We start from the raw sequence: 131,086 nt of genomic DNA on the forward strand, positions 1-131,086 counted from the left end.
TTTCTGGCCTCTGTGCTTCAGTGGCTGCGACCAAAAAAATTATATTTTTAGCATTCATATGGCATATTTTTTTCTGGCGTCTGTGCTTCAGTGGCTGCGACAAAAAAAACATAATTTTTCAGGAAAGTACACATGCCTAATTTTTCAGGGTTCTGCAACAGTGGCAAAATCGCATCTTTTATGGTCACCGCAGGTGATCAATAAAGTAGACCAAAACTGGGCCCACACTGCAGAATCAGTGTTTTTTGGTTCACTTCACTGTACATTGAATTACCTCTGCCTGACCGTGCACCGTGCACGGTGACTGCTAAACACACCACTACAGAAATATTGCCACCAACAGGACGAACATCCTGGAGGTGACAAGCTCAACTAGTAATTAACAACTATTATTTGCTCACTTGACGGTATCATTCATTAAAGCTCTTTGCGTTTTTTTGCGTTGCAGTAAGCGCCGCGTTTCGTCTTTGCGTGTGAACAGGCTGTAACCTTTACATGTAGACGCTGGACGTTTTAAAGCAGTTTATTACACAGGTTTAGAAATGTAGTGTGATTTCTGCCCTTTACAGCACAAAACGCAGCGCTGTGTCAACAATGTATTTTTTAGAAACATTTTTGCCCTTGATCCCCCTCTGGCATGCCACTGTCCAGGTCGTTGCACCCTTTAAACAACTTTAAAATCATTTTTCTGGCCAGAAATGTCTTTTTTAGCTTTTAAAATTCGCCTTCCCATTGAAGTCTATGGGGTTCGCGACGTTCGCGAACCGTTCGCATTTTTGACGCAAGTTCGCGAATATGTTCGCGAACTTTTTTTCCGACGTTCGCTACATCCCTATGGAGGAAGTGTAAGACCTTCCACAGATGAATAGGCACCTCTCCAGCATCCAAGTTGACTGATATACCAACCAAAATATGGAGTGAAATATTATTTCAATGTATATTACATAAATGCTTTGTAACAGATACTGTACCGCTGGCATGTGTTTTGTTTTATGTGTTTTAAAACAATGAAACTTACCTTTAAAAAAAAAAAACATGCAGAATAAGGCAAAGGTGGCCATACACGTATACGGGCCCTCGCGAAGCTTCCGTCTATTTGGGCTGGTGACTGATGTCTGGACATCATTCATTATTCTCTGAAATAAGCCGATTATGATGAGTCTTCTTCTCGTGACGTCCTTGTTAGTGATTTATAACACAGCATTCCTATGGCCTATAAGTGAATACAGGAAGTAATAAACATGATACAGGGTATTATATATCTTTGTGTGATTACTGAGACTAAACATTGAGTGTGGACCCCTGTGTGAGTGCTGAATAAGGCATTTCACATCGGCATAATATGATCTATGGTGCACCAGGAAAGAACTGCAGGCAATGTCCATTCTCTTTGCTAAAAGACTGGTTAGACCTCAACTGGACGGCAGTTAACACCACATATTATATCAGCAGAATTTTAGGGGGACTGGGAAGAAGAGTTCTGGGGTCCTATCTAATTATGAGTTCTGTCTGTGGGTTGGAAAATAAGTAGTGGAAGAGAATCCTCCTCAATGAGTTCCTGCTAATGACTTATAACCATCCATGTTCTCAGGAAGCATTAGACTCAGGGGGAGTTGCAAATCGTGTAAATTGCAATCTATCTCTCCATTTTTAAAATGATAAGGCCCTAAAAGACTTAGCATATAATTTCCAGTCACTAAGCTAACTAGGCCACTAGGTTTTACATCAATATAGACCAAGAGGAATGTGCAAGGATTCTTTTGCCTTATGAGCCTATAGGTGCTCAGTGTTGCAACACTTGAAGCTCTTGAAGAGAGAGTGCCCCACCTTCCCTCGCAGGTAACGTTTGCACTTATTTGTACATAACTTACTAACTGGTATTATCTTAGCCTGCAATTCTGGGAATGAAATTAGGAACAACAACAAAAATGGCAACTTTGATCAATTGGCATTCTATTAGGGTATGACCCTGATTCATCTAACCTGCATCATTTCTAGGGGGGTGTTTTTATTTGAAAATACTTGTACTTTCATTTACTCTGAAGGGGCATTTGGGGGCAGTTCATTAATATATGTATTATCTAAAGCTCTACTGAATTCATGAATGATTTTATTCTAGGATTGTGCATTCTGTGACTCTACTAATCAGGGGGTAATGGGTTGAGGGCATTGTACAACGATCTGCTTGTTTGTAAATGATCTGCAAACTTGGTGGTTCTATGTGTTCAGTAAAATAAACCCTTTGTGGCAACAGTTTTCTTTCAATTTCATTCATGCATATCAACCTCTCTCTTCTCTCTATTCTGCAAGATATGTGATGTGGTTTGAAGATACAAGTACCATTTACCTGGGATTACCTGGAATTGTAAGATCTTTGGTGCAATCTCCCTGCATTGCAGCTCTCTTCTTTATTCTAAGCTTTCTGATGCAGCCGACATGGGACTTCCTAGCGCAGAAGTTTTCCTGTGGATCTATGAATGAGTAAATAGTTCATTCATTTCACTGCTTTCTATGTCAGTAGCAAGCTGCTCACAACTTTCTCCTGTAAATGAAGTTTAACAACATTCTCACAGAGATCTAATTATCACTAACTAAAAGAATGTTTGAAAATATTTAGCTTTTTGGGTAGCACACTATAAATCAAGATGTACAGTACTTGTGTGAAGTACTAGAATTCTCTTCCAGAACTGAAGTTTAAAAAGATACTGGAAGACACCTAAGAAATGTCTCCTCGGCTGCTTAGTGTTTTGCTAGGTTAGTTAGATGATAACTAGAATGGCTCTATAATAGTGGTTCCTAAACTTGGAGCAGTGGCAGGAGGGAATCAGCATGAAGGCCAGCAGAGGAGATCTCCAAGATATACCTAAATGTCCTTGGTTGGGTGCTCAAGAGAAGAGACAGAAAGCGGAGTATATAACGTCGCACAATCCCAAATTACCCCTGTGTTAAACAAAGTGTCTACCTGCCTGAAGCGATCGACTTGAGAATTAAATAGATGAATAAATAGATTATAATGTTCTTATTGTGATCAATCCTGTAAAACTTCTGTGATTAACAAAACAAAATTGAATAAAGTGCGTTTATGAACAATTCATGGTGACTCAATTCATTAAAGTGCATGGTGCCTGGTTGTGAACAAGGGAATGTGCTTGAGCCTGCGGCTTGGACTAATTAAAGAGACAACATAAAAAGTAACTTTTATTTCAACTACTAAAATTCATTGATAAGAAGGGAATTAATTATTAAAACCACTAAAAACAATTAAAACAGAAGGGTGGAAATCAGATCTGGATTTTGTATGAAAAGGGGTGACAGTGAAAAAGTTTCCTTAGACTGTTCCCTATCGATCTTACAACACCCGTTTCCCTATACTGGCTAGATAGTAGTCAGGGAGTACATAAAGGGTAAGTTAGCACTGAGGCAGTGATCTCAGAAGAGATTAAGCAAAGGTAAGCGAGGATTAGGGATAGTGGGGAGGTGCCCTTGAATCATCAAGCGTAGTATGTCAGCCACTGTACAGTAAGGTGTGCACGAAATTTAACTGACACTGTGTCCTCTCAGAGGCACCTAAGTCGTTATGGCCTATTCCCTAGACACTACAAAGGCACCACCATGTACTGACAGATCCGCTGAACAGGACACTCTGAAGAAAATTTCCCCCACCCAAAGAAGGTAAACCGTTCCTCCCCCTCTGGTCCTCAGACCCACTGCGTGCTTAAATAAAGTTCCCTAAGGTTCCCAGTTTTGTGACCGCTGAATTAGCGGCTAAGCTACGGTGCCTGACGCACGTTTCGCCGGTTAGGCTTTTTCAAAGGCAAATGGCGGCGTGTTCTCGCGATATTTACGTCCTCACGAGCGCGCCGATTGGTCTCTTAATGTCACGTGACCCGCAGCCTTCACTGCGTTTGTGTCTTATGCGAAATGTCTCACGTGATCAAAACATCCTTGTGCAAACGGAGCCCCCATCGCTGTCCCTTGTATTTGCAAGTAGTATCTTTCGTTAAAGACAAAATAATTGTGCGACAAACAAAATTGTAATAGATCCATAAGGAAAATTCTAAAATCCACTGTTCTAAATAGGATCTTTTAAAACTTTCTAGAATATAATGAGATCCAATATAATATCAAATATTAAAATATAAAAATATAAAAATCCTGCCTTCTTTATATATAGATTACTCAGCAGCCAACTGATTGAGAGGTGCAAATCATGTGTACTCAAGCGCTATTCTATTAATATACAGTATCTAAATACAGGGGAATGTTAGAATGACGTACTGAAACAGTTGCCAATGTGATCAGAGTGGCTACAATGTATTGTATCCAATATAAACACAAGGATGTTTTGATCACGTGAGACATTTCGCATAAGACACAAACGCAGTGACGGCTGCGGGTCACGTGACATTAAGAGACCAATCGGCGCGCTCGTGAGGACGTAAATATCGCGAGAACACGCCGCCATTTGCCTTTGAAAAAGCCTAACCGGCGAAACGTGCGTCAGGCACCGTAGCTTAGCCGCTAATTCAGCGGTCACAAAACTGGGAACCTTAGGGAACTTTATTTAAGCACGCAGTGGGTCTGAGGACCAGAGGGGGAGGAACGGTTTACCTTCTTTGGGTGGGGGAAATTTTCTTCAGAGTGTCCTGTTCAGCGGATCTGTCAGTACATGGTGGTGCCTTTGTAGTGTCTAGGGAATAGGCCATAACGACTTAGGTGCCTCTGAGAGGACACAGTGTCAGTTAAATTTCGTGCACACCTTACTGTACAGTGGCTGACATACTACGCTTGATGATTCAAGGGCACCTCCCCACTATCCCTAATCCTCGCTTACCTTTGCTTAATCTCTTCTGAGATCACTGCCTCAGTGCTAACTTACCCTTTATGTACTCCCTGACTACTATCTAGCCAGTATAGGGAAACGGGTGTTGTAAGATCGATAGGGAACAGTCTAAGGAAACTTTTTCACTGTCACCCCTTTTCATACAAAATCCAGATCTGATTTCCACCCTTCTGTTTTAATTGTTTTTAGTGGTTTTAATAATTAATTCCCTTCTTATCAATGAATTTTAGTAGTTGAAATAAAAGTTACTTTTTATGTTGTCTCTTTAATTAGTCCAAGCCGCAGGCTCAAGCACATTCCCTTGTTCACAACCAGGCACCATGCACTTTAATGAATTGAGTCACCATGAATTGTTCATAAACGCACTTTATTCAATTTTGTTTTGTTAATCACAGAAGTTTTACAGGATTGATCACAATAAGAACATTATAATCTATTTATTCATCTATTTAATTCTCAAGTCGATCGCTTCAGGCAGGTAGACACTTTGTTTAACACAGGGGTAATTTGGGATTGTGCGACGTTATATACTCCGCTTTCTGTCTCTTCTCTTGAGCACCCAACCAAGTATTTATATAGGAGTGGTCAGCACATCCACGCCAAGTTGCTTCTAACTCTCGGTTAGGGGGCAACCCCAAAGAAAAACAACAGGTTAGACGGTGCGGCTACCATCTACAATAGTTATACCTAAATGTCCATCTTGAAGGCCAGTTAAGGTGAAAACTTTCTGAAGGGTCATTTACAGCATAAGGCACAGCCAGATGGATTGATTTGAACAGCTCAGGGGGACTCAAGGCAACACTCTTGCCTGCAAGCAGCCATGTTTCATGCTAGTGAACATGTAGGTAAGCATTCTTTCATATATATGCGTAATATTCACTAAAAATGCCATAGACACCATAACTGTTATTCAGTTTGTAGTGACCATATCATTGTGGTGCTATAAAGTCATGACTTCACTGCACAAGCCTTAAAAGACTAGAATACAACTTTCTGCTTAGATCTTTTTGTTTTTGCAAGTAGTGTTAGTATACGTTTTCTCATGCACATGCAAAGAAGAATTCAGTGTTCTACTGTATCAGTAGGACACTGCTTTGCTGCTGTTATATAAGTCTTCTTTGCTTCTATCCATGTGCCCTCCCCCAGCCTGATAGTAAGCAGGTGGCAGTGGTGAGTTCTCCAGTAACTACTTTTCATGGATGTAGGGTTGGGTGCTAGGTAGCCTACGATCAATCAGTAGCTAACTATAATTAGCTACAACCTGTGCTCTCTGAGCTTGGTGGAAGTGGTGAGTTCTCCAGTACCTCTAATTCATGTATGCAGGGTTGAGTATCAATCAGAACAGTCATTCGCCAGCACCCCCTTTTCATATATAGTAGGGTTGGGTGCCAGGAGCATACATTCAGTCAGTAGTTAGCTATAATCATATAGAACCCGATCTCTCTGAGCTTGGTAGCAGTAATGAGTTCTCCTGTACCTCCTTTTCATAGAGGGTAAAGTTGGGTACCAGGCAGCAAACGGTCAATCAGTCGCTTGCTATAATCAGCTATGGCCTGAGATCTTTGACTTTCTCCTCTCCAGTACAGGATTATATATTTTATAATGTATTTTATCCGTATGTTCGCACACTCAAAACAGACACAATTTAGAAAAAAGGTGGTTTGAAGGGGATTCCCCTTGACAAAGGCCTTGGATTCCCCTTGACAAAGGCCTTGGTGCCGAAACGTTGGGGCCATTGTCATTTTACTGGTAGGTGTATCCGCTCCTTGTTGGTGGTATCTTGCTTGCCATGTATAATTAAAGGGTGGTTGATATTGTATGCTATTTTTAATATTGTATAAATTATGCCATGTGCATTATGGCATTGTTCATGTAAAGTATTTTTCTCTGCATAAAAGTAAAAATTATTTTTTCAAACCACCTTTTTTCTAAATTGTGTCTGTTTTGAGTGTGCGAACATAAGGATAAAATACATTGGTATAGGTTACCTGTGGTAGGGGTAACATTTGTTCCTGCACCTCTAATCACTTTTTGAAAATTTTTGATACTTTTTGAAAGTTTTGGTGTGCCCTCCATTCGCTATTAATTATATATTTTATAATACATACAGTAGATGGATTTGGGGTTCAGAGCTAACCTCCTTCCGTACCAAGTCCTTCCCATCCACAAGTTGCATTTAGATTTAGGCCAAAGTACATCCCTAGGATTCTTACAATGGACTCTATTTCCAGCAATGCCTTTTATAACATACTGCTTATTACTGTTACAAAGTGGCTCAAAGCACCAATGAATAATGTTTTTGTTTAGAATATTGAAACCTTTACTTTTGTCAGGGGGTACAGGCACTATTCTGTCTATATTTCTTCCTATTCATTTATAAATCCAAAAATAACAAATATATTCCATACATGCATTGCCTGCCTGTATTCTGTTGTCTAAGGGAAAATGATAAACCCCAAATAGATATTAAAAGTATGATATAATTGTATAGGTGCTAAACTGCACAGGTGGAATTGTCCATAGGAAATCAGTAACTAACTCTGCCTTTGGCATTAACTTTTTTGCCGTTTGCTGGCATAGAAACCCAAAACAATTACATTTAAGGACTATGGAAGTGATGGGCAAATTTATTCGCCAGGTGCGAATTTGCAGTGAATTTATGCGTTTCGCCACCGGCGAATAAATTTGCAAATTTTCGCCAGCGGCAAAATATATTTGACGCTGGTTTCAATTCTGACGCCGGTGACAATTCCGACACCAGCAACAATTCTAGGCACGTTTCGCAAATTTTTTGCCGTTTTGCAAATTTTTCAGCGAAGCGAAACTGGAGAAATTCACCCATCACTAGTCTATGGTACTTTTCATGTCGTCACCATAGATTTTAAATTCCTTTAGACCCTGCAGTGTGTATTTTTCTCTCTTCTAGATAAGTGGGGGCAGATAGATCTCAGTCCAGCTGCTCACACAGGTGCATGGGAAAACAGGGATATTACCTAGATCAGTCTGTTTATATCTTTCATGAAATGTCACGGCTCAGTGTCTGGAAATATAACTATAATGAGCAGAGAAGCAAACTTCAGAAAAATATATTTCTCACGTGGATCTAGAAATCAGGTAAACAAGACAAAAATCATTTGTGGCAGCATCCTGCAATAACTTTCTCTAGCATACAGACGGCTCTTCTGATCCTTTTATCTCAGGGGCTTGGAAGAAAAATAAATCCTTCGTAATAATTAGCCTCTTATCTCTAACACTTCTTGGATTAGGAACGTCACACTCAGAAAAATGTCATTTGCACCCCTTCAACAGCCTGATAGTCCAAGGATGGCCCCCTGGCTTGCATGGAAGGTTAATGCCAGACATCTGTCATCTACAGTAAAGTATGGAGGTCTTTGGAATCAGCTGAGTGAGCACTAAGCAAAGAGGATGCGTGATCAGAAGAGAGAGCTAGTTATGGGATGGGACGTGACATGACAGATGAGCACCCTGGAGGTACCCAGCTTTACTTAGCCCATCCAGAACATCACATTACTTATGCTGCAGTACAGAAGAAGAGCAGAAGTAGAGAGAAGGAAGATGGAGGGGTGAAAGAGAGAGAGACGCAGTGAGCAAAGGGATGGGGGGGTAGGGAATGTGCTGCAGGATCACAGTTATCCGTAGGGACAAGCTGGAGAATGTGTTTCGAGGTTTCTGATTGGAAGTAGTTTATACCTATTCTGATATTTTATGGCTGGTGTGCATGTACAAAGAGAGGAGGGGAAGCTTCTGCATTACAGGGAAACAGAGGAAAAAAAATGCCTGTTGAAAGGCAAAGCCTTCAGGTGTAGGTGGCACGTTGGGAATTGCAGGTCAATGACAGCTGGAGGGCCACAGGTTGGGCATTGCTGATATATAGCAGGGCCCTCTCCAATCGGTTATTGATTGCTATGTATGTCATTCTATGTATAAACCCATTTATTGTACAGCACTGCGGAATATGTTGGTGCTTCATAAATGCATGTTCATAATAATTACAATAATAATACCAAAAAATATCTATCACACAGTATAATATGTCCTTTGTATTTTTATCAGTGTCCTATTCCAGCCCAAAGGGGACCCAGTGATGCAGTGACCCAAGGCCGTAACCCAAATCTGGCCTTGGCTTGAGCTCTCGTATACACCACCCCACAGATTTCTTCTTGGTATCGTGCATACAATGATTTATATTTAACAAAGAATGCCTGGCCACCATTTCTACAGAGCATCTATTCCCAACTTTCTGCTTCCCTACTGTACAAGGAATAAGGTGCTATACCAAAGTGAGAGGAGGATATTTATGGATTTATGGATTATTAGCTTCTGCTGCTCTACAGGCAGCTGCACCCTCAAAAGAATATTCCAGGAATATTTCAAGTCAAGTTGGCATATTTCATCACCTTTATCTCAGGACTTTGATAGTGGCAATCCTCATATTAGAGCCCACATTCATTAGTCACTCTACGTGGCTTCTCCAAATGGTCCGGGCTGCTTCTTACTTCACCATTCACCTCCCACTTCAACTGCAGGCCAAAGAGATAGAACTATGGGGATGCCAAATCACCATCTGAATGGTTCAAGAGGGTTTCATGGTATTTTCCTGTCCTCCAGTTCATTTGATGCAGAACTTCATTTGATACATACTTACATTACTCACAGCTGCTGTAGAAACTTGGGTTGCACAATCTTAGTTACATAAATAAGTATATCCTGCAGTCTGTTTTGCCTGGCGAACCACCAACACTAAAATTGTCCTGTATAACCTTGTAGTCAACTAGAGGCCACTGGGTACCTAAGAAATTATGAATAGTCTCCATCTTGCACAGGGGCTTAACAGAGCTCTTTGTATGGCCTCATCCTTTTAATATGAACGAAATATGCGAAATATTTAATCATTGGCACATTACATGGAGTCATTTTGGCAGCGTGTACTTGTATTAATAATTACAAATGAGACAAAGTGATTTTGCAGAGTAAGTTGAATTCAGAAGGATGGATTACTTTGCCCACATTTTAAGGCCGGGGCATGAATGATATGATCCCCATGTTGTAGTGTTTACATCTATGTATGCAGCTCTGTGTGCCCCTGACCCATGTTTCCCAATATTACTGAATCTGAGCTCTTTCTTTTTCTGAAAGAAGAAAACCTTTGAGTAAGGGCTTTTGCTATCTCTCACCTAAATCTGCCCCAGCCACCCTCCTGCTGCACTGATGTAAAATACACACTAGTAAAAGGAGTCATAATGAAAGTGAGCTCTCATCATTTGCTGCAGTGCTTCTTCTCATTGCTATTCAGCTCATGCCTGCAGGTGAAGTGCCTTAATGTCGGCTTCTCCGCTTGCTCCGCCAGTGCACAGCATTCAGTTCCCATTCACTCATGCACGCAAGCTTCACAGCAATTGGATGCTGGTTTTTTAACCCCCAGTACTCATTTGGTCCCTGCTTTCATGTGACTATGCCATTTATGACTCCTTTGCTTTGGTGTTTCCAAGCACAACCACATACAGCTATCTGCACTGATAAACACAACAACAATGTAGGGTAAAGCAGTAGGGAATTGACATTATGCATGGGAAATGCTATAGACAGAGAGAGTGTAAAAGATTATGACATGCACATTTCTTCTTTAAGATAGAGAAGGGTTAATAACAAGCAACTATATATTTATATATGAGCTTTCCTGCAAGTTAATCATGCCAACTCTTCGGGGCTGCCTTATTTTGTAAGGTCACCCAAGTGGTGGTACCACTATGCACCAATAATGCCACAGTCACTACTTTTTAACCATCATTGCCAGGAAAGCTCACAAGAAGTTTTTCTTTCCCTTTTTAATGCTCAAAAATCTATCTACCTGAGTACCCTCTCATATTCAGTTCCACCCACTGCTCCTCTAGATCCAGTCACTCCTGGTTTAGAACGCACCATTTCAGATATTTGCAAGGTCAACCAATGCTCCCACTGTAGAAATTATGCATGTAAATAGGGGCTACTACATGTCTCAGCTAAAGTGACTACTACCAGCCATAAGGTACTCACTTTACAACCAATTGGGATGCATTGTCTATAGATATAGTGCCCTAAAACAAACAATATGGCAGCTGCCACTCATATGTATACATTGTGCAGATACAACAGGTTCTTTTGCTCACAATGAACCCACAACAGTTGTGTTTCCTTTGACCAATGGATTGTGTGGATCCATGGTGTCATTAGCAGGAACTGGGGATCTTCTTAAAATACAAAAAAGTAGAACGGGTGGAGCAAAATCGAGGGAAATACTATTTTGGTCTACTACATTCTAAAGCTTGGTCAAACCTTCATTTTTAAGCAGAATAATACCTAATACAAGGCAGTCTGCTCCCTAGTTACGGCCTTGAGCATTGGGATTGAATTTTGTGCTTTGAAACATAACAGAAACCCTTGTGTTTCATGTAATGTAAGAGAACTAGTCAAGTTCCTGAATCCATTTCTGAGGCTCTATTAAGACTCAAGGTGCAAACAGCTGAGCTCACTGGAGGATTCTGGTAGTTGTAAATCAGCTATAGCAGGTGCGCCAAAGGTTGTCTATCCCTCTATTTGTCTGGGGGGGAAATCAATGTAAATGTTGGCAGTGTTCCTATAAAGGAAAAAACATAACTGAATTATTCATGGACATTTTATCATAATCATTATTCATTTATAAGGCATCAATTTGTCAATTGTGGTAATGAAAATAATAATATAGGAATCCTTTCTCTTCAGGGTACCTTCAATCAGACCGAAATTCTTAGAGATCTGCTAAATGTATTCATAGGCAAACCCAGAATCTGGCAAAACAGCGGTATTATCCATTAGATGAATTGAGAGTAACCATTACTGGGTCCCAACAGTGAAACCATTTAGTGCTCCCTTTATTTTAGGATCACCAATCACCAGCAATAGCCTTACTAGTATTTGCCTAGAGGCACTGTGCATTCCCAATGGAAAACAACGCCCCAAATGAGGTGAGAACCATCCCTAAGGAAATTTAGTGGTCCATCCCTGCAGTACAGAACTGCTCTGATTCCAAACTCAGCAAAATAATTCATTGCAGAATTCTACCAGTCACTACCAAAGGCCCTTAGGAGCTGGTGTTTTTTATCCATACAGTTTTGGAACAGCATAAGACATGAGGGGCAGCAGCCAAGCGAGCTGTGGGTTTATTCACCAGGGACAATGCCTTGCTCACTGTTGCCTTCATTCATTTCTTGTCCCACCACCTGTCACAGCAGGCTTCTTCTCCATGCCTTCAGTCAACTCCTGTCCTTTTTCCATTAAGTCAGGACCCCACCACGAAGCATCATGCTGCTGACTCCACAGAAATGGCATTGGGTAATTAACCCTACTGCTGTGCCAAACATAAAGGTGATGGTTCAAGGAATGTGCATAATGAGAGATGCAGGCTGTGGCTGATCAATTTTACATTAGCACTGTGGAGGAGCACTGAACTGTGTGAGGATGCACCCACTGGTGGAGCCTCTGAATGAGCAGGGGAGGAGGGTCACCAATAGAAGGCTACCAATAGAACTTAGGCTTATATATAAATATATAGCTAAGCCTCCCTAAATTATCTTTATTCTCCACCTATGCTGGTTAAATACCCCAACTCTAACTCATCATGATATGGTGTGTCCTAGTCCTTACACAAGCTAGTCTTAGCTCAAAGTCTTCTTTCTTCTGATGAGGCCTTCTCTTGCCTTAGGCTCCAAACTTCATCATCCCTACTCCACTGAGCCAAATCCAAACAAGCCTAAACATGGTTAACCAGCTAACTTGCTTTCTTGTTACAATAATTAAACCAACTTGCACCTTGAAACATTTGGAAATTCCCACCTTCCTCTAGGCTTACCTAACCTCCTCCCACCCAGAGCAGGCAAAGGCCTAAATCTCTACTTCCCTATAAAATTTCCCTACACACATACAAGTTGCACTGGTTCACTCACTTATCAGCTCAAATGAAGACTCCAATAAAAAGAATACATTGTGGATTTGACATGTATTAAATTTATATTATAATATACTTATGGAGGAATCAGACCTGGGTAGAAACTGTGGGCTGCATTTTGTTCCCAGACATTAACATGGATATGAAAATGAGGCTGACAGCTGCCCTTGCTCTCACTTACAGATGGGTTCATGGTTATTGAACCTTGCAATGAGATTGACCAACCATACTGACTGATTTGACTGATCACTAAAAAATGAAGTGATGCCTCTTGTCACTTAATGGTGTAATGTTGATGGTATCCCATGCTGGTGGGTGTCAGTTGCCCAAGTGACTTCTTGTGCTCAGTGGCTGACTTCAATATGAAGCTGAGATCAACTAAGAGGGCTGAACAACCAGGTAGCCAATCTAACTGGTCATGGTCAGATGGGCGAATTTCCCCTGTTTCACCGGAAAATCCACGAAAAATCAGTGTCAATTTTGACACCGGCGTTCAAGTCAATGGACGTCCAAATAGTGTTGACGCGCTGCGATTTTAACACAAGGGACTTTTCAGACACATGTGAGTTTCACGATGGGCGAATTTATTCACCCATCATTAGTCAGATATTCTCTATAACATCTGGACTCAGAGGAGTATTTACCATGTGGTTTCTGTGCATTTCCACTGAGCCCTTGTTCCTGGGGTTGCACTTTGGAAATCTAATGCATAATACCCTAAGCTATGGAAATATCTCGTTGAAGTTATATTACACCCAGAGGTACAATGACGTTGGACCCATCTGTACTTGGAGGCAATGAATTCATGACTGTAGTCATCTAGTCAATCTAGTCTCTACTAGATCTTCATTGGAGAAGTTAGCTACAGCTATAGTGTATGGATCAACAGGGCGAGACATACACTAACTCAGCAAAGCTCTTCGTTTACTCTGTTGTATTTGTAGTGGCTATACTGTTGCTTTTAGGTTATGAATGCAAAGCATGGCAGAGCTGTAACACAAATTACTTTAAACTGGGTCTTTACACATAACCGAATAAACCATTTCAGAGATGGGAGCTTTAGAAACTATAGCATATTGCAGCACTCAATGCCAGGCAGCTGCTGCAAAGGCCAGAGTAATGCTTAAGAGTAATTAATTTATGGCAGAATTCTAGTTATTCTTTATAAGACCCACACCTTGAGTATGAGGTGCAGTTATGGGCAGTCTAGTCTATATAATAGCAATTGGCAACAGGATAAAAATTCAGAAAATAGCATCCTAATTGGATTCTAACCCTTCCTTGGTTCTGTCTATGGGTAAGGGCACACCTGGCAATTCAGGGAGATTTAGTTGCCTGGCGACTAATCGCCTCTTCTTTGGTGTGACTAATCTCCCCGAACGGCTTCCCCCTGTCTTTCGCCGGCTATAATGAAAAATCTTTGTTTTCCGAAGTTGCCTCACGAGGAAACTTCAGGCGACTTCGGAATACGAAGCGTTGTGTGTGCCATGCCTCAGGTGATTTTTCATTATAGCCGGCGGAAGACAGGGGGAAGCCGTTCGGGGAGATTAGTCGCCGCAAAGAAGAGGCGGTAAGTCGACTAAATCTTCCCAAATCACCAGGCGTGCCCTTACCCTAAAAGTCTGTTGTAATCTAACATCCATAACATGTACACAACAATCACTTACTGGTGCTCAGGTGACACATGATGGTGTGGGGCGACACTGGGAACCTGGTAAAATATAATGCAGTTAATCCACCATATAAGACAAAAAAAGCATATCGGGGAGAGATCCGCTCATTTGGCGACATCACCAAAAGAGCGGATCTCTACGTCTATGGCCACCTTTAGAAGGATGACATGGAGGTACAGTATGACGTGGATTCTCTGTTTCTGGATTTTATTGGTTTCAATGATCCTTTTCAGCAGAATCATGCCAGCACTGGAAGGGTTAAGCTCCAGTTGCTGGGGACCCACTTTCAGCCAATTTTTACACTGTTCTTATCCAGCCTTTTTTAATTCAATCTTTAAATCCTTGATCAATTATCCCTTCATCCATAGGCTCCACTCTTCCCTTGTATGTTATCTGTTCCCATTTCTCAGTCAGTGCATTGATTCCATGACAGTACAAATGTTTATCTCTCCCTTTCTCCTGTATCATTTGCTTTCTTTCTAAATAAAACAATTTCCCTCTTGTTTGCCGGTTCCCTACTCAGCGCAGTGGAAGTGCAGTTTCAGCACAGCTAAGGTGGCAGTCTCATAAATCTGCAGTAAGTCCCCAGCAGGATCCAGACCTACAGCAGCCTGGAAATGATTGTGCCAGGTACAAAACTCTATGGCAAGAATAAAAATGCACTTAGTGTGAGACATTCTTCTCTTTAAACAGCCGCTGAATGCCGGGCACGCTTACATCATGGCACAATTCCAATCATCAGTGGCAACAAGTCACAGCATTACATTGATCCAAAGGGGCCTTAACTTATGACTTGGGAAAACATAGAATAATGTGTCCTGGGGTTTAGGCAGTGTCGGACTGGGATACCAGGGGCCCACCGGAAAACCTTAGACTGAGGGCCCACTTTCTAAACTATTATACCTCCTCTCCTCAATTAACTTCTTTAATCTCCCAGTCTCATACTATACTTTATTCTTCCATTATTGAGCCTCTTTGTTCCTATAAAGAAATGGGGGAGTTTTCCTGATATCCCGGTTGGCCAGTCCAACACTGGGGTTAGAATTAGCATATAGTATGCCAATCCTCCCCAAACCAACATTAAAGGGATGCTTCACCTTTAAATTAACTTTTCAGATGTTATAGAATGGCCAATTCTAAGCAACTTTTCTATTCATCTCCATTATTTTTTTTTTATCGTTTCTTAATTATTTGCCTTTTTCTTTTGACTCTTTCCAGCTTTCAAATGGGGGTCACTAACCCCATCTAAAAATCAAATGATTTATAAGGCGACACATTCAGGGGCCCATTCATTCATTTCGAGTGAAGGAATAGAAGAAAAAAAACTTTGAATTTCAAAGTGTTTTTTTGGCTACTTCGACCATCGAATGGGCTACTTCGACCTTCGACTACGACTTCGAATCGAATGATTCAAACTAAAAATCGTTCGACTATTCGACCATTCGATAGTCGAGGTACTGTCTCTTTAAGAAAAAACTTCGACCCCCTAGTTCGCCACCTAAAAGCTACCGAAGTCAATGTTAGCCTATGGGGAAGGTTCGATCGTTGGATTAAAATCCTTCGAATCGTTCGATGGGGGAAGGTCCCCATAGGCTTGGCTAACTTTTTTATTGATTATTCCTCCAATCGTTCGATCGAACTATTTGCGCAAAATCCTTCGACTTCGATATTCGAAGTCGAAGAATTTTAATTCCCAGTCGAATATCGAGGGTTAATTAACCCTCAATATTCGACCCTCGATGCATTTGCCCCATATTGCTATGGCTACTTTTTACTATTCCTCTTTCTATTCAGGCCCCCTCCTATTCATTTTCCAGTCTCTTCTTCAAATCAGTGCATGGTTGCTAGGGTAATTTCGCTACCAACCATATTGCTGAAACTGCAAACTGGAGTGCTGCTGAATTAAAAGCTTAACTCAAAAACCACGAATAATAAAAAAATTGTCTCGGAATATTACTCTCTCTCTCATACTCAAAGGTGAACGACCCTTTTAATGCATTTCCTAGTTGTATCCTGTCATTCGTTCCAGGGTTATCATACATTCAGCCATGCATTCTGGGGGTATTGTACATGGAATTGCATTTGATTTATCTTGTGTTCTGGGGTATTTAACATTGAAGCTGGAACTGTATTGATCCCACCATATATTCTGGGGGCATTATATGGTGAACTAGCACTACAGTAATTCTGCCATGCGTTCTGCAGTATTATACTTGGAACCAGCCCTGGAATACTTTAAAGGAGTGTGTATAGAAAATGCCTTTAAGTAGCCTTCCCAAACCCAAAAAATCACCCTCTGCCTATCCCCATGGGGCACAATGCAAAAAGTAGTGGGGTGGGGAGCTTCTCTAACTCTCTTCTGGTTTGCATTTTAAAACCAAGAAAGAAAGGAAATTCACATTTCCCAACCCTTCCAAGAAAGGCACTTTGTAAGACCTTCCCAGTTGCCCCATGCTGGCTATAAAATGCTGTTTCATTCAGATCTAGCAGGCAGCTGGGAATTCAGCAAACTAGAGAATGTCCCTTTAATTTGCTTGGCTTTGTCAGCCGGAAATATGGAGTTATCATCCAGGAATATTTAGAGGGGTGGGGGGGGGCTTTTGTGTGTTACATTTGGGTTATCAGAGCGGAAATTCATTGGTATCCCAGCTCCTACACTGCCTGCTGGGGTTATATATGTGCAGAAATAGAAAGATACAGAGAAGAAAGGTGGTTATTATAAAATGTATCATTAAATTAAGGATGCACTAAATTTTGGCTTCCTCTACACAAGATTTTCGTTAAAATAAAACAGGTTTAATTTCTGAACACAATTTGTTCACACGTCACAACTCACGTGACAGTTAAGATTGATAAAATAAAAGGTGCAAAGTTTGCTGCTGGTAACTGACAAGTTGCATTTACTGGTCAACTGCTTGAAACATTCCGTTGGTCGCTATCGATTACTAGAATGGAGCAAACTTTGCTTTTTCCTTTTATCCTATAGCCCGGTAAAGGTTTGTAACTCAGTATGTGGTTTCTTGCCTTTAATCCCCTGTACCTTGTAATATTGGGCCACTAACCTATGGTTTCGTAAAGGCAAAAAAATAAAGTCCCAATGAAAAAGAAACCTATCTCCAATATACTTTAATTAAAAAATGTGTACCATTTTTTATAAGTAACTGGACTGTATGCAGTGAAATTCTCCCTTCATTTACTGCTGTGGATAGGAATTGTTAGATGGTCCCTAACTGCTCTGCAGGGAAACAATCATACTTATGCACAGCAGGGGGAGCCCCCACCTTAATTCCCATTCATGCAGAACTCAAGCAGCTTTGTTTGTTTCCCTGTAGAGCAGTCGGCGACTGTGTAGAGATTTGTATTGGATTTTATTTTTATTTTTTATATCCCCTTTACTGTTTCCAACTCCAGCTGCAGGGACAAAGATCATGGAGCCAGATTTAAACAGATAAAATGGGATTCTATTTGGAGGATTATTTTGCTGCAGCCACTGGTTCTGCAGAGTTGGAGAAAGTTTGTATTAAACAATACAAAAACGATAAAATCCACATTAGATTACATGACAACACAGGACCCAGTGCAGTCTGCATATTCTGATTATTAATCAGTCTTGCTGTATCGACTTCTGGCAGATATTATTTGACTTATGCTGTTTTGATAATTTATGACGATCCCTAAGCAGCCCAGACCACACTGAGCATGTGCACAGTCTTGGTCTTGCAAAGATGTTTAACAAAGTTACAAGATGGTGACCCCCTGTGGCCAACTTTGAAAGCATAAATCATTTGTTTGATTAGGCTTGTGGTGCAGTAAGTTCATGTTTATATTCAGTATACAAAATACAGCATTTCTAGCCTTATTCTATTTTAGACTTTCCTTTTCCTCTAAATGCAAATAACATTGATATTTGCAACTTTTCTTTTGCTACTTCACATCATAACCTGTAATGATGATAAATTAGTATATAAGAGAAAAGTGGCGCTAACTGGTTTAAGGCAGTTATGTTTAGAAATGAATAATTCACACATATAACAAAGTCCAAATACAAATGTACGATACTCCAAGGGTTAAAAGCAAATTATCCAGCAACAAATGTTCCACACGTGGGGGCTGCCTCCGTAATCTGCTGGTCCCAAGCAGGCAAAATCTACAAATAAACATAAAAGAAGGGACACGCTCCCATCTTGTAAAATTTGTATCAGTACCTTTAATCAGAGAAACATATATTGCACTCAATTTTCTCAAGAGTGATACAGCACTCCATCGCCCTAGAGAAAGTCAGGACACAACCGAAACGCGTCGGGAACAGATTTAACAGACGTTATTGATGAACAACCATTTTCTGCTAAAATGTAAATACAATATACTGTATCTTTCTTTGATTAAAGGTGCTGATACAATTTTGCACAATGGGAGCGCGCCCCTACTTTTATGTTTATTTATGATGATAAATTAGGCCTTATGACCTTTTATAATACCTGGGAAGCACAAACTATTCCACAAATTCATATGTACCCTCCATGAGCAGTGAATCTGCTTTTTTATACACGTTAGCATTTTTTTACCCTCTCTCAACAAGATCTCTCTAGTACCAATGTGAGACTCAGCGGCTACTGGTTTCCTGGTTGTGACCTTGATACATTAGAAATAATGCTGGCACAGCCTTTATACAGACTTGTGGCACTGAATTGCTGCTATCTATCAATTTCCTGTGCAATTTCTGCTCACAAGTTTCATCCACCATTCTCCCATCACTCTCTTACCCCCCACCCTAATCATAATGTAAAATTCAACTACATACAGTACATAATCTATACATCATATTAATGCCTATATTAATACTAATGACTGTGAACACCAATACCAGAAGGGTATTTGCCCTGGGTTATGAGAACTAGAGGGACTTTTTGGTGGATAAATATACAAAGGATTGATGTTGCTAAATGACAGGTAACATAGTTAGTAAGGTTGAAAAAAGACATATGTCCATCAAGTTCAACCTTTTGTTTTTTTGTTTTTTTTTATCTGCCTAACTGCCAGTTGATACAGAGGAAGGCAAAAAAACCCATCTGAAGCCTCTCCAATTTGCCTCCGAGGGGGAAAAATTCCTTCCTGACTCCAAAATGGCAATCGGACTAGTCCCTGGATCAACTTGTACTATGAGCTATCTCCCATAACCCTGTATTCCCTCACTTGCTAAAAGCCATCCAACCCCTTCTTAAAGCTATCTAATGTATCAGCCACTGATTCAGGGAGAGAATTCCACATCTTCACAGCTCTCACTGTAACAAACCCCTTCCAAATATTTAGGCGGAACTTCTTTTCTTCTAATCGGAATGGGTGACCCTGTGTCAGCTGGAAAGACCTACTGGTAAATAAAGCATTAGAGAGATTATTATATGATCCCCTTATATATTTATACATAGTTCTCCAGGGCTGGAACTAGGGGTAGGCAGAGTAGGCACGTGCCTAGGGGGCGCCAGGCAAGTACCTGCTCTGTCGCCTACCCTGTGTCCGGTCCCATCTCTCCCCGACTGCCGCTGGTGCCTTGCGCATAAATGCTCTTCTGCGCATGCGTGCACACATTTCACGCATGCTCGCTGAAGCGAAATTTCGTGCATGCGCAGTCGAGCGCGCACAGAGCCGGCACCGTGGCCCGCCAGGTTGCCTAGGGCGCCTGGCCGGGTTGGCCTGGCTCTGTAGTTATCATATCACCCCTTAAGTGCCTCTTCTCCAGCGTGAACATCCCCAATTTGGCAGGTAGATCATTTCAGTATATCTATCTATAAATATATCAGGGATGCCCAACCCGCAGCTGTTGTTGCACTGCATCTCTGAGCATTCTATTAGCTGTCACTGAAATGATGTAGAAATGATCAGAGAAATGATGTAGGTAGAACATCCCTGATTTAGGTAACTCACTACTATACATAGATTAGTAACCCAGCATTCCTAAATTGTCACGAACCCCCCTTAATTCTGCCGAACACCCATCTTTTCTACCTTTTCTCTGTACATTTGGCACAGTGTAGTATCATGGGAGAAGAAAACACACAACATTGTGCAACACAGGGACAGGAGCTTTATTGTGTAACAAACAAGGAAAGAATGGTGCAAAGCAGTAATATTCTGCCGAGATACTGAAAAGAGCACTGTAGCATGAGAGCAAATCACTCCACTGTACAATTCGCTTTCATGGAAGGATATGCAATTTACTGTCCATTAAGAAAAAAGCCAACGAATTGTTTCGGCTCCTGCCTTAATCATTATGTACTGCTGAATTATCTCCCCGGCCCTCCCTCATCCTATAATTGGGTTGTATTGTTCACTCTGCCAAAGGGGCATTAACCCCACTAAGAAATCCTTGCCTAACATTGTACCATTCTATGTTTCCCAACCAGTGGCTCATGACTAACATGTTGCTCTCTAACCCCTTGGATGTCGCTCCCAGTGGCCTCAAAGCAGGTGCTTATTTTTGAATTCTTGATTTGGAGACAAGTTTCCATTGCATAAAAACCAGGTGTACTGCCAAACAGAGTCTCCTGTAAGATGCCAGTCCACATAGAGGCACAAATTAGCCAACCACAGTCATCATTTGATACCTAAGAACTATTTTCATTTTTGTGTTGCTCCCCAACTCTTTTTACATTTGGATATGGCTCATGAATAACAAAAAAGGTGGGGGGCCCTGGTACCATTTGACCCTAATTCAGGGTGTCCCCTACATAATTTAGACTGATGTGGATTGCCAGCCCCTGCACTGCAGCATATGTTCTTTCTCAACCCTGAAACTCTACTAGGACTCTCACCTTCTTTCATATTCTCTAGGGCAGTGATCCCCAACCAGTAGCACAAGAGCAACATGTTGTTCACCAACCCCTTTGATGTTGCTCCCAGTGGCCTCAGAGCTTATTTTTGAATTCCAGGCTTGGAGGCAAGTTTTGGTTCCATCACAGTGTCTCCTGCAACCAAATAGCCAATCACAGTCTTTATTTGGCACCACCAGGGAAGTTTTTAATCCTTGTGTTGCTCCCCAACTCTTTTAACATTTGATTTTGGCTCATGGTAAAAAAGGTTGGGGAAAGTAGGTCTTCCTCACTGGAAATGAGTAGGTAATGAAATATGGGTGTTTCGCTGAGGTTTAGGGAAAGTTTTGGGTAGCACCACTGTCTTTAAATATCTAATGTCTATCTAATGTCTATATCACATAGGTGTATGCACGACCTTTGCTGCAAGAAGTACGCTTCTTCACAATAAATGTGATGAACTCAAACACTTTCATTGTTATAAAAGCCTGGGGGTCTGAATGCTGTAAGTTCTTAATCACAAAATACTTGTTACTCACTTTATACAGCATTCTCCCTTCCGAAGCCTTCAGGGCCTTGTCCTGACAGGAGTGTTATTAGCTGTACAGGGCCTCCTTAATCTAAGGAGCTCTTAACCCCAATTCTCTGCTGTGACCTCACATACAATTTCCAAGCTTCTTCCGTAGGCTCCCCAATAACCTACACCTAAATGCTCAATTCTCTTATTCTGGTCCACAATCACCAAAGGGCTCAACCCCAAAATATTACTCCTCGTCAGGACAACAGGCTGTCTCTAACTTTCACTCCTAAAGTGAACTCACTTACCACTACTGTCCACTAACTAGCCCTAATGGTACCAACCTCCCCAAGGGTCTGGCCACTTCAGTCTGATGCTGCTTCTAGATGTTACAGGCCAAAAAAGAAAGTGCCCAGCAAGTCACTGTCTTATATAGGCTCTCAGTTGTATCTAGCGCCACCTGTTGGCTGCACTACAGCATAGCTTAACTATTTACATTATAAAAATAAATTCTTTATTTTTACCCCTTTACAAACTACTACACTTTGGCACTGCCCCCAAAATCTTTACTGCCCATTGTTAGGTGATGGAAATTGTTGTACTCATTGAATTCCACCAATATCTATTGGTAATATAATTATGCTTGATTTTTCATAGGACTATATAGTGATATATTGGTCGACAAAAATTCGTCCCACACCCGACCCTAACCCACCTGCTCCCAACCCACAGCCAACCATAACCCAGCTGGTACCTCCATTTATAGACCCACCCCAGTCCCACTAATTTTTTTTTTGTGTGTGCTTCATGTCACCAAAGTGCAAAAAGTACAAGTGTTAAAAACACACACACAGTGAGCTAAGGTGCAATGGACTTAGCCTTAAAAAAGTCCCAAAAATCCAGGTCAGGTCACCTGGCCAAAAGGCGCAAAGGATCTCCAAATTATTCGGACTCCCCTTTGCCAAAGCTAGGGGGAGTCCCTTTATCCCTGAGCCCCCGGCCAAAAGGCTTGGACGGGGGGCAAGGGTAACCAATGGAATGCGCCCATGACGATGCCAGGGTTCAGGGGGGAAGGAGCCTAATGGCCACACATTCCCCCCCCCCCCACGAATCTGTGCTTGTCACGGAATCCAAAAGGTGCAAAAGTGCAATAAGTGATATGAAAAAAAGCATAAAATCACATAAGGTGCAGCATTGAAGCTGCCCCAGCCAAATGGCAGGGAAAGATAAATATTTCTCAGTCGCCAAGCCAAAAGGGAAAGATGAAAAAGAAAGTGATCCGGTGCGATTAAAGTGCCAGTGCTTCATGGTGACCCACCAGTGTTCATCTGGCATCTCAGCTTTGCAAGGCCTGGGGCACAATCTCAGGCTTCAGTTTCTTGAGCCAGCCCATTGGCAGGAGGATCAAGTGCCTCTCTTCCCTCAGTGGATAGATCCACATGGATGCACCCTTAGCTAGATGTACCCCACCCACATTGGAGAAGATACTACATTTGATCTTAGCCAAAAGGCAGAGAAGCAACCATATCTGACTGCAGTAAAGTGGGTGGGGCGGGGCAGTGATGCGATTATAAATGGAGGCTGACTTAGCCAAAAGCTGCCAGAGTAAGGTCATGGGCAGGGAGAGTGGAAAAAGATCTCAACAGGCGACAGGCAAAATGTGTACGGAAGTTAGCCCTCACCTGTGCGAACTCTGGGGGAACCCGCGGGTGTCAGGCCGGCCCACATATCACTACTGGGCACATCTCAGCTTTAACATATTGCCACTACATCTCCCAACCAACATCTTGTTGGGTTGTTAGTTGCTGTAGGTAGCTCAATAGCAACTAGAAGGACAGATTGGTCTTTCAATTTGTTTTTGGTTTTTTTATAGTTTAGACCCTGAGTTCCCTGCAACTGAATGTAGGGTTCTAGAATGCTGGCATGAAACCCCTCTTGAATATATTCTAGCTTCTGGCTGAACCCAGAGCTTGCTGCATAAAGAATCTTGTACAGCCACTGTGTGGTAGAAGATTGCAGTAGAGCCTGCAGTCCCTATTGTCATTTTTGTACATTGTTCCTGCAGGAATGAGCTGTTAATGCAGGCTTTAATGAGATTGTTGGATGCAATCTCTAGGGTGCCCTTACCCAGAACAGCTAGAAAGTGTACAAATGTCATATGTCTCCATTAAAACAAGGGAAGGCAGGGGATGGACATCTTCCAATACACTATTGTTCACAAGACAATAGAGCAATAGATCTTCACTTAGGTGAAGGAACAGAATGGGGTTAAACAAGGATTGCTGAAAATGTCTTAACTTGCTGCGAGCAGATCCTACTCGGCAGGGTTTTTTTTTTTCGTAATTAGAATCAGCCTCTGCCGGAAGGTACCTTTTCTCTCCACCACCTCCAATATCTTCCTTTTGCCTCCAGCATTATATACCTCAGCATTGACCCCTGCCTTCATTTTCTCAGGGAGAAGAGCGAGAGCCGTTTGCAGTTTTTCAAGGACTTGGCTCGAAATCACTGAACTGTTCAATATTCATTGACTGCAGATCTGTTGCAAACCATCTTCAGCAGTTTTTACCTATCTCAAACGCAAGACTTGGTTTTATTCGAAGTCCTCTCATTTTTTAAGACAGTATCTGAGTTAGGTTTAAAGGGGCTGTTAACCTTCAAAAAGCCAACCAGCGTATGTAGGGGGACCAGAAGGCAGACCAATGTTATCACAGTTCCCTTTAAACCTAACTTAATGATGACTGATGTATTCATTTCTGTAAACGGTTGCTAGGGTCACCGACCCCTTTCAACTGTTGCTGCAAGCACTTTAGTATGGGCTACTGAGTGCAGCCAGGCACACAATTGTATATGTTTAATAATTCATATGTATCTATTATGCTTATTCATGCTAAATGTCCCTTCATTGTCTCAAAGTGAAAAAGCAATCATTTTTATAAGAAATATAATACAATTTTCCAATATATTTAATTTTAAAACACAGCTTCAGTCACATGGGAATTTTTACTGGTGCCTTGGGCTAATGGGGTGCCACAAATATTCCACTATGTACCCTACTTGCTGAGGAATCGTAGACCACACAAACCAACCCATTATTAAACCAGAAACAATTAGGGGCAAATTCATCAAGGGTCGAATATCGAGGCTTAATTAACCCTCGATATTCAACTGGGAATGAAAATCCTTCGACTTCGAAGGTCGAAGTAGCCCATTCAGTGGTCGAAGTAGCCAAAAAAACACTTCGAAATTCGAAGTTTTTTACTTTGAATCCTTCACTCGAAGTTAACATAGTAGACATACTGGATCTTAATCCTGGTAAAGAACCCTTAGGCACAAATAGGGTTGCCACCTGGCCGGTAAAAATGATGGTTGATCCCAATGTTATTAATAGGGAAAAAAGATAAATATATAGGAAGGCCGGTATTTTTTTCCAGAAATGGTGGCAACCCTTGGCACAAGCCATCAAAAATGCAGACCAGATCCTGAGAAGTAAATTTAGTATTCTACAGGGTTGGTGACCCAGCCACTGATACTTGTATGTGACAATTACGATAAATACTGAGTCATATCTTGTTTACTCCCGCACATAGTTATAGAATGATGAAGGTATAGGGTCTCCAAAAAGAGACCAACTGCCATATATAATCATAAGCTCCACCATAAAAATCCATCTATTGGTAGCCAACTCAAACACAAATTCTACTCTTCTTCATTCCATACATTATTTTATTTAACAAGATTTTGTGACGTGGTCCAAAAATATTTAAATAAAGTTCCATGGTCTAATGGGATTCACCTAGCAGCTCTTAGAAAGCTTATCTCAGGTTCAGCCAGTTAGTGTGAGACAATTTTGGGTCGCACCAAGAGCATGTCACTTCTTTCTTTTGCACGCTGGTAGGTTGGAGGGAGGCTTTAAATGAATACACTGCTTCACACACAATGACAACAAAAATTGAGTACCAGCGACAAATTATTGGCCGTGGCTAGATCTCACTGATGGTACAGTAACCTGATCTCAAGTTTGGAATACAATTAATGTCTCAGGATGATAGATACCAGGCAGAGCACCACCTCCAGGCAGTGGTAGTTCCAGACCAAATGTACAAGGCTCACAAGATCCTGTAAGGGTTCTAATCCTCTTCCCTCCTCATGGTGCATTTGATGGTTCTACTAGGTATGATGATCTCTCTTTCCCTGTACTATATATAAGATCTAGCCAACCAGCTAATCCCCATTCATAGTGTTCATTCACCCCTGACATTGACTGGGGTGTCTCTCTTACCAAAGTCTTCATTGAGGCTTGTCTTGCCTCAGGATCTTGGCCTTATCTAGGTTCCTCCACGACTACCTTTTATGCACTATGCAAAAAAAAAAAACACTAGAACACTGGATAGGCCTTATACGTTGGGATATCTGAATAAGTACTGCAACTCACTGTAACTAGTGCCCAGTATCACCTGTGCCATCTAAAAATAAATCAGAAATTTAACTCAACATGTTAACAAGTCTGATTTCTATTCTCATCTTGAATGTAGCCATTGAGTAACATTCTTTGAGCAATCAATTTCTATGAGTTTACTCATTTAGTCCATAGGACCACTGGTGTAGCTATAAGGGGGACCAGACCCCATAGCCTTGAAGAGACCTGAGGAAATATGGGGTGAGATGAACACCCTGCAACCAGATCTATACACATCAAGGAGCGAGTGGGGGGATTACAAATCATGTGCATGTGGGAGGGGGACACAAGATTAGTCTTTGCCTGGGCTGGTTAGTTGACCTCTGTGTTGCAAATATTGAACCCCTCCACCTACTTTCTCATGCGCTGTTCCCTTCACTTCTTCAATTATTTTTCCATTCATTATTTTTTTTTTTGCCACTAACCACCCTGCATCAGCTAAGCACTTAAATGGAAAAGACCACAAATAGCCTTGGGGAATTGAACTTGCCTGTTGTTTGCAGCATTAGGAGCTGGCATTGTGTAAATATCTCAATGTGCTTTCCGTCGTACACGGAAACCCTGTGCTTGGACGGGAGCTCAGTTCTGCAAATTGTAATGCTGTAATTACTCACGCGTTTTACTGGATTTATTATATTTCTATGTAAATATTTTTAAAGGTAAAGTTATTACAATGCAGATGTCTTTTGTTCCATTCCAGGTTATGTTCTATGAAAACCAAGGAGTTTGACAATTAATAGCAAAAGCAGAAAATTGTAATTATTAAATTAAATGAGCAGTGCAATTAAATAGGTGGGTATAGGCCATTCAGGCACCATCTTGGCTCATAAGAGTTTGTGCTGACAAACAAAAATAAACTGAGAGCATCAGCAAAGGGCCTCCTCTTTTCACCATGGCCAAGGGTTGGGGCATAATGGGAATGTAGCAACCAAGGTTCTCCCCAATTTTGGGATTATTAGTGATTTCTTAGTATTACCTTCCTCGTTTACATTTCTCATTAACCCTTTCTTGGCACACTCCTTTATAACAGGATTACTCTAACTCATACCTGGTGCATTAAGCGCAGCAATCCTGCAGACCTGGCCTCTTCACCTGTGGAAGATACTGGGAAAACTGGGATTTTACAGCGCAGTGCCTCCACCTAGTAGGAGAAATACACCCCAGGGGTGTAAAAAAACATTGGAGCAAGTTATAAAAATCATTGGTGGTCAGGCCCTCCCATAAGTTAAAAAAAATGTTGGGGTCAGGGCCCCTTTTACAAGTTAAAAAGAAATTGGGGCCACAGAGAATATTTAAAAAAACATTGGTGGCAGGGGCCTGTCGAGTATTAAAATGATACATTGGTGGCTAGGGCTTTAAAAAAATAAAAAACACACATTGGTGTTCAGTAGAACTGAACTCATGGCTTCAGGACTTCAAGTTTGGCTCTTTTCTTGAGTGCGGTTCTTTTCGTGGCTTCAGGACTTCAAGTTCGGCTCTTTCCGTGACTTTGGGTCTCTTTGCGGCTTCAGGTTTTCGGCAGTTCGGCCTTTTCATAACTTCATGACTTCATGAGGAATTTCGAGGAGGCGGCACATTTTCGTCACTGCCAAGGGGGTCCGGCTATTTCAAAAGCTGCAGCACAGCCTAAAGGGGGGCCCAGTACACTTGTACCCCATTAGATTGGGAGCACTGGGGATTGGCACATAGGACATTTAAAAAACTATTGTATCTACTGCTCAGCCCCAGATTTTCCGAACCAATGTGAGTGTGGTTGTTCTTCATGCCCATAAAGTCCTGCCACTCTAGGCCCGGCCTTGGTGGCCTTTCCACAAATCCAGGCCTGCCCCCTGTGCCCCCCTGATGGCTGCCCTGGATAGAAGACTGTGCCAATGATCTGCCACCCATACCTTTAGTCCACTATAGCAAGGCAAGCATCATCACCTTTCCTTCTTTCCTCCAGCTGTCTTAGCCTTTCAGTTCACTTCCAAATATAGAAGATGCTCCTGTAGAAGAAAGGACTTATGCCAATGCCTCTATGGAATGTGCCTTAACCCAGAGGTTATGAGAAATGTCTGCTCAGGTATTAAAATACATCATGATCTCAGGAATACAGGATTTGTCTGTAGGCTTCAGTACATTTTGGGAACACATAACTATTTCACTTGCCCACCCCACCTTAGTATTATACCTAAATATCTAAATGAAGCATTACACACAAAGCGAGGTGTCTGCACCTTGTGCTATTTATTTACTGTATTTCTGCTTTGGTTTGTTTGCTGGAACAGGTCAGATTTTCATTTTGCCACCTGAAGATAGTCATACCACTGTCTTATAATATGTGTCAAGGTTACTTTTTGTATCTCCAGACACAGAAATCACATATAATATATAGGGCACATCTTGAAGAGTCAGTTGCTGTAAAGAGACATCTGACCTAGTTTTGGGCTTATAACACTAAATCCGCTTACAGGGAGCATTCCAGTTGTGAGCTGAGCAACAATCCCTTGTATGGTAAAAGTTAGTTATTGTACAGGAACACAGAAGCACAAGGAAAATGGTAGCCATGCACTTGGCCAACAAATCATTAATTTTTTTCTTCCATTGTGCATTTGGTATGGTATGAGTGTATGGAGCCAAAGTGTCCTACATACAGGCGATGACTGCAAGAAACTTCTCCCAATGACCTTGATAGCCCTATAGCTGATGTCTATTCTTCAGACCTAACCTTAGCCAAATCTCTCCAAGAAACATCAACAAATGGAGCAGCCTTCCTCTGCTCTTTCCAGGCATCATGCAACAAACCCTTCTCTCAAAGTAAAGGAGGTCTGTTCATCTAGTCTGGGTAGCCAAAACATTGAGAAGCTGGTCCTACAACCTATGCATACCTGAGATAGATATTTATTGACTGAGTAAGCACATATGCCATCAGTATATTTTGGCCCCTTATTTGCTAAGGGATGTTTTTCATTTGGACAGTGACTTCCAAGACCAATTTCCTTTTTGAACAAGAAACTTTCTTTATTTCTTTCTCTGTGAAGGTCTCTCATTTATCGTAGCCTTAATGATACCTTTATACACTGTGTGGCTTATTTACTCAAAATTCATAATAATATCTCAAAATGGTTGATATTCGTACCTTGCCTTTACCAGATATGATAGTTTACCATTATCATCTCTCTGATTTTTAAGGACTTTCTCAAAGACCATCTCCTCCACTGACCTTTCTGTTAAACCCCTTCTTGGCATTCTCTGACCTCAATATACTGAACGTATGTCTCAGGGATAACCGCCCCCTGTTATCAGCACCTGGAACCCTTTGTGTTTTCACAGCTCTCATTCCAATCTACCTGATCTTGGCTGAATTCCCATACAAGTATTCTGTGTGCCTTCACTCACTGTGATAAACAGCTCTCAAGGGAATCTCACATATCTGGTGTGCTCTCCCATTAATCTTTTCTCTTTCTTCTTCAGAAAAAGAAACAACACCATCAGACTAATAAATCCACATTACACATTTTTCTATCCCTAACACTCTGTTTAATACCTCTCTGGTGTATCTCATTCATGCAGGTCATGTGAAGTCTAAAAACATGTGAAGTCTAATAACAGACTGTTATACCCTCCTAAGCTAACCCAACACTTTTTAAATATTTGTTCAAATCCCTGTCATAGGACTTACTCACATGTTTAACTTTTGCCCCCCCATCAAAAAATATCTCAATGTTTCAAAAGTTATCTTTACACATAATTACTACTGAAAATAGAACCTGCCAAGTTGTTTAATTCACGGTGACTGTAGGGCAATTCGGAAATTAAGGCCAAGATAGTAAAAGTGGAGTAAGATGAAGACCTTGGGCAAGATAGTGGTAAGAGGGAAAGATGGAGAACTAGGGCAAGATAATGACAGTAGGGCATATTGAAAACCTAGACCAAGATAGTAATAGCAAGGCAAGATGAAGACCTAGGGCAAAATGGTAATAAGAGTGAAAGTTGGAGATATAAAGCAAGATGTTGGCAATAGAGCAAGTTGTATACCAATGACAAGATAGTAACAGTAGGGTAAGGTGGTGACAAGAGAGAAAAGATGGAGAGCAATTTTAAACCTGGGACAAGATAGTAAGGAGAAGACCGGCGTGGCGGGCGTCACCGCCGGCCCACTAGACCACCAGGGCGAGTAACCCTCACACTTGTCCTAGGCCACGCCGGTCTTCTCCTTCCAATACGCCGGCTTCCTAGTGTGTGCACGGCGCGCCTCTGCTAGTCTTATAGGCGCAGTCAATGGTGGGAAAATTCAAACACTATAAGAGGGATTTTTTGTGTGTAATTCTTTGCCCGTTATAGGGTTTCTCCTAGTGAGTTCCTGGTGCTTCTGTGATATTAAGCTTCTGTTTCCTGATATCTGATTACCTGTTGTGACCCCTGCCTGTTTTAAGACTATCCTGACTTCTGGAATCCTGACCCTGCCTGGTAACAGACTCTTCTGTATCCGTATCCCCTCTGATTGATCTCCTGGTTTGACCCTTGCCTGTCTGACTCCGCTTGTACTCTGCCTGCCTCGACCCAGCCTGATTGACTATGCCTTTTTGTCTACGCCTTGTACTGCGACCTTCTGTCCAAAGACTTTGCTTTACCGTCGTGCCCCTTTGCTCGTCCAGAACCCTTCGCTTGGCACTTCTCTTAATAAGACCTGGCGGCATCTGATTAGCCAAGGGCTCCTCCCGAGGTGAAAGGTGGCTGTTAAAGGCGGAAGCAAGAGCCGAGAACAGGGTGCTTAGCATTGGTTCTGGATTTAGGGTGCCGAGCAAGATGGTAACAAGTGGAAATATGGATATCTAAAGCAAGATTGTGACAGTAGGGCAAGTTGGAAACCTAGGCCAAGATAGTAAAAGTAGGGTAAGATGAAGACCTATGGCATGATGGTAACAAGATGGAGATCTGTCATAATTCACTGTGTTGTGACCAATTTCTATACTCCTGTTTGTAGAGGGTTAGGTGCATAATGCACGCCGGGTATGCTGGGGGTAGTAGCTGAACAATAGCAGGAGGGATATGGTTTCATTAGGACATTACTGTGCTATATAGTAGAAGAGAAGGCAAGGGGTGCATTGCAGAGTTTCAACAGCAGCCGTGTTAAAGCTGATTACAAGATGTATTGAGAGAGGTTTGCTGCAATGCACAGAGCACTGTCAGTTCTGCCTGTGATAGTACTGCATCCCCTGCTCTGTACATTGCTCTCTAACTTCACTGCAGTCCTCTGCTTTATCCTATACACACGCAGGATCTCTTTGCCACAGTGCAGTTACACCCATTACTGGCCCAAGCACACAAGGGGTTTTTATGTCACATTCAGAAAACATATACACTATGGACTTGCCGCTTGGGCTGTTATCCGGGGATATTTATGCTTACACATCATACAGCTTTTGTAACATCTGCAATCTAAGTTCCGACGGGTCTACCTGATCAATATCAGGCCAAAAGTAGGGCAGATATCGATCGGGCAGGTTTGATATTTTTATTAACCTGATATCACCCTGCCTTTGGTGGGTATATCGGGTTAATATACACATGTTTGGAAACCTTGCCAAACGAGCAGATCTTATAGTGTATGGCCACCTTAACTAGTGCCTGTATAATGACAAGGCAATTCCTTTTACTTATCCTAATTATTAATTAGGCAGCTAGATCATACCCTCTAGATCAGTGATCCCCAACATGTTTCTCACCAACCCCTTGGATGTTACTCTCAGTGTTTCAAAGCAAATATTTGTTTTTGAATTCCAGGCTTGGAGGCAAGTTTTAGTTGCATAAAAACCAAGTGTACTGCCAAACAGAGCCTCCTGTAGGCTGCCAGTCCACATAGGGGCTACCAAATAACCAGTCTGAGCCCTTATTTGGCACCCCAGTTTTTTTATGCTTTTGGTGCTCCCCAACTCAGGATCACTGTATCCTAGTAAAAACACAGTCAATTGGATGGGGTCCTTAGATTGCAAGCTCCATCGGGACAGGGAATGATGCGATCAATGTTTATAAATATAGAGAACTGAAAATAGTGCTAGAGAAATATTGATGTGATTCACCATGACTGAACTGTGTATCCCTAACGTATTCCCAGGACTAATAATTTGATTTGTTCTTCCATGTCGCCTGCTGCTAGGGTTGCCACCTTTTCTGGAAAAAAATACCGGTCCTATAAATTTATCTTTTTTCTCTATTAATAACATTGGGATCAGGCAATCATTTTTACCGGCCAGGTGGCAACCCTACCTGCTGCTAACATTCCAAAATGGCTCCCATGAAACTATGTTGCTCACATAGAAGCCCAGGCTGTACAAAAGTCATTTGATTACAGTTGATCTACAGCCACGTGTTAGATATATTCATATAAAACATGAGCAACCTGTGGCAGCTTTGCTACTGAATACAATCAAGAGCATTAGGAACATTTTCAGCACACAATAAGCCTTAGCTAAGGTATTTAAGAGAGAGGAAATGTACAATAAATATAATAAATAGCACCCAGAGTGTTTTCTCTTTAACCTGCCACTTCCAGTGTATTGGCTTGTGGCTTTATAAATGCCCCTCTGTGGCTTTCTCCTGGGAAGTAGATCAAATATGCTGATTTTTTTCCACCGCACACTCCCTGTCCCCCCAGTCCTAATGCTGATCCAGCAGACAGGGGGTTAATGGTGCTGCAGAATTCTCCTGCCTCTGTCCCTGTAGCCTCTCCGGCATCAGCTCAACTACATCCCTCCTGCTCTGCACAATTCCTTCCAACATCCTCACAGACGTGTCACTATTGAATTTCCCCTCATTCCAACGGAGCATTCGTTTTTACCTGCTGGGTTTTTAGCCATTGATTGGTCCCTTATTCATCTGCATGTCCTTCCCCATTTACTCAATAATTCCTTTGATTAAAAAATCTTGTTTGTGATATATATATATATATATATATATATATATATATATATATATATATATATATATATATATATATATATATATATATATATATATATGAGCATGAAAAGAAGAATACCCTAGGTGTTATTTCATCTACTTGACGCACATCAGAAAATAAGAATGCAATTAAGAAATGCATTGGAATAGCCTTACATTCAAATGGCTAGGACAGGTTGGGTTATACCCATCATTCCGTTTTTTCTTTCCCTTATTTCTCTAGGGGGAGTGCTTGAGTACAAGTTTTTTTTCTGCTTTTGATTGGGCAAAGATTGTCATGTGATTTATCATTGTGTATTTAAATGTTTTCTGAATTGGACATCATTTACATAGTTACATAGTTAAATCGGGTTCAACCCGTCCAAACGAAAACCCAATATCCATACGCACACCCCTTCTATGATTAAGGACTAGTTGAGTCCGAAACGTGTCAGCCAGTGATGCGTCTACACGTTCGTATGTCATTTTTTGCTAACAATAGCTAACAATAAAGGAGAACATTTTTTTAATGGAGGTGCGACTACATTTTTCTGATTCAGGTTGGGTTATACCCATCATTGTGGTGGTCAGGGGAGCCACATGGAGCATGAAATGCATAAGGCTATTTATATTTAATAATATACGGCTCTTCAGACAAATTTCAGAAAGTATTTGGAGAGTCACATTAATGGTATGTGTAGTCTCTGTGTTATTCATGGGTGGTACTGCAGGCCAGCCTGATCTAGGAGAGTAACGTGTATGACCTTACCATGTGCAGTTTGGGAGAAAGCTGAAATTATGCCAGGCTGGCTGTGTTTAATCCTATCTGGTGTGTAGAGATCAAATGGCAAAAGTCTGTAATGAACTGAAGGAAAACCGCAGTCCTGGGAAAGGGAAGAAGCTTTTTATGAAGGTCAGGTCAGTGCTAGAAAGATGCCGATAACAGTGTGGACCAGCTAAGTGGGCCAGCGAAGGGCAGTCTGAATGGTAAGATAAAGCACTTAGCTTTCTCAAGAGTTTCAGCGTTCTACTAAACTACCAGTCTCAGCTTTCATCTATCGCCAAAACACGCCATTGACTTGGGTTTGAAAGGGATACTAACACTACAAAAGGCTCAACATATTGAGAACATGATCCTGATGGATCCACATCGTCAATATTTTCAGGGACCAACCCCATAACTTTAATGGAAATTATCAGTTGAAACAGATATCAGTCAGGGCCTCCAGGGGGCTCTCTGTAATCCCAGGTGCCCCAGCAGCCATGGCTCAGCTGTTACTAATGTTTCACCCCTTTATTTCAGACCCCACAGATGCATCATTGTTTATGGTCTAAATATTACTGCATTTGCATTTTTCACCCACATCCACATGTCGCATAATTAGGCAATAACCCAGAATGGGACTGTGTTTAGACTGTATTCCTGGGCCCAACCCCATTAAAATGGATTATCTGCTTAGTTTAGTGCTATCTGTTCCCCAAAGGGCTGAAGTGCAAATCTCACAGTAGGCCCTATTAAACGACATCATGTCACCGTGACGTGACATCATCACACCTTTACACCTTGTGGCAGTGATCCCCAACCAGTGCCTTGTGAGTAACATGTTGCTCATCAACACCTTGGATGTTGCTCCCAGTGGCCTCAAAGTAGGTGCTTATTTTTGAATTCCTGGCTTGGAGGCAAGTTTTGGTTACATATAAACCAGGGGTACTACACTGGCAGGACAGCAACCTTCCGAGAGAGCATGAGCGCAACGCCACTGTTTTTGATGTCAACATCAAAACCAAAAAAGGATTCTTAAACATTAAGCGTGGAGACCATTGTCAGGGACATTCCATTCATTGCTTAATTTGTTATTTAAGGGCAGTGATACCGTCCAAACCTTCTAGCCTAGTTCCAATGAAGAATCCGAATTAAGAGCAACACTTGCCCCACCCACTTACACCCTTCCCTAGGGTTCACATGCCAATACATTAAGTCTTCCTGACATTTACTGCTTTATAATTGCAGCCAAATCATGATATTGGCCTGCAACATAAAGAAAAATAGACTGTGGATTGCATCGCCCGTGCATTTATAGACAGAATCACCAATAGTGGGGGAAAAATAAGATAAATAGCTGAAAGGATCTTTCCATCCCCAATATAACTAATTAATGCTCCGATATTGATTCTCCCCCCACCCCTAATGCTTAAAGAGTTAGGAGGGGTTTGTGCTGAGAGCATTCCTTCTCTGCTCTATGAACTGGGGGTAGGACCAAGGCAAAAGGCTAGTTCAGAGAAATAGGCTGAGCTAAATCCTTTGCATTGTGGGAATGCTCACCAGGGGACTCCAAGACGCTTTGACCAACAGATCAATTTCTTTGTCTCATACATTACATGTAAAATGATTCAGGCGTAAAAGCTAACATTTTAAATCACAATTTGGAGAAAAATTAGCTTTATAGATATATAAATTCTGTACTGCCAATGTGGAAGCTGTGGCAGAGAAAAAGGACAAAGAAAATATCCTATAAGTTTATATGTATTTACCCGTAGCATCTTATTATGGTTTGACAGCCTTCATAGCCAGAGAATCCAAACTGATGGAAGGGACCTGCCATTCAGAGCTTGTAGATAGGAGAGAGGTGACGTGAAACATTAGAAAGTTTTATGTAGAGGTGATTAACGGGATCAGAATGGCTTAATTGGAAAAAGAATGGACGCAGAGGACAAGGAGCCACAAAGAAAAAGGAAAATGTTGTGGACAAATTGTTCTAGTTGAAGTTGAGCTGGGGAAATATTTGCGTGGAGAAGGAGATGTAAAAAACTTTGTTTGTGTTATAAAAGTTGGCTTCAATTCTGGCTGGTGCTGACTGCCAATGTAGAGAAGACCTAGACATGATGAATTATAGCCTGGGGAATAGTTTAGAACAGGATAGAGAGTCTTTGAAAGGGAAGAGCAAATGGAAGTGGTAAAAAGGAATATGATATAGGAAGATAGGATGACATAAGGTGTTTTGAAGGACCTTTGTAGAAGAGGGTTGGGTTGTACAGATGTTCTACAGATAGAAGGAGCACAGAATAAGTGGTGGAGGTGTCTGTCTTTAGCCAGGGGTGACGTAAAAGAGAGACCTTTGGTTTTCAGTTGGACGCTAGGAGTTGCAGTACAACTGGAGGCTGAAGTATAAACTGAAAATCAAATAATTATTCCACAGGACAAATTGTTCTAGTTGAAGTTGAGCTGGGGAAATATTTGCGTGTGGAGAAGGAGATGTAGATGACTTTGCTTCAGTTATAAAATTTGGCTTAAATTCAAGCTGGTGCTGACTGCCAATGTAGAGAAGACTTGGACATGATGAATTATAGCCTGGAATGGTTTAGAACAGGATAGAGATCTTGCAGTCTTTGAAAGGGAAGGGTAAATGGAAGTGGTAAAAAGGAATATGATATAGGAGCTTTGCATGAGAGGGTTGGGTTGTACAGATGTTGTACAGATAGAAGGAGCACAGAATGAGTGGTTCTGGTGTCTGTCTATAGCCGGGGTGAAGACAGGATGAAATAAGATGTTCTGCAGGACCTTTGTATGAGAGAGTTTGATTGTTCAGAAGTTCTACAGATAGAAGGAGCACAGAATAAGTGGTTGGGGTGTGTGTCTATAGTCAGGGGGTGAAGTGATGTAAAAGAGAGACCTTTGGCTGTCAGTGGGATGCTAGGAGATACAGTACAACTGGAGGCTGAAGTATATACTGAAAATCAAACAATTGTTCCACAATATAGAATTGTTTTTGTGCTTTTTTGTTATGCTCTTCCAGCTCAAGGGGTCCCTCCAACGCTAAGGGCCCAGAGCAAATAACCCCTACAGCCCTACCCTACAACTAACTCTTTTATAGCCAAGCACACTTCCTATACAACATAAATGGATGGCCTTTAAGAATGATAGTTGCACTCAATCCACTCTCACCTCTGTCAGCCTGACTTCTCCCTGGGGAGTCTGCAAATGCTGATTCTTCTACATGTGATATGGATGAGGTTTCATATCTATACCCACCCAAAAGCTATTTAAAATGAATGACAAGAACACTGTTCATGGCATCTAGACCATTTAAAAGGACTATGCCATTCAGTTGAGCTAAAGTTTTGGCCTCAGTTGGGTACCAGGGCCACAGTCTCAAGTCAGCATCCTTGTCCAGACTCAGTGTCTTCTCATTATCTGTAGGAAAAAAAGGATAAAGCTTTCACTGTCCAAAGTAACAGCTGTAGTTTCTGAGATTATTGACTTGCCCTGAGATTCATCAATCTTATTTTACAACACAGTTAAAGCGTTATGACACAGAAAAGTGCTGGGAAGAGCTAAGGAGAAAGCCTGGTGCCTGGGGGCTCGCTCATCAGTCACTAGGGGAAAGCTGCTTTAGCCAAGGAACCTGGGTGGCAAGAAGAGGATTTTTTACAGCTGGATCTATGATTTATAATCTGACATTTAGGACCTATTTGTTAAACCTCGATTTTGTTTCTGGTTGAGAAAAAAACCTCAAATTTTTAGTGGTTTATTATGCCCCAAAGCTGTAAAAATACTCCAGCTAAAACCTGTCGAGGTCATGTAGAAGTCAATGGCAGAAGTCTTTTTTACAATTTGATGGTTTTCGTAATATAATCCAAAAAATGTCAGGGTTTTTTGGCAACAACTCGAAAAATAAGGTTTCTGACATCAAACTCCAAAAAAATTGTACGATTCAAATTGTCACTTTATTTTGTCGAGACTTTTTCCGTACCGTTTTTTTTTGATAAATTAGTTACATTTGTGGAGGGGAGTTAGGTTGACTTGGTTTTAATGAAAACATTAAATTCGCATTTTAGTAAATACCCTCCCTTAAACTCATCCATGCAATTTATCTGCCAACCCTCTGCTTCCAAATTCCACATGTGGCCCTGATAGTGTAACTGTATTCGTCTTCTTCTTCTGAATAGGCACCATTTGCTTCCATTGTGTTAAAACAAATGCACATTTAGATGCAGTGATACAAGAGTGCAAAACGTAGGCTTGGGACCACTCCATGCTGTACGAGCATCCATGCCCCACTAACTTTCATTCACTTCGTCCCACCTCACTTATCCAACATTTTCCTTGAGCTGGTGGCGAGGAGGGTGACCCTTAGCTCATAGTTTAAGTTAATTAACCCTCGATATTCGACTGCCGAATGGAAATCCTTCGACTTCGAATATTGAAGTCGAAGGATTTACCGCAATTCCTTCGATTGAACGATCAAACTAAAAATCGTTCGATCAAACGATTAAATCCTTCGAATCGTTAGATTCGAAGGATTTTAATCCATCGATCGAATGATTTTTCTACGACCAAAAAAAGATAGCAAAGACCTTCCCCATAGGCTAACATTGACTTTGGTAGGTTTTAGGTGGCGAACTAGGGGGTCGAAGTTTTTTTTTAAAGAGACAGTACTTCGACTATCGAATGGTCGAATGGTCGAATAGTCGAACGATTTTTAGTAGCCAAAAAAAACATTCGAAATTCAAAGTTTTTTTTATTCTATTCCTTCACACGAGCTAAGTAAATGGGCCCCTAAGGATATGGTCCACCCTGAAACTGATCAATCAACATTTTTTCCTCTTTCCCTGGCCCAGCCTTCATTGACATAAAGCATCTTGGGGGTTGGAAATGGGCAGGTTATATTTTTTTACCCCAATCCTCTGCAACCCACCATGTAGGAATGTGTGTCCCCTTCACACTGCTGATTTGTTTTCCCATCCTCATTGAAATATCTAATTCTCAAACCCAATCGGGGAAACTGGTATTTATGGCAAACGTCCTTAAAGTTGGACCCAATGGACTTGTGGTACAGTCTGCACTATGCCAAGCTTTATTGGACAGGGCAGGTGCTCGAGGCATTACTGGGGCCTGTTGGAAGGAAGAATCTAGATAAAGTACAAAGGATACACTGAATATTTATATATATATATATATATATATTGTATATAGTACATAATATACTTATACATATACAGGTATATTATCCACAAAGCTTCAAATTACAGAAAGGCCGACTCCTATAGACTCCCTTTTATCCTAATAATCCATATTTGAAAAAATGATTCCTTTTTCTCTGTAATAATAAAACAGTAGCTTGTACTTGATTCAAACTAAAATAGAATTTATCCTTATTGGAAGCAAAACCAGCCCACTGGGTTTATTTGATTTTTACATGATTTCTTTAAGGTATGAAGATCCAAATTACGGAAAGATCCATTATCCGGAAGTCCCGAGCTTTCTGCATAACAGGACCTTGGCACACACCTATAACAGCACCCAAACATCTAGGCCAGTGTGTTACATTAGTCATAGTCACATCCAGTGCACATGCTCATTTGTTTTACTAGTGCAGCACTGAATTCTGCCTTTATGATAATAACACATTCTGAGCTTTCTCTGCCTCTGAGTCTTTTCCTTTGTTCAAGGATAATCTGCCACCTAGTGGTGCATTGAAAACATCACCCAGCCGCCCAAGCAGCACCGATTTCTGAGCGCAACTCCATGCAAAATAGGTCATAGGAATTAATCAGCGGCAAAAAAACCCATTCCATTTCCCATGATTCATTGTTCAGCCAATGCACCGCAGCCCATTCTGGCACTCAGAGTGTTAAAGGCACATTTCACCACTCAGTGACTGTACATTTTCTGCATTTTCTGCATATATTGACTGCACCATCTTTTAACTGCTAGTCAGTAAGCTTATTGATTGATTCTATGGACCGTGTTGCTCCCCCCCAGGAATACAATGATTAGCATGCAGCCGGCTGTAAACCTGAGACTGCTTATGGCTGCAAGCCATTGATCTTCCCTCTGAATGGGTTTTGGTGGGGGTGCACTGTTGATATGCTCAGTGCTTAGCCTACATAGGGATGTATTTATCAGAGTGAAGAGGGGAACCCTCTGTTTACTATATTTTTTCATATTGTAGGATCTGCCGTATTGCTTGTCTCCATAAAAGGTCATAGGATGGTTTGGCTGTAGGCTGGAGCTGAGTGACTCCTGTATGTGAGCTGCAATGGTGCTTCCCTGCTTTGCCATGCAGCTAATTCCAATGGACTGCAGCTCTGGCTCTGTGCCAGTCAGTTAAAGGGGTAGTTAACCTTTAAATTAACTTTTAGTATGATGTATAGAGTGATATTCTGAGACAATTTGCAATTGGTTTTCATTTTTCAGTTATTTTTGAGTTATTTAGCTTTTGATTTGAATATGAAACTGGAATGTGAATAGGAGAGGACCTGAATAGAAAGATGAGTAATAAAAAAGCAGCCATTACAATAAATCTGTAACCTTACAGGGCATTTGTTTTTAAGATGGGGTCAGTGACCCCCATTTGAAAGCATTTGAGGTAAAAGGCAAATAATTCAAAAACTATTAAAAACAAAAAATGAAGGCCAATTAATAGGTTGTTTAGAATAAGACAGTCTATAACATGCTAAAAGTTAACTTAAAGGGGAAGTAAAGTCTAAAATAGAATAAGGCTAGAAATGCTGTATTTTATATACTAAATATAAACATGAACTTACTGCACCACAAGCCTAATCAAACAAATGATTTATACTTTCAAAGTTGGCCACAGGGGGTCACCATCTTGTAACTTTGTTAAACAAGGTATTAGATCAGGTATGGGGATGGTTTTGGGATGGTGGGCACTACAGTCAGTTGCATCCCTGGCAGAACAACCCCAGGCTGAAGCTGCTCCTCCGTTCAAACATCACCCATGTATTTATTAACACCCGGCTCTATTGTTTTCTATTAAGCAATTTCCATTTGGATCTATAAAGCTCCAAGCCTAGCAGATTCCTCCTCATGGTTAATATTATTCTGCCCACCTCAGCTTTGGCTTCACCCCAGGGCTGTTCAGTGGATCAGAAAGACATTGGCTCAGAGACTAAGACAAGTGGAGGAGAAGGACTGCGGCTGTGCTAAACAAACCCTAGGGTGCTCCCTCATGCTGCAATGAACTTGGGAGATTCAAGGCTGCAGGAAATGTCAGAATTTGTTCTGATCAGGAGGCGGATTTCTCCCGTGTCGCAAGGAGAGCGGAATCTCCTGGGCTCCACGGGCTGATTGCTCAGCATTTGCTGCAGATTTGCCTTTAAAGAGAATATATCCCTATGAAGGGCAGGGAGTGTATGCAGTATTTCCCCAGAATAAATCTAAGGCACAGGCAGCTCTGCAAAATCACAGATTTACAGACCCGATTTTTAGCTGTGCTGCCATAAGCCTTCCTTACGAGATGTATTATATTGCTCCTTTATTTCATCGCTATAAAGGGCCACAGTGACCCATGTAATAGAGTGAAGGACACAATCACTGTCACTAATGTAGCCACCAAGAATGCTACACTATGATGAAAGCTGATGGCTGGGCTTACCATTTCTTTCTGGGGGCCCAATGGATCTGCCACTGACTGCGGTCTTTAAATCTAGGGAAATCTCCGCCGACTATAGATACATACTGCAGTCTCAAAGACATAAGCAGCATGGCAGCACTATTCAGGCAACCACAAAGAAACAAGAGTGGACAGAATAGTGGAAAAATGGGTTAACGCAGGAGCCCTTGCCAGGTGGCATTAGTGTATTATATACAATATGGTGCCAACTAATGCACTCTACCCTGCCCCTTTTTCCTCAAAAGGGAGGAAGAAAATAGATCCTTATAAGGATAAGGAAAGCTACCGAAGCAGTTTATTGCCAATAGTACAACCTATAACACTATATTTATTCTGTAGAATGCTTTACCATAACTGAGTAAACAGCTCTAGAATATCTCTCTGTTTGTTTAGGATAACAGCTGCCATATTAGCTTGCTGTGACATCACGTCCTGCCTGAGACTCTCCCTGCTCACTTATAGCTCTGGGCTCAGATTACAGCAGGGAGAGGAAGAGGGAGGGGGGAAAAGGGAGGGGAGCAAACTGAGCATGCTCAAGCCCTGGAGTTTTAGGCTAAACACAGGAAGTCTGATACAGAATTCTATGTGTACACAATAGAAGGAAAGAAATGCTGTGTTTCTTTTGACAGAGAGAGCAGCATTACTTTGAGGGCTTACTGGTATACAGTATTTATATTTCTGATAAAGCTTACAAAGTTTTAGCCTTTCTTACTCCTTCAAATGTTAGTTACTATATGCCAGATACTTATTATTGGTATTATTATAGGAAGTGGAATTTGGAACTTATTTCCCCACTTTGAATTGCAGCCCTGTCTTTCCAGCTATTCGGTATGTTATAAATCAGAATTCAGGGGCCTGAGTGCAGAGCAGCAGGACATGTGCTTTGTTGCAGGGCAATAGGACACAACAATGCAAAGGCACAGGGGCATCAGGATACAGAAGCAGCAGAGCCCAGGGAACAAAGGGCTACCAGGTTAGAGGCTGAGCATAGCCGAGATGAAGGACATGGGCCTGAGTGAGTGGCAACATTATAGCTGAGTGTATCACTAAGCCAAAGAGCTCCAGGCCTAAGGGGTTGGGGTGGTGGCAGAGGTGTAACTAGAGTACGCCGGGCCCTGATGTAAAAAAAATCTTCAGAGGGGCCCAGCCCACTCCAATCCCCATCCTCCCCCCCACTTCCTGTCCCGCCTCCACCCTGCCCACTCCACACCCAAAACTCCGCCTGACTCACACACCCCTTCCTTGCCGCAGGTAAGAGAGTGGCTGGGGAGAAACTTTTTTTTTTATTGTTATCTATAGAGGAAGCCGACCCCACAATCCAGCCTCCCTGTTCCCCGGGCCCCTCTGTAACTGCAGGGTCTGTTTCCTCTATAGTTACGCCACTGAGTGGTGGGCCAGCAGCGTTATTTAGGCTAGGAAGACCCCCCACCATTTGCAACGAACCCTGTAAGCCATAGCTGGCAGCCTTTTGATTTTTAAAGTGACACTGCATGAGATTGATGTGTATATTAGAAGGCACCTTGGAGTTCCATAACCTGTATGGCTAGGGCTACACGGTGTGACCCTACCCTAAAAAAACACTCGTAATTCATATTGCTGCATTGAATGGCAACTATTGCATCCAACTGGGAAAAATCAGACACCCCATTAATGGAAATAGCAGTTTCAGTTAATCTTGGAACAAATACACTACATGGCCAACAGCAGTGATCCCCAACCAGTGGCTCACAAGCAACATGTTACTCTCCAACCTCTTTGATGTTGCTCCCAGTGGCCTAAATGCAGGGGCTTATTTTTCATTCATGGCTTGGAGGCAAGTTCGGGTTGCATAAAAAACAGGTTTACTGCCTTCTGTAGGCTGCCAATTCAAATAGGACTACCAAAACCAGGTCCCACTGAGACACATTCAGTTGCATTGAGTAGGAGAAACAACAGCCTGGCAGAAAGCAGTTCCATCCTAAAGTGCTGGTTCTTTCTGAAATCACATGATCAGGCAAAATGACCCGAGATGCACCTACACACCAATATTACAACTAAAAAAAATAAATAAACTTTCTGGTTCAGGAATGAAATTTTATACAGTAGAGTGAATTATCTGCAGTGTAAACAGTGTCATTTAGGAATAAAAACTATACAATACAAATCATGACAGTACCCCTTTAAATCTGCCTGTGAATGGCCACCTTATAAGTGTGCGTGGTGAATAGCCATAAAAAGGCCTGCAAAAAAGTAACACGCAGCACAAAGACATCACCTTGAGAGGCAGAATGATCCAAAAGTGGCCCGGTGTTGAACATATTCCTCTTCACAAGTCCCAGACATCAAATGGGCCATAAAGTTGGGTGGCTGTATTGGCTATAGGACAATTAGGATCTGATGATGGGATCAGGGATGACATGGGTATAATTTTGTATATGTTGCCATGGTTTCAGTGTCCCTTTAACACGTACATTGGTTTTCCAGCTATCCTTGCCCTTTAAAGGAGAGCTAAACCCTAAAAATGAATTTGGCTAAAAATGCATTATTGTATATAATGAACTTATTGCACCAGCCTAAAGTTTCAGCTTGTCAATAGCAGCAATGATCCAGGACTTCAAACTTGTCACAGGGGGTCACCATCTTGGAAAGTGTCTGTGACACTCACATGCTCAGTGGGCTCTGAGCAGCTGTTGAGAAGCTAAGCTTAGGGGTCGTCACTAATTATCCAGCAGAAAATGAGGTTGGTCTGTAATATAAGCTGATGCTACAGGGTTGATTATTAAATTCTGATGCTAATTGCACTGGTTTCTGTGCTGCCATGTAGTAATTATCTGTATTAATTACTAATCAGCCTTATATTGTGACATTTCTATTCTATGTGTACTGTATATTGTAAGTGGGTCCCTAAGCTCAGTAAGTGACAGCAGCACAGAACATGTGCAGTGAATCAGCAGAAAAGAAGATGGGGAGCTACTGGGGCATCTTTGGAGACACAGATCTTTACTGCTAAAGGGTTGTGGTTGCCTTGGGCTGGTGCACAAGCCCCAAACATAATGTACAACATTTCTAGCTAATTCTTTAGTTAAGCTTTAGTTCTCCATTAAAAAGTACTACACAAACTGTGTAGCCCCCCCCAGCAGGCAGTGCCACAATAAAGGCTCACAGCAGATCTGGGCACAGATAGAGCTACAGCACTTGCCCTTGTCTGGAGGCAAGAACACTAATGATGTCCGTTAAGAATTACTTTTGGTTTAATGCATTCTGAGGATGGAAGGGCATTAAGTAAGGAGGCAGCCGCATTCCAAACAAATCGCTATCTGTCATTACACAAGGGTATTCATAGCAGTCACTTTATTTCTTAATTCACAAGGTGAAAAAGGAAACTTCTCATGGAGAGAGCTCAGAAAATGAGAGGATCCGCCTTTCCCTTCTGAGCCATTCAACTCCCCCACAGCAAACGTTGTTAGAGCCAGTCTCGTCTCCTGCACAATCGGTGGCAATTATCCATATATGCATATTAAATACAGAATACAAACAAGTATGATACACATACAAACATGTATAAAAAGTGCAAAGATTAATAAACATAAAACCCCAGATATTTTCTCTGGCCCAACAGTCGTTGCTGAACTATTACTCCCAGCACTGCTGGATGATTAGAAAGTTAATAGTTTGGCTTGAGCAACAGAGAGATCCCTATGGAGTAATTTTTTTGTCATGGGGGGAGGGATATTATTTATGTCCCTTCAGCTGTTTTTGAACTACAATTAAGAAATGCAATAGAGCAACACTGATATAAAGGCATGTGGGTTTGCTTGCTCTCTTTCCTACCTGTAACTGCTGCTCTGTAGGGCCCCAACACCCAACTTCCCCCCTCTCTAACTCCCGGCCACCTACTTGTATTTTTATCCCAAGGAGACACTGCACAAAGGATGAATGGGTTCTGTGTTAGAGCCCCACAAGAGGGCAGTTTAATGACAGGCAGTATATTATTTCCCCATGAGCAATATTCTCTCCCCCAATCAAGGCACTGGCTGCAAACTGGTGGTGCTGGTCTTCTGTTGACCCGGCCGAGTCCCTTAGCAACAGCAAAGATTCTTGAACAGATCCGCACACACACGCACACGTTTGCAGTTGGGGAGCTTAGCCCTTTTATTAAGTTACCAACAATATCAACGTTTTGGGGGAACCTTCCCTTCAGGAGGATCCTAATGAAGGGACGGTTTTCCCGAAACGTCGATACTGTTAGAAACTTGATAAAAGGGGTAAGCTCCCCAACTGCAAACGATTGTGTGTGTGTGTGCAGATCCGTTCAAGAATCTTTTGTACCTGAAAGTCCAGATACCATCTGTGATGTTATCCAAAATGCTTGGGAGCTGGGGTTTTCCGGATAACAAATATTTCCGTAATTTTCCGTAATTTGAATATCCGCACATTTATCAAAGGTCGAATTTAGAATTCAAGTGAGTTTTTTTAAAATTCAAATATACTCGAAATTCGATTGGGGGGGTTATTTATTTAAAAAAAAACGAATATCTAAAACTCGAACGTATATTACTGACCCGAAAACTCAAATCGAGTTTTTTTTCTCTGTAAAAAACCTGAATGTCAGGAAGGCTAGTAACAGTTTCAAAATGGTCACTGGACTTCTCCCATTGACTCAGGGTAGGACTACACGGGCGTTTTCTGTGCGATCCGACGCGCTGCGCAAAAACGCAGGCGTCAAGTCGGATGCAACGGAAGTAAGGTAAGTTATACAAATGTCGGATGGTGTTGCATCGTTGATCCGCTGCTCGCTGCGTCTGCATCTGACAATGGTGTCGCGCCGGATCAACGATGCGACTTCATCCGACATTTGTAGTCCTACAAATCTTGAAATTCTAATTAAATTTCGAATTGTGTTTGGTTTATTCACAATTATGGTTTTGACCATAAAAAAAAAAAATAAGAAAACTAGAACTTTCAATTCGACCATTAATAAATCTGCCCCTAAGTCTACTAAAAAATCATTTATACCCAATAAGATTATTTTACCTTGTACATATCTTAGTTGGGAGCAAGTACAAGGTACTGTTTTATTACTGCAGAGAAAAGGGAAATCATCTAAAAAAAAAAAATTTGATTAAAATGAAGTCTATGGGAGACTGCCGCCCCGTAATTCTGAGATTTCTGGATAACGGGTTTCAGGATAACGAATCCCGTGTACCCTAAACACATTGTATTCAGAGCAAGGGAACACGTGGGAATGAAGCCTCTGTGCTTTGCTGTGCCTTAGGGCCTCGGCTAAAGGGTCAGTAATGCTTTAAATGACACTTCTTATATATAATGCATTAAAGGGGACCTGTCACCTGATGTCCATCCCTATGTGCTCGTTACACAATTAAATGGTAACGAGAGAGGGAGAAAGTGGAGTGACATCTAGGAAGTGCTGAATGGAAAGTGAAAGTGCCTAAGGCATAGAGGAGGAGTAGGCACATATTGATTGACAGCTGAGATTTTTAAATGTGTTTACAATAACTACGAATTGTTTAATAAAAAAAAAAAGAATTTGGATTTCATGTTTAATTTAAAAACAGATTTTTATGTCTGGGTGCCAGGTCCGCTTTAATTTAGTTGATAAAGCAAAAACATTGCCCAGAATATCTAATGTATTTTTAGCAGCTTGGGGCTATATAGGTAACAGCATAACCTGAAGTAACCAGTAAGTATAATTAAGTTAGATTTCTTTAATAAGTTAGCCATTTTCTGCTTCCATGTTATTCTATTGAGCTGGACAGAAAATCCAGTATTTATTATTATTAACATGTTTTTATATAGCGCCAACATATTGCGTAGCACTGTACCATCAGAACATGTAGGCAATTATCACAATTATCACTCAGAAGTAAACAAGTTTGGCCCTAAGGCAAAATAACTATTTCAGTCATATTATACCCTGCGTGTGAGGTCAGATCTGTTCTTAAGACTTCCCTTTTTTTGGGCCTATATTGTAAGCAAGAATTTGAATATGTCCTACAGTGCCATTTAAAGCCATATTTGCTCACTACTATTCGTTGTAAAGGTACGGGATCCATTATCCTGAAACCAGTTATCCAGAAAGCTCCGGATTAGAAAAAGCCCATCTCCCATTGATTTATAATCATAGAATTCAAATCTTTAAAAATGATTTCTTTTTCTCTGTAATAATTAAACAGTAGCTTGTACTTGATCCAAACTAAGATATAATTAATCCTAAGAAAAACCAGCCTATTTGATGTTACCTGATTTTCTAGTAGACTTGAGGCATGAAAATCCAAATTACGGAAAGATCAACTATCCGGAAAACCCCAGGTCCCAAGCATTCTGGGTAACAGGTGCCATACCTGTATTATTGAGCCAGGTTGCTGTATAGCTGACTGCTTGTCTGCCAGGAAAGGAAGGAGTCTCATTGGTTTCCTTTCCCTGTGGGCACACAAGCAACACAAAAGCCTAATATTGACTTTTCAACTGTTAACATTTCTCTCCCTCTGGTTGGGATTGAGCCAAAAAAACGAAAATAAAAACAACCCATAATGCAAGTATATGAAACAAGTGTAGGAAACAGCTCTTTGGAACATAATAAACAATAGAGACAGATCCCCTTAAATGATTTAAAATAAGAAATAGTTCAGTTATGTCAACAGGTAAAAAAGCAAGTCTCGTTTTTCTGATTCTTATGTTTCCAAGGATAATCCTTCAGATTTCCAATGTTTACAGTTAAACGGATCATACTACTATACCTTATTTATACTATACCCTACCCTTATCCTCCCTATTGACTGTACTTACATTAACCTCCATCTTGGCAATATGCCTATATGCAAAGGGAAATGTTCTTTGCCATGATGTAGGCTCCCAAAATTGTGGGGTGGTTCCCACTAGGAGGGGTCTGAGACACTGGATGGTGGTGCTAAGACTAAAGGCCATTTAAGGCAAATCCAATTATTAGGTATAAAGAAGAACAATACCCAGCGACAGTGTTAGAATAACCAGGGACTGGATGGTATAAAGGAGAATGAAGTCTGCTACACAATGGCATTAATGGGGGTCTGCTGAAGGCTAAGAATAGGCTTAAAGACACATAGGTGAGACATATATAATGAGAAAGCCAAGAGAGCACATTATGATCCCTATACTATAAGGCACAATACATTTATTATGTAACAGAATTATTTAAGAGATTATTTAAGTGAGGCTTTGTTTCGTCTCTTTCACATTCTAACTAAACAGTACATTTAACCTTTCCCTTAAAAGCCATATTGGATCCCTATCATATAATACTATAATACAGAATTTCTTTCCTGAGCCCTAATGTCAGTCTTAGAGATGTATGACACTATTCTCACAATTAACCAGACATAAAACTAAAAGAAACAAAGCAAAATTATTCATGTAAAATGTCTCTCCTTAGAGGGGTGGTTCACCTTTAAGCAACATTTTAGTATGCTCTAGAATGTCCAATTCATACCAACCTTTCAACTGGTCTTTATTTTATTTTTTTTATTTTTTTTTTTAATTATCAGCCTTCCACTTCTGCCTCATCCCAGCTCTCAAAGCTAACCACAGCAGCTGAAAACCTATTCCTCTGGGAAACAACAATTATATTGTTATATCTTCCTATTCAGTCCTTCTTTTATTAATCTTCCAGCCTCTCATTCAAATCACTGCCGGTTGCTAGGGTAAATTGGACCCTGGAAACCAAATAGCTGCTGGACTTTCCCACTGAAGAGCTGTAATTACACAAACAATAAAAAATGAAGACAAGCTGTGTAAAGGTAAACAAGCCCTGTTAAAAAGGCTAATTATTTTAAATACAGGTAGGGGGATCTGTTCTCTAGAATGCTTAGGACATGGGGGTTTTCCCGGATAATGCATCTTTCTGTAATTTGGATCTTTATACCTTAAGCCTGCTAGAAAATCATGTAAACATTAAATAAACCCAATAGGCTGTGTTTGTCTCCAATAAGGATTAATTATATCTTAGTTTGGATCAAGTACAAGGTACGGTTTTATTATTACAGAGAAAAATTTGGATTCTTTGGATAAAATGGGGTCTATGGGAGATGGTGTTTCCGTAATTTGGAGCTTTCTGGATAACAAATCCCATACCTGTAATTGGTGTCCCTCATCATATTAAAGGACCTAATGTTGTTCTTTTACCCACTTAAAGAAAGTCTTCATTGGCACAGGCTTTGCATTACAATATGTGAATCCTTCTTACCCTCAAAGAGATCACCTAGTCAGTTTCTAGTTAAGATTTATCTTTCACTGCTCTCCCGTGGTTAGAAGTTAAATTACGAGGTAGAGGATTATAGCGCATTCCTTTTCTGCATTCCTACATAGGTGTGGGAATGGCTGTATTACTTTGCAGAAGCATTCTCCAACACGTGTCATCTATTTATGACCACAAGATGGTGCTATTCTGTTGTCTCTGCTGTGGCAAATATAACATCTCCCACACTGCCCTCCTGTTCATTGGTTAATGGATACTCCCATCTGCCTCACTCTTATTACAATGCAAGAATCAGCCTTAGTGTTGAGAGCAAATGAATTAGTAAGGATTTCCAGGAGGAAGATTGGGGGGGGGGGGGGGCTTGATGTTCAACACACTGTGTACAAAAGAAAGTGTTGAACAGTTCAGAAACAGCTAGAGGGGTGCAGGGTAGGATCCCTTCCATTTTGTAACAGATCTAATTCTATGGTTTATCCATGTGGAATAACGGGTGTAGGAAAGGGGAGGGACTAAAATTCTCTTAGACAAACGGGCAGTTTTGAAACAGTTTTTTGTGTTACCATTAAATGAGTCTGTGACTGGCCCCACGTATGAAATTAGGGCACGAGACCGTACAGGAAAACCAAGTCCTACATTAGAGGCAGCTAATCAAGGCGACAGACTTTGAGAGGTTGTAGTATCTTCTGTGGGCAGGATTTCAATACTGCTGTCAGGCTGACTTGGAGACACGCTGTCTGTAAGATCCAACTCGTTGACTTGGCTCGGTGAGAGAGGTTGAGGTGGGCTCGCTGTATCCGTGCTGGGGGCCGGGCTCTTGACTTCTGCCAAACCAAGAAGCTCTTTAACATTAAGGGGCAAATCCTGTGAATTAGGGAAGGAAAAAGCACAATGAAACATATATATCACACACACACATATGTATGTTATTGATGCACCGAATCCAGGATTCGGCCGAATCCTTCCGCCAGGCCGAACCGAATCCGAATCCGAATCCTAATTAACATATGCAAATTAGGGGTGGGGAGGGAAATCACGTGACATTTGACACAAAACGAGGAAGTAAAAATGTTTTCCCCTTCCCACCCCTAATTTGCATATGCAAATTAGGATTCGGTCTTCGGCAGAATCTTTCGCGAAGGATTCAAAGGTTCGGTCGAATCCAAAATAGTGGATTTGGTGCATCCCTAATGTATGTATGTATAACGTTATTTGTAAAGCGCTGTTAAGGAGCCGCAGCGCTATACAAAGCATAAAAGTACAAAATATATAAAAGTATACACGGGGAAGACAAATCACATAAATATACACAGAAATCATATCAGGACAAAGAGCTTAAGTGCTACGTGGTAAGAGACAGTGGGAAGGAGGTCCCTGCCCCAAAGAGCTGACAGTCTAAGTAGATGGGAGACTAACATACAGGAACAAATTGGAGAATAAAACTTGCTGAACATCCTCCATTGCTGTGTCCTGTGGCCAAAAATCTGTCTGGGATCCATTAAAAAACCCCTCATGGTCCTATAGGGACCTGCACAAATAGGACAAGTGGCTTACATAACAAGGATACATATTACTTTACAACTGCTGGGGTCCAGTTCAGCTGTGCCGCCAAAGACTGCCCTGTCAGTAGTTTTTAATGTGAACACACTACAATGTCAGTTGGTTGAGAACATATTGTTTAATAAAAGGTCCAAAAACTGACACGGTGGGGGGTCATTTACAAACATTGGGCAAATTTTCACCTGAGCAGTAACCAATGACAACCAGATGATTGCTTTCAGCTGGCTAAAAAAAAACAACTAATGACTGACTTGTTGCTATGTTGCCCAATGTTTATAAATGAGCCCCACTGTATACTTTTTGGGGAGCCCTGGTGACCTAATGAAGAATACTATTCAGGACACTAGCAATGAGACCCACAGTATTACTAAAGAGGATACACTGGCACTCAAGGCAAATAAATGCAGGGTTACCCCTTGCTGTTTATTAGTGTGAACGTGCAACGTTTCAGGGCAAGCCCCTATATCAAGCATTGCCCTGAACGTTGCATGACCACGCCTATAAACAGCAAGGGGTAACCCTGCATTTATTTGCCTTGAGTGCCAGTGTATCCTCTTTTCACTGACCCATTGGAGCTTGCCAAATCATCCTACATTGTGCACCAGGCTATTCAGCAGAGGGTGGGTTAAGTGAGAAACTCTAAGGCCATTAGGGACCATAAGCATTTTTGATCTTATATTTAAGACAACAAATAGTTAACAGAGAGAGCTTAAACTGTAGAAAGAGAGAGAAAAGGCTAAAGATGGACCAGACCAGATGGTGATATAAAGAAAGGAGCGAGCCATGTAGTACGGACAGTCCTGCACCAGTAGCACTCACCTGACAATGTGCCAACTGCTGATGCAGAGCTTCGGCCCGACACAGAATGTCCTCCACACTCATCTTCATGGTCAGCTCGTTAATGTGCTGCACGGAAATAAAGGCAACAGATAAATAACGTCTGCGGGAACAAAATGGCTGAAGGAGAAGGTATCGCACAAGATGGAAAATACAGTTATAAAAACGAGGCAGCGGATCTTTTAAAGATCATTATTAAGGAAAGTCGTTGCTGAGATCATGTGTAGCCCATATGACCGGGTAAGGAGCCAGGGCTATAGGTTATACAGTAGCAATACGGTAGCACATGTGACTGTATAACATGCACCTACAGCTGCACCCACACCAGGCCTGGTCATAAGAACTACTGTAAGTGACTACAGCTACTATATCTTGACATAGTATGATACCAGATTTAGGATCTGTTGTACAGGTAGTTCTTGTATTCTGAACTCCATGGAGCAGCCTCAGTTTGTTGTGGGTATAATCCATAACTAAACAAGTACTGGCAGTGCAAACATCCGGTCACCCACAGAAAATCATTTTACCTCCCTTAGGAAGATTATCTTTCAACCATATACTGTAATTGCTCATAAATCAAAATCCTGGGTGTGCTTCCATTATTGTTACACCCTTGATTGTTTACAGTACTTATAATCAAAGTCATTATGATTGTGATTGAACTTGCAATCTCAGCCAGAGTCTGGGCTCCATCTCAAGCACAATTAGCTGGATCATAAACTCCCATATAAAATGGTATTTTCTTGGACTAACATGGGATACTATAAGCAGCAGCAATAGATGCACACTAGGGCCTAAAGCAAACACATATAGTTTGTTTATAAATACTGTGGCAGGTCCATGGGCTGCTATATGATATGCAGAATGGCTGAATCTGAACATTGTCCACTTGAAAATGAACTGAAAATTTAATATAAGCTTTGGCATACTGAAATAAGAAACTTTCAAAATACAATTAAAAAATCTGTACAGTTTCTGAAAAAATCAAGTTTATCTTCACTATCCCCCCCCCCTCAGCATCTGTTTCTCTTCATTCTCTTTTCATGCAGCAATTGGGTGTCAGATATTCATTGACAGTTAGATCCAATATATCTTATAGGAGGGCTCCTTTTGCCTAGAAGATGTATTAGAGCTCACTCTATTAAAATCACCAGAAACCCTGCCTCTCTACATGCACGATTTGTGCAAAAGGCATTTATTTTGTTAGATTTTGTTTGTATTGGAATCCTTTATTTGAGTGAGCTCTAATACATCTGCTAGGAAAGGGAGCCCCCCTATAAGATATATTAGATCTAACTGTCAATGAATATCTGACACCCAACTCCTGCATGAAGAGAGAATGAAGAAAAACAGATGCGGAGAGAGGAAAAGTGAAGATAAACTTGATTATTTCAGATATACCAAATTTTTCGGTATGCTTCAGTATGCTGAAGCTTATATTACATTTTCATTTTCCTTATAGTTCCCCTTTAAAGGAAAACTATACCCCCAGAACGAATACTTGAGCAACAGCTAGTTTATATCAAATTAAGTGGCATATTAAATACCAACATATATATATTTAAGTAAATATTGCCCTTTTACATCTCTTGCTTTGAGCCACCATTTCGTGATGGTCTGTGTGCTGCCTCAGAGATCACCTGACCAGAAATACTACAGCTCTAACTGTAACAGGAAAAAGTGTTGAAGCAAAAGACACAACTCTGTCTGTTAATTGGCTCATGTGACCTAACATGTATGGTTTGTTTGGTATGTTTAAGTGCACAGTGAATCGTACGATCCCAGGGACGGCCCTTATTTTTTAAAATGGCAATTTTCTATTTATGATTAACCAATTGCACATACTACTAAAAAAGTATATTATTATGAAATTTGTTTATTTACATGAAGCGGGGTTTTAAATATGAGCTGTTTTATGCAATATCTTTTTATAGAGACCTACATTGTTTGAGGGGTATAGTTTTCCTTTAAGGTATGATAAGCTCCATTAGCTCTGGTGCAAGCATTATGTAAACATGATTGGTTCTCAGCAGTAGAAATAACCTCTATCCACCCCCCCCCCACACACACTATTTAAGTGCATTTTTATCATTTTCCTTGAACTGGGCATCAAAATGTACATTTAAAGCTCTCAGTCACACACCCATTGTGCATGAAGAGTATTATATGCATGAATATCACTAGAATTCAGTGTCAGAATGGGCCCCACTTCAAGGGCCCACCACCCCCGCTGTGAACATCTTTTTGCTACTATTGCCAGGTGCTGCTAAGATTAGGCTGCCAGGAAGCCATTTCCCCTGACCCACACATCACTGGCATCCAGCAGGCCTGGTGTTGCAGGGCCCATAAAGTCTGGGGCCCACCAGGATTTCTTCATCTGTCCCACGACCCAGTCCAATCCTGTAAGAATTACTACCACTACTACTACAAGTAATGAAACTTACTTTAAGGATTTCATTAAAGCCATAATCAGAGTTCATGAGTGCTTTCCGTTCTAAGTCCAAGATGCCACAGCCAATCAGAAGGTGGAAATTCAGAGAGGGTAGACCTGTCCACAGCACCTTCATTGAACCATACAGACATGAAATAAATTAGAATGGAAGTTGGAAATAACAGATGGCATCATGTTTAAGATCTCTAAAGATTTCCACTAAAGAACATCTGATATGTGGGAAGCTGGATGTGCTCCAATATCAGAAAGATACAGTGCTGCAAAAGGGTTAACCCATTTTACACCCTGTACTGCTGGCGCTACACAGCACACTGTATAATTCTTAAGAAAATTATTCTGGCGCAAACTCCAATTTCCAGCAGCATCTTTCCAAATTGTCTGTAGCATGCCTAGGGCAGCGATATCACAATTGTCATCCTGTAGTGCCGACACAGAACCGCAGTTGTGATATCACTGCCCTAGATGTGCTACAGACAATATGAAAATAATACAGAGCATGTGCAGTTCAAGTTGTAAGATCCAAACTACAAAATGTTGGAAGGCGCACACCTATGTAGATTCAAAGTTCTGATCCAGCAGGAGGCTGCACAATTCAAAAAGTGGATGTAAAAAAAAAAGCTTTTTATTTGCCAAAAACAAAATAATTACAAAATCAAAGCATTTGCCCTATGTGTTTCGAGCGCAGAAGCAGTAAAAAGCATTTTTACTTCCTTTATTTAAATTTTGGCAAAGTCTTACCTCCCAAAGTAGAAGAATGTCTTGGAAGGAAAACTCCCGCTTGTACCAGATAAGCAGCCACCGGAAGCAACAGCTCAAGCTCCCAGACTCCTTGGAATCTGGAAATACAAAAAGTAGAGTTGGCATGCACAATAACAGTTATTTGTAGCATGCAAAATAAAAATATTTAGGGAACAGTAGCTTATAGTAAAAAGTATGGCAGATATTTAGCTTACCCAGGAAATCGCAGAGCGCTGGATCCAGCACTCGGAGGAGAAGGTTCAGCTGGGCCAGTTGCTTCTTCATGCTTTCTTGGCTCTCCTCAAAATTATGGTGCTGAAAAGCAACAGGAGGATTTCATTACAACAGGCACAGGTGATAGCCGTCTGGGATGGGGGCACAAGAAGTGTCAGTCTAAAAATGTTGACTAAAGGAGCACCCTTACTATACAGCAAGGGCCGGATTTAGATACCGGGCACCCCTAGGCCCGCTGTCATTCGTCGACCCCGTCCCCTCCCTTTTATTTGTTTAAATTTTCATCATCAAGACCGGAGCACTGAGGATTGGTGCACGGGAGATTTTAAAAACAATAATTTCTCCTGCTCATCCCCAGTGTTTCTGAATCAATGTGGGTGTGGTTGGGCAGCATGCTGCCCCTAAAATCCTGCCACCCTAGGCCTGGGCCTTGGTGGTCTCTCCACAAATCCGGGCCTGTATACAGCATACCTAAAATACTGAGAATACAGAGACTGTAATGTAATATAATGTTCCCTGAGACTATATTAAAGGGCATCTACATACTGTAAGGAATCTGCATGGTAGAGTGACTGCTAGCAGCTCAATGCCCTTATGACTGAGCTCCCTCAATAGTTCCACTGGTGTGGCCCCCCATTCCTGGCTTTCTCAGGTCGATCATATCCTCCGGCAGGGTACCAAGTCACACGTGTGTCAAATATCTTGCACCCAAGGCAGCCACTACTAGGGATGCACTGAATCCACTATTTTGGATTCGGCCGAATCCCTGAATCCTTCACAAAAGATTTTGCCGAATTCCGAACCGAATCTTAATTTGCATATATTAATTAGGGGTGGGAAGGGGAAAACATTTTTTACTTCCTTGTTTTGTGACAAAAAGTCATGTGATTTCCCTCCCCAGATTCGGTTCGGCCGGGCAGAAGAATTCGGCCGAATCTGAATCCTGCTGAAAAAGGCAGAATCCTGGCCGAATCGTAAACCGAATCCTGGATTCGGTGCATCCCTAGTCACTACGCATGGGATAATCCCAAACCTGCTTTGGAAGGTAGAGTCCCTGGCCAGTACACCTGGCTGTACACCTGTTTCAATGACATCTTATTGATGGCCCACGTGGGGCATTGTATGTAATGAAACCAAGAGGAAAATTTATATATATATGGGAGATGGTCTTTCAGTAATTCAGAGCTTTCTGGATAATGTGTTTCCGGATAACGGATCCCATACCTGTACTACCAGGCATGATGGCTCTGTACATTCCTCTGATGCATTGGTGCCATACCACACATACTATGCAAAAAAAAAAACCAACTTTTTAACATCTTGGAGCAGACTTATCAAAGGTCGAGTGATCAAGTTTTTTTTTACCTCGAAACTCGAATGGTATCTTATTTTAGAAAAACTCGAACGCCTAAAATCTGAACGAATGTTACCGACCCGAAAACTGGAATCGAATTCGAATCTAGTTTTTTTTACAAAAAACAACTCGAATGTCAGGAAGGCTATTAATATCTTCAAATCGGTCAACGGACCTCTGCCAATGACTTCTACATGACTTCTATAGGTTTTAGGTGCCGACCTATTGAATTCGAGTTGCTTTCAGGGTCTAGGTATGACAAATCTCGAATTTGAATTTGGATTATTCCCAACTCGAATTTGTGAGTTTTAAACAAAAATTAAACTTGAAAATTCCAAGAACCAGTAAGGGGCAGATTTATCAAAGGTTTTTTCAAATTAAAAAAAACGAATTTCAAGCTATTTTTGTGTACCTCGACTAGGGAATAGTCCAAATTCGATTCAAATTTGAAAAAAAATCGAAAATTCGAATATCGAAATTTTTCATGTACGCTCTTTAAAAATTCGACTTTGACCATTTGCCATCTAAAACCTGCCACATTGCTGTTTTAGCCTATGGGGGACCTCCTAGAACCCATTTGGAGTCAATTGGTGGGAAAAACTTAGATTCAAATTTGAATGAATGCGATATTACATCGATTCATACGATTCGAATTAGGCGGAATATGGACCTATTCGATCGAAAACTGACCTATTCAGCCAAAAAACAACAACTTTGACTTAATTTCGGTTGTTCTTTTTAAATTCGAATTTCAACGTTTTTCAAATTAGAAATTCGAAACCCTTGATAAATAAGCCCCTAAGTGTATTTTGACTTTCTTATACATCTTCAACTCCAAAACGGCATCATTCGCCCCTTATTTCTCTACCCTTCTTTTCACTGAAGAGACCAGAGACACAAAGGCAAACAGATTTTCAGAGCAGTGCTATTCCAGACACAGACTAAAAAATATCACTAGAATGGCACTGTAATTTGATTTTGACTCTGCCTGATTTAAAAGCTGCTTTCAGAGAACAGGGTGAATCAAGGTAATACGAAACAATACGTGCGTGTGGCATAATCCTCCTGACTGCAGCATGAATGAGCTACAATAAAGCCAGAAAATTAGGCGACACTTTAGTAAATATGGATTGTGTTCATTCAGCTCAAACCGAGCCGCATTTCCACCCGTGCGCTGTTCTTCATCCAATGCAGACAGGTTCAGAAAAGCCTTTTTTTTTTTTTCTTGCTGTACATTAAATTTTAATAGGTCTTACACACTACCTGCTGCGTTATATCATTCGGAATTCTCTTTCATGACAGGTGAAACCTGCTAATACCCTACAAGCAATAACAACTGACAAAGACAAAAATCTCTAAGGATGGAAACATCATAGACTTCATATTGAAAAGGGAAAATATATATCCACTTAATGCACAATGTTTTCATCTTTTCTGCCCCCATCTGGCAATGTAGTATGAGGGTACAGGTATGGGACATGGGGTTTTCCGGATAGGCTGATTTTGCTTCCAATGAGGATTAAATATATCTTAGTTGGGATGAAATACAAGCTACTGTTTTATTATTACCGAGAAAAAGGAAATAATTTTTGGATTATTTTATTATAATGGAGTCTACGGGAGATATATTTTGTTAATTCGGAACTTTCTGGATAACAGGTTTCCAGATAACGGATTCCACACCTGTACAATTTGCATAGAATATTTCCCTCTCTGCGTATTTGCATTTATACATAAGTGGTGGAGCTGCCATATTGCTTGCCTCAGCTGAATTGAAACTGAGGCATACATACATATACAGGTATGGGACCGGTTATACAGAATGCTCAGGACCTGGGGTTTTCCGGATAAGGGATGTTTTCTGTAATTTGGATCTCCATACCTACAGTCTACTTAAAAAATATTTTAATATGAAATAAACATAATAGGATTGCTTTGCCTCTAATAAGGATTAATTATATCTTAGTTGGGATCAAGCACAAGGTACTGTTTTTTATTGAAAATAAAAAGGCATGGCAGTAGTTAGTAGGAGATTATTACTCACCACCAGCTCCATGAATCCAGCAAAGCACCAGAAGGAATCAACCTCATTTTGTGTGACAAAGAGAATGGGGGAGAGGAGATCACTCATTCCCTGCACATAACCTGTGAGAAGCAGACATGTTCCTTTAGATCACACATATGAAGCGTTGGAATGTAAGGGCTGAGTACTATATTCCTCTTACCCAAATCAAAATTGTACATGCAGTATGTCATAAGCACGTCGTTAAGAAGACCTAATCCTGGGTTGTCGTTCCCTTCGTAGAACTTGTTGTTCCGATCCGTGCGGCTGACGTCCCTTTCTGCCACAAAGTCAACAGTCAAAATATTAGGGAAATGGTTTTCAAGATTTCAGACGGTTGCAATCTCACTTTCTGCTGTCCTTCTGATCATCATAGATAGGGATGCACCGCGTTCACTATTATAGGATCCAGCTGAATCCCTTGTGAAAGATCCGGCCGAATTCCTTGTGAAAGATCCAGCCAATACCAAAATGAATCTGAACCCTAATTTGCATATGTAAATTAGGGAAACGAGGGGGAAAGAGAACAATTTTTGGCTTCCTTGTGATGAAAAGCAAAAAAAATTTTTGGATTCGGATTCGGTTCGTCCAAGCACTTGGAATCTGAATCTTGGCCGAATCCCAGATTCAGTGCATCCCTAATTATAGATGACCCCTAGGTTAGGTTCTTAACAGCAGCTCAGATATAATGAGCACTGGCTCTCAAAATTCGGCCTAACAAGATCCAAGATGGGGAACTGTTATGGTCAACTGGATCTTTTCAGTTATTGGACTGCAAATCCTCTGGGCTGGTATTCTCAAATCAAAATATAAAATAACAGCATTTGTAGCCATATTGTTTTTTTTAGGATTTAGCTCTCTGCTCTGTAAGGGTTATGAAGTTTGCATGAAAAATTAGTATTGACATAAAGAATATACGATTTCCAAAGATTTTAACTACAGGTGTGGAACTTGTTATCCAGAATGCTTGGAACCTGGGGTTTTCCGGATAATGGATCTTTCCGTAATTTTGATCTCCATACTTAAGTCTACTAAAAAATAATTTAAATCTTATATAATAAAGTTGAAGTGTCTCTGCGTCCAGTCCCTGTGTCCGTGGGATTGCGCTACTGCGCATGTGCCCCACGGACCTCTAGCGCCCGTTAATTTAACGGGCTTAATGTCTAGTATAAGATAAAACCATTAAGATTGATTTGCCTCCAGTAAGGATTAATTATATCTTAGTTAGGATCAAGTACAAGGTGTTGTTCAGTTATAAATAGGGATGCACCGAATCCACTATTTTGGATTTGACCGAACCCCCACGAATCCTTTACGAAAGATTCAGCTGAATACCGAACCAAAATCCTAATTTGCATATGCAAATTAGGGGTGGAAGGGTGAAAACATTTTTTACTTCCTTGTTTTATGACAAAGTTCCCTCCCCGCCTCTAATTTGCATATGCAAATTAGGATTCTAATTCGGTTCGGCCAGGCAGAAGGATTCGGCAGAATCCTGGCCTGATCCTGAACGGAATCCTGGATTCGGTAAATCCCTAATTATAACAAAGAAAATGAAACCATTTAAAATTTTGAATGGAAAAGTCTATGGGCCTTCCCATAATTCAGAGCTTTCTGGATAACAGGTTTCCAAATAAGGGAAACTGGTCTCACTTGCCTATATACTAAATAATCCCTTTCCTAGTTAATATTAGGGCTCATGATCCCTTTAAGAGGGCAGATAACACTGCATCTGTCAGTATTCAGCAGTGAATGCCGCATGACCTACAATGTTCCCTTCAAAAGGTCAAAGAGATTCTTAGCAAGCATTTATGCAACCAGGTATGACCGACCTATCAGGCTCCGATAGCCTCTCAGCAGAGTGTTCCTCTTCTCCTGATCTTCAGTAACAGATTTCCACTGCAGCTTCATGCGGAAATATTCATCCCTGGTACCAGCAAGACAAACATGGGGCCATGTGTTATTAACAGACAGTGCTGGCAGGAGGCCACAGATAGCTGTCTGGCACATTGATTCCACTGCAGTTTACAACACTGACATCCAAATTTCTGTGTACTGTTCAATCGCCACTCAAGTCTAGCCAGTGAGAGAGAACAATGGGGGTTGTAGATCAACAGGTTTAAAGATATCAAAATATGCAGAATGTAGAGAGAAATATCTGCATCTTAAACCTACGGTTTGCTCATGCCCCTGCACCTCTATGATCTCTATATCATCTGCAGCTCCCCAAAGTCCTCTCTATCACCTCCACAATGTCTTCTCTTCTTCCTTTTACTCTCATCACCTCCATGAACTCTTCCTCACTGAGCTGCAAGTTACAGTGGGCCTTTCTCTGCCGCACTTACATGGACTCTACTTTTACTTGCCCTCCAAGTCTTTTTGGTCTCTGCTTCGCTCTCCTGAATTTTACCCAATGTCTACTCTCTCTTTATCACTCACCCTGTGCCTCCCTCTGTGGTCTCGCCCTCTTATATGCCCCTTCCTACTATGTCCATTCTCTGCGCCGACTCCCTGCACCTATGAGGTCTCACCCCTCCCCACCTGTAGCAAACACAATGTACCTCCTCACTATCTCTCTTCTCTATGCCACTCCCAGTTTACCTTTCCAAAGAACTAGTCACTATTGCTAGGACATAGGAAAGGTTACAGTACACAATACTGTAACCTTCCCTGCAGTACAAATTAAAATAAAAGCAAACTTTTAGTAAATGAGTTAGGCAGATTAGAAATCAGGTTCTTTTGCCTTGAAGATATATTAGAGCTCACTCTATTTAAATCACCAGACATTATGTCTCTCTACATGCAGAATTTGTGCAAAAGGCAGTTATTTTGTTAGATTTTGTTTGTACTGGAATCATCTGTTAGGAAAGGAAGCCCCCCTAAAGGATATATGGATCATTCATCTGACACCCAACTGCTGCATGAAGACAGAATGAGGAGAAACAGATGCTGAGAGAGGAATAGTGAAGATAAACTTGATTATTTAAGAAACAATGCAGAATTTCTAATTGACTGTAGTTAGAAATTCTCATACTTCAGTATGAGGAAGCTTATATTAAATTTTCATTTTCGCAATAGTTCTCCTTTAAGTAAGTAGTAGTAGCGACTTTCCTACATTGTAAGCTCAGCAATAGTATATGTCAATTTACAGGAAAGCTTTAAGAAATGGAGGGAGAAAAATTGTGCAGAATCAGTCGTTTCCCAAAACAAAAAAGTGCCAATGTCACTTCCCATAATGCTTAGAGCTATCTACAGGATACATTGGTGGGACATTTGCGAGGAGGGTTCTCATTGTTTTTCTTTCCCCCAAAGCCTAACATATTTATTTAATCCTTAATTTCAGCAAGTACTTGTGCATAAACTGATGATGATGAGCAAGTGAAGGATCCTAAGAGGTCTGCCACTAAGTGGCCATTGTTAGTTGTTGAGGAAAAGCTGCACACAGACCATATGATTTATTATTTCAAAAAGCAGGTGATTGCAGTGTTTTCTAAAGATACTGCAGATCCACAGAGGATATAATATCTTTAAAGAGAGTTTTATTGGCTGGTGTTTTATAGCCTGCAGATAAGTCTTTGCACTTACGTTCTTTCTCGAACTGTTGTCTTTCTTTCTTCCACTGTACTGTTCCATGAGTAGTAGCCAAGAAGGAACTTCCATGCTTCTTTCCGTGTCCCAGGACTCAAACCCTGGAACCAAAACCAGCAAATATTCCTTCCATTGCAGACAGTACTGAGTGACTATATCTGCAGTGGCATTGTGATGAGTAGTGTTGTATCATAGCGCCAGCTTGTGGCCCAATCTTGTAACAGCATTACAGATGTAGCAGCTATGCAGATGCCAATTGAGAGGTAAAAATCGTTATGCAGTCACACTCACCCCAGAGAAGATCCTCCTTTTCAGTCCTTCCACCTCTATCACACGACCCTCCAGATCGAAATAGGACTCCCATTCTTGTTCACTTACAGGTTCCTGGCGAAGCACAACTGGACGCTCTCCCAGTTCAACTTGCTGTAAAAAAAGAAGAAAAAAAAAATTGTTGTTTTACTGTACAAAATAATGCAGTACAGCTTGTCGGGGCGTCCTTCCTTGCCGGTGTCCACTCCAAGATGGCGGCACCCAGGGGGAACCACGTGGACGTCAGACGCCAGCGCATCAAAGCGAGCGCAGCATCAACGCACAACATGTGACCTCATCACGCACATTTTGGCCTATAAATGGACGTCAGCAGCCTGCATGCATTGCCCAATTACAGGTACAACTGTATTGTGTTCCTGGGTATGTTATTCTACCATTTGTGATTCCTGATCTTGACTTCGACTTGTATCCTGATTAAGAAACTTTGCTGCCTGAACTGACCTTTTGCCTGGATTTGACTACTCTTCTTCTTAACCCCTTGTTACCACAAACTGTGTTTTGGAGCCTACAGATTCCTCCTTGGTCCACAACTCCAACCGGAGCTTTCGGGCCCTGACAAGAACTTACTAGCAGCCATGTCTCAGTGACTTACTTAGCACTTGTTTCAAAACCAAGGACAAACGCTTAAAGGGATACTGTCATGGGAAAACATGTTTCTTTTCAATATGCATAATTTAATAGTGCTGCTCCAGCAGACTTCTGCACTGAAATCCATTTTTTCAAAAGAGAAAACTGTTTTTTTTTAGATTTAATTTTAAAATCTGACATGGGGCTAGACATACTATCAGTTTCGCAGGAGCACCTTCTCTACTGCTGTACTGCAAATTTGAGTGATATCACCCCTCCCTTTCCCCCTAAGGCTAACCAAAGGCTCCCTAACACAAGATAACAGCTCCCTGGTAAATCTAAGAACAGCACTCAATAGTAAAAATCCAGGTCCCACTGCAACACCTTCAGTTACACTGAGTAATAGAAACAATAGCTTATCAGAAAGCAGTTCCATAGTGCAGCACTGGCTCTTTCTGAAAGCACATGACCAGAGATCACTCCTATGCACCAATATTAAAATAAATACACTTGTTGGGTTAGGAATTAAATATTATATGGTAGATTGGATTGTTTCAGTGTAAACAGTGTCATTTAGAAATAAAAACTACCCCGTAAAAATCATGACAGAATCCCTTTAATAAATATACTTACGCAAGTGATCACCTCGAACCCTGGCTCATCTTCCAATCCAACGGCCAGCTCTGACAAAGGCCGCTGGTGAGGTCCATCCTGGGGCCGAAGGGCGCCACGGAAAAAGTTTGTGACTTTCGAAAATCCCCCAAATGTTGCAGTGTAAGGATCCCCAAAAAACCTCTAGAGACAGGAAATGTTGGTTCTTTACTTTAAGCAGTATTAACAATAAATGTGTAGCTTTCAGGGAACTTAATACTATATAAAAGTCAGTCTGCAATACAGATCAGCTGCTGTTTGGGTTTTGACAAAAACCTTAATTATTATTATTCTTTGAGTAGGGCTGCTCTGAAATCAGAATTTGGCACATGAATTAGACTGATGATTGTAACTTGGTAGGACTTCAAGGTCCTGACACAACTATAAGGACTGTGTCAGTAATTATGGAACAATGATTGTTCTCTGAACATGCAGCAAAACCTGCACAGAAAGTGGATTTAATTTGCTATTTGGACTTTTTGGCAAGTGCAGGAACTCCTGTTGGCTGTGTAGAGGTGAAACGAACTACCATAGGACTATGCAGAATATGTACAGAGACCAAACGCCTTTTTTCAGGGCTTTTGTTGGGTACAGGATTCACAGCAACCCCAAGGCAGCAAAGAAATATGCCTTGGAATTTTCCACCTACCGTAATTTCTTTATTCTGCATATCCTGCACCCAATAAGAGTTATATTGGCAGATTGCCAAAGGAGCAATAGCAACAAAGGTGGAGGTACTGTCATTTATAATTTAGTTACTGAAACACAAAGCCGCTCAATATGAAATGTAACTTACAGAAAATAAGTCTGAAGAACCATCATCAAACATCTGAAGTTCATCAAAGGAATGGGAGAGAGCATGGGAGTTGTGTGGGTAGACCAAATACAGACGGGAATCTTTTGGAGAGCTGTAATATGCAACACAATTCAACTTACAATTAAAGCTGCTTCTGTATTGTAACACACACAAAAATAAAACATATACACAGAATTCAAACAATAAGGACAGTGGCCACAAATCTCCCGAAAATGCCTCACCATTGGTAATAATTGAAATCGCTGGTGGTATTCCAACTAATCGCTAAATCACCCAAAGTTGCCTTTGGGCGATTTAATGATATGTTTGGCATACTGCCAGCGAGAAGCATTTTTTTGAGATTTATCGGCCGCAGTGAAAAAAAATCTTAACCATAAATATTGGAACTCCTGGTAGTGTTTACATTTGAACTGTTGTTTGGTGTTCAAACAATTGGATTTGTAGTAATGAGAGCCTCATATTTCTACAACTGCAACTATTAAAAATATATCAAATGTAAAAAAAGAAAAAAGCCCACCCAAAAAAAATGACAAACACAGTGCAACTTAGAATTGTGGCAGTGTTGTCCACAAATCAAGCTCAGAGGCAAAACATACTGTATACAGGTAAGGGATCCAGAATCCCTTTATCCAGAAATCTCAGAATTACGGAAAGACTGTATACTCTAGACGCCATTTTATCCAAATTTTAAAAAAAATATATTTCCTTTTTCTCTGTAATAATAAAACAGTAGCTTGTACTTGATCCCAACTAAGATATAATTAATCCTTATTGGAAGCAAAACCAGCCTATTGGGTTTATTTAAGATTTGCATGATATTCTAGTAGACTTAAGGTATGAAGATCAAAATGACAGAAAGATCCAATATCCAGAAAGCTCCAGGTCATGAGCATTCTGGATAACAGGCCCCATACCTGTATATGTCAGCTGAAATGCAGAACAGCGGAGCTACAGGGCTCCCATTACACCAGTTCATAGGACAGCCATGTTCCTTATAACAGGGGTGTTAAATGCATATATCAGAGATGTCCAAAATGAAGCAAAGTGCAAAATAAAAGGTAAGGGAAAGTTACATTTACAGGGGGTACACTCTCCAGTGAATAAAATTGCCTCATCTGGGAAAAACACCCTAGTCTGGGAATTTTTCAATCGGCCAAAGAAGTCAGCCAGGATTTGTTTCTGGTACATCTTAGCCACACCCCTTACCATGCCTTGGGTCTGCCCAGATCATGCCCTCAGTGCTCTTCCTGCTCTGCCTGTCTCTGAAGATTATTTGCCATTTCACCTTCATATAGCAATACTGGGGGACTAGAGAAGATTTTCAGGGCAAGTACAGTACAGTAACACTGGGTACAGAAAAGAAAAATTACACCCCCCATTTATATACCGGATGGCTACTAGAATAACTACTAGAATGAAGCAGCCACAACACATACAAATATGTATGTAAATAAGGCCTTGTGCTTTATTGTCTGTGTGAGGGGAAATCAATGGCAGTTAAACACTGCCTAGAAACATGGTCTATTTTCCCGTAATGTCACAATAAAACTTTTATAGGCAATGTGGTGTGAAGTGATGGAGTTGCATTTTGGCAATTTTATGTTCCTTATTCAGCATAAAACCTATTTGGGGACATAACTTACTAAACTCTTACTAAAGGCTCCACCAAGCCAGCGACCCAGAGCAAGACTCAGCAGCTGTCAGCCGCCCATCAATTCCTGCAGCAGTTTATTATACGACAGTAAGCAAAACGACAGATTACACGACAGTAAGCAAAACCTTAGTTAGGCCTTGATGAAACTCCATAAATAATATATAGGTAACCAAAATGGTTCAACCCAACAATTCTTTTAATGGCACAAAGGTCACACTCAGACTCAGCATTAAAGTGTGTTGGTTTGTCAAGACAGAACACACACACACAACAGCATTAAATATATCGCAAACTGCTAGGCACTGTCATTCTTGTGGCACTATGGCTCTGCAGAACTACAGCACTAAAGGCTGTCAGGGGTTGCTGGGAGTTGTAGGTGTTCCAACAATATAAGAAGTTGGCCATCCTAAGCTGTAAGTAAGGAGTCATATCCATTTACCACTCTTCTACCAGCTTAGAAATGGTTTTGGTTACAGACCTCCACACATCAGCTGAACTACTTTGCTCCACAGATTTACCATAACCACTTTATTTACACAGTCTGGAGACAGGCCCAGGACAAACTTTATGGCAGCCCTTTCTGAGAAAGTCCCCAGTCAAAGATAGATCACCTTGTACTGTCTTTTAAAATGGGCAACACAAGGGATTCCAAGTGATCTAGCTTCTATCACTCTCCCAGAAGCAGGCTCCAAAACTAAAACAAGCCCCTAAACAATTTCACATAATAAAGTCAGATATCCGTTTAATAATAAATAATATTAATAATAAGAACACTTACTTGTTTATTGGTACAGCTCTGCAACAATGACTGTGTAGCAGCATAAGATATCCTTTATGTAGGTATAAATACTTTGGCTTTTGGGTAAATGAAGGCTAAGCTTTTTGTACTGGTGCAATGACAACTATATGGGAGGTAAACCCCGCAACTGGCTTAGGGGATTGGGCCCCAAGGGAAAGGGGGGACGCTGGTGGCCCTGCAAGTTTGGACATAAAGCAGGTCACCCACGATTTAGTAAGGTAGCAGGGGCACCAGGCCCCCAAAGTTACTCAACTGCATTGGTGTCCAGTGTATATTACATGGATTCTCACATTCAACCTTTAAGATTTTACACGTCATTTACTTACTGCACTGCAGCGTCCAAAGTGCAAATGTTTTGAACCACAATGCAGTGTTCTGGCATCATAGCGTTGCCAGGTGAAGATACATCTTACGCAATTTATGTGTCGCAATCACATCCCTAATCGGACACAACGGCGCTGAAAAATTTCTGAGTCCAGTTGGCAGCCTTTACGGCATTCAACATTACCTGACGTGTGGAACAAGTATTTTTGGTGACACTGGACACTGTGGGAATCCTGGAGCCACCGCCGTGTTTGGAGGTGGCAGAATTGGGCTCAATTAGGAATATGAGGAAGGCAGTGGCACAGAATGCAATTACAGGTATATGGAAGTCCAAGAAGCACATGTTGATGCAAGCACTTTTAGTAAATAAATTTTGACCCTGATGAGAAAAATTAATGACCCCTTGGTAGCACTATAGCTTCAGTGCTAGTAGCTGTAGATCAGTAACATCTGGTGGCACATCATTGAAAAAGGTAAGTGATACAGGCAATACTCACTTAGCTAATATGATGTATTTGCGCAGGGCTTTGAGAAGAGCCTTTGTTCCACCCTGATGAAAATGCAAGGCCTGATGGGAAACGCCATCTTTTGTAATAAATATGAGGTAGGACCAGCCCAAACCAGGCTTGCTTTTCTGGATGGACTTCAAATCTGATAAGCTGATGGTAAAGGCCCACTTCCCACGGTGCCCAGACTTTGGGGCTTCTAAAGAAAATAGTAAAGAGAATACAAATGATTAGATTTGCCTTGTACTTCTGCAAATAAAGAAACAAACAGCCTATTTTGAAATTCCTGTTTAAATTACATTGCACAGGTAGTCACAAAGGGGGGCCCATGTGGGTTTAATCCCTTTTGGAGATCTAAGGCACATGTTTTTGGTTGGGTATATGTGTGGTAAACTGGTGATGCTGGGTAGAAAACCAGTCATTTAATGACATAATTTGCACCCACAGTGCTTTTTACCAAATCAAGCAGAATGAGTTCCAGCAGTTTTATCTACAAGAGGTCAGGGGCCAGTTCAACTCAGCATAACCAAAGGAAAACGTCAGCAGCCTTTCCCAAAAAGACAGTACAGTAACAGTACAGATTTGTAGCAAACATTTTCTTTATAGCAAGAGTAGCACCCTGTTTTGACTAGCCATATATAGTGATAGCTCTGGAGCGGGGGTTACCAACTTTTTTTTTTATACTCGTATGCCACATTCAAATGTAAAAAAGGAGACAGGGAGCAACACAAGAATGAAAATAGTTGAAGGAGATGCCAAATAAGTGCTGTGATTGGCTATTTGATAGCCCCTATGAAGACTGGCAGCCTACAGGAAGTAGATCTGGTTTTTATGCAACCCAAAACTTGCCTCCAAAAGTGAAATTGAAAAATAAGCACCTGCTTTGGGGCCACTGGGAGCAACATCCAAAGGGTTGGGGAGCAACATGTTGTTCACGAGTCACTGTTTGGGGATCACTGCTCTAGAATGATAGGGCCCACTGCCGCATGCATTTTAATGATCCCCTGGGTGACATCACATGTAGTTAACAGGGGTTACTGTTGCTTGAAATTGCAAACATTATTTCATGCCGACTGCAACAAATCAGCAAATCATCCCCAGACTCTCTACATCATACTAAAAGGTTATTTAAAGTTTAACAACCTTTACGCCTGCTGAAAATCATTTAAACATGCAATGAACCCAATATAATTGCTTTATCACCTGTATGATATATAGAGCTTAGAACTGTCTTATTACTACAGAAAAAAAGAAAATAATTTCTAAAAAAAAATGTGAATTATTTGCTTAAAATGGACTCTAAAGTAGATGGCCATGCTGTAATTTGCAGCTTTCTGTATAATGTTTTTGCGGCTATTGGTTCCCATACCACCTTAGGAGTGGCAGTAACGTACATCATTCATTGTTCATACTACTCATGTAGTGTAGCCCTATACGGAAACATTTCCCTATAGATTAGCTGCCCTGATCAGCAAACAATTGCTCGACAATTCACATAGTATGAAGGAGGCCACAACATCCGCAGTACTGTGCTGCAACTTTTTATTCCAAATTCCACAACATGTTTCGAGTCAACCCTTTTTTTTTTGTCGACTCAAAATATGTTGTGGAATTTGGAATAAAAAGTTGCAGCACAGTACTGCGGATGTTTGTGGCCTCCTTCATATTATGTGAATTGTTGAATATTTGGCCTTTACGGTGTGACCTCACTAAGAAGGTGAGCCCATTAAATAAGAAGTTAAGGGACGTGCTGGGAAAACTGCATAAGATTGAGCAAACAATTGCTGTAGAGATCAGAAAAGGATCCCTGCTGCGTCACTGCTGTGAGAGCATGCCCTGAAATCTGTTGTGTGGAGAAAGCAAGCTTTTCCTCTTAGGAGACTGCAAACCCCTGTAGCAAAAAATGCTGTTACCCTTGTCCTTATCAGAGATGCAGACCTTTGGCATATTTCCCCTTTATAAAAGTCAACTCATCTGAAAGAATATGTTGCCGCTGCCTGTATATTATTAGCACTACAAAGTATAAAAGAGCACATTGCTACACTATCAAAAAAAAAAAAGAGTATTAAGGTAAGAACAAATGCATTTGATATATACAATTATGGCCTGGGTCTTAATGGAATGCGAGTGTGCTTAGCCACGGTCTTTCCTTGAAGGTTATTATTCAAGAGTGCAGACTCCTTCCTAATGTGGTCATGCTCGGCTCCCTGAGCACTGACCACAGCACCTAACCACAAAAACACAGCATGCCATAATCCGATTGGAAGAAGCCTTTAATTGAAAGGCCACCCAGCAGTGTTGCAATTTAGATCCCAAAGGCACTTACTGGGCGACCAGCTTGTACACTGTTACTGCTGCTAAATGCACTTTGGCTTTTGTATCTCCTTGTAGTACTTGAGCACTTACATGATGTGGGTTGGTAGGAGAAATGGAAATAATGGAGTAGGCCGAGTATCACAGCAGGGCCCCATGCTATGAAGCAGATATGTGCATTTGATGTTATTCCAGCTTTAAATGAAAATAAAAACTCAGACCTAAACATGTTTCTTAGGTCAGTATACACCAACAGTGGATTTAAAAGGTATGTTTTGTGTTTTTGAATTGCAGTGTAGAACAACGGCAGTATCGAATCCTGAGAGAGCCTTAAGGCCTCCATACATGGGCCTATAAATGCTGCAAATAGACCGAGTCTGCAGCTTATTGGCCCGTATGTGGGGCCCTCCAATGGGCTTCCCCGATCAATAGTATACCAGGGCAAAAGCCAGGTAGATGTCGATTCGTTGATGCGATCCGCCCGCCCGTATTGCCTCCATGTGGAGCATATCGGGGAGAGATCCATTTGTTTGGTGACATCGCCAAACGAGAGGATCTCCCTCTGCTTAGCCAACTTTAGTTTCTAAATGGCAGATAAGCATTTTAACAAAGGCAAGCAGTGTCACTCTTAATGACCCCATACACAAGCAGATACAAGCTGTGGACAGATTAAGTTGGCAATTTATTGGGCAGTGTATGGGGTCCGTAGATTAGTTTCCCTGATCAATATCTGACAAAGTCATCCAGACATCAATCAGGCGGGTTAAATATCCTGTTGAATCGAGGACTGCATTGGTTCAATCTTCTCGTTGTGATCCGATCACTGGGCCCTAGGGCATATTGGGGAGAAATCCGCTCGTTTGGCGACCTCACCAAACGAGCAGATCTCCATATGTATGTCCATCTTTACTGGTGTTTCGCCACAGCTCCCAGCATCCTCTGCGAGTCATACATATTGTACAAAAATAAATAATTTTATCTCAAATAAAACAACAACAATAAAAAATCCAACTTCCAAATAGATCGCTGTATTCCTCAAAGAAGGAATATAGGAATGGAATATAGTGTAGTATTTCTTTAATTTAATGCACATCCAGTGCTTTTTGTGAATAAAATAGATCAGTGTACAATATAGTGAGAACCTTCACCATTAATATAGCGTGTGCTACATACCATCATATCATTAGAGCAAAGACAGAGAGGAGAGTTATTTGAAAGGGTTAATACCCACACTTTAAATCCCAATCTCTGTAGTAGTCTATTATACTCACAAACGTTAAAACAAATTGCTTTTTGAAATATTGTGTTCGTCAGCTCCCAGCAAGGGTCTTCCCTTGTTAACTTGCACCTAACCTGTTATCAGTAGGAATATTTGGAAGATAATCGGGGTAATGGCGCTAACCCCCCAGAGAAGCTAAGCGCATGCGGCAGTCCATCCAATGCCCCATACAATAACAAGGGAGATATATTAGGGTGTTAACTGCGCCTGTTACAAATAATGCTCACATTTTCTTTTAGACGCCAATACCACGATTATCTTCCAAATATTCCTACTGGTAACGGGTTAGGCACTTTCAAATAACTCTCCTCTCTGTGTTTGCTCTAATGATATGATGGTATGAAGCACACGCTATATTAATGGTGAAGGTTCTCACTATATTGTACACTGATCTATTTTATTCACAAAAAGCACTGGGTGTACATTTAATTAAAGAAATACTAAACTATATTCCATTCCCATATTTCTGCTTTGAGGAATACAGGGATCTATTTTGAAGTTGGATTTTTGATTGAAGGCAGAAGAGGGCCTTGCAGATCCCTGAATTTGGGACTGCTCATTTTGGGACTCATTTTGGTATACTTTATACCCCTTTTTTTTTACAATAACAATATAAGACAGCGATGGCCAAGCAGCAGTCTGCAGCGGCAGCTGTACAGTTGCACACCTACCTTGACATAAGAAAGTACAGCATATTATATATTGCGCTCTATGTGACCTTACAAGAGAGACTATGGGACCTGTTATCCAAAATGCTCAGGACCTGAGGTTTTCCAGATAACAGATCTTTCTTAAGTTGTTCAATTTCCGAAACATCAATAGGAATTGCGAATGATTTTTGCATTAGCGACCAATATTACATTCCCCCATAAAACTGGTAATGTCTAGTTACTACTAGTAATAGAAAATAAACTGCAAAAGTGTTTAGAGGACCACTCGGAATAAGTTTACATCAATTCTTTTATTTGGTGGTTTAGATCCCTTTTAAAACAAAAGTATAAATCCTCTTTAAAGGTTAACAGAGCTATAATGTGCGCAACTCCAACATACTTGGTGTCTCTTCTTGAGGGCGTCCTTTAGTTCCCACAGTACTGATAACAGCCCAATCTGGATCATACCCAGGGTCAAACAGTTCTTCTTCAGTCCGGCAATCGGCGCTTCCTGGAGATTCCTATTAAATGAACCACCAATGATGATGTATTTTTTACACTTGCCCTTTAAATCTAATTTCCTTTTTAATAAATCTAATTTCCTTTTTAATAGGAATCAGGGGCTGCTACTGATACATTTGATCGGCAGTCAGTGTCACAGCCCACAAACCCCCCATACTATATATTGCGCACAAATATTACTTTCTATGAGGCTGGAAAGTATGTGTATTTTTTTATGGCAGCCCTGTTAATATTCAATAACTACCACATTAAATCAATACAGGCAGAGAGAAAGAAGCTGTATGAATGTGTTTAGCACGAGCACAAATATACAGCTAATCTAAATGAGAAATTAATTTATAACTCGGGTTTATGTTTCATATACAGGTATGGGACCTGTTATCCAGAATGCTCGGGTTTTCCCGATGAAAGATTTAAGTCTACTAGAAAATCATGTAAACATTAAATAACCCCAAATGGTTGGTTTTGCTGCCAATAAGGATAAATTATATCTTAGTTGGGATCATGTATAAACTACTGTTTTATTATTACAGAGAAAAAGGAAATCTTTTTTAAAATTTTGGATTATTTGGATAAAATGGAGTCTATGGGACACAGCCATTCAGTTATTCGGAGCTTTCTGGATAACGGGTTTGCGGATAATGGATACAATACCTGTACTTCAACTGAAGGAGAGAAAAACACCCATCAAGCGAAGTTTCTCCCACTGCCTCTCTTGACGAAGTCTGAAGAGGCCCAATTTCACTGCTCTTCATACAAAACTGCAGCTGCTGATATTTCTTCATAATATTTACCTAAACTGCCATCCCCAACAATTTTGCAATCTGATGACCAATTATTATATATTTTATAATGGAATGGTCAATCCGCAGGGTTTTTTTTTTTTAATTCTAACATTAAACATATCCCCACCAGTTCGGAATTTTACTATCTTGTCCAGAAATAAGATATAACATATAATAAAGGTATTATATTGTGTACGATCATTTGAAAAATGTTGAAGAACAGTTTTTACCCTTGTATATTTCAAATTGTAATTTCAAAACTTTGGGAATCAGATTTTCATAAAGATATAATGAAAATACTTATCAGACCCATTTGCCCCCCTACTTTTCCAAAGGGGGTCTTGCTTTCTCTAAAGTTACAATCCTGAAGTCAAACTATTGGAGTAATTTACCTAACAATTCTCAATGATATTGATTCATGCACTTAAAGGGGTTGTTCACCTTCCAAACACTTTTTTTTTTTTTAGTTTAACTGTTGTTCAGATTGATCCCCAGAAATAAAGACTTTTTTCAGTTACTTTCCATTATTTATTTTTTTCAAAATCCAAGTTTAACGTTTGATGTCCCTGTCTCTAGTGTTTGAGTCTGGCAGCTCAGTAATTCAGATGCAGATTCTGAACAGGTAAAATTTTGCTACATCTAGGGGCACATTTACTTAGCTCGAGTGAAACATTAGAATAAAAAATAATTTGAATTTCGAAGTATTTTTTTGGCTACTTCGACCATCGAATTGGCTACTTCGACTACAACTTCGAAACGAACGATTCAAACTAAAAATCTTTCGACTATTCGATAGTCGAAGTACTGTCTCTTTAAAAAAAACTTCGACCACCTACTTCGCCACCTAAAACCTACCGAACATCAATGTTAGCTTATGGGGAAAAGGTCCCCATAGGCTTTCTAGCCAATTTGTGATCGAAGGAAAATCGTTCGATCGATGGATTAAAATCTTTCGAATCGTGCGATTCGAAGGATTTAACCGTTCGATCGAACAATTTTTGCTTCGATCGTTCAATCGTACTAAATGCGGTAAATCCTTCGACTTTGATATTCGAAGTCGAAGGATTTTACTTCGACGGTCGAATATCGAGGGTTATTTAACCCTCGATATTTGACCCTAAGTAAATGTGCCCCCTAGTTGATACATTTCTCAGCAGCATCTCTGGAGTATTAGCAACTATTGTATCACGTCTAACAGCTGCCTGTAATGAAACGCAGGGATTCTGCTCAGCAGGGACAAAGATAAGAAATGCATCAACTAAATGTATCAATTTAGAACAGTTTACAGGGCAAATATTGGGCAAATAGGAACATTTCCTGATCCTATGGCTGTGTGACTGGCCGCCTTAATGGGGACCCGTCACCCAAAAAAAAAATTCCAAATCCTATTTTATCACATTAGTCAAGCAAAATTAATTACACTATATAAATGATTTGAATCTTGTTTCCTTCAGTCTGGGAATTCATAATTATAGCAAGCAGGCAGGAGCCATTTTGTGGACACTGTTATTAAGACAAGCCTTGTATCATCTCAGAATCTTGTTTGTGCACCAGAATGGGGGACCTGATGTCCATCCCCATGCACTGGCTACACAATTAAACGGTAAAGAGAACGCAGGAATGTGGGGAGAGCAGTGACATTTAGGAAGTGCTGAATGGAAAGTGAAAGTAATTGTCTGCCACTGGCATAGTGGAGGGGCAGACAATATTTGATTGACAGCTGAGATTTTTAAATGAGCTTACAACAGCTATGAATGCTTTAATAAAACATAGAAATTGGATTTCATGTTTAATTTGAAAAGGACTTTTATTATACAGATTTTTTTCTGGATGACAGGTCCACTTTACCTGGAACTTAACCTACAGAAATGGCAGTAAAAATATAAATTGTGTGTCTGCAACCTTTGTGTAGCATTGCCGACATTAATGCAGTCTAAGGATAGTATTATATTCAACCATTTGCCATAGACAAGTAATCTTTTTGGGTAGCATTCTGCTCCAATAAAATGTTTTTAGTGTTTTTTTATCTGTGAAAGCCAATATAGCTATATGATGAAGCCAATGTTATCCAGCGGCCCTCCCCATGCACAGTTACTGGGGACATGGTGCCCATACTATTGAAATGCTATGATTCTGTGGCAATCTGCCTAAAAATTATTATATGATAAACCTCATCCCTCTTGCTTACAACACAAATCATTAAACTCATAAGAGACAGAGCAATGCACAGTGTCTCCTTTAAGATTTATGCAAGCCATAGTAACTTCCAACAGTTTGGGTCAATATTTCTTTCTACAAGCTCCTTCTGGAAATCCCCCCCCCCCAAGCAAAAGACAGTCTAAGGCCGCCGTGGATGAGTCTTTGGCAAATCTCCATAAATAAATCACCCTAGAAGGCTGGTCTATTGGATTCCAATGACTTCTGTAACCCAATAAATTCATTTGTCCAGCATTGTGTGCTCCACTTCTCATCTGAAGCAGTAAATCATTCAGAATCTATTTATCTTTATTTTTATACCGTGTATTTGTCAGGCCCTGTTACACTATATTTCTTGGACAGTTAAAAAAGAATTTTAATGAAATAGATCATCCAGAAAAATGCTAACACCAGCTCTGTTATCTTCCTATACCATCCAGGATGTTTCCAATTACTGTAAATTGGTTTCCTACAAATACGGTTAATGCATTTGCTTCCTACAAATACTATAAGGGGTAGATTTATCAAGGGTCGAATTTCGAAGTGCAAAAAACTTCGAAATTCGACCATGGAATAGGCTAATTCGACATTCGAAGTCGAATTCGTAGGATTTTTAAGATCATATGATCATACTACGATCGTACGATCATACTTCAAATCGAACGATTCAAACAATTTTACTTCGACTACTTAGCCAAATGTTGGCTATAGGTTCTAGGAGGTCCCCATTGGCTAACATAGCAATTCTGCAGGTTGAAGGTGGCGAAGTGTCAAAGTCAAAGTTTTTTAAAGAGACAGTACTTCCATTATCGAATAGTCGAAGCATTTTCACTTCGGATCGAAGTCGAATTTGGCCTATTCGATGGTCGAAGTACCCAAAAATTACTTTGAAATTCAAAGTTTTTGAATTCGAATATACCCTTAGTAAATGTGCCCCTAAATGTATTCTCTTTCTCTCTGTTACCCAAAAATGCATTATTATTTGTTTGAGTTGTTTTAATCCTAGCTTATATCTGTTAGTAGATTAGTGTATTTTTGTCAGTAGATCACATGTATAAAATGTGTATATATATACTGTAGTCATAATAGGATGGGTCTAGAACTCCCACTGCACCCCATAGTTATATTACTTAATCAGGATGAGGAAAACAGAAAAACAAACTTGGATATCTATACTGTGTATGTACACTAAAAAATATTGCATTACCCTGGAAGTTGGCTGGAGGGACAACAATAACAGCATGGGAAGCTATTTTTTAAGGTGTTGTTCACCTTCTAAACACTTTTTTGGTTGAGTTGTTTTCAAATCTAGAAAAGGGAGACTTTTTTCAAATGCTTTCCATTTTTTAAAATGTTTAAAGTTTAATGCCTCTGGTGTTTGAGCCTGTAGTTCAGTAATTCAGGTGCAGATTTTGAACGGTTACAAATTTGCAACATTTAGTTGATACATTTACAAGTATCTCTGGAGTATTAGCAACTATTGTATCAATTCTAAGGGCAAGGCCAGACACGGCGTTTTTAAAAAAAAAGCTCCGCCAGGCGTAAATACGCATATACTGCACTACCACTGAAACTAATGGAAAATGCACTATGGCAATTCACACAGGGCGCTTGCAAGCTGAAATTCGCCACAGGATGCCAGTATGGGCGTTTTTCAGCATAAACGCCAATACAAAAAGAAACTACCAGATCAATAGATTCTATGGGATCTGCACGTTTGAAACCACACTTTACTTAAATATGCAGCGTATTTTAAATATGGCATCCAAATTCTCAATGAGAACAATGAGAAGTGCATGTTGGGAAAAGAAACCTACGTGCTGAAAAACGCACATGTTGACGGTCACGTGTGGTTTCAGTGGCTTATTTACACCCGGCGTTTCTTTTTTAAAAACGCAACGTAAAAACGCCACGTCTAGCCTTGACCTAACAGCTGCTGTAATGAAACTCAGGGATTCTGCTCAGCAGGGTCAAAGATAAGAAATGTATCGACTAAATATATCAATTTAGAACAGTTTACAGGGTCGGCGACCCCCCCTTCCAGAGCTGCTTTAGAAGGTGAAAAATTACACTTTACACTTCACCATCTTGGAAAGTGTCTGTGACACTCACATGCTCAGTGGGCTCTGAGCAGCTGTTGAGAAGCTAAGCTTAGGGGTCGTCACTAATTATCCAGCAGAAAATGAGGTTGGTCTGTAATATAAGCTGATGCTACAGGTTTGCTGATTATTAAATTCTGATGCTAATTGTACTGGTTTCTGTGCTGCCATGTAGTAATTATCTGTATTAATTACTAATCAGCCTTAGATTGTGACATTTCTATTCTATGTGTACTGTATATTGTGAGTGGATCCCTAAGCTCAGTAAGTGACAGCAGCACAGAGCATGTGCAGTGAATCAGCAGAAAAGAAGATGGGGAGCTACTGGGGCATCTTTGGAGACACAGATCTTTACTGCTAAACGGCTGTGGTTGCCTTGGGCTGGTACAGAAGCATAAACAATATGATGCAACATTTCTAGCCTAATTCTTTAGTTATGGTTTAGTTCCCCTTTAAAGGAGAAGGAAAGCTACGGAGGCATTTTATTGCCAATAGATTAGCTGCAATAGTGCAAGCTAGAATGCAATATTTATTCTGTAGAATGTTTTACCATACCTGAGTAAAAAGCTCTAGAAACTCTCTGTTAGTTTAGGATAGGAGCTGCAGTATTAGCTTGGTGTGACATCACTTCCTGCCTGAGTCTCTCCCTGCTCTGGGCTCAGATTACAGTAGAGAAGAGAGGGGGGAGAGGAGCAAACTGAGCATGCTCTTGCCCAGGGCAATGAGGTTTAAGCTGAAGGCAGGAAGTCTGATACAGAAGCCCATGAGTACACAATAGAAGGAAATAAATGCAGTGTTTCTTTTGACAGGGGACTCAGAGCAGCATTACTTTGGGGGTTTACTGGTATATGTAGATGGACCTTTCTGATAAGGCTTACTTAGTTTTAACCTTTCCTTCTCCTTTAAGGGGTTAATTGCTCATACAGAACGTGCTTGCCAAAAGTTAAGTAAAGTTATGTAGAATTTACCTGAAGGATTTTGACACCTCGGAAATTCATAAAGCTAGATATTCTAAAGAGGCACCCCTCTAAAAATATACACCATTGTACCGTCACTCTTGTTAACAGTTCCCTGTCTGATCTAGCAGTTATGACAAATGTGGTGCTTGTATACATGCAGATAATTGATTGAGTGTGTTTCTACTGATGAAGACCAGAAAGTCTTCAGTAAAGCCCTGCAGCAGCCCCTTTGTAATATTAGCATTATATTAGCATTATTCACTCACTTTTTTATAATGAATCTGTGCTGCATCTTCATCTTCTTCCACAGGAATCCACTGCAAGATCACATCAGATGGCTACAGAAGAGTAAAAAGTACATTAGAATTGGAGGATTAAACAACAATACCACATTATAATCATTGGTACAAATATATAAAACCAAGGCAGGACTTTATCGTTAAGGACAACCTGCCAATAATGAACAACACCAACCTGGTAAGAAAAAATACATAAACCAGAAATGGCCGCATCCCTCCAGAGGTGGCTCAGGTCTAAGTCCCAGAATCCCCTGATTCCTTGTATGGTCAGCCAGATTGGATCTTTCCTAATACGCCCACCATGGGATGGACAATATTAATGCTGATAAGATTGTTTTGCCCTAGGGCCAAATGATCAGGACACAACAATGGGGATATAGGCTGTCGGGGCAAGGATCCTAACTCTACGAGGATCATGGTACCATTGTGACTAGATTATACTTTCACACTTCTATGAGTTTCAGCCAACACCTTACTAAATAAATTTAATGGAACCAATGTGATTGGATGTCTGTGATTTTGCTACTCTTAAGGGTATAAATACCGGGGAATTCCCTACCACACAGAAGAGTGGTGAAAAGTTTTCAAGAAAATTCAGAACATCCAGTTGCTTTTGACTTAAAGGATAAGTAAACCTTTAAAATAAGTGAATGAAAAACTGATGAAAGTGCTATACTAAGCACTTTTGTAATTTACATTGATTTTTTTTTTATTTTGTTTTTATTCCAAGATATTTAGGGATACACGGGGCAGATTTATCAAGGGTCGAAGTGAATTCGAGGTGAAAAGAATTCGAAATTCAAAGTAATTTTTTGGATACTTCAACCATCGAATAGGATACTACGACTTTGAATTTACTTAGAATTCGATTCGAAGTAAAATAGTTCGAATATTCGATAATCGAAGTACTGTCTCTTTAAAAAAACTTTGACTTCGATAGTTCGCCAAATTAAACCTGCCGAAGTGCTATGTTAGCCATGGGGACTGTCTAATGCATTTTTCTAAGTTTTTTGTAGTCTAAGTATTTTACTTCGACTGCAAAACGGTCAAATTCGGTAAAAAAAAACTTCGACTTCGATATTCGAAGTCGAAGTATAGCCATTCGATGGTCGAATTTCGAAGTATATTTCACTTCGAAATTCGACCTTTGTTAAATCTGCCCCATACTGTCAATATGAATGAATTCTTCTGCTTAGGAAAAGATGTGAGAAAGGTTTCATATTTTTATCCTAAGCAGAAGAACATCAGAGCAGCCTCTTTCTCCTGAAAACTTACTTGACTACTTGATAGTCAGAATAGTGAGGAAAATGACCAGCAGGTGGCGCTGTTATAACAAATTTCATTCATATTAAAGGAACAGTAACGTCAAGAAATGTTTTAAAGCAATGAAAATATAATGCAGTGTTACCCTGCAGTGGTAAAACTGCTGTGTTTGTTTAAGAAACACTACTATTGTTTATATAAATAAGCTGCTGTGTAGCAATGGGGGCAGTCATTCAAAGGAGAAAAAGCTCAAGTTACACAGCAGATAGCAAATAAGCTCTGTCTGTCTAATGGTGTTATCTGTTATCCATTAGTTAACCTGTGCCATATAGCAGTTTTTCAATTTCCACCATTGCTACACATCGGCTTGTTTATATGAACTATAGTAGTGTTTCTGAAGCAAACACATCAGTTTTACCAGTGCAGGGCAACACTACATGATATTTTCATTACTTTAAAACACTTACATTTTTTGGTGTTACTGTTCCTTTAACAGTACATGTATCTCTTAAAGGAGAAGGAAACCCTTTTGCAAAAAAACCCTGTACCTCCACCCCACGTAGACCACCCTCTCTCCTCCCCCCAGGCTAACTATCCCCCTGGGGAAATACTCCATACTTACCCCTCGACGCAGATTCTTCCAGCGGAGTTGCACGCATTCATCTTCCGCGCCCTCTGTAACTGACTGGGAGATCTGCAATTTCTGTGTAATCCCACGCATGCGCAGTTGTCGCAAACCGGCAAACTGCTCCAATTGCGCATGCGCAGAAATACCGATCTCCCAGTCAGTTTACAGAGGACGCGGAAAATGGATGCGTGGAACTCCGATGGAAGAATCTGCGATGAGGGCTAAGTATGGAGTATGGGGCATTTCCCCGGGGGGTAGTTAGCCTGGGGGGAGGGGGGACTACGTGGGTGGGGGGGTACAGGGTTTTTTGCCAAAGGGTTTCCTTCTTTAATATCTTGTAATAAAAACAAAATATATAATTAATGTAAATTACAAAAGTGCTTAGAATAACACCCTCATCAGTTTTACATTCACTTATTTTAAAGGTTTACTTATCCTTTAACTAGATACTGTACATCACGACCTGCATAAATGAGAATCTCCATAGACATATGTACTATATGTCTAATAGACACACACTGTGTGCTGTGTGAATTTTGTTTATGTTAAACACAGGCACACATAAAGGCCAATAATGACATACATATCTGCAAACCATAACCCTATCTAACTAAAAGGTGGCTTCTTTTGAGAGTCACGTTTAGCCAATGCACAAAAAATATATATTTTATCACAGTAAGATTGTATTTGCTATGCTTGGATTCCACAGAGAGAGATAGGCCAAACCTTTTTATTGTGCAATAAAGTACAACTACCACTGCTCTCAGCACCTTATCATATGACTATGCTTAAAGGGCATGTAAAGTCTAAAATAGAATAAGGCTAGAAATGCTTTATTTTGTATACTAAACATAAGCATGAACTTACTGCACCACAAGCCTAATCAAACAAATAATTTATGCTTTCAAAGTTGGCTACAGGGGGTCACCATCTTGTAACTTTGTTAAACATCTTTGCAAGACTAAGACTGTGCACATGCTCAGTGTGGTCTGGGCTGCGTAGGGATCATCATAAACAAAGCTGCTTGAGTTCTGCATGGCTGGGAAGTAAGGCGGGGGCTCCCCCTGCTGTTCATAAATATGATTGTTTCCCTACAGAGCAGTTAGGGACCATCTGACAATTCCTATCCACAGCAGTAAATGAAGGGAGAATTTCACTGCATACAGTCAGGTTTCTTGTAAAAACGGTACACATTTTTTAAATAAAATATATTGGACATAGGTTTCTTTTTCATTAAAGAAAGTAAAAATGGGATTTTATTTTTTTGCCTTTACGTGCCCTTTAACTCTCCTTAGCTCTTATTCTTTCTGCAATTGAATGCAGGGAGTCATAGTTCCCTAAATGGTTTCTGATTCAGAAAGAACAAGAGCTATGTAGACTTATCAAATATATTGCATCTTGTATGCAGAGAAATGGAATTTACAATCCAGTAGCGAAAAAACAAAATTCACAGAACGAAAAGCTGGTGTGTTTAATGGGGCAACACCCTCCAATGTGTACTGAAAACAATTCAGATCTGTAAATACCCCTTAGCATATACTTACTTTTTCAATTATGCGGATCACGCCCTGATCATTCTGTCTCTTTGTACTGGTGTGAAGGAAGACGCCATGTTTTTCAAATGCCAGCTGCAAACACGGTAGAAAGGAAACATTGATTTTAAGTGGATTGTCTCAATGGCAGTCATATTTTATGCGGCTTATCGTTTAGGAGGACTACATTAACCGGCATACCACTGCTACTTTGCTGAGGGGGTGCAGGGAGATGTAGTTGGGCATTAACTGCACCAGAGGGTGAATATGCCTAATCTTTTTTGTGTTGGACAAGCTGCACTCATTACAGTTATTGTATCCTCTTTATTCCTTAATACTGAGAGCATGGTTTTGGACTTACACACAACCATGAGCATATTAAGAGTAAAGTTTCTTTTCTTTTTTTTTTTTTAAATTCCTATATTTTACAAACTCCAACAAAAAAACACTTGCATAATGAAAGGAAATGTAATTCTAGGCAATTTTTCCATAAATAGCTGTAGCTGTTAAAATGCCTGTTGAGATTATCTGCACTACTGGTTCTAACTCCAGAAATAATGATGTCAGCTTATTAAAAGACCTGAAGGAGAAAGAATGATCTTAAGCTACACTGTATTAATTCAAACCAATTTTGTTGACAGGGATACAGACATTGTGTTTTTAGCTGCAGCTACAGTGGCATAACTACCGGGGGAGCAGGGGGTGCAACTGCACCAGGGCCCGCTCCCACTCGAGGCCCAGCGGCGATCGCAGGCATAGTGTGCAAGGTAAAACAATTGCACATCGAAGGGGGGTATACATCCTGTGCACGGGCAGGCTTAGTTACGTTACGGTGCAGCTACAACTAGGGTTGCCATCTTTGCTGATGGCTAAACCCAAACACAGGGGACAGGGCAGATAGCATTGGGGGTGGGGCAGCGATGTAGGAACAGGCATGAGGCACGTGCCTAGGACGCAAAGCTGGGAGGGTCCCAGGCACGTACCTCCTCTGCCGCCAACCCCAAGTCCGGTCCCCTTCACTTGCCGACTCTATGTAGTTTTCGCACTTTGTGCGCTTCTGCGCCAATTCACGCAGGCGCACACTAAACAGGCGCCACGGCTGCCGGGCCTGCCCAGCGTGGCCCGGCACTGACCGTAGCTACAACTTCCGCCACGGATATAGGTGGATAGCAGGAGCGGTTCCACAACAGTTTTTGTGAGGCTGTACATCTTGGCCTCTCTAAGGGTCATTTATCAACACTGGGCAAAATTGCCCGTGGGCAGTTACCCATGGCAACCAATCAAAGTGTTGCATTCATTGTTCTACCTGCAGCTGCCTGAAAAAGCTTATCACTGATTGGTTGCTATGAGTTACTACTGCAGACGGGCACATTTTGCCCAGTACTGATAAATGAGCCCCAGCGTGTGGCACAGCTGCTGTTGAACTACTGCACAACTCAGTAAATCACAACTACCCTTCCTTTCCTACAGCCACTGAGATGAATCAGAAGGATCACGTGAGTGGAGGACACAAGAATAATACAACGAGACTCACGATCACCTGATATTTATGGAACAATAAAAGACCCAGAGGTCTGACCATTTCAAGACTCTCCAGCGCCCCCTGCTGTCGCTTCCCTCTAATCTGTCACGCATCCGGCTCCTGTAAACAGATTGAAGCATTTGAGCCTCCAGTTCCCTGTTCCGCGTGCAATACTTAGCGGCAGGGATCAGCAAATAAAAGCTGACACAGCCCTACAGTGAGAAGCAGCTTACCTTGTAACCATCTGACTCCATGATCAGACACATCAAAACTTCCGCATTTGCGTCACTTCCGCTCGTTTGACAGCTGGCCATTGGGGGAGGCGATAACGTCACAGTCATGCGACTAAAATGGGAGGGGTGTCGTTTTACATGTGTCTCTTTACATTACTCTGTGTCCAGCCGAGGGAGAGGTTTGATGATGTCTGTATACCACTCTATCCAGTATCAAACGCATAGAGAAGTACTTGTCTTTCAGCTGCTGTATGTGCCCTCAGTCTGCAGGTAGGAGCTTTCCTTGCTGCTCCACAGTAGGCACGTGAAATATAAGCACAAGTGAGTGCAGTAATGGTGTGTTTTTTTAAATGAGAAGGAAACCCAGTCGGCGCAAAAACCCTCCCCCCCTGTTGCTTCCCCTCCCCCCTGGCCTACCCGTCCCGCTGGGCAAATGCCCCTAACTTGTTACTTACCCTTCTGCGCAGGTCCAGTCCAGGGAGTTCACAGGCACCTTTTTTCCGATTTCACTTCATGACTTTTGGCGCATGCGCAGTAGATCGTACCGGCGAAATGCTCCTACTGCGCATGCGCCGGTCAAAGCAGGAAGATGATCGCGTGGAAGAAGATGGCGTCGGTGAACTCCGTAGACTGGACCTGCGCAGAAAGGTAAGTAAGAAGTTAGGGGCATTTGCCCAACGGGACAAGTAGGCCAGGGGGGAGGAGGGAGGGGAAGCACCACAGGGGAGGGGGCAGGGTTTTTGCGCTGACTGGGTTTCGTTCTCCTTTAAGGGGTGGTTCACCTTTAAGTTAACCTTTAGCATGTCATAGAATGGCTAATGCTAAGCAACTTTTCAATTGGCCTTGATTTTTTTTATTTTTCCACCTTCTGACTCTTTCCAGCTTTCAAATGGGGGTCACTGACCCCATCTAAAACAAATTGTAAAGCTACAGATGTATTGTTATTGCTACTATTTATTTACTATTCATATTCCAGTCTCATACCTCCCAACATTTTGGAAATAAAAAGAGGAACAAAAAAGTTGGCGCACGTACATCTGCAATTTTTTAACCATGCCAATTTTGTGACCACACCCCCTAATTACCATGTTCATTTTGCAAAATGTGGCAGGTTAGAAAAGTTTGAACATATGTTTTTTGGTTTTTTTTTCCAATTACAGTTTTGAAGGTGAATTGCGCTTTAAGCTGTGAGTAACTTTTCCCAAGGGACCTCCTTATCTAAATTAATACAATTGCTTATTTGCTTATCTCAAAATTGTTACAAAGTATCTTAGTTGCACCTGGTGGCTGTTCTGGGCCCTCTGCAAAAAGCCAATTAAGTTAGAAACTTAAAACGGGACTTTCCAGTACAAATGAGGGACTACGGGTTGAGCTGTCAAAAGAGGAACTGCCCCTCTAATAACGGGACAGTTGGGAGGTATGCAGTCTCTTATTCAAATCATTGCATTGTTGCTTGGGTTATTCAGACTAGGGATGCACCGAATGCACTATTTTTGATCCGGCCGAACCCTTTGCGAAAGGTTCGGCAGAATACCGAACCAAACCCGTTTTTTGCATATGCAAATTAATGGTGGGAAGGGGAAACATTTTTTACTTCCTTGTTTTCTGACAAAAAATCACGCAACTTCCCTCCCGTCCCTAATTTGCATATGCAAATTATAATTTGGATTCGGCTGGGCAGAAGGATTCGGCCGAATCCTTCTGCCGAATCCTGGATTCAGTGCATCCCTAATTCAGACCCTAGCAACCAGACTGCTCAAAACTGGAGAGCTGCTGAATAAAAAAAGATAAATAATTCAAAAGGCAGAAATTATAACAAATGAAAACCAATCGTAGAGAATATCGCTCTTTACATCATACTCAAAGATGAACCCTTTAATGGGAGTAATTGTGCAACTATATAAATGAGCCCTATACATTCTATTAAACCATAATGAATTTAATATGCACATTGTGACACTGATAGATAAATGAAGATATCTGAAGATGGATGAACATGCAGCTGTCACATTTTATCTACAGTATACTCGGGCAAAAAAAAAAACATTTTCTTGCTTGTACAATTATTATTTCAGTAATAGTAAATGCAAGCTGTAGGAGGAGACGTGCCATTTAGTTCTCTATAAAACTAAAGGTTATCAAAAGTTGGGTAGAAATGCTATGTATTATGTTTGGGGGTTCTTTACTAGCCCAAAACAACCGCAGTCCTTTAGGAATAAAGATCTGTGCCTCTAAATATGCCTCCAGTAGCTCCTCATCTTATTTTCTGGTGATTCACTGCACATGCTCTGGGCTGCTGTCACTTACATATGCTTAAAGGGCTCTACAAGGACTAACAAGGACTATACAGCACATATATAATATTAATGATCCAAGGCTGATTATTAATTCATTTACATTCCATGGCAGACACCAGTGCAATTAGCATCAGAATATATCTGTAGGCTGGAATATTGTTTACATTTTCTATCTGTAGCAGTACAAAAAAGCACTAATGTAAACCAAAAAAATTGTATGAAAACTGAACTGTGAAAAATAAAGGCACCATTATGCAACAATATAGTGACTTTCCGTAGTTTTTGGCAAAAATGGAGTGGAAAGTATTCGTTATCCAGAAAGCTTCGAATTAAGGGAAAGCTATCTCCCCTAGACTCGATTGTAATCAAATAATAAAAACGATTTCCTTTTTCTCAAATAATAAAAGTTTCTTTGTTCTTGACCTTAAGATATAATTAATTCTTATTGAAGGCAACACAATCCTATTGGGCTTTATTAATGTTTAAATGATTTTTTAATAGACTTATACTTAAGGTATGGAGATACAAATTAAGTAAAGATGCATTAACTGGAACCCCCCAGGTCCCAAGCAATCTGGATAACAGGTCCCATACCTGTAGAACAAAGACTACAGCGACACCTAGTGGAAGATCTTGCAACAAATTCCACACAAGGAGACATCAACTGTGTTGGTACCAAGAGCTTTTTTATTTCAGTTGGATTACACATTAAAAAAAAAAATCTTGGCTTCACCATCCAAAATGTAATACAGTTACTGAATATAAACTGTTAGATTTGCATAGAACACACCCAACACTTTGCAGTGTCAATGCAATGATTTAAGCACAAAGCACCAGTTACACAGAGGAGATCTCTCTATGGTGAGAGACAGAGGTAAGAGTTAGAAACAGGCTTGATAATCCTCAATTGCAAGTCAAGGAAATGAATACTCTTGTAGGAAGAAAAAAAACATAAAGACTATGGCACACTGGGGTCTTTTAACCAGCATAAGTCAAAAACACCCAACTGTTAGACACCGATTGACTCTCACTGAGTTGATAGGTCATTGGAGTGCCAGCTCCATAGGTACAAAGTATGAGTCTGAATATTTAATATACCTCAATGGTTACACAGCCTCTAGAAGAAAAGGTATATCTTCAATCTCCGCCTCAGTTGTCTGTGCATTATTCAGCCAAACTAATAACTAGAGCAACCCAAGACGTAATGAGAGATATTAAAGGACATGTAAAACCTACATTTTCCTACAATGGTATTTGTACTGCATATACCCCCTCCATTTGCCAGCGCCATCACATTTTCCTAAATAGCAGCTTTCAACTGGCGGCCATTTTCATCAGTAAACAGGACATGTATGCTATAAAGTTAATGCAAAGCAGAATACAGGGTTACACAGACACAATAAACAAAAAGTTCTGCTGTGGTTCAGCACTATAATGGTTAAGCTCAGGAGAGGTGGTTATGAGAAAGAAATAGGATCAGACAGCAAGTTTCTATGGGAACCAGTAATGCTATCTCTTCATTGGCTGTTAGACTGGAGGGTATGTTTAGTAATCTGAGAAGAACTGAGCATGCTCATAAGTCAACAGCCAAAGCAAATTCCTTAAGGAGGGGACTGAGTGGGTTGGAGGAGGAGAAGGAATTCTAAGTGATTAAGGGGATGCTGCAGCCATAATATTAGGTAACCTTTTAACAACTAGAGTGGCAGTTCTCTAAAGATTTCAAAGAGGCGGTTCACTATAAATTTTCGTAAGGAGGGTTTACATGTCCTTTAACAGAGGCTATTAAAAAAAAAAGTTCACTGTGCTCTGTATGGCCAGCAGTCTATGAGCTATGACACAGATACTGGAATCACTGGCACTCGAAAGGCAGGTGCAAGCCCTTGCGTATTTATCAGAAAATGCAACGTTTCAGGGTTAGACCCCTTTATCAAGCATGCTTGTTAAAGTGGTCTAATCCTGAAACATTGCATTTTCTGCTAATAAATATGCAAGGGCTTGTCCCTGCCTTTCGAGTGCCAGTGATTCCAGTATCTACTTCCAGTAGGAGGGTGCCGATCCCTCCATCACCGTGCACCAGGCAATCAACACGTAGGCCAGGGTGTGCGAGCAGAGCTTCTACTTGAATCTATGGCACATTAGGCCATTACAGCTTCCATCATTGGCTGCAGGTCTACTCTCACTGACAATTCCCATACCTATAATTATTACATCCAAATGCCTTGTGCACCATAGCCTTCTAAAGGTAACTATGATGCCTACTTCTAGCAAGCTAAACGTAGCAACTAGTACAGTCATTTGGACCCACAGACAGGCAGACAGATTTAAAAAAAATAAAAACTGCCTGGCCATATTTAAAAGTGTACTCCGCTTTAAAGGGGTTGTTCATCTTTGAGATAACTTTTAGTATGATGTAGAGTGGTTTTCATTTTTTATTATTTAAGGGTTCCGAGTTATTTAGCTTTTTATTCAGCAGCTTTAACTATAAAAAAAAGTAATAATAATAATGAAGACCAATTGAAAAGTTGTTTAGAACTGGTCATTCTATATCATACTAAAAGTTTACGTTAAAGGTGAACCACCCCTTTAAGCCAAAAGAAAGGCCATACAACATATTTTTGCCAAGGATATCAATTTTGTTTTTCTACCATACAAGGAACAGATCCTATAAACCATTGGGTTTTATAGTAAATTATGCGGCTTTAGAAAAAAATACCCTCTGTCTAGGGACATATAAAGTGGTCAATGAACGATTGTCTAATTCCAAGTTTATCGGTCTAAAAGTACATAAAAAAAAAAGGTAAATGCTGCATTTAACATACCACATTCCTAACAAGAGATCCTGAAGAGCGAGATATGAATACAAAACTACTCTTTGTCGGAACATTTTAGAAGAAAAAGCTGCAGAGTTTTGTAGCTGAGGTATAGTGGTATCAAGTATTTCCCCAGTAAGTCTATCATTGCACTGAAACGCCCATCAAATTCTTATGTTCAGAGTTTTTTTTTTTTTGTAAGGGAAATGATCATCACTTGTGCTCAGTGTGAAGCATTAGGCAATGCCCCCTTTCACAGGTGCTAGCTTTAATACATATACAATACCCCCCAAAATAAAAACACTTGTAATAATGCACATTGTAAGCGGCGTAAGCTCTAAGGGCTACACTAGAGCCATATCAAAAATGCATTCTATAAAGATGAGTTTAGAAAACCTGGGGCAATTCTCAACTCTGCATCACAGTAAATTAATCCAGAACATGTTTTTTTTCATAGACTACTGTCCTAAATCTCATTTTCACAATATATTTCTGAAGTCCTTTATCCCTGCTTTGCCCCTAGAGCTTACAGATTTAAAGACATAAACAAAAGGATATCGGAGTTTCCCTTAAAAGAAAAAAAAAATAAGTTAAACTATCACTAGCAAATATTAAGTTAAAAATAACACAAACGTAAAAATCGCCTCTAATCTGGGATGCAGTACAGGTATGGGACCGGTTATCCAGAATGCTCGGGACCTGGGTTTGTCTGGATAAGGGATCTTTCTGTAATTTGGATCATCATACCTTACGTCTACTAGAAAATCACGTAAACATTAAATAAATCCAATAGACTGGTTTTGCTTCCAATAAGGATTAATTATATCTTAGTTGGGATCAATTATAAGGTACTGTTTTTTTATTACAGAGTAAAGGGAAATTTTTTTAAAATCTGGATTAATGGAAGATGGTCTTCCTGTAATGTGGAGCTTTCTGGATAATGGATCCCATACCTGTATCCCTAAATCCCAAGTAGGGTGCTAGAGTCAAGGTAGAAGCAGTACTTTAACTGCTTTAGGGCATGGACTTTCACAGCCTAGTTATTTGTCAATAATCAAAGTATTCTTTAAAAAAAAGTGGGGTTTCAACGAAAAGGTAAAATTGACATTTACAATGAGGTTGACAGTGTTAATCTTAGGCAATTTTTTTTTTTTTTTTTAAATATTGAGGTTTCTAAATCTGAAATTTCTGCAGTTTTCCAGTATGGAATTTAAATTGCAATCTGGTTACAAGGGAAACTGGACTGTAATAGCAGGAAACTGTGATAGAATATAAAGGATAAAAAAAAGTCTAGTCTTACAATCACTGACCCTAGCAACCAGAGCATACGTTGAAAGTTAGGCTGGTGAGCTGCATAATAACCAGGCCCACAATTCAAAAAAAATTAAGAGCCATTGCAAAGTTTCTCGGAATACACCACTCAAGCAGTAATAACTAAACTTCCCCTTTAAATATTTGTCAACAGGTTTGGACATAACAGTTTATAGATAATATAGCCTTTACAGTTTTAAAGGTCTAAATGCTTGTTGGTGCATTTCCATAGATACCGTTTATTAATGAGTTACAATAACTTTGAAGTCTGTTCTTCCCTTAGTTGAAAGCAAGAGGAGTTTTCAAAGCACAAGGAAAGCCTGAGTTTCAAAGGGGGGGGGGTTCAATTTGTTACACAATACCCAGTTAAGGCGATGGCAGTTTGCCCTTAAGAAAACTAGTGAACTGGCAAGTGATCAGTGTCGCTGGGGGGTGCCTAACAATCTGGTACCCACAATGACTACCGCTTTCCTGGTTTTTAAAATGATCCATCTACCGGTCTTAAGTTTTTATGCTGAAAAGTGTCATGAATTGAAAAACCCTTAAGTATGTTGGATCTGGCTACTCTTTGCTGCCATTATAGTATTGTGGCAGAAATTAAATCACAGTGCACGTGCATGTTATTCCTGGATGGACAATAACCGTATTTGGATGTGGTTCACTTCCAAATTCCCTGGAGCTATAAAAAGTACCAATCGACGAGCACTCCGTGTTTACTCGTACGTTAAAAGTAATGAACTTTTGTTTCAGCTTTCCTGATGCGTAATGTTTCGTATCAACGTTACGTAGTTGTTACATATCGTTGATACCAAAGGCGTCAGGAAAGTGATGTTTTTAACAAGCTGAAATAAAAGTTCATTCTTTTAACCTATGAGTGAACACGGAGTGCTCATCGATTGTTTCTTCTGCTTGTGATTCACCCTCAGGTACGGGTTCAGGGCGATGCACCCGAACCACTCGTTTTATATGGTAAGTGCCTTCTATTATACTACCCTTACACACGGTTTGAAGCATCTGTAAACCCAAGAACAGGACCGGGGTTTTTACACCCGGGTCATCGTGAAATCCGGGTGAGCAGTTTAATTCAAAGTGTTGTAGAATTAACCGCATGTTTGAAATCTGCACCAAATAGCAAGGCGTTATATATAAATATAGAGTGCTTTTTGCAGCGGTGTTCACATATACATGTAGATAGTGAACAGAACCAGATTGAGCATTTTTTTCATTGTTCTGCTATAAAAAGTACATCACCCAAGTTTGCCATCTAACTGTCGGACACACAAACGGACACTCATCTGTACCACTAGACATTTCAGCTTTGCTGTGCATTTTTATGCCTTAATTCATCTCATTGTGCCCTGTGGGTCTGACTGGTATAGAAAGAGACCCTCAAGGCCAAGTGAAATCCTAGGTTGACACACAAATGTACTGTACAGCAAATGCAAGGTAAAATAATCACTGGTGCTGAGCCTAAAACTGCCAACAGCAAACTGGTATGAGGTATTCACGTTCTATTGAACCGGGAAGGCAAATGTGTGACTAAAAAAAAAAAGCAGATAACTACATATAAAGCAGTAACTTGTTTTTGCTGTCCGAGGATGTAGATAGTTGTAGTTAAACATCTCAGGTTCAGACTTCTACTAAAATCTTCTATATAAATTTTATGTTAAGAGCATCAATAAATCCAAACTGCCTAATATCTCGTTGAGTGAACTACTCTCAGGGAACTCGATTAATGCAAAGCAATCACAGGCATAAAGAGGGCTCCTAAAAGCAAACATTTCCTCAGTGAGCTCCAAGACCAATTGATTGAAATATGAAAAATGTCCAAAGACCACCCCTGAAAAGTGCCGTTTGTGCTCGTGATTAACACACAATGTGGTTTTCCCAGCCCTGAGAGAAGCCTTTTCACTCTGTAAATAACGGAAATTGGAAACTTCAGGGTGCAAATTATGCAAAAATGGACATTCCTCTTACTTCCTAGCTGACATCTAATACTCATCTGCAAGCAGGTGTGCACCAATACACAGCTCTGCATTCCTCTGTCACCCATGCACATTCTATGGTTTTCGCCCCACAAGGTTGGGCAGAGGAGAAGTTCAAGTATTAGATCAAACATCAGTTTAAAAAGTCAATTAAAAAAAAAAAAAAAAAAAGGCACAGGAAAAAAAAAAAAATCAAACATGATCCCCGAATTAAAGGATGTCTGAAGTTCTTAGCCCCAGGGCGCTGCAGTAATGTTCTCTTGGAGCATGTTAAATGGAAGCACCAGTTTGTCAGCACAGAGGTGAATCCCAATTTGCCATGTACTTCCGGTATAAAAACGCTGCATCTATCAGAATATATTAAGACATCCTCCAGATGACAAAAGAGGCAGTGAAGACACCAGCTAAGAACACACAAATGGTTTGCCAAGTAGGGGTGCCAAAGTAGGACAGCATGCCTTCCTATAAAAGAGGGATGAAAAGAAGAGGTTATTCATAAATCTTTTTTTTTTCCAAAAAAATAAATAAAGAATGCAGAAAAGCTGGAGTCACTTGGGAGATGCATTATGTTAGTGACTGTAATCCCTTACCTTTTACCCTTGGCCAACACTCCTGTGAAAACAAACAGTGGCGTGTGATAGATTTCAGCAGGGAGGGCCACCACCATCTTCCCCTAGCTTTCCATGCATTCCCTGCAGCTCTTCAGATTTGACACATGCACAGTGCAGACCGGTTGAGTTCTGTACTGTGCAATTGCCAAATCTGAAAGGCAGACTTCGGTACAGAAGGTTCTTGGGTAAATAAGGGAAGATGGTGCAGCCCTACTATAAACTACTAGTGCATTTTTTAACAGCAGAAGACCACTGGCATGGGATAAGAGACAAGCAATGAGAGTCAATGGGAAATGTTTAGAAAAATCTGCACCCCCGTTGACGCTAGGTTTCATTGTCCTTAAAGGGATTCCTGTCATGATTTTTATGATGTTTTATTTCTAAATTACACTGTTTACACTGCAAATAATTCACTCTACAATATAAAATTTCATTCCAGAACCAGCAAGTGTATTTTTTTAGTTGTAATATTGGTGTGTAGGTGCATATCAGGTCATTTTGCCTGGACATGTGCTTTCAGAAAGTGCTAGCACTTTAGGATGGTACTGCTTTCTGGCAGGCTGTTTCTCCTACTCAATGTAACCGAATGTGTCGCAGTGGGACCTGGATTTTACTATTGAATGCTGTTCTGATCTACCAGGCAGCTATTATCTTGTGTTAGGGAGCCGTTATCTGGTTACCTTCCCATTGTTCTTTTAGGCTGCTGGAGAGAGAAGAGAGGGGATTATATCAATCCAATTTGCAGCACAGCAGATAAGAGTGACTAAAGTTTATCAAAGCACAAGTCACATGCCTGGGGACAACTGGGAAACTGACAATAGGTCTAGCCCCATGTCAGATTTCAAAATTAAATATAATAAAATCTGTTTGCTTTTTGAGAAATGTATTTCAGTGCACAATTCTGCTGGAGAGATACTATTAACAGTATCCCTTTAAGGGTGAAAAATTAAAATTTTCTCCAACACCCCTTAGTAAAATTTTCTGTGTACAACAGCTTCCTACCTGTAATTTAAAAACCCATACTCACCCAGCCTCCTTGATCCCGTATCCACTGGACAACATACTGCCGCAGGTAATCCATGGTCCAGTCAATAATGGTGCGTATCATCTCAGGAACGTTTGTGCAAAGAGCCTAGAAACAAAGCACAAAGATTAACATATTGTAAAATGATTCAATGATTTAAAATCAAACCATAGTAGACTGCAAACAGTGCCATGATTTACCTTTACAACAAGTTTCCAGGCAAAGTAGAACAGGGTAACAACTCTTCCCCAGTTAAAGATCCCATCTGCAAACAGCTCCTTGGCCACACGAAAAAATACCTGCTTGGGTGATGTGCAGGGTACACTATCAATTCTCCTACATAGATGGAGGAGATAAAAAATAAACGGTCAATTTATAGTAAATATAAAATGCAAGCAATGAATATTAACTACAATCAATAAATAGATGAGCAATTAGAAAGATCTAGAAAAAGGTTTTCAGACAGAATGGATGAACATTCTTATTTATCCAGCAGTTTAATGAGAGAAATACTTCTGGGCTGCTGTGGTTTTCTAGACCCTGTAGTAAATCTGAACTGGTTATTCCAGTTATTCATCTTTTAAAATTTACATTATGAGAATGTAATACTTGTGCAGGTTACAATGTTTACACTGCAAATAATTCACTCTACAATATAAAATTTCAGTACTGAACCAGCAAGTGTATTTTATTTTTGTTGTTGTAATATTGGTGTGCAGGCAGCTATCTCAGGTCATTTTGCCTGTTCATGTGCTTTCAGAAAGAGCCAACACTTTACTTTCTGGCAGACTTTCGATTCACCTACTCAATGTAACTGAATGTGTCGCAGTGGGACCTGTGAATGTGTCGCAGTGGGACCTGGATTTTACTATGGAGTGCTGTTCTTAGATCTATCAGGCAGCTGTCATCTTGTGTTAGGGAGTTGTTATCTGGTTACCTTTCCATTGTTCTGCTGATGGGGGGGATGAGGGGAAGGGAGGGGTGATATTAACTTACAACGTAGCAGTAAAGAGTGACTGAAGTTTATCAGAGCACAAGTCACATGACTTGAGGGCACCTGGGAAAGAGACAATATGTCTAGCTCCCTGTCGTTTCAAAATTAAATGTTAAAAAAAAAATTTCTTTTGAAAAACGTATTTCAGTGCAGACATCTGCTGGAGCTGATGTGTTTTGAACAAATCTTTTTTTTTTTCTTATCACAATATCCCTTTAAATATTTGCTGTGTTAGGCTGTGTGGTGGCATTGCAATAATACCATGAACCCAAGGATAAAAACGTGCTGCCCCAACTGTCACTTAATAGCACTGAACAATGTTGGGGGGTGATTAGTGCACAGCAAGAGTGTGCGCCTGCTACTGCAACATTTGTTGCTCTGTTAGACTAATGTCACACAGTGCATCCCCTAACTAAAAAGACACTACACAGTCATAAAATAAGATAGTTAGATTTTTCTGTGAACACATGGTAAGGATTGAATAACACCCAGCATACAATCTATCATCTAGAAAGTCCTAGGCAACAGTCCGGATCCAGTCTTACAGAAAGCATATATGGAACACTGAAAAGATAACGTGTATGTATGAGGCAAGATTCAAGCAGGCAATACCTCTGTAGCTCTATGTTTGCATCCAGCTCATCGCCTATTTTCCTTAGACACTCACTAAGCCGCTTTATAGATGGGTCAGTCTGTTGGGATAAGCCAGGGAATAGAGAGGTTGCACAGGCTACATCAGGGTTGTTTTGCAGCCGGTCAGAGATGAACCTGATAAGTGGAGTAGAGAATAAAACAACATCAGTACATCGTAGTCTAGTTACATCCAGTCTTAAAATATTCTACAGCAAAGACTTCCATATCAATGGCTGGTCTACTATACTACTTTCAACAGAATATATAGGGTGTCTAATAAGTCTGTTGTATCTGGTTGAGCAACAAAAACTAGTACAACGCTAATAAAGAAGAGTAGGCATGTGGGTGCACAAAGTTTGATGGTATGCCCCTTCCACGGGTGCAATCACAAGAGTTCATTTATGATCACTGGGCAAACTTGGACTGTTTGCTTTGCAATGAGCCAAACCAGCACCAGGGATTGTCCTGTACCCAGGCAAGGGAGCTGCAGTGAACACTTGAGAGAGCAGGCAAGAGGGCACGAAGCACCAGTATGCAGGCCAGGTGGTTAAAGGAAAAGGAAAGCTACCGAGGCAGTTTATTGCCAATAGATTAACCACAACAGTACAAGCTAGAATGCTACATTTATTTTGTAGAATGCTTTACAGAGTAAACCGCTCTGGAAGCTCTCTCTCTGTTTGTTTAGGATAACAGCTGCCATATTAGCTTGGTGTAACATCACTTCCTGCCTGAGTCTCTCCCTGCTCCGACTACAGCAGGTAGGGGAGGAGCAAACTGAGCATGCTCAAGCTCAAGCCCAAGCCCTGGAGGATTATGCAGAAAACAGGAAGTCTGATACAGAAGCCCATGTGTACACAGTAGAAGGAAAGAAATGCTGTGTTTCTTTTGACAGAGGACTCAGAGCTGCATTACTTTGAGGGTTTACTGGTGTATTTACATAGACCTTTTTTCTAAGGCTTACTTAATTTTAGCCTTTTCTTCTTTAAAGTGGACCTATCACCCCGACACAAAAAGCTGTATAAAAAAAAGTCCTTTTCAAATTAAACATGAAATCCAATTTCTAATTTTTATTAAAGCATTCATAGCTGTTGTAAGCTCATTTAAAAATCTCAGCTGTCAATCAAATGTCTGCCCTTCCTCTATGCCTTGGGCATAGAGGCGGGGCAGACAATTACTTTCACTTTCCATTTAGCACTTCCTAAATGTCACTGCTCTCCACGCATTCCCCAGTTCTCTCCACCATTTAATTGTGTAACCAGGGCATGGGGATGGACATTGGATCGCCCATTCTGGTGCACAAACAAGATTCTGAGATGATGCAAGGCTTGCCTTAACAGGGTCCACAAAATGGCTCCCACCTGCTTGCTGTAATTATGAATTCCCAGACTGAAGGAAACACGATTCAAATAATGTATACAGTGTAATTAAAGTTCATTTTTCTTGACTGTATGTGATAAAATAGGGTTTTGAATAATTTTTGTTGGGTAACAGGTCCCCTTTAAGGAAGAGTGGCACCAATCATTTAAAACACTCACCCATTTAGCAGAAGCTCTCCGGTTTCTAGGATCTGTTCTGTAGATTCAACTGTGGGAACCAAAAAGAACAATCAATGCAATGCAAGATTGGGTTACTGTACAACTGCTCACATTAGCATGCTAATTTTACTTTTCATTGTAAATCATGAAGCAATAGGTCAGGATAAAGCAATCTGTGCAACGTTCTTTTGGACCAGTCCTTCCCAGCAGTGACACACAGTACTGGAAAGAGGTGTCCACCCAAATACTAAACAATTAATATAAGCTTCATCATATTGAAATAGGAAACTTTCTAAATACAATCAATTAAATATTCTGCATTGTTTCTGAAATAATCAAGTTTATCTTCACTATCCCTCTCTCAGCATCTGTTTCTCCTCAGAAACTTTATTATTTCAGAAACAATGCAGAATAAATTGATTGTATTTAGAAAATTTCTTATTTCAGTATGCTGAAGCTTGTATTAAATTTTCATTTTCCCCAATAGTTACCCTATCAAAAATATGTATGGTGGGCTGATCAATTGCTCAGCACTCTGGCAAATAGAAATTCCAACCAAGATCAATAAAGTCCATGGCCAAGTGGATTTTCTTCCCAGCCCAATAATTCCCTTATAGGGAAGGGCATTAAGAGGAGCAGCTTTTATCCTTTTGTATATGGCCACTTTTTGGCTCATGGCAGGGGGGGTGTACGAATGAACCAGTAAAGAAGCAACAGAAGCCTGTCAGTTGCCTCCACAACTTGCGACAGGCAGTTTCCATTAAAACTAAAGACAGGCTGCTTGACTTAATTTGTTGTAGCTTTTTCCATTTTGCTTTTGTATTTGCTAAATTTAGCTTATTTTCAGGGATGCACGGGAGGGTAAATTGTGTGACTTTTCCTCACAAAACAAGGAAGTAAAAAATGTTTCCACGGTTTCCTTTCCCGCCCTTAATTTGCATATGCAAATGAAAATTTGGACTCTCTTCAGTATTCAGCCGGATCTTTCACGAAGGATTCAGGTATTTAGCCGAATACCAAATAACACACTTTAAAAAGGGCCTTAAGTGCCCGAAACATGTTGTGTGGAGAGACAATAAATGCTTAAAGGGATCCTGTCATCAGAAAACATTTTTTTTCAAAACACATCAGTTAATAGTGCTACTCCAGCACAATTCTGCACTGAAATCCATTTCTCAAAAGAGCAAACAGATTTTTTTTATATTCGATTTTGAAATCTGACATGGGGCTAGACATTTTGTCAATTTCCCAGCTGCCCCTGGTCATGTGACTTGTGCCTGCACTTTAGGAGAGAAATGCTTTCTGGCAGGCTGCTGTTTTTCCTTCTCAATGTAATTGAATGTGTCTCAGTGAGACATGGGTTTTTACTATTGAGTGTTGTTCTTAGATCTACCAGGCAGCCGTTATCTTGTGTTAGGGAGCTGCTATCTGGTTACCTTCTCATTGTTTTTTTGGTTGGCTGCTGGGGGGAAAAGGGAGGGAGGTGATATCACTAACTTGCAGTACAGCATTAAAGAGTGATTGAAGTTTATCAGAGCACAAGTCACGACTTGTGGCAGCTGGGAAATTGACAATATGTCTAAACCCATGTCAGATTTCAAAAATATAAAAAAATCTGTTTGCTCTTTTGAGAAATGGATTTCAGTGCAGAATTCTGCTGGAGCAGCACTATTAACTGATTCATTGTGAAAAAAATTGTTTCCCCATGACTGTATCCCTTTGATTTGCAGTTATCCTGCTTCTGGTGTGTGATTCCCAAGTCTACAATGTATCAAGAATACCAAATAGTGGATTTGATGCATCACTAATTATTTTCCTTTCTTTATTCTCCCCCCAGTCTCTATGAGAGTGCTACTGGCTAAGTTGCAATGGTCTGGCCTCTGTTTGCCCTAAAGGGGTGTGGCCTGATTTGGGGACTTGCTCAACATCATTTGGGAGCATGGCTAGCTGATCAGGTCAATAATGGAAAGCTCCATAGCAAAGACAACACCTTAGAGACGTGTTATGAGAAAACAAGAATAACTTCTCTTTTCTGCTGCAATATTTATTGACCACAATACTCCCACTCAAAATAATGCATGACGACAGCTACACACACACACACAGTGTGGCAAGTGTGTTACATTATTTCTGATAAACAGAAACTGTACAATTCTCAGTCAGATCCACACACCTAACAACCACACAAAGAACCCCTTTTTCACTTCTATCAGTTACCAGGTTGAGCTGTATAATCTAACAGCCACTTATGAAGTGACACTTTACACAACATCCAATTATTCACACTTGTTCTCTTCCCCATGGAAGCTTACAGTCTAATTTTACTCTCACAATCACACTCTAGGGTTCTTCCATTAGAAAACAAAGAAACCACCAGTATGTTGGACTGGACCAGAGTGCTACACTGAACATGACACAGTTATACGATACTGAGCCATTGGTTCTAGGACAATTAAATTATACAAGTTCATTTAAAGTTACATTCGATAAACCACACTTTTACACAGAAGTGTTTTGTGTGGTTCAGACATTTTAAACCCATAACTGTCCCTAACTTCTAAAACCAATCCCAATCCAGACAGAAATGAATTGCCAAGAGAGATTGGTTGGTGTGTGAAGTGGCCATGCTTGAAGTGTGTCCCATCACCTGCCCAAACGTGCATCGGAGGCTCGTGCAGCTGGGGCCCCAGGAGGTATAGGGGCCCCATGAGGCCGTAATACATATACAATTTCAATAATTATTTGTAAACCAGGTCAACCTCTAGACCAGAAATCCCCAACCTTTTTTTACCCATGAGCCACATTCAAATGTAGAGAGAGTTGGGGAGCAATAGAAGCATAAATAATGTTTCTGGAGGTGCAAAATAAGTGCTATTTGTGGCCCCTATGAGGACTGGCAGCCTACAGGAGGTTATGTTTGGCAGTAGATCTGGTTTTTATGTAACCAAAACTTGCCTCCAAGCCTGGAATTCAAAAATAAGCTCCTGCTTTGAGGCCACTGGGAGCAACATCCAAGGGGTTGGGGAGCAACATGTTGCTCACAAGTCACTGGTTGGGGATCACTGCTCTAGACCTGAAAAATAATTTGTTGTAGGGCCCAGTAATATCTAGTTACGCCACTGCTCATGTCCTTAGCCCAAAATCACAAAACCCACAGCTAGCCCAACAGGTCCCACATGCAATTTATTGACAAGTTTACAGCTTAAAGCGCGAAACTCAAGATCAAGGTGGAAGAGGATAAAAAACATTTTTTAAAAATTGCATTTTAAACCCACTAGTACCCTATTTGGCCTATATCGGTGGATCCTAGCTAACTAGCTTAAAATAAATGAACGAATGCCCCTATTTTGGCTCTAGAAAACATCCACCAGACAGATCTCAAGACAGGAGAGGTAACACCATTATAGACAAAAGAAAGCAGGGCCCTGTCCTGTGGTTGTAGGGAACCCCACTCTACCCCCCCCCCAATGTATTTCTTCACTACACCCAGAGATAAAACATCTATAAATACCAAATAAACATTTTTGGAATTGTGACCTGCCCCAAAACTATAGACCCTAGGTAAGTGCCTCTGCTGGCTACCCCTGGTCCCGGCTCGGTTTCTACCTCAAGTACTAAATCATACATGAAATCTGTTTTAAGAGGATTTCTACTGAAGACTTTTTGGGAAAACAAAAGTGTAGTTCAATTGAAATAGGTGGCTTCCATTAAAGAATTGTAAAGGGGTGGTTCAACTCTACTTAACTTTTAATATGTTGTTGAATGGCTAATTCTAAGCAATTTTCATTAGGCCTTAATTTTTTTTTTTTTTTTTAATAGTTTTTGAATTATTTGCCTTCTTTTTCTGCCTCTGTCCAGCTTTCAAATACGGACCGCATCTAAACAAATACTCTAAGGCTACAAATTAATTTTTATTGCTATTTTTTTTTTTTTTATTATGCATTCAGGACCTCTCCTATTCATATTACAATCTCTTATTCAAAGCAATGTATGTTGCTAGGGTAATTTGGACACTAGCAACCAGATTGCTGAAACTGCAAACTGATGAGCTGCTGAATAAAAAACAACTCAAAAACCACAAATACTAAAAAATGAAAACCAATTGCAAATTGTCTCAGGATATCACTTTCTACATTATACTAACAGTAAATTTAAAGATGAATAACCCCTTGAAATCGATGTATAAAAATGGAATTTAACATAAAAGAATATTATTTGGAAATAGTATCGTTTTATAAAGCTATCGCGAAATATTATGGACACTGCCAATACTTGTTTAATACGTTGGTAATTCTTAGGGGCAGTTAAGTTAATTTAAAAGTGAAACCCCCTTTAATGTCTTGGAACATTAAAGAGATACTCACACCAGAAATTTAACCTTTCTTTACATCTACCATAAAATTGACTTTGCATGCTTCTTACAATTTTGCCATAAAGTATTTGCCCAATGCGTTTACATTACCTATGTGACTCCCTGTGATCACCTATGAGGGGGCTGCTAAATTTGTGCAGCAGGAGTACTGAGCATTAGAAACTTTAAAATGACATCAAATTTTTTTTAAAAAAAAGATTCGTTAGTATACAACGAAAAAAAACACAGGCAAATGAAACTTTGAAATGGCCAAGTCTTTATTAAGAAATAACTTACCGAAACTCCTCCTCTTCAGAAAAAGTGATCCATTGGGTGGTGCTCGATTTCTCCTCCATGCCTTCCTTATAGGAGAGAGCCAGGGAGGAGAAATCGAGCGCCGCACAATGGATTGTCACACTGACGCCTTTTCTGAAGAGGAGCACAAGCAGAGTTTCAGTAAGTTATTTCTTAATAAAGAAATTTCAACGTTTTCAAAGTTTAATTTGTCTTTGTGTTTTTTTTCGTTGTAGACTAAAGAACTTTAAAAAAAAATTGTTACTGGTCCTTTAACTGACAGGCTGAGATGGGAAAGTCAGGTTGGCAAAACAGTCAGGTTTAGGAACTTCAAGTAACAATAACTTACAAAAATAAAGCTCTCCGCAAAAACATGACCTATAGGTAGTAACTTTTAATGTACATTCAGATTTTAAAAAGTTTTTAGTATCACTTTAAGGAATCTGTACCAAGCTAGACATACAGCAGCCCTATAAAACTAAAACATTGAAACCATCCCCATTGTTTATATGTAAATGTGATTTTTAGGGGGAAAAAAAATAATGAAAATCCAACGTTATTGCACGTCCTTATTTACTACCAAACAGGCACCAATACAAAGGGTAAGTCTAAACACTTATTTTCTCAGCTTCCTGGTATGAGTCACCTTCCCGTCTGCATGTTTAGGTATCTCTCACTAGTCTCCAAGACCACAGACGTGTACCTGAAACTCATTGCTTTTGTAGGTCTAATAATTAATGGGGACAATGGAGAAAAATAAACACACAGATTTAATAAATATGAGCAATTCTGCTGGCAACAAGGTGGTGTTTTGGGTTGAAAATGCAAAACACTAAGGTACCACCTAGATGGATATTGTCCAATACGCTAAAGAATTTTGAACAGTGTGATTAAGAGGCACTGGTAGAAAGCCAAACAAAACATAGGCATGTGTTCCAAAAACAAGTTCTAATGGTGAATCAGGTTTCCATGTAACAAAGGTGACCAGTCATTTCTTTGTAATGGGTGCTTTAATCATTCTCCGAGGCTAAACCACTGCAGAGGATCTTTTTTTAGATACAGGAACTTTCCAAACAACTGGAAAGTAGCAATCCACGTGAAACAAATGTCCTGTATTGGCCAAGCACATTCCAGCCTGATACGTGGACCTGACAAAACCCCATTATAGGAAGAGGCTACAAATATGAAACAGAAAGGTGGCCATGCCTTGTGTAGCAATGAGCAAAGCACATCAGCCTGTGTATGGAAGCCTTTGCACATACAGGCATGGGATCCGTTATCGGGAAACCCGTTATCCAGAAAGCTTGACTCTATTCTATCCAAATCATCCCAATTTTTTTAAAATGATTTCCTTTTTTCTCTGTAATAATAAAACAGTAGCTTGTACTTGATCCAAACTAAGATATAATTAATGGAAGCAAAACCAGCCTACTGGGTGTATTTCATATTCAAAGGAGAATTCAGCCCTTTAAGAAAAAAAACAAAAAAACATTTTGCCGGTTTGCATCAACTGCGCATGCGCCGAAACTCATGAAAATTGCCGATCTCCCACTCAGCTTGCTGAAGACCCGGAAGATAGCTGCATGGAACTCCGATGCCAGAATCTGCGCCAAGGGGTAAGTATAAAGTATGTGGCATTTCCCCGGGGGGAGGTACGGGTTTTATTCTTAAAGGGTTGAACAGTAACATCAAAAATGAAAAAAAAAAAAAAAAAGTGTTTTAGAAAGTAATAAAATTATAATGCAGTGTTGCCCAGCAGATAAGCTCTGTAGAACATAATGGTGTTCTGTTATCCACTATTTAACCTGTGCCATATAGACTTTTTTCAATTTCCGCCATTGCTACACAGCAGCTTGTTTATATGAACTATAGTAGTGTTTCTGAAGCCAACAGATCAGTTTTACCAGTGCAGGGCAACACTATATAATATTTTCATTATTTTAAACACTTTAATTTTTTGGTTTTACTGTTCCTTTAAATGATTTTTTAGTAGATTTAGAGTATGTAGATCCAAGTTATTAAAGAACCATTATCTGGAAAACACCAGGTCCCACACTTGTATTACTTCAGGTAAAATCACAGATTATTAAACATGCACCAATAACATACTATAAGGGGCCCGAAGGCTCAGACAGGAATAGCAGACCAAGGAGGAAGCACCAGTCCAAGAGATAGAGGTACAGGCAAGGTTTTAGAAAGAGAGTGGTCAAGTCCAGGCAATATGGTCGGTTCAGGCAGCAAGGGTTCGGTAAACAGGAACAGGCAAGGATCAATACACAAAGGTCAAGACAATAACAGTTGAAGCGCACCCAGGAACTCACAATGAAGAACCTATTGTAGGGCAATGTGAGCAGTGTCTCAGCGTCTTTTATAGGCCTCCTTTGGCGCCAAAATTAGACGCAGTGACGTCATGACGCTGGTGTCCTCACACATGCGTTTGAGGCTGGCGTCCATTCTGACGCTAACGCTTCGGCGCCGGCGACCAATTCTACGCCGGCATGTCACTGAGCTGCAACCAGGAGGGACCACATGGAAGACGCTGCCATCTTGGGACGCCAGGTAAGATTTCCTTACACATGCATGGTCAATATCTCACTCCAAAAATCAATGAAGTATGTACAGTATACTCTGCACTTTTGGATAAATTATTTTTATTATAGTTGGGCATTCAGATCTTTATCACCTTTGGAGTTCCAAATAAACTGCAACTGCATGGCCTATAACTTCACAACACAAGTGTTGTTGCTCCTAGAGGTTTCCATTCACAGTTGAGTGACGCAACTCAAACAGGGCAGAAATGAGGAGCTCTTGTCTATGAACCATTCTATTCCCAATGTTTGTTGCTGGAGATTACATGACTTTGTGCTGAATCAGCAATAGGTAGGGCTTAATTAGCCAATATTACTAATTAGGAGGAACGACAGTATAGGTTTGGTCATATTGAGTATTGCATAATTATGTAACTGGGAAAATACATGTACATCATGGTCAACAGCCAAACGCCAACTCGATTAATTCAGTATAAAGGAAACAGGCTGGGGAGGCTAGATTTTACTGTTATTTTCTATAACTTACCTGGCCAAGCCCTACCCTATTTCCCAGTCTGTTATTCAATATATTCTAGGACTGGTAAAAACACAGATCAATCGCTGTTAATTGGACAATTTCCCTAGTGGATATTAAACACACACACGGTTGTACATGTATGGGACCTGTTATCCAGAATGCACACACACACCTCTGGTTGTACATGTATGGGACCTGTTATCCAGAATGCTCGGGACCTGGTGTTTAACAGATCTTTCCATAATTTGGATCTTCATACCTTCCATCTACTAGAGAATAATGTAATCATGTAAATAAACCCATTAGGCTGGTTTTGCTTCCAATAAGGATTCATTCGTTTGGATCAAGTACAAGGTACTGTTTTATTATTACAGAGAAAAAGGAAATCATTTTTAAAAATTTGGATAATTTGGATAAAATGGAGTCTATGGAAGATGGTCTTCCTGTAATTTGGAGCTTTCTGGATAATGGATCCCATACCTGTACCACATATGTATGATATAACTCTCAGCTGGCTATTTTGTTAGGTCTGAACCTAAGCCTATGATTAAGTGTTGGAACACACAAAACGCGTAAGGCTGTAATCCATACTGGTACTTCAATAAAGACCTTTTAACTACAACTGCCTGGAAGACTGCTCTTTGAGTGCCTACCCTACAAACAATACGGTGATGTCGGCTCTCTTATGCTGAAGGCTCGGGGAAGAGCTTGAGCCTACTCATTCATGTGGTGAGTCTCTCTATAAAGAAATGATTTGGTGATGAGGTCTGATCCTAAGTCGGAAAGTAAATAGATTTAAAGCAACAGCCTGTTGAAGCCCTTTAGTCTGATCTTATAGCAAACGAGTTATGTCTAAATACCATCTCCAGAAAGATGAACTGCTTAAATGGCACAATAACACAAATAAAAGATTTCAAAAGGTAAGGAGTAGGGATGCACCGAATCCAGGATTCAGCCTTTTTCAGCAGCATTCGGATTCGGCCGAATCCTTCTGCCCAGCCAAACCGAATCCTAATTTGCATATGCAAATTAGGGACAGGAGGGAAATGGCGTGACTTTTTGTCACAAAACAAGGAATTAAAAAATGTTTTCCCGTTTCCACCCCTAATTTGCATATGCAAATTAGGATTCAGGTTCAGTATTTGGACTAGACTTTCGCGAAGGTTTTGGGTGTTCGGGCAATCGAAAATAGTGGATTCGGTGCATCCCTAGTAAGAAGACAAAGAAGAGATATGACTATACAGCAACTCAACAAAATTAAACAGAATAATGATGTGTAAAAATAATAAGTTTCTCTTATATTACCATCCACCTAAATAACTGAAGGAGACATTTTGTGTAAAAAATGAGAACGTACCAGTGCGTTATACTCAATTAAATATAGAAGAATTGTGCTTAAAAAAGTCGTGTTTCAGGCAGATTTATTGAATATTTCTGCAAAAACCCTGCTAGTGGCTCCCTTCAACTTCCTGCTCCCTGAATTCTCGGGCTGTGCAGGAGAGCCGGCGGCTCTCATCTCACTGAACCAATCAGCAGCTAGCAGGATCTGATAGGGAACTGAAGCCTGTCTTTGCTTGTGTGACTGAGTGCTGTGATTGGCTGTCCCCCTCCTACTGTGCTTCTGTCAGGGACAGTTAGGACACACCCACCCCTCATTTGAAACAGGGACCAGTGATCATCTATAGGGAGCTCTAATAAAGGGGCTAAATATAAATTTTTAGCAACATGTAAAAGCAACATCATATATTACTCATAATTGCCTACAGAATTATGTGGGTTTTCATTTATCCTATATGTCTACTTTAAGCTGACCATAAAGCCAAAGCATATGAATCAGCAGTTATAGGGGTTGTTCACCTTTAAATTAACCTTTAGTATAACGTTGAGAGTGATATTCTGAGCTAATTTGCAATTGGTTTTTATTTGTGTTTTTTGAGTTATTTAGCTTTTTATTCAGAAGCCCTTTAGTTTGCCATTTCAGCAGTCTGGTTGCTAAGATCCAAATTACCCTAGCAACCATGCATAGATTTGAATAAAACTGGAATATGAATAGGAAAGGGTCTGAATAGAAAGATAAGTAATAAAAAGTAATGCATTTGCAGCCTTACAGAGCATTTGTTGTTTAAAGGGGTTGTTCACCTTTGAATTTACTTTTAGTATGATGTAGAGAGTGATATTCTGAGACAATTTGCATTCGGTTTTCATTTTTTATTATTTGTGGGTTTTGAGTTATTTAGCTTTTTATTCAGCAGCTCTTCAATTTACAATTTCAGCAGTCTGGTTGCTAGGGTCTTAATTACCCTAGCAACCATGCATTGATTTGAATAAGAGACTGGAATGTGAATAGGAGAAGCCTGACTAGAAAGATGAGTAATAAAAAGTAGCGATAACAATACACATCTAGCCTTACAGAACATTAGATATTTAGATGGGGTCAGTGACCCCCATTTGAAAGCTGGAAAGTCAAAAAAAAAAGTCAAATAATTAGAAAACTAAATAAATAATAATAATGAAGGCCAATTGAAAAGTTGCTTAGAATTAGCCATTCTATAACATACTTAAAGGGGAAGTAAAGTCTAAAATAGAATAAGGCTAGAAATGCTGTATTTTATATACTAAACATAAACACGAACATACTGCACCACAAGACTAATCAAACAATTGATTTATGCTTTCAAAGTTGGTCGCAGGGTGTCACCATCTTGTAACTTTGTTAAACATCTTTGCAAGACCAAGACTGTCTTGCTCAGTGTGGTTTGGGCTGCTTAGGGATCGTCATAAATTATCAAAACAGGGAACCATACAAAACTGCTTGAGTTTTGCATGGCTGGGAAGTAAGCGGGGGTTCCCCCCGCAGAGCAGTTAGGGACCGTCTGACAATTCCTATCCACAGCAGTAAATGAAGGGAGAATTTCACTGCATACAGTCAGGTTTCTTATAAAAAACAGTACACATTTTTTAATTAAAGTATATTGGAGATAGGTTTCTTTTTCAAGTAAAAATTGGATTTTTTTGTCTTTACATGCCCTTTAAAGTTAACTTAAAGGTGAACCACCCCTTTAAATGGGGTTGTTCACCTTTGAATTTACTTTTAGTATGATGTAGAGAGTGATATTCTGAGACAATTTGCATTCGGTTTTCATTTTTTATTATTTGTGGGTTTTGAGTTATTTAGCTTTTTATTCAGCAGCTCTTCAATTTACAATTTCAGCAGTCTGGTTGCTAGGGTCTTAATTACCCTAGCAACCATGCATTGATTTGAATAAGAGACTGGAATGTGAATAGGAGAAGCCTGACTAGAAAGATGAGTAATAAAAAGTAGCGATAACAATACACATCTAGCCTTACAGAACATTAGATATTTAGATGGGGTCAGTGACCCCCATTTGAAAGCTGGAAAGTCAAAAAAAAAAGTCAAATAATTAGAAAACTAAATAAATAATAATAATGAAGGCCAATTGAAAAGTTGCTTAGAATTAGCCATTCTATAACATACTTAAAGGGGAAGTAAAGTCTAAAATAGAATAAGGCTAGAAATGCTGTATTTTATATACTAAACATAAACACGAACATACTGCACCACAAGACTAATCAAACAATTGATTTATGCTTTCAAAGTTGGTCGCAGGGTGTCACCATCTTGTAACTTTGTTAAACATCTTTGCAAGACCAAGACTGTCTTGCTCAGTGTGGTTTGGGCTGCTTAGGGATCGTCATAAATTATCAAAACAGGGAACCATACAAAACTGCTTGAGTTTTGCATGGCTGGGAAGTAAGCGGGGGTTCCCCCCGCAGAGCAGTTAGGGACCGTCTGACAATTCCTATCCACAGCAGTAAATGAAGGGAGAATTTCACTGCATACAGTCAGGTTTCTTATAAAAAACAGTACACATTTTTTAATTAAAGTATATTGGAGATAGGTTTCTTTTTCAAGTAAAAATTGGATTTTTTTGTCTTTACATGCCCTTTAAAGTTAACTTAAAGGTGAACCACCCCTTTAAATGGGGTCAGTGGCAAATAATTTAAAACCTATAAAAAATGACGACCAATTGGAAACTTGCTTAGAATTGGCCATTCTAGAAAATACTAATAGGTGAAACAAAGACATTTTTCAGTGTGTAATATTAACCAGTAATTGACACAGGCTAGAGGCCAGTGCCTGATACAGAAGTGTTGTACACTTGTGTTGTGAATGGACTAGTGTCCAGCTAAGGACCACTGGCCAAATGGCTTACACAAAAACACAAAACTTAACTCTGAGTAAAAAGAGGGACTCTATTCTTCTCCCTCCTCATCTCTGCTGTCTGTACGTAGACACAGCGAATGTGGGTTTACAACACATGTGCCGACATCTGGCCAAACGACTAGCAAGCCAAAAAATGTGATATTATTTGATCTGGCTATTGACAAGGAAGGCCAGAGAACAACAATGATTTCCCTAGGGTATGTAACATGGGGAAACTTCTAGCCTGTTTCAAATGAAAGCACTCATGCAAGCGTATTTGACACAGTCAAGTCAATGGTGGCTCGTTTTCACCCTTAATCATTATGGGCCTGGGATACTTAAAAGGGTGATCAAAGTACAGGCGTTGATCTGTTATCCGGAAACCTGTTATCCAGAAAGCTCCAAATTACAGGAAGGCAATCTCCAATGGACTCCATTTTAAACAAATAATTTCCATTTTATCTGTAATAATAAAACAGTTCCTTGTAGGGAATCCGTTACTCAGATTTACAGAAAGGCAGTCTCCCATAGACTCCATTTTATCCAGATAATCCAAATTTTTACAAATAATTTCCTTTTTTTCTCTGTAAAAACAAAAACAGTAGCTTGTACTTGATCCCAACTAAGATATAATTAATCCTTATTGGAAGCAAGACCAGTCTATTGGGTTTAATGTTTACATGATTTTATAGTAGACTTGGGTATGAAGATCCAAATTATGGAAAGATCTGTTATCTGGAAAGCCCCAGGTCCCAAACATAATGGATAACAGGTCCCATACCTGTACTGCACAAATGTGAGGAGTTTAGGGTAGCGGATCAAAGTGTGTAAATATGCGGGTTGAGGTTTGGGTTGCAGGCTGTGGGTTCGGGTCTTAGAGATTGGTTCTGCGCAGGACTCCATTATAATCAAATAACCCAGATTTTTAAAAATGATTTCCCTTTTCTCTGTAATAATAAAACAGTACTTTGAACCTAAAATATAATTAATTCTTATTGGAAGCAAAACCAGCCTATTGGGTTTATTTCATGTTATAACAGACATAAGGAATGAAGATCCAAATTACGGAAAGATCCATTATACGGAAAACCCCAGGTCCAGAGCATTCTGGATAACAGGTCCCAAACCTGTACGGCACAGAAGTCAATCAGGCCTATACCTTTTTGTAAAAAAATGCAAAAAGTCAAAAATCCAAAGTTGCATGCAAGTGAAAATAGCATGTTAGGCGACCAATACATTAGACCTGGAGTATACAACGTTAGTCCTACTGAGCAGGGCACATTTTACAAGTGAAACCGAATTATTTCTGCATTTATGAAGAGGCTGTTTTCAGTTTACAGGTGTCATAAAGTATAAAAGCACTACCCATACAAATAATGCATAACTGCGTGAAAACATTCAGACCGAAAACTGGTGTCTGCATTTAAACAACGGAAATACACGGAAAGTGAGTCATAGGCCGCTACACTTACGCTACAACTGGCAATTGCACAATGACAGCCTGACGGCTGCTTCGTTTCAGCACAATCAGTAGATGCCCAAGCCGATATCAATGTACCATTGTAACAAAGCTGTAGGTAAAGCAGAGATTCAGCAGTAGGAATGGAATACAAATTCAATTGGATTTGCTTATTCTGTTTACAGCAACCAGGACAGACGTGTAGGAAAAGGGGAACTAATTGAAGTGAATGGAAAAAATAAACCAGCCTATATATAAATCAAAGGTGAGATCAATACCTTGAGTATGGTGCATCTGATATGCACAGGTATGGAACCGGTTACCCAGAATGCCCCGGGACCTGTTATGCAGAATGCACCGGGACCAGTTATCTACCTCTCCCGTGTGTTCCACCTGTACATCCACTCACTGCTGAGACCGGAAGTGATGTCACACCCGACGCGTTTCGCCGAGGTCAGCATCTTCAGAGGTGGATTTCCTTTCCCTGCTAATTTCCTTATATTGCTTGCGTTGCCATGGTTACACTTCACATTACTTTTGCAAATCCATTCAGTGACCTGGTAACCCCTCCCCCATAAAGCCCATATAGGCACCAGGTTAAAAAAGCTGTTTAAACTACAAAAATACTAGATTTGCCTTTAGAGCGCAGGTTCACTTTCAATCAATGTTTCAGCCCCTCACAGCACTATACGCACAGTAAAGTGGAATTACTACTCCCGCAAGTAGTTTTGGTGCACTTTTCTATTCTCCGGCACCTCCCTCTATTTCCTATCAAGAGCAGGCGTGCTGCCATTGTGACATGAGGTTAGAACTCTGTGATTTGGAACGTGACTCATGATATTGCATACAGAAAGTACAGTGTCCTGCTGATATTGCACTGTCCAAACATCATTTATTTTCTTTATAAAGATAGAGGCTGTGTATTCCACTGCACTTTAAAGTGATTATACATCATTCACATCACTCCCTGCTCCAGCAGAAATTAAAATCTATAATCTTTCACAAACACGCACATAATAATAATCTGCGTGTTTGGAGTGTGCCAATAAACCAGAGAAAACCCAGGCAACTGCCTTATACGCAACCGACCCGCAACCCGCCGACCACCATCAAACAGGGAGTGATGGTGCTGCGAACAAAGTGACGTCATCACAAGTGGGCAGGGACAGAAACAAGTTTATTAAAACTTTAAAAGGAGGAAAATATAGACAATATTACATAAGGTAAGAAATTTAGACGAGACCCACAACCCGACCCGCATCTATACCTGCACCTGAAAATCCTCCCTGCATTCCGCAGGGTGCCTGCTTTTTTTGCAGGTAACCCGTGGGTACCAGACCCGCTGCAGATAGTGCCCTGGCTAGAACCGAACTTTAGGACCCAAGCACTGCAACTGCGCCACGGTACTACCCATCAGAATGGTAACATTTCAGGCAGAATTGCAGGATAGGCCGCTGCACTGCTGTTCTCATGAGATATTCCAAAAGGGAAGAGATTATGGGTGTTCTAATGCCAATTTTAAGCAAATAAGAAAAAAAATGGGAAAATTGTGTAGCATTATCCATTACACAAAGCACCCTGCACTGCTTATCTCACGTCCCAGGTTCTGGCATCAGTTATACTTTTCTTCTGGGTCAAAGCACATTTGGCTCACACAGCAAGCCCGCATTGGGGACGTAGTACAGGGCATATAGAAGGCACAGCAGTCGCAAGCCAATATATTAGATTGTAGATTTGTTTGGTTTAGGGATGCACCGAATCCAGGATTCGGCAAAGACTCTTGCTTTTTCAGCAGGATTCGGCAGAGCCCTTCTGAATGGCTGAACAGAATCCAAATCCTAATTTGCATATACAAATTAGGAGCGGGGAGGGAAAACAAGTCGGCCGAATTCAAAATAGTGGATTGCTAGTTTGGGCCTCAAATTAAAACAAATGCAAATTCTTTTTTTTTTATTATTCATAGCTGTTGTAAACGCATTTACAAATTTCAGCTGTCAATCAAATATGGCCTATTACTTTCACTTTCCATTCAGCACTAACTAGATGTCACTGCTCTCCCCACATTCCTCCCCCCCCCCCCCCCCCCGTTCTCTTAACCGTTTAATTGTGTAGCCAGGACATGGGGTTGGACTTCGGGTCCCCCATTCTGGTGCACAAACAAGATTCTGAGATGATGCAAGGCTTGAAATAACAGTGCCCACAAAATATATCCTGCCTGCTTGTTATAATTATGAATTCCCAAAATATAGGAAACAAGATTCAAATATGTTATAGAGTGTAAGTAAAGTTCATTTTGTTTGACTAATGTGATAAAATAGGATCTGGAATTTTTTTTTGGCAAAGGGTCCCCTTTAATTCCCCTTTGCCCATAGAATTCCCTTCGAAGGAAGATGTGAGAAAGATTAGTGGGTGAGGGGTGACACTAGTTGGGTGCCCTCCTTGCCATAAACAGAATGTGTCCTTAACAATTAGAATATTCAGAGACTGAAGCAGGGAGTGATCTGATGAGTATTTGGGGTTTGTAACGTTGTATGTCAAATATAGAGAAGGGATTCACAACCAATAGAACTATAAATGCAGTGAACTACAACTCCCTCCAGCCAAAGTAACAGGGGCTGTAGCACAGCATCATTTCGGGGGTTTCCAGGCTGCCCATCACTGATACAAAGTAGTAGTATTACAGACGGTGTCTCAGAGAAGAAACATTGGTATAAGTACGATAAACGCTTTACTTGTTGCACTACAACTCCCAGCATCCCACTACGCCGGCCAGTGATACAAGTTGTGCGGTAAAGTTGGGGGCTGGGGTACAAGATTGCTGCCATAATAAGGAATATACCAAGAAGTGATACTGAGCATGTCGCTGGTGTTGGAAGCCCCCCGGGGCCGCCTCCACCCAAGTTACCGCCATTCCGTTGCACTCACCTGTTCCGCTACGGTCACCTGTAGCCCCAAGACTCGAACCCCCGGCAGCCCCGCCTTCCTCCTGCTTATTGTCTTTCTCGTCCGCGGGCCTATCCCCGCCGGCTCCATGTGTCTCCATTCCCGCTGCAAGAAATGCGACTGAAACACAACTGCAGCTAACACGCTAATGCTCACTACCGCCAACAGCACCGCAGCTTCCCGTAGAACTGCCCCTATCGAGATTTCATCACTTCCGCTGCCAGCTGTCCGTCCGCCATGTCAACTACTGGCACTGCCCAGGTTGTTTGTATCGACTAAGCGGCTTTAGATAGACTAAAAGCTAACTCTAATGAAACACTACTTAGCTTATCAAGTGAAGAGACAGATCATCAAAATATTAAAATCTTTTTCACACACAAATTATTATAAACATATTTTTCCTATACATATTTACATAGCGCAAACGCATTCCACAGCGCCTTACAATTAAAGAGCCTGGGACCTGTACTAAGATCACCCAGTTTGAGGTTCAGCAGTTAACTTTCTGCTCTTTGTTTAGTCAGAGATTTTTGTCACATTCCCCATTCTTATCATGAAAAGCATCAGTGTCAGGCCCGGATTTGTGGCAAGGCCACATAGGCCCGGGCCTAGGGCGTCAAAAAATAGGGGCGGCATGCCGCCCAGCCGCATTATGGGGACGTGTGCGTCCCCATTCAATTACACCAGCTGCGCCGGTGCGCTGGGAATGGGAAGTGTAGGCGGGCGCTAGGACCGCGCGGCCACCTGGTCGGATCTTGCGGCCTAGGGGCGGCCGGCAAACAAATCCGGCGCTGATCAGTGTTTATATTCCTTATTTATTTATTGCTTCTTTTGAACATTTATTCAGTCTTTCTTTAGTTACAAATGCAAACTGTCATTTGATGACTAGGGTCCCACTCACCCTACCAACTGCCAACAGCAACTGTCACTAGTATCAGTATCAGCACTAGTGTGGAAGTTATGTAAGAAAGGGGTGGAATAGAAACAAAAGTAGCAAAAGTCCAAAGACAAAATGTCTAGCATTAAAAATGCTTGTGTTTTGGCACGGGGGCACGTATCAGAGCAGAGCTGGTAATGGGAAGCAGGCACATTGGGTACATGCAGGGGGAAGCAGATTCTATGGGAACATTAAGATGATCCTTACATTAATAGAACTGAGGAATCTCTGCATGATGGGATCTGTAGTCTTATCACAATATACTGTTCTAACTACCTCTATATTTTCCCCTCTATAATAAGTGTCAGGTATCACTCTTGGCTGTAGGAGTTGCCACGTTGCTCAATATAGTTTTAGCTCCAGCCATTAGTCAAAGTTACCACATGTATCCTTGTAAACCACGGGTTTAGAGACCCCATATCAGGACTTGAGTTTGCTTTCCACAGTTCCAGGGGTAAACCGGTAGCAAATAAGCACCTACCCCATATATGGTTGCCACCTGGCCGGTATTTTACCGGCCCAGCCGGTATAAATGATGGTTGATCCCAATGTTATTAACAGGAAAAAAAGATAAATATACAGGAAGGCCGGTATTTTTTTCCAGAAAAGGTGGCAACAGCAACAGAGAATACATTTTTGTGCCATACCAACTATGGACAACCTGTGATCCAACTTCAGCATCCAGGTTTGCTACCGTTTCTGTAAAAAAATAATAAAAACACCCTTCCTATATGTTATCTTTCATCTAGGGTTGCCACCTTTTCTGGAAAAAAATACTGACCTTGCAATATATTTATCTTTTTCCCGTATTAATAACATTGGGGGTCAACCATCATTTTTATTGGCCAGGCCGGTAAAATACCGGCCAGGTGACAACCCTGCTTTTCATCTCTAATAAAAACATTGGCTTCTAGGGTCATTTTCCAATCCTACCTACAGCAGTCACTGCGCCCAAGCACTGTTTGTTTCATTCCAATGTTCAATAACTGGTCATCTAAAGCAGAAGCAGTTCTAGGTTTGCCACCTTGCCGGTGTTTTACCTGCCTGACCATCATGGTCATTAAAAATGAAACCTTGATGCCAATCTGAGCTTCCCAGTGGTTTATTTTCAGTAGCACTAACTGGGAATGGGGCCATTACACAGAAGAATATTGAATGGAATGATTTTCTGGAGTGGCTTAAAGGTAAAAGGAGAGACTTAAGTGGTAGGGGGTGGTTTAAAAAGAGAATGATCTCATCAAAATGAGCGGCTCAGTGAGAAAGGAACAATAGGAGGCTCTGAGGGACACAACACAGAACAAGGATTGGCTCAGTAGGATAATAGAACCATGGAGGTAGCCTGGGATTCATTAAAAGTGAGTCAGCTACCAGTATTGTAAGGGGAATAACTACAGAGAAAGCAGACCCTGAGGCTGCAGGGGGCCCCAGGAATTATAGAGGCCCCATGAGGCCCAAATAAAGAGCAATTTCAACATATATTGGGAAAACCCAGAGAAACTCTTGCTATGTTGGGGGCCCTAAATTTAATTTGCTGTGGGGCCCAGTAACATCTTGTTATACCACTGAGCATTGTTTAATATTCAAATCAAGTAACAAGTTCTCAAGCAGGGTTGTATTTATATAAAGGAAACCAAGAGGGCCTGAACCTAGGGCAGCAGCTTTAAAGGAGAACTTAAGCTTAACTAAAGAACTAGGCTAGAAATATTGTACATTATGTTTTGGGCTTCTGTACCAGCCCAAGGCAACCACAGCCCTTTAGCAGTAACGATCTGTGTCTCCAAAGATGCCCCAGTAGCTCCCCATCTTCTTTTCTCCTGATTCACTGCACATGCTCTGTGCTGCTGTCACTTACTGAGCTTAGGGACCCACTCACAATATACAGTACACATAGAATAGAAATATAAGACTGATTAGTAATTAATACAGATTACTACATGGCAGCACAGAAATCAGTGCAGCTAGCATCAGAATGTAATAATCAGCCCTGTAGCATCAGCTTATATTACAGGCCAAACTCATTTTCTGCTGGATAATTAGTGACGACCCCTAAGCTTAGCTTCTCAACAGCTGCTCAGAGCCCACTGAGCATGTGAGTGTCACAGACACTTTCCAATATGGTGACCACCTGTGACAAGTTTGAAGTCCTGGATCATTGTTGCTATTGAGAAGCTTACACTTTAGGCTGGTACAATAAGTTCAGTTTATAAAAGATGAGATTTTTAGCCATATTTATTTTTAGGGTTTAGTTCTCCTTTAAGGGGGCAGCCCTCTGGTATCTATACACTGAATTCCATTTTTTGTTTAGAAACTTACTGTCCAAATCCAGCTGCAGAACTGGGGGGGGGGGGTGCATGCACAAGTACTCTGGCAGGTTAGTTCAACCCTGACAAAAATTATAGAAATGAAAAACCTGTTTTTCCTTTAATGGCCACTTGCCTAAACAATAGATTCCATACATGGTGTTCCCTCTTTGCGAATTAGCAAAACTAGCAAAAGAGGCTCAATGTTGATACAATACAACCAAGAATGCTAGATATACACTACATACAAATTAGTAGGTGGCCTCCTTAAAGGGGACCTGTCACCCAGACATAAAAATCTGTATACTAAAATTAATTTTCATATTAAACATAAAATCCAACTTCTTTTTTTTATACCTGGTATTAAGATGTTTAAATAATTGTTACAATATAAGCAAAGTTTATTTTGCTTGAATAATACAATAGAAATTTTGAATTCTTTCTTAGGCTGACAGGTCCCCATTAACCGGGAAGAATTTGGTTAATTTGGCTTAACGTCCAGTAAATTATATAGAAGGATATAGCAGAGGGCTGAGTTAAAAGAAATATGCCTGAACAGGAAGGGACATGTGGTGTTCATATGTTTCAGGGGCTACAGAGAGAATGAGAAAAATATGCTTTATGTTGCCTGAGACATTGGGGAAAGGAGAAAATTGCATATGTATGCTGGGTGGGTGTGAGAGTAAAATACACTTGTGTTGACGTGACGTGAGACCAGTAAAAAATATGCACTATAGTTAGATACTGCTCTGTGTAACACCCCACTTAACACATTAAAGGAATAGTTCAGTGTGAAAATAAAAACTGTATAAATAGATAGTCTGTGCAAAATAAAAAATGTTTCTAATATAGTTAGTTAGCCAAAAATGTAATGTATAAAGACTGGAGTGAACAGATGTCTAATAAAACAGCCAGAATCCAACTTCCTGCTTTTCAGCTCTATAACTCTGAGTTAGTCAGCGACTTGAAGGGGGGCCACATGGGACATAACTGTTCAGTGAGTTTGCAATTGATCCTCAGCATTCAGCTCAGATTCAAAAGCAACAGATATGACCCATGTGGCCCCCCCTCACGTCTCTGATTGGTTACTGCCTGGTAACCAGGGTAACCAGTCAGTGTAACCCAAGAGAGCTGAAAAGCAAGAAGTAGTGTCCTGACTGACTTGTTATACATCAAATCACTCCAGCCTTTATATATTACATTTTTGGCTAACTAACTATATTAGAAACATGTTTTATTTTGCACAGCCTATCTATTTAACCAGTTTTTATTTTTACACTGAACAATTCCTTTAATAAGGCTGAAAATATTTACCTACAGCATCTAAACAATGCCTGCCTGCAGAGTAAATGTATTACTCTGTAATGAAAAGTTCATATCTCCCAACATTTTGGAAATAAAAAAAAAGGAGAAAAAAGTTGGTGCACGTACAGCGGCAAATTGTTTAACCACGCCCATTTTGTGGTCACACCCCCTAATTACCATGTTCATTTTGCAAAATATAGCAGGTTACGAAAGTTTGAACATATTTCTGTGGTTTTTTTTCCAGTTATTACAGTTTTGCTAATGAAGGTGAATTGCCCTTTAAGCTGTGAGTCTAACTTTTCCCAAGGGACCTGTTATCTTATATTGTTTCAACTACTTGTTTGCTTATTTAGAAATTGTTACAAAAGTGTCTTATCTTCTGCTGTTTCTGTTCTGGGCTCTCTGCCAAAAGTCAATTAAGTTAGAAACTTTGTTTCTTTTTCAGGCTGTTCAGGGCAGAGAAAAACGTGCCTTTCCAGTACAAATGAGGGACTGTGGGTTGAGCTGTCTAAAAACGGGACAGTTGGGAGGTATGAAAGTTCTGTGAAAGTGTAACCATTTGCTGTTGTTGACCTGCATTATCTTAAACATCACACTAATCTTGAAACTGTACTTTTGCAGGTGTTGTAGATGTAGACCAAATGCTTAAAGGAGAAATACCCCCCCCCCCCCAATGACAAAGCCCCATCTACTACCATAGATAGTCCCCTCCCTGCTTCCTACCCGCATAGTGCATTATCTCAGAAATTGCCCCTGGACAGCATGCTTATTTATGTAGAGTAGTGCAGCGGAGCTCATGGGCGACATCTTCCGGGTCTTTGGTCTTCTTCGGATCCTCTTCCCTTCGCAATTTTTGGAACCATTCGGTGCATGCGCAGTTGGCACAAATACCGGACTGCTCCAACTGTGCACGTACCAATATGGCGATCCCTTACAGATGAAGACTGAAGACCCGGAAGATCCGCTGCGCTTCTCTGCATATATAAGTTCTATCAAGCAGGGTCTGCTTTACTGCCTGCATCAATCTGGCCTCAGGGCCACAACTTTTCTGAGCAGTTTTATGGCTTGTGCACATAATGAGTTTACTGTAGTAAGTTAAAGGTGAACTAAAGCATATACAACTGTAAAAATGGACAGGTAAACAGATGGGGAGAAAAATCCACTAGAGCCTGCAGGGGGCTTGAAATATTTCTTGAATAGAGGCTAACCACAACTGATGCTGTGCGATAGAGGTCACAAATTATTATTTTTACTTGGAATTGCTAAATTATATGTGTAAATTGTACATATGAACTAAATCAGCCCTGGCAAAACCATGCAGTAGAAAGTCTGGCTTCACACGTAGGCCTCTTTGGTTCTGTCAGATATCACAAAGAATACACAGATACAAAGTGTCTTTTTGCCAGAAAAGCATTTTATTAATATGAAAATAATATAGTCTGCTTTTTTGGTTCATCAAATACCTATATTACAGCCATTATACGGAATATTAGCCTTGCCATGGAAGCACAAACTTTCACAATTCAACAACATTCATAGTGCCTTTAGATGTATTTAGTGTTGGTAACTTTTTTGAAAACAAAAAAAAAAACAAAACAACAAATGAACTTCCTTTCTCTGTCATCTTTCTTCCCCTTTCATAACATTAGCATCAAAAATTATTTTTACAGACCAGGTGGCAAAAATAGCCGCACACGCACGTTTTTGCATTGAGTTTGGCCCGTGACTCATCAAAGCCACTGAATAACAAAGTGCTGAGATCATCGTTCAAAATCCCCATAACACATGAGGCAATGGCTTCACATTCTGTTGTCTTAATGATAAACATGAAAACAAATAGCACATCCGTCATAACAACTGAGCTGGCTCCTTTGGCAATGAAACGAACACACAGAAAGATTGGTAGGTATGTAAATAGTGTATTATGTTTCCACACAGCTACACATCGACAGACCCTGGCCGTGACCAGATCATTCTGTTCAAAATGTTTTTTTAGGTCCCCAACTAACCAAGTATCTCCAAGTGCCACCTAGTAGTTGCCAAGGGGCTCAACACACTTCTGCTATCAGTTATTAGACTGTAAAGGTAGCCATACACGGGCCGATAAAAGCTGCCAACAGACCGAGTCGGCAGTTTATTGGCCCGTGTATGGGGCCCTCCAACGGGTTACCCTGATCGATATCTCGCCGAAAGTTGGCCAGATGTCGATCGGACAAGACTAAAAATCCCGTCGGATTGCGGCCGCATCTGTTCGTTGATGTGGTCCTGCGATCCGACTGCCCGTTACCCATTGTTAGGATCCGAGGGCCCACAATCGGATAAGCCCGATATTGCCCACCTCAAGGTGTATGGCCACCTTAAGACCAGTGCCCTTTTTACATTTGTGCATTTGATGTATACACCCTTCTAAACTGTGCGTAATATGTTGGCACTTTATAAATACGTGAAAATAATTACAGCCATGTAGCCAGTCACTTTCTTATCCTCTAAACGGGTCGTTCACTTAAAGGGCACCTGTTGGGTAAAAATGTTGTCCCCAACCAAAGGTGTGGGCTAATAGAGTCCGCATTCCGGTTGGGGATAACAATAGGTTTTTCTTTAAAAAAAAAAAAAAAAGCAAATAATTCAAAAACTATAAAAAGTAAAAAATGAAGACCAATTGAAAAGTTGCTTAGAATTAGCCATTCTATAACATACTAAAAGTTAACTTGAAGGTAAACCACCCCATTAACGGTAAACGATCAATTCTTTTTAGGATTACACGCAGCACACCCAAATATACATACATTTTGTTCTAATTTTTTCCCACTTTGATACATACACACACAGAGAGAAAAACGTTCAAAATGTGTATTTCTAAAACAGAAGGGAAAAAGGAAAAAAAAGTCCATCTTCTACCTAGTTCCATATTTAGCAACAAGTGCTTAGAAACCCTAGAAAATGGTTTGTATATGAGTCAACTTCAGGTTGAAACTCGTCTGGACACAAAACAGTGTTTTTATGCTTAGCTCATGCTAATTTTAAATGGTTTATTGGGCTCTTTAAATGGGTGGGGAAAGGAGGTGAAAGAGTCAACATGTAAATCATTTTAAATATTGAAAAGGGAGACACTGGGACATCACACCTCACTTATTTCCCTCAAGGCTTCCCTGTGTGCAGGAGGGAGGGTCACATTCATTGCATATCATGTGACACATTGACATCACTAGGGGTGGTGCCAGTTTCTGAGGTATTATCTCTGTAGGCCAAGGTGAAGGCAATGAACTGTAGTCTTACCTCAGCCATCTTGCTATAACTCCACAGCAAACTAGTTGGGTCTGCTTGTGCAGTATGTACCTCAGGCATCATGACTGACAAGCATTTTTTCCCCCAGCAAAATTGAATTGAATTATTATATGTTGTTTATATTGATAGGACACATTCCACAGCACTTTACATTGATTATTAATCATTCATGTCAAAATCTAATCACAATTACACAGGGTGTAGGTAGTTTTATCAGTAGACCATTATTCTTCATGCTCCAAGTTTAAGCCTTACTAAATATTAATTATTCTCTACCTATAACGGCATGCTACAGTCAGGGTCGGACTGGGGGTCCCAATCCCCCACACCACCAGGGCAAACACTCCAGTGCTCTGTGCCCGCTTGCTCCGTCCCTCCCAACGTTGTCCCTCTCCGTAGCTTGTACTGCCTCCTTCCCCTTCTAAACTCTTGCGGTTGCTGATTGTGTCAGGGGGCAGGCCTGGGTCAGTGGGGCCCATCAGGTTTTTTTCTAGAGATACACCGAATCCACTATTTGGGATTCAGCCAAATCCCTTAAAGGAAAACTATACCCCCCAAACAATGTAGCTCTCTATTAAAAGATACTGAGTAAAACAGCTCATGTGTAAAACCCTGCTTCATGTAAATGAACCATTATCATAATAATATACTTTTTTAGTAGTATGTGCCATTGGGTAATCATAAATAGAAAATTGCCATTTTAAAAAATAAGGGCCGCCCCCTGAGATCCTACGATTCACTGTACTCACAAACAAACCACATGTAAGGTCACATGAGCCAATTAACAGACAGAGTTCTGCCTTTTGCTTCCTCACTTCTTCCTGTTACAGTTAGTGTTGCAGTATTTCTGGTCAGGTGATCTCTGAGGCAGCACAGATAGAGTCACGAAATGGTGGTTCAAGGCAAGAGATGTAAAAGGGCAATATTTATGTAAATATATATTCCAGTTTGGTAAGATTCTTTAATATGTCATTCAATTTGATATAAACTATCTGTTGCTTAAGTATTCATTTTGGGGGTATAGTTTTCCTTTAATCCTTGGTGGAAGATTCGGCCGAATACAGAACTGAATCTGCATATGCAAATTAGGGGCAGGAAAAAAAATCTTCTTTTGTGACGAAAAGTCATGTGATTTCCCTACCCACCCCTAATTAACATATGCAAATTAGGATTCGGTTTGGCCAGGTACAAGAATTAGGCCAAATCCAAATCCTGCTGAAAAAGGCCGAATCCTTGCCGAGCCCCGAACCGAATCCTGGATTCGGTTCATCCCTAGTATTTTCCCAGGCCCCACCAGTCTGACCTTGGCCACAGTCCTCCCGTGTCCCTTTTTATTATATAAATAAAGTTGTGCCCATCACAAACAATGCCACAATCTGGTCCCCCACCTTATTTTTCTGTTTTGGTGGGCAGTAAAGTCCTTCCCATTCTGTCTGTAAGAGGACTTCACTTCCCAATCTCATTTCACATACAGACAGCAGCTCATCGTATTCCAAATAACAGAAATGCCTAAGCATGTTTGTATTTCCAAGGTCCAAAACCTGAGGAACTTAAATAATGGCAGGGACAATTTCACTCATGTGCAAATCATTTATTTATTCTTTTTATGTCTCTGAGGGCCAAAATCTCTGCATTTCACTTCATTCATATGAGTGAACTCAATTTTTAATGCACACTGTTATGGTCTTGCAGAAACACAGTTGCTTGATGTCAAACTTTAATATCTGATTTCAAGCACTGTTCCCGACTAGTAATGTTGTTTGTGTATATATGGAGTATTTGGGCACAGTATCTCGTAGACTGAGAGTGCGCACATTCCTCATAGGCGGCACTGGTAAAACTGGCATGTTTGCTTCAGAAACATTACTACAGTTTATATAAACAAGCTGCTGTGTAGCCATGGGGGCAGCCATTCAAGTCACAGGTTACAAAGCAGATAACAGATGCAGTCTGCAGAATACCATTGCATTCTATTCCAGAGATTATCTGTTATCTGCTAAGTAACCTGTGCCCTTTCTCCTTTTCAGCTTGAATGGCTGCCCCCATGGATTCACAGCAGCTTGTTTATAAAAAATTACAGTAGTGTTTCTTAAAGAAACACATCACTTTTACCAGTGCAGGGCAACTACATTATATCTGATTTACTTTAAAATATTTTTATTCTTTGCTGTTACTGTTTCTTAAATGGCAGCCTTCAACAAACGTTAAAGGGGTGGTTCACCTTTAAGTTTACGTTTAGTATTTTATAGACTATGGCTATTTCTAAGCAAGTTTTCCATTGGCATTCATTTTTTCTTTTTTTATCATTTTTGAATGATTTGCATTCTTTCTCTGACTCTTTCCAGCTTTTAAATGGGGGTCAATGACCCCATCTAAACAACAAATGCTCTGTAATGCTACAAATTTATTGTTATTGCTACTTTTTATTACTTATTTTTTTACTTAGGTCCTCTCCTATTTATATTCCAGTGTCTTATTTAAAGCAATGCATGGTTGCTAGGGTGATTTGGTCCCTAGCAACCAGTTTGCTGAAATTGTAAAATGTAGAGCTGCTGAATAAAAATGTAAAAAACCCAAAAACTACAAATGATAAAACATGACAACCCAATTGAAAATTGTCTAAGAATATTACTCTCTATGTCAGTAAGAGTTAATTTAAAGGTGAACAATTCAGTAGAGTAAATGGTTCCATTATGGGCCACTGTACTGACCTTGGTACTGTAGACAAAAAAATACATAATTCCACTTGCAGTAAGAGAGGGTTTATTTTGTATAGTTCAATATGATACCATATTCACACACACACATACCCAAATAGTGGTACACTTGCTAAGACTGCAGAGACCCAAAGGATATTTTTAGGGACTTTTTTTAAGGTACATCATAGGTAAATATATTAAATATCTATCGGGCATAATAAGCTGAACTGCAATGAAAGCAACGATTTATAACCCATCTTTCGGCTTCTTTATAGAAGAATCTTGTTAAATCATTACTGCCTAGGCTTGGCCTGCCCAAGCTTCCCTTTTAAAATATCATTTAACTGCTCAGTATACAATCTGAAGACCAATATAACATATCTAAGATCGATGGGACCAGATGCAAAACTGAAAAGCTGAATACAAGGAACATAAGCAGAATTGCCTCTGAATATTTCCTCCGTTACAATAGTCTGCGTTCCAGCAGCTGCTGTATAGCCAAGGATTAAATAACTTAGATATGTCAATGTATATTTAGCTGGCATAGCCCCGACTTGCCTTCCTGATTGACAAATACTGGAGCTTCAGCATGGACATATTTGGCTGAGCACTTTCGAGGGTTTCAAGAAATGACTTCCTAATTCAATATCGGTTTCTGGTAGGTCAGAAGTTTATTTCAGAATTTTTAAAGCAAGGGACAACACAGTGGAAGCAAACTGCTCTGAACAGGGGAGGTCTACGATAGGGCAGAAAGGGCATTTACCATGGGTCCCAGCATCTCAATGCCCCAGTAGATTCAGAATACATTGTAAGCTTTTGTGAACAGGGCCCTCTGATCTCATTTCTATACTATAACTTGTTTGTCACTGTGTAACTCGCTGGTGCTTTATAAATACATGATGATGAAGTATAAAAGACATATTTGTAACAAATATTAGATATTTTCAGTAGCTACATCAGGGCTGCACTGCAAATCCCAGCATTCCACTGACAGCCTTTACCAGCAGCTGGAGGGCAAATCCCTAATTTATTCAAACCCAACCTTCCTGCTAAGGACCCCCTCCCTTCACTTAAATTCTAATGGTGGATCTTAGTATAACATTATAAAGGATTACTCTGCAACATGAAACTAGAGCCCTTTTCTCTCCCGCTGTGCCTGAACTACACCCCCCACAATGCTCTGCCTTACAGCAGGACACCTTGCTGTACCAGTGCAGCTGCATCTGCTACTTATTCAGGGTTCTGGTATAGTTTGGTTCAGAAAATAAACAGTTGAGTTTAATGTTTATGATACTGTAAATGAGTAACCATCAGTTTTGTGCATACTTGGAAGCTGATAAACCCTTGAAAATGCCCATATGAATCATAGAAGAAACATCAATTCAGAAACGTATGAGGAAACAAAAGATGACCCAGCGAAACTGTGCCAGCTGTTGCTTGAATTCATAACCTGTGCGTAATGATACAATAACTAAGCTTTGCAAATACACCCACCTTTCCCCATTTCTCAATACTTCTTCCGTTTATAGGAGAACAAAGTATTAGAAAAGTTGCACTGCACCTATGTTTTAAGTCTGTACACAAGCCCAAGGCAACCACAGCACTTTATCAGAAATATCAGTTCCTCTGGGGATGCCCCTAGTTCTGGACGGGTACAGTTGGGCAGACACGTACCCACACCAGCTGACCCGCAACCCCATCGACACCTGGCTCCCAACATGTCCCCCTACCCAGACCCACTACCCGACCCAGCCTGTTCAGAACTGGGGAACAGGAACTGACGTCATCACAACACAGAAGTGGTGTCACTCTAAAGTCAACTCAGATTTGTAAGGGGAAATCCTAAATCCTCAGGGGAGGGATCAGTACTGCACCTTAGCCAGGTACCCAGGTGGGTTACCCGCAGACTGCCTGCACAGTCAGAGAATCTGGGACTTTATGCCCGAAACTGACCACTTTGCGTGTATTCTGTACAGCGTCGGACTGGGCCTCATGGACCCTTGCTGGCCCAGACCCCCTCCCCCAATCTGCCGGGCCCCCCAAAAATACAAACTGCGGCAGCAACCCTCTGACTTTGCGCATGAGCATACGCGCCGGCTTTTGAACATGTGTACCGCCATTCTTGCGCATGTGGGCCCCCAGAGGTTTGGAACCCGGTGGGCCCGGCAGATTGGGGGAGGGGGTCTGGGCCAGCAAGGGCCCCCCAATGTTCAGGCTGACCCTGATTCTGCAAGTACCTGCCCCGATGCAGGACTCTAACCCTCAGTAGCTCCCCATCTTCTTTTGGGAATAGGGAGGTGCTGTGAGCAGCTTTATTACTGTTATAGGGATCATTACTGTTGCTGTTGTAGTGCTGTGGAATATCTGCACTGGTACAGGGAGTTCATAAAATATAGCATTTATAGCCATATTTTTAGGCTTTAGGGGCATGGTTACTAACATTGGAGATAAATAAAGATCTCAGTAGATGTTGCCCATGGCAACCAATCAACAATTGGATTTAAAAAGACACCTACAAGTTTGAAAACAAAGCAAAGATCTGATTAGATAGATAGATATTTATCTCAAATGTTAGTAAGCATGCCCTTTAGTTCTGCAGGTAAGGGATGCTTAACAATCTGCTAAACACCAATGCTATATAGATTCTGTGTCAGGATAATATCTGATATGCACCATATATAGGTGTATTTACTATTTAGGTATTGTACAGGCAGGGCAGCCATCAGGGGGGGACAGGGGGGAGAGTTGTAGAGGGCCCCGAGGGTAAGGGGGGCCCAGGCACGGCACACTTACTTGATTAGCTGGGCCCCCATCTTTCTGAGAGCTGCTGACTTCGGGAAGGCATGGATGTTTAAGGGGCCCTGGCCACCAATTTTCTTATAATGTGGGGCCGTGGCCACCAATTTTTTTTCCTCATGTGGGGTCCTAGCCACCAATATTTTTTTAATGGGGGGGGCCTGGCCACAAATGTTTTTTTATGTGGGGCCCTGACCACCAATATCTTTTTATTTTTTATTAACATGTGGGAACCCTAGCCACCAATATTCTTTTTGTTTTTTTACTGTGTGGTGGGGAGTGCGGACTTGTAGGTGGGGTTAGTGGTGGGCGCAGCCCAGGGGGCGCAAAAAATTTTGTCGTATGGGGCCCTGCGATTTCTGATGGCGGTCCTGTGTACAGGTATCATCAGGATATCAGGATAAACAAAAACTAAACACTAAAAACCAATGAGGACAGGACAACTCTAAGCATTCCACTGGTATCTGCACTTGCATAATGCAGTAATGCAGAGAACCTATAATTAAGTGTTAGGAAAGAACAATGCACTTACAAAAAAATCTGCACATTCCTTGTTACTCACAACTATTTACTTGTCATCCAATATTGTCATTCTTCCTTTACATAACACCAACAAGTCATCAACGTAACTATGAATTCTGTTATTCCACCTGACTTCAAGAGAAACTAACCGCCTGAAGCTAATACCAGCATTCCTAGCAAGTAACTGTGCAGCACAGATCAGTATTTGCTGCTTGTCTGCCAAGAATGGCCTTATATTACATAAATTCTGTAAAGTTATTGAAGTGGTGTAACTATAGAGGAAGCAGACCCCGCAGTCACAGGGGGGTCCGGGTAAAAGGGGACTGCAGGGTCTGCTTCCCCTATAGTTAATAAAAAAACCCTCCTCCCCAGCCACTATCTCTTACCAGTGAGGAAGGGAGAAGCAAATTGGAGGGAGTGGGCGGAGTTGGGGTGTGGGCGGAGTCAGGGTGGGACATGGGCTGGGTGGAGGTGGGAAATGGGTGGGGCAGATGCAGGATGGGAAGTGGGCGGGAGGATGGGGATCGGAGTGCGCCAGGCCCCGCGCACTCTAGTTACACCACTGATTACTTGGCCAAGCTGAAATAGTAGATCATGGCTATCAATTGGCAAAACTACTAAGGGCATCTTCGGAGGCACAGATCTTCAGCTACAGCTTTGTGGTTGCCTTGGGCTGGTAAAGAAACCAGAGAACATACACCTAGCCTCATTCTTTGCTGAGCGTTTAAGGGGTTTTAGTATGTGGAGAGAGAGATTCTGAGACAATTTGCAATTGGTTTTCTTTTTTTATTATTTGTGGCTTTTGAGTTATTTAGCTTTTTATTCAGCAGCTCTTCAGTTTGCAATTTCAGCAGTCTGGTTGCTAGGGTCCAAATTTTCCTAGCAACCATGCATTGTTTGAATAAGAGACTGGAATATGAATAGGGAAGAGTCTGACTAGAAAGATGAGTAATAAAAAAGTAGCAACAACATAAATGTGTATTTAACAATAATTGTGCAGATTTACAGAGTATTTGTTTCTTTTAGATGGGGTCAGTGACCCCCCATTTGAAAGCTGGAAGTCAAAAGAAGACGGCAAGTAAAAAAAATATAAAAAAATAAATAAGAAAGAAAAAAAAATGGTTAGTCTATAACATACTTAAAGTTAACTTAAAGGTGAAAAATGTTCCTTGCTTGATGTTTGGACACTTAGGTACTGATCTTCTTTGGAGGCAAGTACTGGGGGCTGGCTGGAAAGGGCAATATATGTACCAGACAAGCTTAATTCAGCCAAACCGTTTTCTTTACTAGTCCTGATGATTTACCTGCCAACATGCCAACTTACACCAGTAGTAGCCCAGTCACCCATGAGGGCCTGGTCTTATAGTATTCTAACATTTTCCTCTTGTGTGTATGCAAACATACCAATGTCACTAATGGGTATCTATAAACTAGTATTGGTTTAAAGACGAAAATCGCTGAAGCAGAAACGTTTAAAATATAGGCTCAAAACTATCTCTGTGAATGCCCATTTGTTTTTGGCTGGGTTGGGGGTCAGTAGAAGAGGGTTAGTCCTTTACATATCAACTGCACATGATTGACAGCCAAATATAAGGCAAACCAAAAAACACGTCAACTTGAAAGTTTTTTATTGAAATCTGGCACACTGGAATTTAACTCCACAATAAATAAAGACATTTGCTTCCAATTCAAACGTAACAGCGATGAGTGTGCCTGATGTTAAATAAGATACTGCTCAATTTCTGTAACTAGAAAATTTAAAATATATATATATAATCCATTTTAGAAACTCGCAAACTAAGGAACAAGGACACAAACAGAAAAATTTACTTTCCAAGAGCAGACAATGGAAAACCTTTAAAGGAGAGCTCTGCCATTTCCAGTAACATGTTCATGCACAACAGCCTCTGTTACTCACGAGGCTACATGAGTGGCCCCAGGGCCCTGAAAATTAGTTGGATGTCCAACCTGCATTCCTTCAGCCCTGATGATAAGGTTGTAGTTCACAAACAACTAGTGGTGTGTGACAACTAGTAATGACAATGACAGCTAGAGGCCCATCACTCCCCCACTGTCAGAGGCTTCTATTAATCCAACACCAGCACTGCTGGGGAAGGAAAATCCTTGCTTTGCATATACTGTAGCTGATATACAAACATAAGTGATCCATATTTTTCTGCAGTGGGCATCGGGTAACCCTTAATATTTGGAAATCTTTCACAGAAAAGCCATTAAAAAAAATATTAACTGTTAAACAGAGCTTAATTGTCTTGACTACACATGTACTTTGGGAGGCAGATTTATCAAGGGTCGAATTTCGAATTCACGTGAGTTTTTTTTTAACTCGCATAAATTTGATTTTACTCTAAATTTGATTGGGGGGTTATTTATTATTCGGACGAATTTTACCGACCCGTGAACTCGAATTGAATTAGATTTAAACTCTAATTGAATTTTTTCTCCGAAAAAAAAGTGAATATCAGGAAGGCTGCAAACATCTTCAAATTGATCACTGGACTTCTTCCGTTGACTTATACATGAATTTGGCAGGTTTTAGGTGGCAAATAGTCGAATTTGAATTCTTAAAGGGCCAGACTAAATCTCAACAATCGAATTAGAATTTTTTTAAAAGATTCAAATCGTGTTTGGATAATTCCGTAGTCGAATTTGACAGTTTTGACCATAACATTTTTTGGAACAATTCCAATTCGACCCTTCATAAATCTGCCCCTTATTGTATGGAAAAGCCGATCGGATGCATAAAACATGAATCCACCAGTTTCGAAAATTATTGTACAGGCATGGGATCCATTATCCGAAAAGCCGTTATCCAGAGCTCCAAATTACAGAAAGGCTCCCATAGACATTATTTTATCCAAACAATCCACATTTTTAAAAACGATTTCCATTATCACTGCAATAATAACACAGTACAGGTATGGTATCAATTATCCGGAAACCCAATATCCAGAAAGCTCTGAATTATGGAAATCCCATAGACTCCATTTTATCCAAAAAATCCAAATTTTGAAAAATGATTCCTTTTTCTCTATATAATAATAAAACAGTAGCTTGTACTTGATCCCAACTAAGATATAATTAATCCTTAT

At 40.5% G+C, this 131,086-nt stretch overlaps 2 protein-coding genes across 3 annotated transcripts; both read right to left on the reverse strand.

Annotated features, from left to right (window-relative positions):
* Positions 1-48,929: 48,929 nt before the first annotated feature.
* tbc1d17.L (TBC1 domain family member 17 L homeolog) lies at positions 48,930-84,965 on the reverse strand. 2 transcript variants are annotated; one of them, XM_018226355.2, is made up of 18 exons: positions 84,595-84,964; positions 84,380-84,481; positions 82,852-82,935; positions 79,384-79,455; positions 72,957-73,077; positions 68,306-68,513; positions 65,011-65,122; positions 64,197-64,358; positions 62,958-63,089; positions 62,664-62,767; positions 60,911-61,005; positions 59,242-59,358; positions 59,061-59,161; positions 55,644-55,743; positions 55,429-55,526; positions 54,683-54,799; positions 52,221-52,307; positions 48,930-50,705 (listed from the first exon to the last, which is right to left on the reverse strand). In XM_018226355.2, the coding sequence occupies exons 2-18, from the start codon at positions 84,419-84,421 to the stop codon at positions 50,493-50,495; spliced, it is 1,965 nt and encodes a 654-aa protein (XP_018081844.1). In that variant the 5' UTR covers positions 84,422-84,481; positions 84,595-84,964; the 3' UTR covers positions 48,930-50,492. The 2 variants fall into 2 exon arrangements, with proteins under 2 accessions (XP_018081844.1, XP_018081842.1); XM_018226353.2 differs by lacking the exon at positions 84,380-84,481 and having other exon boundaries at positions 84,595-84,965.
* Positions 84,966-87,556: 2,591 nt separating this feature from the next.
* bax.L (BCL2-associated X protein L homeolog) lies at positions 87,557-114,334 on the reverse strand. Its single transcript, XM_018226356.2, has 6 exons — positions 114,115-114,334; positions 97,795-97,843; positions 96,239-96,394; positions 94,833-94,968; positions 94,636-94,740; positions 87,557-93,459 (listed from the first exon to the last, which is right to left on the reverse strand). Exons 1-6 carry the CDS (start codon positions 114,230-114,232, stop codon positions 93,358-93,360), a joined length of 666 nt encoding a protein of 221 aa, XP_018081845.1. The 5' UTR covers positions 114,233-114,334; the 3' UTR covers positions 87,557-93,357.
* Between the last annotated feature and the right edge of the window lie 16,752 nt (positions 114,335-131,086).

This window comes from Xenopus laevis, chromosome 7L (assembly GCF_017654675.1).
Source record: "Xenopus laevis strain J_2021 chromosome 7L, Xenopus_laevis_v10.1, whole genome shotgun sequence".
NCBI lineage: Eukaryota > Metazoa > Chordata > Amphibia > Anura > Pipidae > Xenopus > Xenopus laevis.

What these genes read in the sequence shown, in the direction of transcription:
- tbc1d17.L (XM_018226353.2), bottom strand. Translation starts at nt 84,702, where the DNA reads ATGACTGTGACGTTATCGCCTCCCCCAATGGCCAGCTGTCAAACGAGC. An exon ending in GTTCTTCAGACTTATTTTCT is followed by an intron (nt 64,359 to 65,010) that starts GTAAGTTACATT and finishes TCCTGTCTCTAG; the next exon opens with AGGTTTTTTGGGGATCCTTA. An exon ending in AGGCTATCGGAGCCTGATAG is followed by an intron (nt 59,359 to 60,910) that starts GTCGGTCATACC and finishes ACTTTGTGGCAG; the next exon opens with AAAGGGACGTCAGCCGCACG.
- bax.L (XM_018226356.2), bottom strand. Translation starts at nt 114,232, where the DNA reads ATGGAGACACATGGAGCCGGCGGGGATAGGCCCGCGGACGAGAAAGAC. An exon ending in GCAAACATAGAGCTACAGAG is followed by an intron (nt 94,969 to 96,238) that starts GTATTGCCTGCT and finishes CCATCTATGTAG; the next exon opens with GAGAATTGATAGTGTACCCT. An exon ending in TACGGGATCAAGGAGGCTGG is followed by an intron (nt 93,460 to 94,635) that starts GTGAGTATGGGT and finishes CCTCTTTTATAG; the next exon opens with GAAGGCATGCTGTCCTACTT.